Genomic DNA, 144,179 nt, shown 5'->3' with positions numbered 1-144,179 from the left:
TTGTATATCAGATAACGGATTTAATACGCAATCGGGGAAAAAAGTCTGTGTCGCCTGTGCGTGCTCTTGGCCGCTCGTTCTAGATTCCGGGAGATTTTATCTGACTTGCGGGAATCAGGGAGCCGCTATGTATATGCGGGAGATTCCCGGAACTTCCGGGAGACTTGGGATGTCTGTGTATATATGGTTTGCCTTTTCAAACAATCCAATAATAACAAACAGTATTGTATCAGTGGCTCCTTAAAACACATTGGTGATCTTAGACTTCAAGCACAAGATCTTGTTTGTAGCTTAATAGCTTGCTTGCAATGCCACAGACGTATAGTACATTGCAATGAATCCATACAATTAAGCAAACACTAATGCAATTGATCTGAATAGACACAGAGTAGCAGTAGAATGGATCATGCTAAACGGCTTTGTCAGAAATGTTCTTTCCAAGAAGTCAGTTCATCAGATTCCTGCAGTCGTTCCCTGTTTGTACCACTTATGTTCTAGTTTTGTGGAGTGCACATTTGGGAGGTTTATGCTTTCTTTTCATCTTTCTTGCTAGCTTGTTTTGTGTGCGAGTGCTTACAGATGCCACTGATTGACAAACAAATCGAGCTACGTAGATGAGAGGACGGCAGGTCGGAAAGCAGTCAGAGATCAAACCAGGTGGCCCTGCTGCACAGTTAAATCATGACTATTGTCCTCTGTATTGAGCTATTCATGAGCTACTTGCTTTCATATTTTATGTATGATTGAAGGGCGGCACGGTGGGTCGGTGGGTAGCACTGTCGCCTCACAGCAAGGTCATGGGTTCGATCCCCAGGTGGGTCAGTCCGGGTCCTTTCTTTTTGGAGTTTGCATGTTCTCCCTTGTCTGCGTGGGATTCCTACGGGAGCTCCGGTTTTGCTCCCACAGTCCAAAAACATGCAGTCAATGTGAGGAGTCAGGGGAATAGGGTGTGTGTGTATGTGTGTCTGCCCTGCGATGGACTGGAGGCCCCGTCCAGGGTGCTACTGTGTACCTTGCATCCATTGAAAAGCTGGGATAGGCTTCAGCATCCCCCAACCCTGTTTGGATAAACGGTTAAGAAAGTGAGTGAGTGAGTGTATGATTGAGGTACCTAAACCCAATCTTTGTGTAAGTCAGTAGTTTGATAGGTAAGTAGGGGCTTTCTCATATACACCATACATACAAATTAACACACTAGGTAAGAAGCTTTGCCTATGACGAACACTAAATGGCTAAAAGTATGTTTGCACCTGACCATGAGAGTGTCAGACATACTATTTTAAAAGTATAGGCATTAATATTGAGGAATTTTAATGAATTATGAAATACTTACTTCATTATGAGCGATTAGGTATAAATCGATTGGTAAAAATGGCAATTATGTTGATTACAAATCAAATCAACAACACAAACAATGGTAGTGGGGCAGTGGTAGCTCAGCGGTTCAAGTACAGGACTAGTAACTGGATAGTCGCTGGTTTAAGTCCCACATCTCCCAGGTTGCCACTGTTGGGCCCTTGAGCAAGGCCCTTAACCCTCAAAATATATACACCAATCAGGCATAACATTATGACCACCTCCTTGTTTCTACACTCATTGTCCATTTTATCAGCTCCACTTACCATATAGAAGCACTTTGTAGTTCTACAATTACTGACTGTAGTCCATCTGTTTCTCTACATACTTTTTTAGCCTGCTTTCACCCTGTTCTTCAGTGGTCAGGAGCCCCACAGGACCACCACAGAGTAGGTATGTGGGTGGTGGATGATTCTCAGCACTGCAGTAACAATGACATGGTGGTTGTGTGTTAGTGTGTGTTGTGCTGGTATGAGTGGATCAGACACAGCAGCGCTGCTGGAGTTTTTAAATACAGTGTCCACTCACTGTCCACTCTATTAGACACTCCTACCTAGTTGGTCCACCTTGTAGATGTAAAGTCAGAGATGATCGCTCATCTATTGCTGCTGTTTGAGTTGGTCATCTTCTAGACCTTCATCAGTGGTCACAAGACGCTGCCCACGGGGCGCTGTTAGCTGGACATTTTTGGTTGGTGGACTATTCTCAATCCAGCAGTGACAGTGAGGTGTTTAAAAACTCCAGCAGAGCTGCTGTGTCTGATCCACTCATACCAGCACAACACACACTAACACACCACCACCATGTAGTGGTCCTGGGAGAGTTCTGACCATTGAAGAACAGCATGAAAGGAGGCTAACAAAGCACGTATAAAAACAGATGGACTACAGTCAGTAATTGTAGAACTACATAGTGCTTCCATATGGTAAGTGGAGCTGATAAAATGGACAGTGAGTGTAGAAACAAGGAGGTGGTTTTAATGTTATGGCTGATCGGTGTACAGTCTCAATTGTAAGTCACTTTGGATAAAGGTGTCTGCTAAATGCTGAAAATGTACAAACAGCAGTATAGCAAAATCACCACCAGTAAGCTCTTTTAATAAGGTAGTATGTAATCGCTGCACCGTACTGCTAATTCAATTCAAACATTTTTATCCTTCAGTTCTTAGCTAAGATCCACAGGGAAGAGCAAAACACATTTAAGCAATTTAAGTAATTTAGGTAAATAATTTGAATCTGAGCGTCCAGAGAAGCCAAGAGAAAGGCTCAACATTACTACACGAAAACCAAGCAGAAAAATAGAGAATGCAACGTTCCTGTGATTAATGATTTAGCTAGAGGGCCTGGTATATGTACAGTGTATCACAAAAGTGAGTACACCCCTCACATTTTTGCAAATATTTTATTATATCTTTTCATGGGACAACACTATAGAAATAAAACTTGGATATAAGTTAGAGTAGTCAGTGTACAGCTTGTATAGCAGTGTAGATTTACTGTCTTCTGAAAATAACTCAACACACAGCCATTAATGTCTAAATAGCTGGCAACATAAGTGAGTACACCCCACAGTGAACATGTCCAAATTGTGCCCAAAGTGTCAATATTTTGTGTGACCACCATTATTATCCAGCACTGCCTTAACCCTCCTGGGCATGGAGTTCACCAGAGCTGCACAGGTTGCTACTGGAATCCTCTTCCACTCCTCCATGATGACATCACGGAGCTGGTGGATGTTAGACACCTTGAACTCCTCCACCTTCCACTTGAGGATGCGACACAGGTGCTCAATTGGGTTTAGTCCATCACCTTTACCTTCAGCTTCCTCAGCAAGGCAGTTGTCATCTTGGAGGTTGTGTTTGGGGTCGTTATCCTGTTGGAAAACTGCCATGAGGCCCAGTTTTCGAAGGGAGGGGATCATGCTCTGTTTCAGAATGTCACAGTACATGTTGGAATTCATGTTTCCCTCAATGAACTGCAGCTCCCCAGTGCCAGCAACACTCATGCAGCCCAAGACCATGATGCTACCACCACCATGCTTGACTGTAGGCAAGATACAGTTGTCTTGGTACTTCTCACCAGGGCGCCGCCACACATGCTGGACACCATCTGAGCCAAACAAGTTTATCTTGGTCTCGTCAGACCACAGGGCATTCCCGTAATCCATGTTCTTGGACTGCTTGTCTTCAGCAAACTGTTTGCGGGCTTTCTTGTGTGTCAGCTTCCTTCTGGGATGACGACCATGCAGACCGAGTTGATGCAGTGTGCGGCGTATGGTCTGAGCACTGACAAGCTGACCTCCCAAGTCTTCAACCTCTGCAGCAATGCTGGCAGCACTCATGTGTCTATTTTTTAAAGCCAACCTCTGGATATGACGCCGAACACGTGGACTCAACTTCTTTGGTCGACCCTGGCGAAGCCTGTTCCGAGTGGAACCTGTCCTGGAAAACCGCTGTATGACCTTGGCCACCATGCTGTAGCTCAGTTTCAGGGTGTTAGCAATCTTTTTATAGCCCAGGCCATCTTTGTGGACAGCAACAATTCTATTTCTCACATCCTCAGAGAATTATTTGCCATGAGGTGCCATGTTGAATATCCAGTGGCCAGTATGAGAGAATTGTACCCAAAACACCAAATTTAACAGCCCTGCTCCTCATTTACACCTGGGACCTTGACACATGACACCAGTTAGGGACAACGACACATTTGGGCACAATTTGGACATGTTCACTGTGGGGTGTACTCACTTATGTTGCCAGCTATTTAGACATTAATGGCTGTGTGTGTTGAGTTATTTTCAGAAGACAGTAAATCTACACTGCTATACAAGCTGTACACTGACTACTCTAAGTTATATCCAAGTTTCATGTCTATAGTGTTGTCCAATGAAAAGATATAATGAAATATTTGCAGAAATGTGAGGGGTGTACTCACTTTTGTGATACACTGTATTTCACAAGATGTTATTCAACAGAATGTGTAATATACTTGAGATATGGACATGGGGTGTTCTCGTCTGTTTAATAAGCTCTGTATGTACTCTGAAATAACACAGCTGAAAAGCAGTAGGAATTACAGTATCATTTTTTAATCACACAGACTGAATGTAAAGTGGTTTTAAAAAATACACGCATCTACATGAGCAGAGGTGAAAGCAATTAATCCTTCTGGTGCCGATTCCAAAAAGTCACAAGGTACAAAATAAACTGGTAGATGGCTTAACTGTAAATACGTATCCTTTAAGTACAGTATATGTCCCAGCAACCACAAAATCCTATATATTAATATATTTCTGTTTCTGAGAGTGTACTAATGGTCTACTGCAGTACAGGTATAGTGGCCTCTTGGTGTGACCCAGGCTCTGTCATCAGTTCTGCTGTATGAAATGTTTCCTAACCTTGCTGGGGTGCTTTTTATGCTGAAGTTTTACTTTAAAAGTAAGAAATAAGTAATATTAAAAATAATAATAATATTAATAAAACTACTTGAGAAAGAAAAATTGAATTTTGACTGGTCCCATTGGACACAACAACTTCTACAGTGCCAAAAGCTCTTCCACCAGCTGTATGTGAGTAAGCTGGACATCTGAAATGGTATTAAATGGGGACTAAAATACTTTTATGTTATTAAACCCAAGCTTGAATGTAAGCAGTTTTAGTGCATTAGACTAACTTTACCAGCCTAAATGATTTAGTATTTCGATGCTTATGAGCATGATGAGCCTAAAATTTCATACCGCAACAGAACAAAAATTAGCTGTAGGGTTGTAGTACAGGATCACAAATGGAAGAATAAATGTCCATAATTTTAATACAACCCCAAATCAGAAAGAATAAAGACAGTATGGAAAATACAAAAAATGAATACATAAATAAAAAAATAAAGAAAAGAAAAAGACTGATTCTGACATTTACTTTGACTTTTATTTCATTACAGACGGTATAAACCCAAGATATTTCATTGGGGTTGTAGTTCGGTTTTCATTGTAGGTGTCTAGTTCAGGCTTAACATGCCAATATGTTTAATATTTATATTTAAAAAGGCTCTAATAATAATATCCCAGGGCCAGCTGTGATCTCTAAATAGATTTCACTTAATAAATACGAGAGATCTTCAAAAAGTTTCCACACTTTAATACTTTGGTTGGAAACGGTGGGGACGGGAGGAGTAGTAATTGCTTATAGTCCGGATTTAGCTTCATTTTTGGACGCTCAAAGAAGCTTTAAGGGGAAGAAGATTTTTATGTGATAATGATGTGAAAGCAGTGGTGCATCAGTGGCTACACGCTCAACCAAAAACAATTTAGCTGACGGCAAAGTTGGTACGACGCTGGGAAAAATTTATCGGAAGGTGACTATGTAGAAAAGTCATGTCATTTGTTTTTGAACTTCTTAATAAATAGAGTTAAAAAAAAGTGCGGAAACTTCTTAAAGAACCCTTCAAGAAACAAATAATGAAAAAAAGGTTGTTCACCTCTATTTAATTACTATTTAAAGAAGTGCTTTAAAACCAGTCTGAGCAACAAGACTGACTTAAACACACTTGTAAATAACAGAAAGATTTAACATTATAAAATTAGCAAGTTAGTGTCCAGAGCATAATTTAAATCACCTAAAGAGTTTGTTTATAGAAAAAATCCCTGTCTGGAATAAATAAGTCTGAACAGCTAACGTCATTAATCATTGCTGATAAAGCACAAGTCGTTAAATACAAAGGTTTGCATGACCTTGAGGTGCTGTCTGTTCAGAAGAGCATTTGTGAGGTCAAACATTGATGTTGGACGAGGCCGCCTGGGTGGCAATCTCCGTTCTGGTTAATCCAAAAGGTGTTCCATCAATGGATTAATGTCTCGCTGTAAAGTTTAATTATCACCGAGGTTCAATTTCACCACAGGTAACAGTTACAAGTCCTTCTGACGTATTCCAGTCGATCCTTTCTGTGCCTCTTGATTAAAAGTGGTGTGAGTCATGGAGTGATCTTTGTATAGTTGCCATTGACACATTTGTCCCAGCTTTAATCAGGACATTCAGTATTTTGCAGTAAAGGGGGTGTTTTTTTTTATTGTACTGAGCACATCGATCGATGGTGTTTATACAACACTTTACAGCTGAAGCAAAATAAGTCAGTTTTTACGTTACCAACGATTTAATCAACCCAACTTTAGGTCTTACAGGCTAGCTGTACATATAAAGATCAGCTTATGAATACAAATGTTTAATAACCATAAACAGCTATTTATTTATTTGCATGTATTTAGACAATGTATTTTTGTATGTTGTATGATCAGCATTACACAGTTATCAAAAAATAATATTAACAAGGTGTTCCATCAATGGATTAACGTCTCGCTGTAAAGTTTAATTATCACCGAGGTTCAATTTCACCACAGGTAACAGTTACAACAGTCCTTCTGATGTATTCCAGTCGATCTTTTCTGTGCCTCTTGATTAAAAGTGGTGTGAGTCATGGAGTGATCTATGTATAGCTGCCATTGACACATTTGTCCCAGCTTTAATCAGGACATTCAGTATTTTGCAGTAACAGGGGTGTTCTTTATTGTACTGAGCACATCAATGGATGGTGTTTATATAACACTTTACAGCTGAAGCAAAATAAGAGTCAGTTTTTACGTTCTCAATCATGTTTTAACCCAACTTAAGGTCTTACAGGCTTGCAGTACATAGTGTAGCGGCAATATGTGGGTGACATTCAGTTCTGCCAATCAGAATGCAGCACCCGGCTTATACTTGTGCATTCGGACATTCTGCAGTTAGTTACTGTTTGTATACGAGACTCGCCGTATGGCCCCAGCATTCAACCCAGTAGGTAGTTCGGGTGATGGAGCTGTGTTGTAATGCTCATTGAAGTCCTGACTAAACAGTTAAAATTTGTTTGTTGGTTTGTTTATTAGGATTTTAACGTCATGTTTTACACTTTGGTTACATTCATGACAGGAACGGTAGTTACTCATTACACAAGGTTCATCAATTCACAAGGTTATATCAAACACAGTCATGGACAATTTTTTATCTCCAATTCACCTCACTTGCATGTCTTTGGACTGTGGGAGGAAACCAGTGCACCTGGAGGAAACCCACGCAGACACAGAGAGAACATGCAAACCACACAGAAAGGACCCGGACCGCCCCACCTGGGGATCGAACCCAGGACCTTCTTGCTGTGAGGCGACAGAGCTACCCACTTAGCCACCAAACAGTTGAAGTGAACTCTACCTTGTCGTGTGCTTTATTCCCACACCTCCACAACCGCACGCAGCAAAAGACCCGTAGCATCCTCGCCGGACGAGCAGCACACGCAGCGGCTAGGTGAGCCGACTTTCTCTAGTAGCAAGTGGCTAATGCTAGCGGTAAAGTGCAATAATGAAAGTAAAAACACGACAATATAAAGACCAGCTTGCATCCAAGTCTGGATCAAAACTCATGAATAAAAATGTTTAATAACCACAAACAGTTATTTATTTATTTGCATGTATTTTTTTAGACAATGTATTTTTTTTATGTTGTATTAGCAGCATTACACAGATATTAAAAATAATATTAATAAGCAATTAAAAAGCACACAGGCCAAACTAAGGGTTTCGAGAAAAAAGTGCCTAAATTAAACGTTAAGCAGAAAAACAATTAACAAACCACCAGTTATGTGTAAATAAGCACATTAAGACACATTTTTAAAGGATAAGTGAATGGTGGCTGCTGTGACTGTATTTAGCTCCACTCAATCCACTGTGAACAGGTTTCTGGAAGCAGTGACAGAGGGCAGAGACAGATGAGAGAATGAAGGAGAGGCAATTGGAACCATATTTAGGTTAGAGAGTGGTGCTGCACCTGCGCTTGGCTGTGAAAATCAAATCTCTTGGTTCTGGCTGGCTGGCTCACAATGCACACACACACACACACACACACACACACACACACACACACACACACACACACACACACACACACACACACACACACACACACACACACACACACACACACACACACACACACACACACACAAGGTTTGGCTGGTGATTAAACAGAGGTGGTGCCTTGCAGCTTTATCATTGAACAACATGAATGACAGATTTAAAACACATGGTTATGCAAAATAGGTCAAGTTATAATAAGTTTAACCCCAACACTAAAATCTCAACCTGATACTGGTCTGAGTTGAAGCGGGCTCAGTTCCACTGGGAAACACTGGGTGCAAGTAAAGAATACCTTGGACTGGGTGCCATTCCAAAGCAAGGCAAAAACGAAAGGTTTGGCTGGTCCTTTGATGGTTTATCATTGAACAACATGAACAATTTAATCCCCAACACCAAAATCTTAACCACTTAATCCTGCTCCGGGTTGAGGCGGGTCTGGTTCCACCGGAAAACACTGGGCGCAAGGCAGGAATACCTTGGACTGGGTGCCAATCCAATGCAGGGTATAAATCACTCACACACACACACACACACGCAATATTTGGACACCTACACATATATGGAGTATTGGTACACCTGCCTACACATTCAGCTTACAGGAGTTTTTATGAAATCCCATTCTAAATTCATACGCACTAATATGTAGCTGGTTACCCTTTGCAGCTACAACAGCTTCCACTCTTCTGAAAAGGCTTTCTACAAGATTTTGGATGGTTGATTATTAATCCAGAAGAGTATCTGTGAGGTCAGACACTGATGTTGGACAAGAGGGATCACAATCTCCATTCTAGTTTATCCCAAAGGTGTTCAATCAATGGATTAGTGTCTTGCTGGAAAGTCTAGTTATCACTAGGATTCAGTGTCACCACAGAAGATGTAACGTTCTATCTGGTGTATTCGAGTCATCCCCTCATGTGCTTCTTGTCATGGAGTGATCATCTTATGGTTGCCATTGACACATGTGGCCCAGCCTTCATCCAGTCAACCTCTAAGTCTTTTGCAGTAACACAAGGGCGTTTTTTGCTGTCCTGATGAGATTGCTAAGGCTCCTGGATGAACTGTTGGACTTTCTGCCACTGCCAGGAAGGTTTGCTCCTGTGAAGTTTGGAATTTCCAAACAATACTCCCAATAGTGGCTCTAAGAAGGTTCCAGGTCTGTGGCAGATCCTTAGTGTTCTACATGGGTGAAACACACCTTGAACACTTAAACCATTGGGAGGTGTTTATAAAAAGGTTTCTTATTGTGTTCCCAATGGTTTGATCCTGTTGTAACCCAACTTTAGGTCATATGGGCTTAGTGGGTATTAAGATCAGAAATCTATGTAGATTAAACCTTAGCAGAAGGTAGGTAGGTAGGTGCCTAAGGTTGGATGCTGCTTACTTTACACAATATGCTGCTTGAGGGAAACTCACATTGACGGCTGGGAGTTGGAGCCTAAATCGCAATGCACCCAGTGTCACACTTGGTTAGAGCGCCAGGATTCTGCAAGCCAGGCTTCTGCAAGCCAGGTTTCCCCATTTTATTTAAAAGGTCTATCTACATGGCTTTTGGTGAAGAAAAAAGACTGACCCACTTTGGAGGGTTTCTCCCTTCTTACTGCATCTGGAAAGAGATCTGACACAATCGGGACACAATAATAAGTCTGCATTTATTATTTTTTTGCATTTAGGTTATGGGAATTGTGTGAATGCAATGCACACATTAGGGTTACACATAAGGTTTTTCCTAATTAGCACTCTTGGGAAATGCATTTTCCCCAAATGGCTTGTTTCTCTAAACAAGCACCCATATTTAAGAACCCTAACAATTGGGCCCTAAAAGTCTGAATGAGAATGTAGATCAAAAGCATAAAACAAAAGTGTGGACAGTTTTTATATTATAACAGAATATACATATCTATATTCTTATGTTTTATATATAAAACAAGTCACTTTATGCATCCTATATATTACAGATTGATTTACCAGCAAAAAATAATTATATTATACAAAACTGACACATACATCCCTGTTTCTAATTAAATGTCAAACAGCACAGCAGAATTACAGCCCACTGTGTTAGAGTTTAAGACCAAGTTCACACTGCACAAATTTCAAGTCATGAGATCGCTGTACTGTTTACACTCCATAGCTTGATCTCTTGTTGGGAGTCTTGAAGTCAGTGGTTTGCAGGTCTATATATTACCATGCTGGACATTTTTGCCAGCAATCTGCGAGCCTCTCAGATCGTGTTATTGTACAATTCACACATAGCAATCAAGAGCCAATTTTCAAGCCCTGAACGAAGGCCAATTTGCCTCAGAGCTGGCGCAAACCTGATGGCGAATGGGAAATCAGGGCTAAAATCGTGGTGTGAATTAGGTATTAGTAAAATTGTTAATGTTTACACAGCTTAGCTAGTGTAAAACTACTTCAGACCTTTATAGTCATATTTATGTATGTTGAAATAAACATTGAAATAGGATGATTCTTAAAAATATTTATACAATACATCATAGAGAAGACAAGCAAAAGTCTTCAACACAAATATACTTCAAGCCAATCAAAATGACTTTATTAATACAATCATTTTGATTTAAATGTGGGCATAGTTTCTGGAAAACTTAGTTAATGTAACATAAAAGAATAAACAAAGCAAAAATGCAGTGTTTCTGACATTTACTTTATTTAATTGCAGACAGTATAAACCTAAGATATTTCATGTCTGGTCAACTTAACTTCATTTATTAATAAACATCCATTCCTGCAATTCAGGCCTGCAACACATTCCAAAAAGTTGGGACAGTAAAGCATTTACCACTTTGTAATGTTGCCATTCCTTTTCACCACACTTAAGACGTTTTGAGGATACCAAGTGATTAAGTGATTCTGGTGTTATTTTGTCCCATTCTTCCTGCAAACACGTCTTAAGGTGTGCACCAGTACAGTGAGTCCAGTACCCATACCCTCTACTTCTGCAGCCATGCCTTTGTAATGTGTGCAGCATGTGAATGGGCATGATTGTCCCTGGAAAAGTAGTCGTCTTGAAGACAGCATATGTTGCTTTAATTGGGCATTAAAGCTCCATTGTGTCCTTGCCCTTTATGCAATAAAATTCCTCCATATTCCTTGAATCGTTTAATAATATTATGCACTGTAGAGGGAGAAATATGCAAATCATTTTTTTAATCTTTCTTTGAGGTAATTTTCTCATACATTTGTTGACAAACTGAAGATCCTCTACACACCTTTGCTCCTTAAAGACTCAATTTTTATTTTCTAAATTGCCCCTGGCCCAACTTTTCTGGAATGTGTTAAAAGGCAGGATGTAAAAACATGAAATATCTTGGGTTTATATCGTCTGCAGTGAAATTTAAGTCAAAGTAAATGTAAGAAAATCATATAAACAGTTTTTATTTGTGTTTTTCATACTATCCCAACTTTTTCTGATTTAATAAAGAATAATTGCCAGAAAGATGAAAATAAACATACAAGTGTACCAACACTGCCTTTTTTCACACTGACCAAACATTTTCTGATTTGGGGTTGTACTGTCAGCAGTTCGATATTGTAACAAAGAGCAACAGGCACAAAAAGCTTTTAAAGGCATTCTTGTTACTGTGTGAGCAGCGCAAATGGGGACCTTGTGCACTGAGCAACAAAAGGGACGAAAACATTACAAATGAACGCTAAAGAGAGTTTGCGGCTAACAGCTAAAAGTCAGTAATGAGAAATGCATTAGCATCAGTGCAGCAGAGCAAACTGCAAGTCAGTTCACAAACATAATAAAGACTAATAAAGGAACAAAGCTGATCTGAATAACTCAGGCCCTCGAGTTTTGTGTCTCACAGATGGACTGGAAAATAGCTAATATTCACCTTAGCATGCAGCGCCATCAGCTTGTAATATTTTATCACATTTAACCATGCTTAGAATTGACATTAATTACATTGTACGCACATGCTTTCAGGAAAAAAGCATTGACGACATAGTCAAATAAAACTCAGTCTTTCAAATGAGCATAAAAACTGGGAAGAGCAGATGATGGTGACAGTGTATACATTAAACACACCACATGACACATTAGTTAAGAGCATAAGTCGTGACTAATGGAGTGTTACGCTTTAGCACACCAGAAGTCAATATTCATTTATACAGTAAATGTCACCTACTATGTGTATAATTAGTGGCTTTGGGTTTTCAGCCACATTTATTGCTAACAGGTGCACACACAGGTTTTAAAAATGTTACTGTAAGGTGGAAATGTCTAGGTACGGTAGCGGCTCAGCCATAAAAAGCCAGGAGGCACAAATCCTCATAAATGAACCACAGAGTGCTGAAGCATATAAAATCTTCAGGTTTTAGTTGCACTGCTAATTACTAGGGCTGGCTGATACGACAATGTAATTATACAGTTCATGAAGAGAAATGTAGCTGTACCTTTTATACCTTTTAGACTTGGATTAGAGCTGCAAATTAAAACAGAACGTTGCTGCCAATCACAAACAAACTGTGTATAATAGCTACTTCATGTGTTATAAGTGAAATAAACGAAGAAGCCTAAAGGAGTGATTTTAGCACTCTACACCAAACAAGATTACAATTGGGCTACAATGACCACCCCTACTCACTAACAGAGAAGGCAGAAGAAAAAATCCTTATCGTACATAATATTTCTATAATTTAAAAAAAAAATATATATTGTTTATGCATTTTCTCCTCTTTTTTCTCCCCTTTCAGCACGTTCAATTGCCTGATTGTGTCATGCTTCCTCTCCACCAATGCCGATCCCCACTCTGATTGAGGAGAACAAAGCTAACCCACGCCCCCTCCGACACGTGGGCAGCATGCCGTATGCATCTCGTCACCTACACTTTGACGAGTGCAATGCTGGTCAGCCCTGTGTACGGAGAGACACACCCTGACAGCACTCTTTTTCTCGTCTTTGTGCAGGTGCCATCAATCAGCCAGCAGAGGTCATAATTGCATTAGTTATGAGAAAGTCCCTATCCAGCTTTAATATCCCACCCCAATCTGAACAACAGTCCAATCGTTGTTCATGTGGCTGCTCGATACAATGTACTCGAGATCCCAGCTCTGGTTCCAGCGTGTGTTTTTACCACTGCGCCACCTGAGCGGCCATCTAATTTTTATATATTGTATAATATTAATATTTTTATTTTCATTACATTTATTTTTGTATTATAATTGCTTGATCTGTTTTGTCTAAACAGACCTCATATACTTTATATAAAGTCTTTTATAAAACAGAATTTCTTGATTTGTATGGAGTCAAAAAGGAACCAAAACAGGATGATAAATATTTTTATACATTTGTAGTGAGGACAAACTAAATCAGTAACTAAAACTCTTGATTACATTTCTAATAAGTAAAATTAATTAAATTACAATTCATGTTAAAATTAAAATTAAAGTAAAAAAAATTTACATATTGTATTTTACTCAATAGACTCATTTGTTGTAGGAAAGTAGGAATAAAATATTTAATATGTATGAATTATTTTTTTTTTTATTTATTAGTATTGTAATTTTAATTATTTTAATTCTAATTTATTTTCTAATAATTTAAATTCTAATAATTTATTATTAGCATTATTATTAATACTTTTTATTAATATTATACTATTATTAATATAATTTTTTTAATCAACCGCTTTATCCTAGCCAGCAACACAGTGGTTTCAGTTCCACCTGAACACTGGGCACAAGGCAGTAATACCCTCAAGAGGGTGCCAATCCATCCCAAGACTTCGCTCATCTCTCTCCCTTCTCTTAGACACAGCCAATCATGTCTGTCTAGAAACCCAGCCGATCCTGATGGGCTAGCATACAATTATACGTCTAATAAAAAAAGTACCAATTTCTTCCACTTTGCCTTGATCCTGTGTGTCTTATACATGACAGTGTTGTACAGTCAATGTAGTGGGATCAAACCACCACCATGCATGGATTTCTGGCCTTGCTTGGGGGGGACGTATCAATGCCTGGTACAGACAAGTATTTTAATCAAGTGTGAAAACAGCTTTAGATTATCATGCACACTGCAACTGACTGAAGCAGTAAGGCATTCTACAAGATAATGTATCATGAGTTTCCATCTGGTATTCTGACACATTAATCTGGGTTTAACAGATGTTAAGAGAATGCTACAGTTGGCATTGTGCATTTGGACAGGTAATGTTTGGTGAGGGGAGAATGATGTTTAAAGGCTCTTGGTTTGGTTTGGCCTGCACTTAGCCATGACTTCAGACCCATGTAACAACTTTAGAATGATTTGAAACTTTATCTGCAAGCCAGACCTAATCCACTAACACCGGTGCTCAACCTCACTTATGTTTTTTGGGATGTTGTTGCAGCAAATGGGTGGAAAGAAAAGCAGTGTAAAATATTTGAACCAGTAGAGTGTTTAGCCCATTAAACAAGCATTAATAAAACAAATGCTCACATGGCATCATGAGGTAGTTTTTGAGACTGTGGGCTACAATTTCTTACTTCTTTATATCCCAGACTGCCTTGCATTGTTTAGTTTACAGTTCTAAAAATGGTGGTATCTGGTTAGCACTATGCTAGGACTACCAGCACTGTTACAGCTTAGAGTTTAGAGTTGATTGGTAAATCAACAGCATGTCTAAAGAAACACGTTTATACTTTTTTCATCCTTCAAACAATACACTGTGAAATCTTTTGTCTAATGACAAAAGTCATTAGAGGTGAATAACAAAGTAATTTTCTGCATTATCATCAGTCACTATGACAACTAGGATGCTTGGGTAACATGGTGGTAAATTACACTAGCCCTCTACCACTGGGATCTAGGGTTCAAATCCCCTGTGGTGCTATTGGCCACTCAGATATCTACATATACATTGGCTGTGTTTGAGAAAGGTGGGGTGGCTAAGGTGAATCCTGTCCAGAGTGTGTTACTGCATCTTATCCAGTAATGCCGGAAAAGCCAGGACCGCAGCAACCCTGACCAGGATAAAGCAGTGGTAAAACATAAAGATAAAAAGAAATTAAATGACAACTAGCAAAGCAGAGAACATGTTTACTTAGACTCTAAACATCACCAGTACTTCATCTAGTAGCAAATTTTCTGGTAAAAAAATATTATGCTAAGAAGTACACTTATTGTCATGGTAAAATAATAGACGTATTGTTCTCTCTTTCCCAAAAATGTTGAAGCTTTTTAGTTCCTCACCCAATTTCAACAATGCCGATTCCTTAATTCATTAATAAATAATTCTGAACTGAGTGTCTGAGCAGTGCAGGGTAAATCTAGGACAAGGATTTAAAACAAATGAATAAATAAATAAAAGAGACAGTCCAGAACCAGCATCTAAAAGCATAATTCCCTTCTGAGAAAGCAAGTATTATTTTTTCTGCTGGCATGGGATTTAAGATATAGTACTATATACCCACATACCGTCCACAACATTCTATTAAAAATATTAATTCTGTCAGTAAACACTAAACAGTACAACAACTGCTATTATCTATTTTTAATGTATTGAAGTCGTATGCGAAGGTTTAAATGCATTTAGCCAAATTATATATATATATATACAGTGTATCACAAAAGTGAGTACACCCCTCACATTTCTGCAGATATTTAAGTATATCTTTTCATGGGACAACACTGACAAAATGACACTTTGACACAATGAAAAGTAGTCTGTGTGCAGCTTATATAACAGTGTAAATTTATTCTTCCCTCAAAATAACTCAATATACAGCCATTAATGTCTAAACCACCGGCAACAAAAGTGAGTACACCCCTAAGAGACTACACCCCTAAATGTCCAAATTGAGCACTGCTTGTCATTTTCCCTCCAAAATGTCATGTGATTTGTTAGTGTTACTAGGTCTCAGGTGTGCATAGGGAGCAGGTGTGTTCAATTTAGTAGTACAGCTCTCACACTCTCTCATACTGGTCACTGAAAGTTCCAACATGGCACCTCATGGCAAAGAACTCTCTGAGGATCTTAAAAGACGAATTGTTGCGCTACATGAAGATGGCCAAGGCTACAAGAACATTGCCAACACCCTGAAACTGAGCTGCAGCACAGTGGCCAAGATCATCCAGCGTTTTAAAAGAGCAGGGTCCACTCAGAACAGACCTCGCGTTGGTCGTCCAAAGAAGCTGAGTGCACGTGCTCAGCGTCACATCCAACTGCTGTCTTTGAAAGATAGGCGCAGGAGTGCTGTCAGCATTGCTGCAGAGATTGAAAAGGTGGGGGGTCAGCCTGTCAGTGCTCAGACCATACGCCGCACACTACATCAAATTGGTCTGCATGGCTGTCACCCCAGAAGGAAGCCTCTTCTGAAGTCTCTACACAAGAAAGCCCGCAAACAGTTTGCTGAAGACATGTCAACAAAGGACATGGATTACTGGAACCATGTCCTATGGTCTGATGAGACCAAGATTAATTTGTTTGGTTCAGATGGTCTCAAGCATGTGTGGCGGCAATCAGGTGAGGAGTACAAAGATAAGTGTGTCATGCCTACAGTCAAGCATGGTGGTGGGAATGCCATGGTCTGGGGCTGCATGAGTGCAGCAGGTGTTGGGGAGTTACATTTCATTGAGGGACACATGAACTCCAATATGTACTGTCAAATACTGAAGCAGAGCATGATCCCCTCCCTCCGGAAACTGGGTCGCAGGGCAGTGTTCCAGCATGATAATGACCCCAAACACACCTCTAAGACGACCACTGCTTTATTGAAGAGGCTGAGGGTAAAGGTGATGGACTGGCCAAGCATGTCTCCAGACCTAAACCCAAAAGAACATCTTTGGGGCATCCTCAAGCGGAAGGTGGAGGAGCGCAAAGTCTCGAATATCCGCCAGCTCCGTGATGTCGTCATGGAGGAGTGGAAAAGCATTCCAGTGGCAACCTGTGAAGCTCTGGTAAACTCCATGCCCAGGAGAGTTAAGGCAGTTCTGGGAAATAATGGTGGCCACACAAAATATTGACACTTCAGGAACTTTCACTAAGGGGTGTACTCACTTTTGTTGCCGGTGGTTTAGACATTAATGGCTGTATATTGAGTTATTTTGAGGGAAGAATAAATTTACACTGTTATATAAGCTGCACACAAACTACTTTTCATTGTGTCAAAGTGTCATTTTGTCAATGTTGTCCCATGAAAAGATATACTTAAATATCTGCAGAAATGTGAGGGGTGTACTCACTTTTGTGATACACTGTATATATATATATATATATATTGACAGGTAAATAACACTGATTATCTCATCGTCATGGCACCTGTTAGTGGGTAAGATATATTAGAGGGCAAGTGAACCTTTTATCCTCAAAGTTGATGTTAGAAGCAGGAAAAATGGGCAAGTGTTTGGCAAGGATTTGAGTGAGTTTGACAAGGACCAAATTGTGATGGCTAGACGACTTGGTCAGAGCATCTCCAAAACTGCAACTCTTGTGGGGTATTCCCGGTCTGCAGTGGTCAGTATCTATCAAAAGCGGTCCAAAGAAGGAACAGTGGTAAACCGGCGACAGGATCATGGGTGGGCTCAAGGCTCATTGATGCACATGGGGGGCGAAGGCTTGCCCGTGTGGTCCGATCCAACAGACGAACAAAAGAATGTCTAAAATGTTTGGACGTCTTTTCAATGATGACACAATTGCATTGAACTCATTAGACCGAATTTGACTTTGCCATTGACTAAGTACTAATTTAAAAAAAACTTTTAGATTTTTAAAAATGTATTTCTTTTTGTCGCAGTGGCATCCACAAGGGTACATTCTTTTGTAGCGCTGCTTATTTTTTATTGAAATGTACATTAAAAGTAGATAAGTAAGGTCAGCAAGTAACTGTTACAGCACAGTCTGCAGTTTAAATTACACAAAAAAATTTTTATCTTTACTATTTTTACTAATACAATTCAAACTGGGGGTTTTCCCCACCTTCTCCAGACTTTAATCCTATCAGTGTGAAAGTCTAGCTTTGTGAGATTATACCTTAAATGACTTTTAAAAGTCTTTTAAGTCCCTCTTTAAAATGAATACAAAATAAATGTAAAAAGACTTAATCTATAGAGTACCACCTAAACAAAAGAATACATCTATTTCTTTTTGAGAGTGTATGGGTTTTTTTTCAGCTGATACCTGATGTGACTCTTCAAACCTTAACAAACACTTAACAACCATGGGTTTATCTAAGCAGCTATTTCATACCTTCAAAAAGTTCAGGCTATAAGATATATAAATATGTACTTTTTCATTCATGGCAAGACTTGTGGCTGATGCTGCACAGAGTAAAGCGAAACCCTCATTATAGCAAAGAACAACGGAAACGGATACGCTGACATGGGTATGATGATGAATCGTTCAACTGTGCAGCGTTGCATACACAAACATTATCTGCATGGAAGAATCATCTGGAAGCAAATGTGATAGTCAGGGGAAGATGAGAGCTAAATGGAGAATGGCTTCCACTAAAGAATGATGACACAGTCCTTGTCATTCTGATCAGCAAAATATGTGGATGGGATTGTAAACGTGACAACCAAGGAATAAAACTGCATTTATAAGCTGTAATATCTGCCAAAAAAAAGGTTTTACTAAGTACTGACTTATTCCCATTGTTCAAATCATTGCACATGCAACATAACATTAAAACCACCTCCTTGTTTCTACACTCACTGTCCATTTTATCAGCTCCACTTACCATATATAAGCACTTCTACAATTCTACAAATCTACAATTACTGGCTGTAGTCCATCTGTTTCTCTGCATGCTTTGTTGGCCCCCTTTCATGCTGTTCTTCAATGATCAGGACTCTCACAGGACCACCACAGAGCAGGTATTATTTGGGTGGTGGATCATTCTCAGCACTGCAGTGACACTGACATGGTGGTGGTGCTTTAGTGTGTGTTGTGCTGGTATGAGTGGATCAGACACAGCAGCGCTGATAGAGTTTTTAAACACCTCACTGTCACTGGACTGAGAATAATCCACCAACCTAAAAAATATTTAGCCAACAGAGCCCCGTGGGCAGCGTCTTGTGAGCACTGATGAAGGTCTAGAAGATGACCAACTCAAACAGCAGCAATAGATGAGCGATCGTCTCTGACTTTACATCTACAAGGTGGACCAACTAGGTAGGAGTGTCTAATAGAGTGGACAGTGAGTGGACAGCAGTGCTGCTGTGTCTGATCCAGTCATACCAGCACAACACACACTAACACACCACCACCATGTCATTGTAACTGCAGTGCTGAGAATGATCCACCACCTAAATAATACCTGCTCTGTGGTGGTCCTGACCATTGAAGAACGGTAAAAGCAGGCTAAAAAAGTATGTAAAGAAACAGATGGACTACAGTCAGTAATTGTAGAACTACAAGGTGTGTAGAAAATGGACAATAAGTGTAGAAACAAGGAGGTGGTTTTAATGGTATGGCTAATTAGTATATATAGTTAGAAAAAAGTAGTTTGAAGCAGAGGTTGTTTACTGGCCAGATGTACCCAAACTTTTCCATATAACTGCTTGTACAAGATGCTTTTTAGATTAAAACAAACTAATTGTTCATAATTAGATACTCAAACGGGCTGAGGAGTGCCGTGTTGTCCATTTGTCTACACAGGCTGAACAACGTGCTCCGAGTCTCACAATGTTATTGGCAAAATAAAATAAAGAGAAATAATAGAAAAAACTGGAAAACGCAGCTGCTCAGAGTATTTTTGAAAACCTTTCATTTACCCACTGTGTTCCTGAGTTGACAGCTTAGGAACTAAAATGCTTTCAACAATCTTCGCCTCCTAGGTGCACGGAACTAAGGATATATTTATAAAATTTATTTTATTGCTAGCTTGCTTTTTTGGAGTTTTTACCACACTGTTATCTAAAGGAAGTCTTGCTTTCTTGATCTCAATACCATTTCCCCCTGAGAGATTTGCTATTTATTTATTATTTATAAGAATTTTACACACTTTGGTTACATTCATGACAGAAACGGTAGTTACTCATTACATAAGATTTATCAGTTCATGTTTTTAATATCATGGGCAATTTTGTATTTCCAATTCACCTGAACTGTATGTCCTTGGACTGTGGGAGTAAACCGGTGCTCCCCATAGAAACCCATGCAGACATGGGGAGAACATGCAAACTCCACACAAACAGGACCCAGACTGCTCCACCTGGGAATCGAACCCAGGACTTTCTTGCTGTGAGGCAAGAGAGATTTGCTAATGCCTAGTTCACACTACACGATTTTTGCCCTGATTTTCGCTCCCGACTGGTCGCCGCTAGATGTGGCAGCTCGAAAGCAACCTGGTGCTCGCCCGGGGACCTGTGTGTGAACTGTTCAACAATTTGATCCGAGAGGAGCGGTTTGCAGACTTGAGAAAAACATCTAGCATGCTAAATATCTTGATCAGTCGGGCGACCGACAGCGAGTGCTATGTCGAACTACAGCCAATGAGAATGCAAGATACAGGGTGAGGGAAAACGCGGTGGAGGAGTGTAAAAACATGGGACGGGGCATAATATAGTTTATATCAGAATACATCAGCACACAAGTTTTACAGTATTTCTGACCTTATCGTTCTCTACAAACCATAATACCAACACTGCACTGCAAAAAATGTTTATTAACCTCCAACTCACTACAGAACAGACGATCCCTGCTGGTCGTGTAGCCCAATCCACTCAGATTCATTTATTTTTCCTACTTGCTTTTACGCTGCACATCAGCGCACAAACAACTTTGATCGCTCGCTTTTTGTTGATGTGCATTTCTGGACGTCATATCACTAAACGCCTCATCACTTCTCGCGTGTTTTTGTGACAAAACGTAGTTTGGGAGACCAGATAGACTGGTCTGCGATTCCTCATGATGGTAGATCATGTAGTATAAAAAAAACCCTATCGCTGATCAGTCGTGTAGCGTGAAATACACAATGACAGAAAAGACTCCCTAGTGCAAGAGATCCAGTTGTGTAGTGTGAACTGTACAGCAACCTGACGACCTGGAAAGTCATGTAGTGTGAACTTGGCATAAGTGAAATATTAGTAGACATATACATGCTTTATAACTAGAAGCAATATAAAAATAAAACATCTACATCTATAAAACTGACTACAGATAATAAACGACACATTTAGGGGTGCTTGGGTGACTACTGTGGTGTGCTAGTGTGTTAGACCACTGTCAGTTTTCCAACTCGAACCTAAGCAGAGCCACCGATCTGTTCAGGCATCCACACAAACACAACAGGCCGAATTGTAGCCAGAACAGTCCTACTCAGGATAAGAAGGTTTGGCTTGAAATCAATGCTGCAGTTCATCACAAAGATGGTTATTCTGGTAAAGGTCAGAGTCTGTGCGGGCAGATGGAGTTCCTCCACACTAAACTTGTTAAACCATGTCTTTATGAACCTAGATTTCAGTATAGCACCAGCCAAGTAAAAAGTTGGGTTGCAACAGCTGGGTTGTTACCTGTTTTAACATCCTAACTGCCCTCAATGTTACCAGGTAGACTCAGACCAGTTAGTGGAGTAAAGTGCAGGTTTATTAGTTTACAAGAGTAGTCCCAAACAAACAGGGTCGGTACCGGGTAATAAGACCAAAATTCAAAGCAAACCAAACCAAAACAGAAAACCAATCAATAAACCAAGGGTCATTACCAGAAAAGCAAGAGAAACAAGAGAACACTCAGAAATGCACTGCATAGTAAATACAAGACTTCGCAATTAGCCAAACAAAGAACAGGGGTTTTATAGAGTCCAAGATGGCCACTGATTAGGACCAGGTGAGCCACCAGCCAGCTAGTACTCGGGCGAGTGTGCCCTCCGCTGGTGAGGAGGGGAACCAGCAGCCTCAGATGTGTGACAATCTGTAAATTAAAGTTTCATTTAAGCTGACGCTTGAATGTTTATTTGCTATTTTAACCATTGTATAGTGTTGTCTATCTGAAATAATGAAGAACTCCAATTACTTGTTTATTATTTTTGCTAATTAGAACTTTAGTTTAAATTATTTTTGTGTATGTATGAGTTGTGTAAGTCTAATTCATTTAAATAACTCTCAAAGCTACCCAAGAAGGATGGAGGTCCTGCTGAGTCTGGTTCCTCTCAAGGTTCCTTCCTGTAATTTTAAGGGTTTTTTTTCTTGCCACTGTCGCCCTCGGCTTGCTCAACAGTAGTATTTGGCCTGATAGTCAGAGACTCTGTAAAGTTGATTTGAGACAATGTCTATTGTAAAAAGTGCTATACAAATAAACTTGACTTGATTATCTAATGCCAAGTTCACACTACGCGACTTTCCAAGTCGTCAGGTCGCTGTACAGTTCACACTACACAACTGGATCTTTTGTAATCAGGAGTCTTTCAAGTCGGTGTGGCTTTCACACTACACGACTGATTGGCAATAAGGGGTTTTACACTACACTATCTATCACCAACTGGAATCGCAGCACCTAAATAATACCTGCTCTGTGGGGGTCCTGACCATTGAAGAACAGGGTGAAAGCACGCTAAAAAGTATGTAGAGAAACAGATGGACTACAGTCAGTAATTGTAGAACCACAAAGTGCTTCTATATGTTAAGTGGAGCTGATAAAATGGACAGTGAGTGTAAAAACAAGGAGGTGATTTTAATGTTATGGCTGATCAGTGTAATTTTAAGGAAAAGTAGCCAACTGCTAAAATCAAAGTGTATGATTGAAATGAGTGAATTAATGCCTTTATTTGTCATATTTACATATACAATAGTACAGTAGTACAATAAAATTCTTTCTTCACATATCCCAGCTCATTTGGAAGCTGGGGTCAGAGCGCAGGGTCAGCCATTGTATGGCACCCCTGGAGCAGAGAGGGTTAAAGGACTTGCTCAAAAACCCAACAGTGACTAAATGGCAGAGCTGGAATTTGAACTCTCAACCTTTTGGTTGATAGCCCACAGCGCTACCCACTAGGCAACCACTGTCCCACTGTTTAATAATGTTTATTTGTGTAAGTCAAATTCAATTAAATTAATCTCCAGGCCACCCAAGTAGGATAGAGTTCCTTCCTCTCAAGGTTTCTTCCTGTAATTTTAAGGGAGTTTTTCCTTGCCACTGTCGCCCTGGGCTTGCTCAACAGAAGTTTTTGGTCCGTTGTTCCTGAAAGTTGCTTCGAGACAATGTCTATTGTAAAAGTGCTATACAAATAAATTTCACTTGACTATCTAGGAGCAGTTGGTGAAGATCATTATGCCTGAGTGGTGTGGTATATTATTAGTTGGGCTGCATTGCTAAGGTGTTTCACCAAAGTCCTGGCACTATTTTTGCTTGGATTGATGTGTGGTGAATTGCTTCATTGGCATCTTTTTTGTGAGGATTTCCCTAAACTGTGACTTCCTAAGGATGCATATTGATGTGTGGCAGCAACTCTACCAGCTGAGCCAATTTGCTGGCTTCCTTTCAAATAAACAAAAGCAAATTTATACAAAGGTTTGTATAAGGGCTGTGCGTCTACATGAACAACAATTGGCTATTGTTCATACAGGGTTGGAGCCGGATAGGGACTCATTATAACTGACACATTACAACCTCTGTTGGCTGATTGATGGCGCCTGCACAAATAATACAAATAATACGTTGATCAGGGTGTGGCTCTCCGTACACAAAGCTGATCCGCATATGAATTCGCCTCGGGCAGGTAAAAAGATGCAGTCGGTACTGCACATGTTTTGGAAGGGGCGTGTGACAGTCTCATTCTCCTCAATCGGGGCAGGGATCAGCATCAGTGGAGAGAAAGCATAATGCAATTAGACATACGTGTATATATAATCCATTATAGTAAAGTTTACTGGTATTTAACCATTGCAGAAATGACAGCTGTGTAATGGCATGTTTTGGTTTGTTGTTTAGTTGTCTAGACACCAAAAAGATACCACTTAGAATAACAGTAATACATTTTCAGTAATAATAATAATAAGAAAAAGATAATGATGATGATGATGATGAAGAAGATTCTATTACAAGTGTTTAGAATGCAAGATTCTGTAAGCTCTCAGAGAAACCTCAGTGAGAACGAATGCTGATCAGATTTTACTTGTAGCACTACTACAAACACATTACAGTATGGTTAATTTCACACTTGGTACAGCTACTTTGGTCCATACCCAGGATAGCTTCTGGGTTCATTAACATAATTTAGCAGACACTTTTATTTAAAAGCAATTTACATTTGTGATGAGTACAATCCAAGTAATTGAGGGTTACAGGCCTTACTCGAGACCCCACCACTGACAACAACACTGCCAACAGGGCAGTTGTGGGGCTTGAACCAGCAGCCTTTTGATAACTAGTCCAGTAACTTAACCGCTGAGCTACCACTGTTCACACATACACAGTCCATGCACATGTGTACATTAGATGTGCTGGGCTTTAGTTTATTTACTTTTGTTTGCCACAAGTCAACAATTGGGGTAAAACTTTGAGTCGATGCTGCATGCTTACATTAAAAAATTTATATGTATGGGCTAATATGGGCAAACACTGTGTAAGGAGCACAAAACCAGGACATTTATCAGTGAAAAAAATTATATTATCTGAGTAGTCATCAATACAACATTTCCTGCATCCGGATGAAAGGATAATTTCATTCAATAATGTCTGCTGCTAACAATCTAGTAAGGATCCACAATGATTTGGACAGCCAGCCAGTGAAACACATCAAGCAGAGTGATTACTTGTATAACAGCCAACAAAGATCAGGACATTGTACAGAACCAAAAGTACTTTACAGTACAGGACACTCTTTTCTGAGATATTTTCATACTTAAAACGTAATGTCCTCACACAAACTGGTAAACTTGTTTTTCAGTGATTTGAAAAACAGTAGGATTAGGTCAAGCTATCAGCTAATTCAAACAACATTGAATTGCTAATGTAGATCTACATTCTTTTCATCCCACAAAGAACTGGGAAGATGTTCTTCTGTATGAATGCACCAACATTTGATCACAAACCGTTCAGGATGTTTATGCTTGCACACAAGCAGAGACTGGCCCTGAAGGGTATTTTATTTTTCATAGTAATGGCAATGTTTTTTGAGTTCATGGCTCATAGAACTGTCAAAAAACTTCAAAATTAAGTGGTAGGAGTTCACTGCTGTGAACAAAAAACTGTGCACATAGCAACCTAGATAAATGTAAATTGACTGATACATACTAAACTGAAAACTAGTGAACACGTGCCTAGTGCCAAGACAAGGTACTTCTGGGGACATGCTGTGGGACTGCTAAAAACACATAATATAATGTATTATGTATTAGTAATCATAAATGATAAAATAAAGCTTAAAAAGAGAAAACAATTATGAATTTTTAAATATGGTGGAGGTTCAATAATGTTGTGAGGCTGCTTTGTTGCAACTGATACTGAGTCTTAAGCATATTGAAGTAATCATGAGTTCAAAAGATTACCTACAAATTTTAGAGCAAAATACGCTACCTAGTGTAAGAACACTAAATAACAATGATGGGTGTTTCAGCAGGACAATGACCCAAAGCACACACACAAAAACAACAAGAAAAGTAAAAATGAGTTAATAGAATGTTTAAAACTGGCCAGCAAGAAGTCTTAATCTTTATTTAATTTAAAACCTTTGTGAGGAAAACTAGTAAAATAAAGGTAAATACAAATTCTGCAAACCAAAGCACTGGACAAAAAAGTACAACATTGAATTGCTAATGTACAGTAGATCTACATTCCTATCATCCCACAAAGAACTGGAAGATGTTCTTCTGTATAAATGCACCAACATTTGATCACAAACCGGCTCATAGAACAGCCAAAAACCTTCACATATAGCGACCTAGAGAAATGTAACATGACTGATACATACTAAACCAAAAACTAGTGAACACCACAACAGAACACAAGCATAAACCTGCCAAGACAAGGTACTTCTGGGAACATGTTGTGGGACTGATAAAAATACATAATATAAACTCTTGAGCAGTGCAGACCAGCAACTTCCTCATAAATAACAAAATGAAGTTTAAAATACAGTGGAAGTTGAATAATGTTGTGAGGCTGCTTTGTTGCATTTGATACTGAAAGCATATTAAAGAAATCATGAGATCAAAGTATTACATAAAAATTTTAGAGCAAAATATGCTACGCTAGTGTAAGAAAACTAAATAACAATGATAGGTTTTTCAGCAGGACGACCCAAAGTGCACATCCAAAAGCAAGAAAAATAGTGAAAAATGAATGAGTAAAAATTTTTTAAACTGACCATCAACAATCTTAATTTAACTGAAAACTTCTACAAATCCTGCAAACCAAAGCATTGAGAAAAAGTACATATTCAGCTCATTCAGAAAAAAAAGTTCATTCAGGAAAAGTTCTTGACAAAAAACAGAGGAGCATTTCAGGATAACAGTTTTTCCCTAGTGTAAGTCTAATCTGCTTGTTATGCTCCTATTGTATCTCATCAATCACTATGATTTATTGCTATAGATTTTAAATCTAGTGTTGTTTAGAAATCCTCTTACCTCCGATATCAGGCCGGAGTTTTTTATCATACTCCTTTAGCAGGTTGTTCAGAATCTGAGTGGTGTCTGTCTCGTGGGCTCTGGGTGCCAGCATTTGGTTCACAGTCACATCGTCGTATTCCTCATCTTCAGAGACGACTCTTTGAGAACTGCAGACAGATACAGGTATCTCTTATTCCACTGAAGCACTTGGATGTTAAACCTGCAGAAAGCTAATAACAAACTAAATACTTTCTTTTCTAAGATCTGGTAACATATACACAACTGCCAGAATCCTTTTTTTTTAATTCAATTTGATAATGGCATAAAGTTAATTTAAAGATTACTAATTAGCATTTAAGGGCGGCATGGTAGCTTGGTGGGTAGCACCGTCGCCTCACAGCAAGAAGGTCCTGGGTTCGATCCCCAGGCGGGGTGGTCTGGGACCTTTCTGTGTGGAGTTTGCATGTTCTCCCCATGTCTGTGTGGGTTTCCTCCGGGAGCTCCGGTTACCTCCCACAGTCCAAAAACATGCAGTCAATTAATTTGAGACACTGAATTGCCCTATAGGTGAATGAGTGTGTGTGTGTGTATCTGCCCTGCGATGGACTGGCGCCCCGTCCAGGGTGTTACTGTGTGCCTTGCGCCCATTGAAAAGCTGGGATAGGCTCCAAAGCACACGGCTATATGAACAGCGATTGGTTTGTTGTTCATGCAGGGAAGGGAGCCAGATATGGACTTCATAACTGATGCAATTACGACCTCTGCTGGCTGATTGATGGCATCTGATCAGAGTCGAGGAATAATGCGTAGATCAGTGTGTGGCTCTCTGTACGCATATGAACTCGCCTCGTGCAGGTGAAAAGATGCAGTCGGCTACTGCACACTGTGTCAGTTCGCTCTCCTCTGCAGTTTCAGTGTCTGAGGGAGGTAAGGCTGGATGGTTAAATCACGTTGTTAACACTGCAACAGTGACTCCTACTATCTGGTCAAACTGCAGATACAAGCAGTGAAGGGAATGTGAGTAGAACAGTCTGGTCCACTGCACGAATTAAACTCTCCACAGTTGCAGACGTTAAAGGCGTGTGCTAGATTGTGATCATCCTCGGTTGGGGCTGTGGTGCAACCGGTAAATTCCTTATCCTTTAAAGATGTCCAGGGAGTTTAATTTAACCCTAAAAATCTCCCTGCAAATAATAACAAATGGCTTTTACCTCTATTTGAATCTAAACTCTATATGATTAAACCACGTTACTGTTATAAACTGGCTACACAGTCAAAACTTACATTAAATAAACAAGACACTAATCTTAACAGAGCAGTTTTTTTTTTACCCCATTTTTCTCCCACTTTAGCGCATCCAGTTTCTGCCCGTCAATCATCCTCTCACTAATGCTGGTCCCTGCTCTTGATTGGGGAGGACAAGGCTGCTCCACACCCCCTCCGACACGTGCACATCTTATCACCTACACTTGACGAGTGCAGTGCAGTACAGCGCTGTGTACGGAGAGCCACACCCTCTACCGCACTCCTTTCCCATCTCCGTGCAGGTGCCACCAACCAGCCAGCAGAGGTCGTAATCGCACTAGTCTGAGAGAGAGTCCCCATCCGGCTTAGTCCCGCCCCTATCTGAACAACAGGCCAATCGTTGTTCATGTAGCCGCTCAGCCTCAGCCGGAAAGCAGAGTCAAGATTCGATACGATGTATTCGAGATCTCAGTAACAAAGCAGTTTAAATTTTTTTTTTTAATTTCATAAACTAAAGCTTTCTTTATTTTCTTTTTAATTTAATAAACTAAAGCTTTCTTTATTTTCTTTTTTATTTAATAAACTAAAGCTTTCTTTATTTTCTAGCTAGCACACACACACTCATTTAATTTATTTATTTTTAAATCCATGAACAACTGACCCTGTGTAGAAGTAATTGCAAATGTAATTGCCTCTCTAGTTATAAATCATGCAGTAGACCTAATTAATTAACATGATTTAATCAGATTAACCAAGACTAACCAAGGCTTGATTATTGTAAGCCATGTTTATTCCTAACATCACATAAATAAAACCTTCACAAACAGCCTCAGCATGTTGCACTTTATGATACGATAACACATAAAACTCTAGAAAATATGAGAAAAAAGTGCTTATAAATTTAGCAAAACACAGTAAAAGCTTTAATCTCCAAATAAAAAAACACTTGGGCTAGTGTTAAATCTTTGCCATAGTTCACATATGTCAAATGTCATTGTATGTGGCCCGCGAGAGCTTAAAAGATGTACGACTGTCTTACAATACACTGTAAAATCCTACATAAACTGCATCTCCCACAATGCATGCCGATTTTGTGACTCGCAAAGTGACTGAAGGAATAGAATTTAATGAAAGATGGGAAAGTGAATAAAGTCTGTGCTTTATGAAGTGAAACCGGTACGTCTCTTGTGTCATGAGGCCGTGTCTGTGGTACTTTTTGAAGGAATACAATATAAATGTAGATATAAATTATAAATATACAGTATAAATTTGGCATTTTGACACCAAACACAGAAGCCTCCAAGAAAAACAACAAATTGTCCAAGACCTAAAATGCAGACTGCAATCACAGCAGGATACGGTACAATCGGCCCTTTGAGGGCCACCATAATGCAGATGTGGCCATCGGTGAAAATGAGTTTGACATCCCTGCCATACTTGTCTACCTACCAGAATTCCCCCCAGGAGTGCATTTATGACTCATCCAAGAAAACACAAAGGAACCCCATACAAGCATCTAAAAAAAAATAAAGGACTTGCTTACCTCAGATTAGTGACACTGTAAAAAACACAGATGACCAGAAGATACATTAAGATTTGTTTTACATTTACCACAATAATAATCCTGATGACCTTTATGGACTGATAAGTAGAACTTTTTGAAAGTCACAAGTCCATCTGGTATCTGACATTAATCCAATACCTAACATCTAACACAAGAGGAACAAGAAACCTACAGTCAAACATGGTGCACGTGTGTGATGGTAGGAGATGCTTTGATGCTTTACATCCTGGGTGATTTTTTCTACCAGAAAATCCTAAGAGAGGAAGTTCAAGCATCTGTCTGTGATCTAAAGCAGAATAATGATCAGAGGCACAAATCTAAGTTCACCTCCGAGTGGCTTTAATGAAACTAAATGAAGTTTTTAAGTGGCCAAGTCGAAGTTCTAACTTAAATCCTATAAAGATGCAGTGCTGTGACAGAATTTAAAATAGGCAGTTTACACTCAAAAGCACTAAAATGTGGCGGCACTAAGACAATCTGCCAAGAAGAGAGTGCCAACATTCCCCCACAGTGATGTGAAAGACTAATCTCCAGTTATCATGAATGTGTGGCTGCAGTTGTTACTATTAAAGGTGGCATAACCATAACACTTTAATAAATATAAGTATTATTTCAATATACATACAATGATCAGCCATAACATTAAAACCACCTCCTTGTTTCTACACTCACTGTTCATTTTATCAGCTCCACTTACCATATAGAAGCACTTTGTAGTTTTACAATTACTGACTGTAGTCCATCTGTTTCTCTGCATGCTTTGTTAGCCTGCTTTCATGCTGTTCTTCAATGGTCAGGACCCTCACAGGACCACTACAGAGCAGGTATTATTTGGGTGGTGGATCATTCTCAGCACTGCATTGACAATGACATGGTGGGGGTGTGTTAGTGTGTGTTGTGCTGGTATGAGTGGATAAGACACAGCAATGCTGCTGGAGTTTTTAAACACCTCACTGTCCCTCACTAGACTGAGAATAGTCCACCAACCAAAAATATCCAGACAATCCAGGCAGCATCCTGTGACCACTGATGAAGGTCTAGAAGATGACCAACTAAAACAGCAGCAATAGATGAGCGATCGTCTCTGACTTTACATCTACAAGGGGGACCAACTAGGTAGGAGTGTCTAATAGAGTGGACAGTGAGTGGACATGGTATTAAAAAACTCCAGCAGCGCTGCTGTGTCTGATCCACTCATACCAGCACAACACACACTAAGTGCTGAGAATCATCCACCACCCAAATAATACCTACTCTGTGGTGGTCCTGTGGGGGTCCTGACCATTGAAGAACAGGGTGAAAGCAGGCTAAAAAGTATGTAGAGAAACAAATGGACTACAGTCAATAATTGTAGAACTACAAAGTGCTTCTATATGGTAAGTGGAGCTGATAACATGGACAGTGAGTGTAGAAACAAGAAGGTGGTTTTAATGTTATGGCTGATCAGTGTATATTATATCGTATAAGGATTTGCAACAATTTACTGTGACAAACAACAGTGGAAATCACAAGGGGCAAATACATTTTAAATAGCCAGATTGAAAAAAATGAAAGCACAATACAATATATGGGCAAAAATATAAGGACACCTGATCATGAGCTTGTTGGACATCTCATTAAAAACTATGGGCATTTACCTGAGCATTAACATGGAGTTGCCCTCCTTACAACTTACAAGGCTTTTCACAGTGTTTGTAAAATGTGTCCATTCAGTAAAAAGAGCATTTATGAGCACACACACTGAAGTTGGTGGATTGCTGGCTCACAATCAGGGTTCCAATTCATCCCAAAAGTTTTCAGTTAGGTTGAGGTCAGGGCTCAGTCTCCATGTACATTTATCCAAATAGTGTAGATGCACATTAGTTAGGCTGACCCTGGATTATTTGAAATATATACTTTTTTAATATTAGGTTCATTTTTAAGTGATTACAGTGTGTAATCAACTGTAGGGTTTATGAGGACTAACCCAATTCTCAAACAGTATAGACAATAAAAATGCAAATGGTTAGCAAAAGTGGTTTGTTAACCATCTTTTTCAGGTATCTAATTAAAAATTAGAATTTTAATGTTTTACCCTAATATTAACTTTGTTGATTTGTGTAGGCTAAATGTATGCCTAATTAATTGTCTGTAGCCAAAACGTTGAGGCAAGTTATAATAGGAAATGCTGTAAATGTTTTAAATATGATGTTGCTATTTCAGGAGTTTTACCATCTACAGTCCATAACATGATTCAAGGTTTTAGACAAATAGAGAAATCACAGTCTGTAAAGGACAGAGCCAATTAAACAATAATGAATGCATGTGACTTTTGACCTCTTAGAAGAAGAAGAAGAGGATATACTTTGTCATATATACATATACACGTGTACAGTACAATGAAATTCGTTCTTCGCATATCCCAGCTTGTTTGGAAGCTGGGGTCAGAGCGCAGGGTCAGCCATCGTACGGCGCCCCTGGAGCACAGAGGGTTAAGGGCCTTGCTCAAGGACCCAACAGTGGTTGCATAGCAGAGCCTGGATTTGAACCGCCAATCTTCCGGCTGATAGCCCAAAGCTCTACCCACTAGGCTACCACTGTCTGCATGCCACAGCATTAAAAGTGACACTTCTGTAAATTTATCCACATGAGCTCAGAAATATGTTAGTAAACACAGTTTGTCTCTGCATCTAAAAATGCAAGTTAAGACTCCAGTATTCAATGCAAAATCCAAAAATGGTGGTGCAAAAATGTCTGGTTCACTTTTCAGTTATTTTGATATAAATGTTGATGTGTACCAAAAGGACCCTCCTGATTGTTAACAAGCTCAAAAGTCACCATCTGTCTGTAGTATGGAGTGTGTTTGTGTCAATGGCATGAGCAATATTAATGCTGAGGGGTATATAGACTGTTTAGAGCAACATATGCTGCCATTGAGACATTGTCTTTTGCCAAACCACATTCTGCATGTTACATGTTCACATGTGTTATATTCTGTACTAGCATGACTTCATATTATGAAAGTGCAGATGACAGACTGACCTGTCTGCAGTCCACAACTCTTACACTAAAAATGTGCAAAATACATCAGATACCCAAGACTGTTAAGCAGCTAAAGTCAAGCACGAATGAAAAAACAGGTATTCTCAGTTCACTTTGTTAAAAAGTCAAAAAGTTTCAAATAAAAACAGAAGAGGAAGGGAAAAAAAACAGCATTGCTGACTTTTTCTGTTTTAACTTTTCAAAATTGAGGATGCAGCTTTAAAATATACTGTACTAAGAAATACCCAGATTGTCTCTAACCTAACAGTTATTGGGTAAAATTCCTCCCATTTATTTGTTTATTTTAAATGTTAATAAAGCTAAAATTACAGACAATAAGCCCCTAATGATATGTCCTTGCTCTTCTCCCTTTAAGTCACTCATCAATAATGAAGTCAAATAATAAATTCAACAAATAATTTCAGAGATTTTTTGAAAAGTTTTAAAAGGAAATTTCTTCTATTTCTATAAGAAATAAAATTTCAAAAAAAAACTTGAACATAGGAAACTGTGATTGCACAAAAGTTCAGAAATCAGGCACTATGTCACTAGACCACTAGAGTGAAAAACCATGTTATACTTTTCTCCCAAATAAGGACTCATGTAATCTATAGTATGTTTACATTGCAAATGCAAATGTAGAATAAAGAAAATATATGTAAGAAAATTGTGTTTTATACTTGTATGCATGATGTAATTCTGGGGTGGGTCAAAAAATACAAATTAAAAAAGCAGCTGATTTCAAACAAGCATTTCCAGTTGATTATGGTGCATAATGAAAAGCAGAGCTTGTTTACTTACTGAGAACTTATAAAACGTACCTGATGTACAAATGATTAAATGACTAAGCTACAATCAGTGAGTCGGGTACCATGTCAGACAGAATAAAATGAAAATCAAGGGAGATTTTCTCTCAAAATTGAAAATCTATTAAGACTACATTAGGAGGCATATCAAGGGGAATTAAAATATATTTTAAAGACCTTGTGTTTTATAATGTAAGAATTAAGCATTTCATTTGTATTACAAGGTATTACATTTGCAAAGTGTTATTTTATCATTTATGCTACACTTATCTCAGAGATTATATTGAACTATCATTGCTAAATATGAGCTTTAGCACTTGATGAGCAGGGGAATCCTCTGAAAATACAGTATATACACAAATGAATAGGCATAGCTAACCAGAACAGCCTGGAAATGGTCTTTTTAAAGTAAATATACATTACAATATACAACCATTTATGTGATCAAATTGTTGAAGTGGCTGCAAAGCTTGTTTACAGAAAATAATGAAGAAAATACAGTTTTGCAGCTTGTAGGATTGAAATAATACCTGCGATATTTAATAAAATTGGTTTTATACCAGCAGTAATGCATTAATCAATCACTGGAAGGTCTGTAATTTATCACTAGAGGTGAAGGTCTGTTTTGGTGGGTCCACAAATTAACAGAGCAACATGATACAATCTGAATATTAAAGACAGACAGAAGAAAGCTGAATAGTGCCAGAGTTTTGGGGAAAATATTTATAATTATTTAATGAACAGGAAGAGAAATCATCTCACAAGAATCAGTGTGATGGAATAAACTAAAATCTGCATAATTTAAGTGAGTTATTTCATTGTTAATTAAAAAACAACTATTTAATTGGTCCAGTTTCAACTGGTATTTTTTTCCTCACTAATGGTTTGGCTTTTTTTATTAGAAAAATATATCTAAATATGAATGCCCTTATTTTACCACATAACTATAAATAAACAATAGAGCTGGAAACAGGTGAGGAAATGGACGCCAAATTTGTGTTCAGGTAACTTTTGAGTAAACTCGATGGTTTTTACCTGTTCTCTTATTATCTGAACAGACACGAAAGGCTTATCCTCGCAAACATTTAGGACTCCCCCTGCACCCCTTTAAATCCACTAAAAAGGTAAATAAAGCCCACTCACCATGCCCGGAACATTGAAAGTAGTAGCAGGTAGAGCAGCAGTTTTGTTGGCATGTTTAAAGCACACCGGCTCCGTGCTGAAAGCAACAGCGCAGATTCAGATACGCAGAGCGGGGGGTGCAAAGTGGCACCGCTTTTTTCTTCTTCTTCCACCTTCCAAAAAAAAATGAGCCCAGAAAATCAGCAGACTTCTTTATAATCCAGCAGAACCCGGAGAAATCAGTGCAGCAGCTGGTTTAAAAGTTGATTAAAGCATGGCGCTACGAAGCATTGCGGCTCGCTGGGTGAAGTTGCGCTGGCGGAGGAGCGCACATGCTGCCGAGTCAGAGCGCGCGCCCCCGCAACCGACAACCTGAGAACCTGAGCACGCGCACCCTCAACCGCGCCCGCGCCCTCGTTAGACGAGCCCCTCCCGCTCTTTCTAATGACGTCATGGGAACCAAAGAAGGTTTTGGAGTGATGCTGCAAACCAAGAGGAGCAGACCCAGTGATGGGCATCGAATCATCATAAGCATTACAGCATTGACATAAAAGTCTGAGAAGCTCTCAACAGATCTCAGCAATGCACTTATTGCATTGATAATAATGATATTATGCACTGTAGAGGGAGAAATATGCAAATCCCTTCCAATCTTTTTCTGAGGTACATTGTTTTTAAACATTTCAATAATTTTCTCATGCATTTGTTGACAATCTGGAGATCCTCTGATCATCTTTGTTCATCAAAGACTCAGACTTTCCTGGATGCTGCTTTTGTACCAAACCATGATTACAATCACCTGTTTGGAATCACATCATTATTTCGTTCAAAAGATGGTCACATTTCCCCCGCTCCCCCCCTTTATCCTCCTCAGGGTTTTGGTTGGTCCAGCTTTCCTGGAATCACTGGGCACAATGCAGTAAGACGTCCTGAATAAGATGCCAATCCATCACGATTGCAGAATCATATGAACAGCAGTTATCAATGACTACAAAGTGCATGAAACAATGATCTCTTTGCATTTGACAGACACTTTTATAAATACGAAATGACAATAATACAACCCCAAATCAGAAAAAGTTGGGATGGCATGGAAAAAGCCAATAAAAAAAATAAATAAATAATAATTATAATTAATAATAAATTAATAATTAAAAAAAAGAGTTTCTTACATTTACTTTGACTTTTATTTGACGGCAGACAGGATGAACCTGAGATATTTCATGTTTTATCTGCTCAACTTCATTTCATTTATTAGTAAACATCCATTCCTGCATTTCAGGTCTGCAACACATTCCAAAAAAAGTTGGGACAGTAAAGCATTTACCACTTTGTAATGTTGTCATTCCTTTTCACCACACTTAAGAGACATTTTTTAATAATACATGCCTTTGCACGTAACACTCAACTTTGTTCCCAGTCTGCAAAACTATGCAGGAAGATAAAAAGGCTACAGAATGAAGCACTTAGTAAAATATATAGTTGAATAAAATAAGCTAAATAAAGGAAAACTATAGATATCACTATCTACAACCATAGACCCTGATATGGAGTTGCCTCAATGTGTGGCTATAACATCTGTCACTTTTCTTGAAAGGCTTTTTGCAAGTTTTTAAATTGTTTGTGGGAATTTGTGCCCATTCAGTAAAAAGAACATTCGTGAGGTCAGACAGGCACTGATATTATATGAGAAGAGCTGCTTATAATTAGCATTACAGTTACAGTAGACCCTTGACGAATTTAATTGGTTCTGAAGGGCTGTTCTTAAGTCAAAATGTTCGTTAGTTAAACCTATTTTTTCCATAAGAAATAATGTAAATAGAATGAATCCATGCCAGACCTTAAATCTTAAATTATAGAATAGACATTACTGTAATAAACAACAATAAACAGCAATACACAGTAGTACTGTACTGTACATAAAAACACACACCACATTTCAGTACAGTACGTGTGCTGTACCATACACCATAATACATTTCCTTCTTTTTATATAAAATGTATCTACCAGAAACAATAACTCTCATATTTCTTTATTATTTCCTTCTTTATTTCAATAGTGTTGTATTTTCTAGGTGTAATTGCATGAAAGAAAGACTACTTTACTCAGCCGAGTTCCTTCTTCTCTCTCACTTACTGTCCCCTCTGTCTGATACACAGTGACAGCTACTGGCAGGAGTAATTATACAGTACAACACAACAAATGGTAATTTTTTTTCCCTCAACACTACACTTTCTCTGCACCTTCTTTGAGGACATTTTGATATCGAATTTTACAAAATGTAAAGAAAACACTGGAAAAACACTGTCCGCTGTCTGAATGTTTGCTCACTGTATATACTGTATATATATATATATATAAATATATATATATATATATATATATATATAGAGAGAGAGAGAGAGAGAGAGAGAGAGAAGAGAGAGAGAGAGAGAGAGAGAGAGAGAGAGAGAGAGAGAGAGAGAGAGAGAGAGAGACGGTTCAACTTGTTCGTGATGTCACGTGTTTCGCAAATTTCTGTTCGTAATCCGAAATTTGTTTGTACGTTAAGTTGAAAAAGATCGTTCGTAACCCAAAATGTTCGTATGGTAAACCATTCATAACTCAAGGGTCTACTGTACATTTATAGCTAATCCCAAAGGTGTTTAATATGGTTGAGGTCAGGGCTCTGTGTAGGCTCCACAGCAGCCTTGTCAATTTACATTTTGGCATTTAGCAGACACTTTTATCCAAAGCGACTTACAGTACTGTGACAGTGTGTTGTCTGAGGAATTGAGGATTAAGGGTCTTGCTCAAGGGCCCAGCAGTGGCAACCTGGCAGTGGTGGGGCTTGAACCAGCGACCTTTTGATTACTAGTTCAGTACCTTAACCACTAGGCTACAACTGCACTTACAAATATAGAAGGGCATCTGATCTTAACATCTAAGCTCTTATTTGTTGTTAGGAGATTTCAAGAAAGATCAGTCCTGACCATTTACATTTTCTGCATTTTGGAGAAGGGTTAAGGGTTAAGAGCCTTGCTTAGGGGCCCAACAGTGGCAACTTGGTGGTGGTGAGGCTTGATCAAGCAACCTTCTGATTACTAGTCATTGCTGAGCTACCACTGGCCTTTATGGGCCACTCTTTGTACACAGAGGAACAGTCATGCTGGAACAAGAAAGACCTTTTCCAAAACTGTTGCTACAGTTAAAAGCTCATTAATTTTATTTGCTTATACAGTATAACTATATAACTTACTTATATTTATATAATTGATACCTATTAGGAATGTCTGCTGCTAAAAAACCTAAACTCTAATGCTAATTAAAAGGAAGGGGGTCTACATACGTTTGGTATACCACATATTATCCAAAGGACTTTAGAGTAGAAAACACTGTGAAGACATGAATAATAATCAGTTCACGGTGGGCTGCTGTTACTTATTCAGGATGATTGTGCGTCTGATTGCTCTGTATTATTCTACACTGTATACTGAGAGCTGCTGAGTGTTTTCCCACCCTGAAGCTTAGTGTATGTACAGTGGGGTCAAAAAGTATTTAGTCAGCGACTGATTGTGCAAGTTCTCTTCTTAGAAAGATAAGAGAGGTCTGTAATTTTCATCATAGGTACACTTCAACTATGAGAGACAAAATTAAAAAAAAAATCCAGGAAATCACATTGTAGGATTTTTAAAGAATTTATTTGTAAATTATGGTGGAAAATAAGTATTTGGTCACCCACAAACAAGCAAGATTTCTGGCTCTCACAGACCTGTAACTTCTTCTTTAAGAAGCTCTTCTGTCCTCCACTCGTTACCTGTATTAATGGCACCTGTTTGACCTCGTTATCTGTATAAAAGACACCTGTCCACAGCCTCAAACAGTCAGACTCCAAACTCAACCATGGCCAAGACCAAAGAGCTGTCGAAGGACACCAGGAAGAAAATTGTAGACCTGCACCAGGCTGGGAAGGGTGAATCTACAATAGGCAAGCAGGTTGGTGTGGATAAATCAACTGTGGGAACAATTGTAAGAAAATGGAAGACATACAAGACCATTGATAATCTCCCTTGGGGTCAAGATCTCATCCTGTGGGGTCAAAATGATCATGAGAACGGTGAGCAAAAATCCCAGAACTACACGGAGGGACCTGATGAATGACCTGCAGAGAGCTGGGACCAAAGTAACAAAGGCTACCGTCAGTAACACACTACGCCGAGAGGGACTCAAATCCTGCAGTGCCAGGCGTGTCCCCCTGCTTAAACCAGTACATGTCCAGGCCCATCTAAAGTTTGCCAGAGAGCATATGGATGATCCAGAAGAGGACTGGGAGAATATCATGTGGTCAGATGAAACCAAAATGGAACTTTTTGGTAAAAACTCAACTCGTCGTGTTTGGAGGAAGAAGAATGCTGAGTTGAACACCATACCTACTGTGAAGCATGGGGGTGGAAACATCATGCTTTGGGGCTGTTTTTCTGCAAAGGGGACAGGACGACTGATCCGTGTTAAGGGAAGAATGAACGGGGCCATGTATCGTGAGATTTTAAGCCAAAACCTCCTTCCATCAGTGAGAGCATTGAAGATGGAACGTGGCTGGGTCTTCCAGCATGACAGTGATCCCAAACACACCGCTCGGGCAACGAAGGAGTGGCTCCGTAAAAAGCATTTCAAGGTCCTGGAGTGGCCTAGCCAGTCTCCAGACCTCAACCCCATAGAAAATTTGTGGAGTCCGTGTTGCCCAGCGACAGCCCCAAAACATCACTGCTCTAGAGGAGATCTGCATGGAGGAATGGGCCAAAATACCAGCTACAGTGTGTGCAAACCTGGTGAAGACTTACAGGAAACGTTTCACCTCTGTCATTGCCAACAAAGGTTATGTTACAAAGTATTGAGTTGAACTTTTGTTATTGACCAAATACTTATTTTCCACCATAATTTACAAATAAATTCTTTAAAAATCCTACAATGTGATTTCCTGGATTTTTTTCTCTCATTTTGTCTCTCATAGTTGAAGTGTAGCTATGATGAAAATTACAGACCTCTCTTATCTTTCTAAGTAGGAGAACCTGCACAATCAGTGGCTGACTAAATACTTTTTGGCCCCACTGTATATATGTGGTGAAGCATCGCTGGCGTTTCTTCAGACTCCTCAGTCTCAGTGCTGTGCTGAAGGGGTGCAGATGCAGCTCTCGCCCACACACCTGCGATCACAGATAATACTCCAGCTTTTCCTCCAAGCTAAAAGAAGTCCTAGAAAGAAGGGTATCCTGATCTCAGTAAATGCATCATGCTGAACCAAAAAAACTAACATACTGATGTATTTACAATATAAAGTATTACAAATGAATGTTTCTGTTCATGAACCGTTTCATTGTCTGCTTGTCATTTGTGTCTATGGGTCAAATGCCACTTCACGATCAGACTAAATTCATTACATGGCAGACTATCCTCTTGTGGTTAAAAACAGTAGTGCATATGGTAATCCTAAAGTGCCTTCAAATACACCGATCAGCCATAACATTAAAACCACCCCCTTGTTTCTACACTTACTGTCCATTTTATCAGCTCCACTTACCATATAGGAGCACTTTGTAGTTCTACAATTACTGACTGTAGTCCATCTGTTTCTCTGCATGCTTTGTTAGCCCCCTTTCATGCCTTTCTTCAATGATCAGGACTCTCCCAGGACCACTTCAGAGCAGGTATTATTTGGGTAATGGATCATTCTCAGCACTGCAGTGACACTGACATGGTGGTGGTGTGCTTGTATGAGTGGATCAGACACAGCAATGCTGATGGAGTTTTTAAACACCTCAATGTCACTGCTGGACTGAGAATAGTCCACCAACCAAAAATATCCAGCCAACAGAGCCCCGTGGGCAGCGTCCTTTGACCACTGATGAAGGTCTAGAACAGGGGTGTCAAACTCATTTTCACCGAGGGCCACATCAGCATTATTGTGGTCCTCAAAGGGCCGATTGTAACGTATTCTGCTGTGATTGCAGTCTGTTGTTTTTCTTGGAGGCTGAATTCTGCATTTATATTGTCCTCCTTTACCACTGACACAGCCTCATAACACAAGAGATGCACCGTTTTCTCTTCCTGAAGCACAAACTTGTTTTAATTTTCATTAAATTTCCTCCTTCTGCTTAATTTTCTTACTTATCTTCTTGTACATTTTGGGATCATGTGTAAATATTTCTTAACATCATCTACTGGCGGGATGTGTCACTTTGCAGGTCACAAAATTAGCATGCATTCTGAGAGATGCAGTTAATGTAGGATTTTAGTGTATTTTAAGACAATTGTTCTGCCCTCACTAATAGTTTATCCCCCTTGCTCAGCTAGACAGACAGACAGACAGACAGACAGACAGACAGCTCTGTTCAGAATACAGTTGGTTTTATTTGCTTCCCAGCTGTGTGATACACTGTGTGCACTACAATAAAAACAATAAAGAACTTAATACAGTACAAGCACACAGCTGTAGTCAAGTGTTACATCTGGTACAATATTAGATTTAACCAAACGTAAAATAGCGCTAACGAGTTAGCATTTTGTGTAAAGATACTAATTGCTATAGTAACGGTAACAATTGTATTTAATTATGGTAAATTTGTAACTAAAACGCTGTGATATACTCACTAAACATTTACTAACAACTGAGAATATAAACGCCACTACTTACAGACGATGCTTTGGTATTATACTGCAAGATAATTATTTATATTTATTATTATTGTTTACATTACTACCCGCGTTCTTTTGCCGTAAAAGTCACATGGCTTCTCAGCGAAGGTCAAAGTTAGTTGCCATGACTACGATGTCGCCGGTTGCCGTTTAAAGGCGCAGGTGTCCCATTAAATTATAAGTGCGTCTCTGTAACGACTCGAACCATCACAACAATCGTAGATGAGCAATCGTCTCTGACTTTACATCTACAAGGTGGACCAACTAGGTAGGAGTGTCTATTACAGTGGGCAGTGAGTGGACATGGTATTTAAGAACTCCAGCAGCACTGCTGTGTCTGATCCACTCATACCAGCACAATACACACTAACACACCACCACCATGTCAGGCTAACAAAGCATGCAGAGAAACAGATGGACTACAGTCAGTAATTGTAGAACTACAAAGTGCTCCTATATGGTAAGTGGAGCTGATAAAATGAACAGTGAGTGTAGAAACAAGGAGGTGGTTTTATGTTATGGCTGATCAGTGTAAATAAAAATGCCACAGACCTACTGTATATATTTAAAAAAATTACATTATAAAATAAAAAAATACATTAAAAAAACATAATATGTAAATGATATTTAGGTGCAGACACACCAATCGCAACACAGCAACTTAATTGGGGATGAATAAAAAAAAAAACAGATGTGGTCCAGATGTTGCCAGCTCACAGATCCAGAAGACAGATTCAGCATCCATTCTTTTTTGAGAACACAGGTTTGTATGCATGATTGCTTGTTTTTGTTTAATAATATCTGAAATAACTAAAAAAAAAATGCTTCCTTTCCATCAGCTGTAGTCCTCAGAGACTTCTCCAACAGGTAAAAATAATGCAAAGTTTCCTGCATGCAGTCTGTCATGATTCTTCAGGAAACAGTGAACATGTAGAGACATGTCCAAATAGGACACGTCCTCACCTTCAGTACTGTTAATACAGTGTTTCTACTTTGACTTTTATTTCATATGAACACTGTATCTATTTCATAATATACATCCATACCTGCATTTCACTTGAGAAGGGAGCAGTTTAGGGTTAGTAATAATTAATAACAGAATAATTGAATAAATGAATTAATGTTGTAATTTCAAACAGGTGATTGTAATCATGATTTAATTCAAAAACAGTATCCATGAAAGGCTGAGTCTTTGGGAGCAAAGATAAACAGAGGATCTCCAGTTTGTCAACAAATGCATAAGAATATTATTAAAATGTTTCAAAACAATGGAAAAGATTTGTATATTTCTTCCTCTAAAATACATATCATTACATGATTAAACTAATCTGGAGGCATGTCAGGCGTAAAGGCCAAGGGCATCTTCAGACGGCACTGCATCAAGAAATGTCATTAATTAATAGCTGATATAACCACATGGACAAGTGATTACTCTGGCAAACGTTTGTCAAGCACTACAATACAAATTACATTCAAAAATACCCCTAAAAACTTTACTGAGCAAAAAACTAGCTTAATGTTAATCATGTCCCGAAGTGGTGTCTACTTCTCTGGGCTCGGAGACATCTAGGATGGACCATCACACAGTGGTAACATATATTGTGGTCAGACGAATCAGTATTCAAGGTCTTTTTAGAAGAAATGAGTGTCATGTGCTCCAGACCAAAGATGAAAAGGAGTCCAAAAGCCAGGGTCTGTCATGGTATAGGGTTGTGTCAGTGCCCTTGGTAAGGTAATTAATGCCAATCAATTAATTAACATTGAGCTTTTAGAGCAACATATCCTGCTTTTAGGGTGACATCTTTTCCTGGATTGTTCGTACATTTTTCAACAAGACAATGCAACACCACATGCTGCACACATTACAAAGGCTTGGCTGTGTTAGAAGAGGGTACGGGTACTGGACTAGCTTGCCTGCAGTCCTGACCTGTCCCCAATACATTTACATTTACATTTTTGGCATTTAGCAGATGCTCTTATCCAGAGCGACTTACAGAAGTGCTTCCATAGTTACCATAGTTACATTACCTTACTCTAGTTTAAGTAGACAATAGATTATATTGAATTTTTACATTTTTGGCATTTAGTAGACGCTTTTATCCAAAGCGACTTATAGTACTGTGACAGTATACAATCTAAGCAATTGAGGGTTAAGGGCCTTGCTCAAGGGCCCAACAGTGGCATCCTGGCAGTGGTGGGGCTTGCACAGGTAGCCTTTTGATTACTAGTCCAGTACCTTATTCACTAAGCTACCACTGCCCAATAGAGAAAGTGTGGAGAATTTTTAAATTAAAACAATGTGACAATGAGAAGGAATGACAACATTCTAAAGTGGTAAATGATTTACAGTCCCAACTTGTTTTTAGAATGTATCGCTGGCCTGAAATGCAGGAATGGATTTATTTTTAACAAATTAAATGAAGCTGAGCAGACAAAACATGACATATCTCGGGTTTATATAAAATAAAAGTCAAAGTAAATGTAAGAACACTGCGTTTTTTATTTGCATTTGCCATAGTGTACAATTTTTTCTGATGTGGGATTGTAAGTCTGTGTGAGTAAGTAAGTATATATTGCCCTGTGATGGACTTGCATTTGGTCCATTGTGAATTCCTGCCACAACTCAGTGTTGGAGGAACTTTAACACAGACAGTAGTTAGAAACAACCTTATGTTCCCATGATTCTGAGGCTGTGTGAGGAATAAAATAAAAAATGTACGTATGACTTTGTGATTGTTTTTTAAAAATGCATTTTCTCCCCATTTTCCTCCCGATTTAGTGCACTCAATTTCGTCTTCCGCTGCTACCAGAGATAACAGATTGCATCCGAGGAGAGCATGTCACTGTACACGCCTCTTCCGACACGTGCACAGCCCTCCTCTTCTCGCCCCTGCTTACTGAACAGGCGTCTCTTCCGCCAATCAAGGTCCTTACACAGCGTATGAAGACCCGTCCACACGCCCGCCCACCCACCCACCCACCCACCCACCCACCCACCCACACACACACACACACCCACACACCCACACACCCACACACCCACACACCCACACATAGTCTGGCCCCACCCTGCAGATACGGTGGCCAATTAGCATCTGCTGCTGGCACTGCCAACTATGCCCACCAGATGGCGCCCAGCCGACCGGAGGCAACACCGAGTTTCGAACCGAGGAGTTCAGAAACTCGGTGCTGGTGTGCAAGAGGAATATCCTGCTGTGCCACCTGGGCGCCTTATATGACTTTATGATAAATAAAACATGTTTCTTGTCTTTAACAGGAAATAAACCAGTCATGTCAACTCATACCAGGCAGAAATTTATTGCTTCAGACAGATTTATGCTTTACAAGTCAAATGTACATCTAAAAGAATTCAGAGTTTAAAATGAGTTCAACAAACCAGTAAAACAAATTATACTGTGAACGGCACATTCTTATTTTCCCTCACTTATTTCCCATTAACCTCTCAGATGCCTGTGTTCAGAGTCTTTTTAATTGGCGTTTTGCAAAATGCAGAGTTACTGATCATGTACATCAGGTTCTCCTTTGTGCTGTTTTTTTTAACACTTGACATTCATAGCCTAATGACTGAAGTACAACAGCTAGTGACAGTATTACATTTATACTGTATAGTTAATGCTTTACTTTCTATAGTTTGCTAATCAAATTGCATTTATTTCCCTGGTTAACGTGGTTAAGTCTTTTCACCTACCATCGACTCTGTGTCAGTCTGCTAATGAGACATGTCCCATTCCCTCTGCTCATTATTAAAATCTGCAGGTTAGTAAACCTTTCAAATTAAGAATTTTGGAATTCTTGATTTTGCATTTATTACTCATAAAATGCAGCATATACACCGATCAACCATAACATTAAAGCCACCTCCTTGTTTCTACACTCACTGTCCATTTTATCAGCTCCACTTACCATATAGGAGAACTTTGTAGTTCTACAATTACTGACTGTAGTCCATCTGTATCTCTACATTAGCCTGCTTTCACCCTGTTCTTCAATGGTCAGGACCCCCACAGGACCACTACAGAGCAGGTATTATTTGGGTGGTGGATCATTCTCAGCACTGCAGTGACACTGGCATGGTGGTGGTGTGTTAGTGTGTGTTGTGCTGGTATGAGTGGACAAGACACAGCAGCGCTGAGGAAGTTTTTAAACACCTCACTGTCAATGCTGGACTGAGAATAGTCCACCAACCAAAAATATATCCAGCCAACAGCACCCTGTAGGCAGGTCTAGAAGATGACCAACTCAAACAGCAGCAATAGATGAGCGATCGTCTCTGACTTGACATCTACAAGGTAGACCAACTAGGTAGGAGTGTCTAATAGAGTGGACAGTGAGTGGACATGGTATTTAAAAACTCCAGCAGCGCTGCTGTCTTCTCCACTCATACCAGCACAACACACACTAACACGCCACCACCATGTCATTGTCACTGCAGTGCTGAGAATCATCCACCACTCAAATAATACCTACTCTGTAGTGGTCCTGTGGGGGTCCTGACCATTGAACCACATTTTGGTGACATGACATGGATTGGCTTAATGTCAGGAGTGTATTTCTGCCCTGTGCCAGAACCCACCACAACCCTGTCCAGGATAAAGCAGTACATACATATAAACAAGTAAAAGAGTAATACATATTAATAAATAATTATTCACAGTCTAGACTGGAAAAAAGTATGCAAACCTCTAGTCTACTGATCAAAACTCAAGTGTTCTATTTAATAAGATAAGAATGGGGTGAGAGTGTAGACATGACCTGTCCTATTAATATCGCACATTGTCTTTTTGACCCAGAACTTGCTTTCTATTTGATTGTTTTATTATACTAGGGACTAAATGGCCACTAATCGCTAGTGTGATTGGTATTTATGCAGTTTATCACCAAAATAGAGAAACTGCACACAGCATGAGTCTGCTCTTTCTGTGTATGTAATCTATGCCACTATCAAAACACATTTTAGAGGACAATATGGCAAACTGTTAACAAAGACTATATAGTACTGTTGCTTGTGGCCCCAGGATTGGTTGTCACACCAAGTTCCCAATGTAAAATGCTGAAAGAAAAACACATGCAAAAGAGCAACAGAACTCTCTTATTCTGTTCACTTTAACAAAAACACTAAACAAACTGGAGTTACTTGAACTGCTTGTTTCACAGTGCTTCTTGGACACTTCTCTATGAACAGATCACACATTTTTAGCAAAAATACACAACACTACTGAGGAATAAAAGGTCCTTTACATTCAAAATAAAGCCAAGCCTGGTGTAGGGAGCACCACTGTAACTGTAAACGAGGCCACATTTTATGAGTTATCTATCTATCTATCTACCTATCTACCTATCTACCTATCTACCTATCTATCTATCTACCTACCTACCTACCTACCTACCTACCTACCTACCTACCTACCTACCTACCTACCTACCTACCTACCTACCTACCTACCTACCTACCTACCTACCTACCTACCTACCTACCTACCTACCTACCTATCAAATCCATCCATCCATCCATCTATCTCTACCAGACTCATAATTTAACTTTTGTCTACACTATCTGTCTGTCTATCTATCTATTACACATCCATCCATTTTTTTTCACTATATCTATCTATTCATCCACCCATCCACCCATCCATCCATCTGTTTCCCTGCCTGTCTGTTCACCCAACAATTCAACAACAATCATTAATAAATATTTCATTTCTCTCTGTCCGTCCGTCCATCCATCCATCCCTACCAGACTTATAATTTAACTTTTGTCCACACTATGTCTGTCTGTCTGTCTGTCTGTCTGTCTGTCTGTCTGTCTGTCTGTCTATCTATCTATCTATCTATCTATCTATCTATCTATCTATCTATCTATCTATCTATCTATCTATCGATCTATCTATCTATCTATCTAATCCATCCATCCATCCATCTCTACCAGACACATAATTCAACTTTTGTTCTATCTATCTAATAGATCCATCCCATCTGTCTGTCTCCCTGTCTGTTCATCCAACAATTCAACAACAATCATTAATAAATATTTCATTTCTTCTGTCCATCCATCCATCCATCCATCCATCCCTACCAGACTTTTAATTCTGCTTTTGTCCACACTATCTATGTCTGTCTATCTATCTATCTATCTATCTATCTATCTATCTATCTATCTATCTATCTATCTATCTATCTATCTATCTATCTATCTATCTATCTATCTATCTATCTATCTATATATACAGTATATATCTACCTACCTACCTACCTATATCCTTATCTATCTATCAAATCCATCCATCCATCCATCTCTACCAGACTCATAATTTAACTTTTGTCTACACTATCTATCTATTACACATTCATCCATTTTTTTACTATGTTTTATAACACTTACAATTTTGTCTCCTCTCTTTCTCTTCATTACTCTAAATGTCTCCCCAATAAATGTTTTTAATGTCAGCTGTCCTCAATGTCATACTTAAGGGTCATTTCTTAAAAGCCTTTTAGTTCTCACAGGCATCTCCAACTCTTTTTATCCTTCTGATCTGAATTTGTGCCTAAAACTCATGTAGACAAAACAGAGACAAAAACAAGCCTTTGATGAGTGTTAACAATTATGACTTTTTAAACTTTTTTAAAGTCTACTCTATATTAAATGATTTTATAAGAAGTTCATATCAAGTTAGGAAAAAACACCACATAATTAATAATGACAAATCCTACACTACAGGAACTGACAACATGGTGAGAGAAAATAAAAGGCTCGACAATGTTTAAGCTTTAAGCTCACACGATTTGATAATACAATCTGCAGTTCCACAACTGGAGTTTTAGCTCGCTTATAGATTTTTTAGCTGCACATTAGCATGGCACTGCAATGTTTTCCCCACTGGGATCAAAAGCTGGCATTATAGCAAAAAACAACATATACAGCCTATATACAAGTCATTTGAAAGTCATAAATGCAACCCGACCTACTTTACTCCACATACTGGCGTATTAAAGAGCAAAGTTTTAAAAGCTGCCACTATCTGGCGAAATGCAAGATCAGCCCATTGTCTCGAAATCACTTTAAGCTATAACAAACAGGTCATCAGTAAAGTCGATTTAAAATAGTTTTATAAAGCAATTGTTTTCAGTGCGTTCATTGGCACCGTGTCTCTGAAGGCAACAATTTTAGCATGGCTATTTGTCCACTTTGCATCACCACTCGCTGCATTAAATGTTTAACTTAAACACGTTAAGCCTTCAACTTACTGAGAAAATCTTGCAAGGACAGACATGATCTCGTTTTGAAAATACACATCTAGGAAATAGTCTTAGCAAAAGCTGTTGATATGCACAGGCTACGTTCATTTATTTTCACCTGTGTATATCCAGGGACTTTCCAAAGGCTATATAAACTCTGCCCCTGAGTTTAATCAATGTCAACAAAAACATCATAACATTTAATGAAAATGACATTGACAATAGATGTTTTACAAGCAGACTAACTACTTAATTCAATTTTGTCTGATTATCAAGACCTATATTTTAATGCAAATCTTAGATGTAGCTGCTAAGTCTTTTAACATCACATTATCACATTTTACAACATCAGACTGTTCGGACAGGCATCAGAGTTCTAATCAGAATTCTAAAGGCAGAATTTTACATTCTGAAGCCTGTCCAAACAGTCTGACATTGTAAAATGTGATGTTAAAAGACTTAACAGCTACATGTAATGAGTTCTCCATACTCATGCTATCTTAAGTCCAGGATCACAGTTTGGTTTTACTTGGTGTACTTTTTAAATGTATAAACATTTTAAGGTTTACCTTAATAAAGATTTAATGAAGCACAATCATTAAAAATCCTATATATATACACACACACACACCGATTATGCATAACATTATGACCACCTTCCTTTGTGTTGGTCTCCCTTTTGCTGTCCCATACACAACAAACTGTGATGCACTGTGTATTCTGACACCTTTCTATCAGAACCAGCATTAACTTCTTCAGCAATTTAAGCTACAGTAGCTTGTCTGTTGGATCGGACCACACGGGCCAGCCTTCGCTCCCCACGTCCATCAATAAGCCTTGGCATCATGTTCCTTCCTTGGACCACTTTTGATAGATGCTGACCACTGCTGACCGGGAACACCCCACAAGAGCTGCAGTTTTGGAAATGCTCTGACCTAGTCGTCTAGCCATCACAATTTAGCCCCTGTCAAACTCACTCAAATCCTTATGCTTGCTTGTTCACTTGTTGCCTAATATATCCCACCCACTAACAGGTGCCGTGATGAAGAGATAATCAGTGTTATTCACTTCACCTGTCAGTAGTCATAATGTTATGCCTGGTCGGTGTATATATATATATACATCCATATACATTTAGTATTTAATAATTATCAATGTATTTATAAATTATTATTTTAGCCCCTAAACAAATATATTATTTTTCTAATATTTGTTTTAATTAAAAATCACTGACTGCTTCTTTGAACCAGAGGTTAAAAAAAAAAATCCTCCCTTGGTTTAAAAACTTGCTCAACATGGGCTATACTGCTTAAAAATATATATTGGAAACAGTGGTAGCCTAGTGGGTAGAGCTTTGGGCTATCAACTGAAGGGTTGGGCTGTTGGGCCCTTAAGCAAGGCCCTTAACCCTCACTGCTCCAGGGGCCCCGTTCTGAACAAGCTGGGATATGCAAAGAAACAATTTCGTTGTACTGTACACATGTATATGTATATTAGACAAATAGGTATTCATTCATTCATTCATTAAAAATATCAGTAGGGTATTTAGAAACTAAACACTTATAGTCTTTTAAAATCATTAGTAAGGCAGAACATGTTCGTAGCTGGTGGCTAGTGTTAACCAAATAATACTAGTGTAATCTTATATCATACTACTTAGTATGTCACTGTTTCTGTCACTGAAGGCTCCAACTTTATGTGTTACATTTGAAACAGGCTTATAAATACCAAATAAAGTTTCTTTCTACACCCTTTTAAGCTAAATTCTCTCAGTTTTTTTTTTTTTTAGATGTGTATACTCTTTAAGAAATCATGTCTGGCTTTATAAGACTAATTCGTACAAATGCAAAGTTTTCATTATAAGTACTGACAGAGTTAAGAAAAACACATTGCATAGCATTTGGCATTGCTGTAATTGTAACTGTACATTGACTTAACTAATAAATGCAGATGCCAAATGCATAATCATTATTCATATGTTACAAAAGCTGAAAACTGAAGACTGAAATCTCTGCGTGGGATTAATACATTAGATTTGAAGGTAAATGCAACAATCATCTATGAAATCCTAGTAGAAGAGTAATATAAAGTAGAAAGTCAAGGCAGATATGGCAATAGTATTCCCACCAAGCTTCAAATCAATCATGCAATCTTTGAAAACAAAAGGGAGGAAAGTGCAGGGAGCCGTGAAATGTAGCCGTGTAAATTAGCTGTTGGCATCTTTTCTGTTCCTTGCAAGTTTAGTTTTATGGCAAGATGAAGAAAAAAGCAGGAAAAAGGATTGACTCCCGGGTGGTGAATGCAGCGCTGGTCATTCTATGTGGATGAAACAGCTCCTTTAATGACCGGAGGTTCCCTGTTGAGGTACGTGGCCCAGTACACCAGGTTGAAAGTTCCAAAGAGCACAGGGAACACTATTCGCGACATCTTATCGATCTTGCTGACACTGTTGTAGGTCTTTTTGGGGTCCGGGGTCGACTTGCTTTCAGAGCTCTTCATCTGCACTGTGGTGCTGTTGGATATAGTGGAGATGGTCGGGTCCTTAGTGATGTTGGCTGTGAAGTTCATCCCAGTGGAACACGTATTGTTGGGTTTCTTGGACAGTGCCAGTGGATCTTTTTTCTGTGGGTGAAAATATTAAAAAAGGGTTATTTATATTAAAGTGGAATATGACATTACTTTTCCAACAGACAGTTAGGAATGGTGAGGTTACTAATCCAAATAGTTAATAGCTAATCTATCAGAAAAATACTTTCTGTAATCATTTTTACATTTATTTATGTCAGGTAATCCTAAACTGCATGATGTCTCCTGCCCGTAAATCCACATTATGCGTGGAGTGTGCCATGTATTGCCATTGCCAGTTGGTTCTAAGAGTTCCCTATCTTTCCTGTTTTTCAAGCCTTGTATTGTTGCAGACAGTTGGCGCAGCCTGTCATATCTTGACAACCAGTTCTTAGTTCTGCACTAACCCTGTTCTATCCACTTTCTCTGTTGTGGGCTGCGGATGTTTTTGTGTCTTTCATATGTTACTCTATTACTCAACTTATTTGTGACTGTCCCCGTTGTTGATTGTAGCTTTAAGTCACTGTATAGTTCTAGCTTGTCTGCTGGGTGGGAAAAAGGCTGGACTAAGTGGGTGGGGCCTTCAAACCCTGTGCAAGGACCCTGGCTAGCAGACCGAGACGCCTGTGCAGAAAGTGGATGAGCCTCATGTGTGAATCCACCAAAGCATGGGCGTAAATAAGGGGTCTGCTAGGACTGCGCACTCATCGGAGGGAACGTGAGCAGCAATTTACCCTCCTTGAACGCAATCAGGGATCCACAGCAGCGGAAGACAAATTGACTACGCTAAAATCGGGAGAAAAAGGGAGATAATGCATGAATAAAATAGCTGGTCACAGTTTTTAAGTATGGAAAGCATTGGAGGATAGTGATAGCCTAGAGGGCAGAGCTTTGGGCTATCAAAGAATCGGATGATTGTCGGCTTAAATCCAGGCTCTGCTATGCAGCTACTGTTGGGTCCTTGAGCAAGGGCCTTTACCCTGTCTGATCCAGGGCACTGTAAAATTGCTAACCCTGTGCTCTGACCCCAGCTTGTACTATACTAGTGAATATGTATATATAAAATATATAAAAATATATAAAAGCGTCTTTGAGTATCTTGAAAAGCGCTATATAAATAAAATGTATTATTATTATTATTATTATAAAGAGATTCTTCTTCTTTATCTGCATTATTTTAGAACTACTGTATTTTAACTTCAAAGGCTTCAACTCCTTTATTAATTTATCATTCCAAATTTTTAGATGCTTAACAATAGCATGTTGTATCAGTACAACACAACAAAGCAGCACAGAAAGGTTTTTCTGAACTAGATTAGTGCTAGTGACCAGCCCCCTCATGCTTCAGTGTGATGAAATAATCATGTAGGAGATTGATGAAAGAATCAATTGGCCTCTGTTTTTATGCCCTACCATCACATTGTTTTATCCTGTTATCTATCATATGGACTCACATGGAATCACAGAGCACACGGTCTATCCCAAACCGCCACTTGAAAAATCCAACAGTTTAAAAATAATTTTTATAAGATATTGCTAGGATTTTAACCTCTATAGTCTCACTCACTGTCTTAACCGCTTATCCAATTAGGGTCGTGCGCGAAGGGCGTTGGGGTTGCTGGAGCCTATCCCAGCTTTTCATAGTAACACCCTGGACACCCTGGACGGGGCGCCAGTCCATCACAGGGCAGACACACACACACACACACACACACACACCCATAGGGCAATTCAGTGTCTCCAATTAACCTGTCTGCATGTTTTTGGACAGTGGGAGGAAACCGGCGCTCCCGGAGGAAACCCACGCAGACACGGGGAGAACATGCAAACTCCGCACAGAAAGGACCCGGACCGCCCCAACTGGGGATCGAACCCAGGAGCTTCTTGCTGTGAAGAAGCTCTATAGTGTATAATATTATTAAAAATAAATCAGATAAAGGGAACAAGGACAATGCTAAAAACACTACTGAATGCTCATTATCGTTCATTCCTCAGGTGTCACTGTATTGAAAAACAGCATGGTTTTGCAAATAATGGACTTGAAAATCCTGTTTGTATTTAGGAAAATGGCACTGCACACAAAACCAAATGAATACTCAAGCTGTAGAAAAACAGCTCAAAAAATCTGTATTGTTAAAAAAGATTTATCCATTTTTGTTGTTATTTACTACAGTTCAGTCTAAATATATACTTTCAAATGATAGTAAAAATTATTGTAAATAATTAGAAATGCTTTGAAATAGTAATAAGAAGGATCATTATTAATTAATTATTAATCAATTATTTTTTTTATATATATATATATTTTGTTTATGCATTTTCTCCCTTTTAGCGCATCCAATTGCCCGATTGCATCATGCTTTCTCTCCGCCAATGCGATCCCCGCTCTGACTGAGGAGAACGAAGCTAACCCACACCCCCTCTGACACCTGGGCAGCGTATGCATTTTGTTACCTACACTGTCACCGAGTGCAATGCGGATCAGCACTGTGTACAGAGAGACACACCCTGACAGCACTCTTTTCCTGTCTCTGTGCAGGTGCCATCAATCAGGTCGTAATTGCATTAGTTATGAGAGAGTCCCTATCCGGCTTTTAATATCCCACCCCTATCTGACCTATCTGAACAACAGGCCAATTGTTGTTTATGTGGCTGCTCAGCCCAGCCGGCAGGCAGAGCTGAGATTCGATACGATGTATTCGAGATCCCAGCTCTGGTGTTCAGCGTGTGTTTTACTGCTGTGCCACCTGAGCGGCCATTATTAACTGCTAATAGATTAAATATTGTTTTTTTAATAATAATCATTGTGTTCAAATATCCAGGGTTATAAGGGTCCCTCTAATAAAATTGCAAGTACAAAATCTTCCATTATTTTTCCGTAGGATTCATGTGTGGAGATTGGCTAGGCCATGCAAGCACCTTTCTCTTTACGCAGTTGTTAAATCTTGTGTGACACACCTGTCTGGGGATAATTTATGGTTTCATGAAAATTTCACAGGTGGATTATCAAACCACTCGTTTTTAGATCTTTCAGTGGCTCACTTCTACAAAATGGATATTAATAAAACATGCAAGTTAGTCTCTGAATTTGAAGTAATAGACCATAATATCCAAAAGCTATAATGTGTTTAAAGACATATGATACATGAAATGGGTTGTTCTGTTAGGTAAGGATTATACATTTCTATTGCATTGGTACTTGAGCAGTAAAGCACAGTTCCAGTTTAAAAACATATCTGGCAACATGGGCTTTAGAAAAAGCACTTTTAATTTCATAGTTTCTAATTTTCTTACTATCTACATTGTACATTATGTTAAACAAAGCATAGTCCAAGTTTTATGTTTACAAAAGTGTTGGTACATGTGCAGTAATAAAAGCAAAGGCAGTAAAAAATCACTTTTAATATCCTAGTGCTAAATGTCCTAGTGCATTATGTAGTAAAAAAAAAAAACATAGTCCAATTTTTTAGTTTACAAATGTTTCAATACATCTGCAGTAATGAAAGCACAGTTATAAACTGATACATGGGGATCCCGATATGATAAACCAAAATGGCACTCACACACACACACACACACACACACACAGATACACAGATACAGAGATGTTTACTTACCTTGGGCTGTTGAGCCTCCAGAGCTTTCTTGCCATCCCAGGCCCAGCTGCGCTTGGTGAAGTAGTTGACTGTAGCAAATTCAATGAGGGCGGAGAACACAAAAGCATAGCATACTGCAATGAACCAGTCCATGGCTGTGGCATAGGCCACCTTGGGCAAAGAGTTCCGGGCACTGATGCTAAGCGTGGTCATGGTTAACACCGTGGTCACACCTGAGGGCAAAACAAAAATGAGATGATTAAAAAGTTAATCAATAATCATTAACAATCCAGGCTAAAAAGGTATGTAAACCTCTGGGGTAACAAGTAAAAGTCAGGTGTTCTATTTTGATCAGATGAGATTAGAGGTGGGGTTGTGGAGGTGCCCTGCTGAGTTTCCCTATTAAAAATACACATACTGGGTGTGTATCAAAACCTAGCGAGCTGTCTTGCTGTCTTACTGCCTACATAGGCAGCTGCCTAAGTCGAGAGTATTCTAATAAGTCATTGACATATAAGGCAGGTTATTCGAGTGTGCTATTTAGAAAGCGTATCCATCAGTTTTCGCTAATTAAGCTAACACAGTTAGCCTCATGCCATTCAAATCAATGGGATGGGGTGGCACAACGTGCTAGCATGTCAACTAACATCTCCCTCCTTGTAACAAAAACGGTTAAAGTCCGAATTTGCAAATAAATACAGTTGTACAAGTTTGTACAAATTAAAAATCAATGATAATTTATTTACGTTTGAAAATAACTCTTCACGTTCGTTTCTCCGCACTGTCCGCCATGTTTTTTTATTTTTCTGTGAGAAAAGTTGTGAATGCTGGGATTGCCTCCACCGCTAAGGCAGCATCAGATGCTCCCTTGTTCTTGAGTCAAAATAGTGTTGAAATTTTAAGATATCTTACTAGTGAGCATATTAAGGCATCTAGGATTTCAAACAGCCTCCTTCTTGGGAGCGCACAGGATGACATAAAAAGCTGTCTATGTGGATAATTCACTAGGTTTTCAAACACACCCACTGTGTCTGCTCTTCTTAAGATGGCTTGGTACATGTTAACCATGGCCCAGATAGAGAGGAACCTGTGCAGAATGCATAGTGAAAAAGGGTCTGCTAAGGGCTGCACATGGGTCGGAGGAGCGGTGATCAGCTATATAACCACCTCGACTGCAGAATATCGGGGGTCCTTCAGCAGCGGAAGACAAATGGACTATTATTATTATTATTAGACTGTGTCTTTAAGATATTATAATTGTAATAATATTGATTCATTCATTGCCTGTTTCACCATCGCTTCATCCTATTCAGGGTCGCGGCGGGTGAAAGGCAGGAAACACGCCAGTCTATAACAAACACCACACACTCCATTGCAGCACACACACACACACACACTCACAGTTTCTAGTAATCTGTCTCGCGTGTGTCTGTGCTGCTGCTTTAGCTGTTTGTTGAAATCAATGCAAGTCCACAAAACACACAAAGCTTGCAGTGAAGCAAATTTAAAACCCCTGTGTACTAAGATTAGCTGATTATTTTGTCTAAATGTTGATGACAGTTGTCAACTTATGAATCTCTAAATTAATTATCAGACGAGAAACAGACTTGTTATAAACTGTTCAATTAAATACAGCAGAACTCATATTGAAAGCTCTACATGCTTTGATTGTTTTTGTTAAAAGGCCAGACTCATGTATATGTTACAATAGCGGTAGCCTAGTGGGTAGAGCCTGTGGTGTACCAACTAGAAAGTTCTGAGTTCAAATCCTGCCTCTGACCATCCAGCCACTGTTTCATTGTACTCCACATGTGTATATGTATATACCTATATATGTATATATATAATTTAATTGGTTCTGTACAGTATATGTGCTGTACCATACACCATAATACATTTCCTTTTTTTTTTTTTTTTTTTATATAAAAGGGAAGCCCCCTTCCAAAAGAACATCAGGAATCATGTCTGGAGTTGTTTCTCTCCGTGGCTGAGTGTGCAAACCACAGGGACCTGCTTCGGGCTCACCAGGTTTCATTTTTTTACGACAAACTTATCCAAAATTGACTGTATTTTGACAAAATATACAGAAAACACTGGAAAAACACTGTCCGCTGTCCAAATTTTCGCTCACTGTATATATGTATATATGTATATATGTATATATATATATATATATATATATATATATAGAGAGAGAGAGAGAGAGAGAGAGAGCGACGGACGCTCTGAGTCAACTTGTTCGTGACGTCACGTTTCGTTCACGTGTGAATTTTGGTTCGTAATCCGAAATTTGTTTGAACGTTAAGTTGAAAAAAATCACTCGTAACCCAAAATGTTTATATGGTAAACGGTTCGTAAGTCAAGGGTCTACTGTACTTTATTCACTAAACTTTTCAGATTTATTATTTAAATTGAACAAACTTTTTAGTTTTAGTATTAAATAATGTGTATCAAAGCTTGTCTTCAAACAACAAATTAGATTTTCCATCCTCAGCTCCATTCTCATTTGTAGGTAGTAAATTAATTATCTGAGTAGAGGCCTTGAGAACTGTGTCGACTCCAAAGCTTTAGAAGCACATACGTTTATTTGGCCTTGCTGTAGAGTACATTCAAATGTATTAGTCTGAGAAATGTCTGGCTCTGATAACCTTCGTTATTCTTTCACTTTGAGGAAAGAAGAAAATGATGTAAAATTAAGACTTTGTCTTTTAATTTGTCTTAATTCATAAAGTTGTAATAAATAAATTAATTTCATTTTCATTTTATTTTCATCAACTGCTTTGTCCTGGTCAGGGTGGCAACAGCTCCGGTTTTACTGGAAAACACTGGGCGCAGGGCAAGAACACCCTGGACAAGTCGGCAATCCATTACAGGGCTTTGGCCACCTTCCTCTCAGACATAACCGATCATGTCTGTTTAGATGCCTGGATGGTCAACAGCACTGCTGAGATTTGAACCCATATCTTAGCGACGGTGAGCTAGTTCAATAGATAATAAAACAGCACACCACCAGAGCGCCTATAATCTTATGTTTGTGATCTTATCATAGACCTATAAAATTAAAAGAAGAATGATTCACCTTACTTAAAACTAACAAGTAAACATATTTTATTTATTTTTTTAATTTTCTATTTTTCCCCAATTTTTCTCTCCTAATCTAGTCGTGTCCAATTACCCTGAATGCGTCCTCTATACTGATTCGACCCTTCACCGCTGACTGAGGACGCCTCTTAACTGACATACGCCCCCTCCGGCACGTACAGTCAGTACAGACTGCATTTTTCACCTGCACGAGTCAAGTTCATACACTGACGAGCACTGTCATTTCCCATGTCCACACACACCAAATGGTTTCACAGCATGAGAATGATTCAGAGCTCAATCGACTCAGCTGTATGACCCGAATGACTCTTTTTGAATGAATGACTCTCTCTGAATGAATCAGACCTTCTGGCTTTGGTGAGACAGTTTGAGATCTTGAGAGTTTTGGTATGTGCCATTCATGGCAGAAGCTCATCAAGTTAATCATATGTTTACCACAGATCAGAACTTTTATTAGGCTTTTTAATGAATTAGAACTGTGGCTTTCAGCTGGGAAAGACCTGAAATCTCTGGACAAAGGGTGTGTGCACCCAAATAAAAGTATTTCCAAATCAAATAAATGCACTGTGTTTTTATATACATTAAATAAGATTACAATACTTAAGTGTATTAATGTAGGATGTAAAAAAGTAATAATAAAAAATATTAAATACAGTGGTACTTTGAAACTCAATGTCAGTTGGTTCTGGGAGTGGCGTTGAGTTTAAAAGGTGTTGATATTCAAGGTATTTTTTCCCATAAGGATGTTTGGGAAACCTGTTAATGCGTTCCATGGTCCTGTGGACTTGCATATATATTAGGCATATGTAAAATAATGGGGTCGTTTTGACACTTATACACTGAAAATAACACAAATATAATATAAAACACACTGAAATAAAAAGCTGATTCTTACAATTTCTCAGAACCCTGAGATGTAACACAAGTTTAAAAGTGAAACAGTGAGGAAAATCCAGATAAACACAGATACATGTGGAGCTTTACGACTGAATCTGATGGTTATTCCACACAAATGCAGATTCATCTCATATTCACACTTTGATGACGTATTACCACACTGCTCAAGCTGAGCGCTGAACAAAGCGACTGTTCAGTGTTAATTTGAAATTAAATGAATACATTTTTAAAAAACAAACTGAACACATTGAGTTTAAGGAAAACATTGAGTTTAAGAGTACAAATTTCTCAATGAAAAGCGTTGAGATTTTGTGTTTAGGGGTCTTTGACTTACAAGGTACTACTGTAATAAACACAGAACACTGAGCTCCTCCTTCCTAAATATAACTTTTCTGCACATTGGCTACATTGCTCAATGACTTAAAGTTCTACGTTCCAGGGTGGCACAGTGGCTTGAGAAGGTCCTTCGTGGGTTTCCTCCAGGAGCTCTGCTTTTCTTCCCACAGTTTAAAGACATGAAATAACCTCCTTGAATTTACTGAATTCTCATAAATGAGACACTCACCAAAGACAGTTCTCGCAGGGACAGACTCTCGATTCAGCCAGAAGGAGACTTGGGACAGAATGACGGTCATGAAGCATGGCATATAGGTCTGGATCACAAAGTATCCTATCTTCCTCTTCAGGTAAAAGTGTGCCCTCATTACTGTGTATTGGCCTGTAAAAGAAAAAGAAAGCAAATAGATTAATAGAGTACAAAGATAATTAAAGGAGCAGAGAACAGATGAGTAATTGACAGATTGGGAAACACTATGTAATTAAACTTTGAGTAATAAGTGCCAAATAACAGAGAAAAACAGCTGTTTATATACGTCATGTTTTACACTTTGGTTACATTCATGACAGAAACAGTAGTTACTCATTACACAAGGTTCTTCAGTTCACAAGGTTATATCGAACACAGTCATGGACAATTTTGTATCTCCAATTCACTGGAATTTTATGTATATAATATTTTGTGTATGTGTATGAGTGGGGGCATCTAGATACTAGTTGAAAGGCACAAATGGTTTACAACCGGAATTTACAACTGGGCTAACTCTGAAGTCCTACCTCTGTTTCACCCTGGGGGTTTTGTGATTCATGTGAACAATGCATGGTCAACGCATGGACATTTGGGATAAGCCAATGAGACTACACCACAAACTGTATGCATTTCACGTTGAAAGGTGTTCTTGAAGTATAAAAGACACAAGTGTTAACAGTTTCGGGGAAGGTCTGGTCAGATACGGTCTGAAGCCTTCCCGCTGGCGTTACGTTCTTAAGAATAAAGGGTATTCTTAATTCCTAAGGCAAACTGGTCTGGTCTGGTTAATATTGCGAAAACATTCCCATGACACACCTCACTTGCATGTCTTTGGACTGTGAGAGGACACCGGAGCTCCCGGAGGAAACCCACACAGACACGGGGAGGACATGCAAACTCCACACAGAAAGGACCTGGACAGCCCCACCTGGGGATCGAACCCAGGACCTTCTTGCTGTGAGGTGACAGTGCTACCCACCAAGCCACCGTGCCGCCCGCTGTTTATATATATGAGTGTGTAACTTTTAGCTATGGAGACCTCTCTGGTGTAAGTGTTTGACTGAAAGCAATTATATCATGGACCAATTTGATGGTTAATTTGCAAAACGAATTTTCCTTTTTCTGCTGAATGTTGTTACATCTTGTCAGCCTAAACAATTTAAGAGATTAAAGCCAATTAAGCTAAGTGACCATAGACGGGCCAATTTCGGCCAGCCCCGTAGAATATAAACCTTGCTTATTGTAAAGTTTTGAAAGTTTCTGGGACTCAGACCACACTGAGAGTCACTATTTAGTCATTGTTTTTTTCTTTTTCTCAGATTTCCCCCCCAATTTTCTCCTCTAATCTAGTCATATTCAATTACTTTAATTGCATTACGCTTTCCCTCTACCAATGCAACCATCCACCGCTGACTGAGGAGCTTCACAACAGCCAATCGTTGTTCATGTGGCCGCCCAGCCCATCCAGAGAGAGTCGTTATTTTAAAATAAAGGAAACTTAAACCAGCTGTAAATTAGGAGTGGCCAGTCTGCTAAAACGCCACAAGCAAGTTCATGACCCCAAAATACAAATGAAAATGGGTACAAATAAGAGAAGTGAAACTATTAAACTGCTATTAAAAAAAAAAAATCCATAAACCTCAATACTAACCTAACATTTGCATATCTGGATAACCCCCCTAATATTTTGAGATAATTGTCAATGGATACCAATGTAGCATTCTTTTTATGGTCAAGTTTACATAATAAATAATAAAGATTAGTGGTGGGCGGATCGATCCAAATATCGATAGTATCGATACCAACGTTGGTATTGGAATCGGATCGATACTAGCGTGATGGTTAGTTTCAGTTTTTTCTCAGTTTCATTCAGTACGTTCCTCCCGTTTTATCAAAAAGTAGACGTGTGTGTGTCTAACATGCACACTTTGCTCCTCCCTGCTCCGCTGTACCGTCACGTGACTAAGCAACACTGAGAAAATACATGTAGCAGTAAGTGAAAGGCAGGATCGATACCAAATTTTGCAGTATCACACACCACTAATAAAGATTCTTTATTATCCTAATTATTGCGTTGATCATTATAAAATCACTTCATGAAATAAAAATACATAATTATTATTATGTATCATTATTATTTCTGTTTTACCAATATAGGCATTTACAGGCATTTATTTATTGACAAGGGAGGTGTGAATTTGCTGCCACATGATAGAATGGGAAATTAAATATAAATCTTTAATATGATAAAAGTAATTGCTGCTGGTATAAATTCCATTAAGTCTCAATATGAGCAAATGCTACACAGTTACTGTGGTACCTGTTTCTCTGACCTGCCTCATGAATCATGCTTAGTATTTTAATACTGTGTCATGCATAAAGGATTTTTATGCATTTACACCAGACTTGTAGCTTTTTTATAAAGGCTTTATACTCAGTACTGCCCTGTCAAGCAATCAAACAGTAGCAGGAATATAAGAGAAAAAAAACACCCTCTATCCTGTTAAATAAGCAGAGATTGCATCTCCTCGTCTTTGAAAAATCCTTTAAAACCAGAGAGACTGATAACCTAAAGAAAATCCACTGATGACGGCTGCTTTCTCCCGGGCAAAATCGGATTTTTGTGTTGTACTAATCCCTTGTCACAATCTGCATCCTGCTGCTCTCTCACTCACTCGCTCATAGACCTAACCAGTTGACTCAGCCGGGCCACCCTGCAAAGGTAATGCACTGCAGTGACCAGGGCACCAACCAAAGAAGACAAGAAAAAACAAAAAGGGGGATCAATATTTCAGCTAAACCAACAGATGGAAGTTAACTGGTGACTATACAATCCTGAAAAAAACTTCTGGATATTGAATGTCAAAATGTACCAGTGGGAGACCATGTCTTCACTTAAGAAGGCAAAGGATGTTCCTGCTTACTCCATGATCCCATAAATGGGAGGACAGCACACTCAGGACTACATGTCAACAAACATGCCAGTGTGGTGGATCTTACTGTTCAGCTTATGGAATGTTTATGCTGAGCTTCCATTTATAGCAGAGAACAATGCTGCCATGATGGTCAACTGGTAAGTGTTTTTACGTCCTTGGCGTTGGCTGATTCAGAATTTATGTTCTTTTGTGATTGTCTTGTGAACCTTTTTATTTAAGATTTCTGGGAGGTTAACATAACTTGCAAAGTTGCTAGTGTCTGCTGCTAGAAAGCGTCTCAATAATATGATGCTACCACCACTATATTTTACAGTAGTCTGGCTGATTACCTTGTGTTAACTGACCTTGTTAGTTACACACCATGCATACTGTCGCATATGTTCATGTTAGGATTATCTTTTAGAAATATCTTCTTCTATGAGAATCTTCTACCTATCTAATCCATATACACCGATCAGGGATAACATTATGACCACCTTCCTAATACTGTGTTTGTCCCCTTTTGCTGCCAAAACAGCCCTGCAACTGTGATGCACTGTGTATTCTGACACCTTTCTATTAGAACCAGCATTAAATTCTTCAGCAATCTGAGCTACAGTAGCTCGTATGTTGGATCGGACCACATGCATCAATAAGCCTTGGCCGCCCATGACCCTGTCACCGGTTTCCCACTGTTCCCTCCTTGGACCACTTTTGATAGATATTGACCACTGCAGACCGGGAACACCCCACAAGAGCTGCAGTTTTGGAGATGCTCTGACCCGTCACAGTTTGGTCCTTGCTCAAATCCTTACGATCGCCCATTTTTCCTGCTTCTAACACATCAACTTTGAGGATAAAATGTTCACTTGTGTCCTAATATATCCCACCCACTAACAGGTGCCGTGATGAAGAGATAATCAGTGTTATTCACTTCACCTGTCAGTGGTCATAATGTTATTAGTAGTTGATTCATGTACATTGCTCTTAGTTGGCTTGCTTACAATATACAAACAATCTGACTTGTTAATGTGAGCTTTGGGGTATATAATACAGTAGATTATTTTGTGTGCAATTTTGGTGCTTTTGTGCTTCTTTAAATTGAACCATGAGTTATTTTAAATGTTTATTTGACATGATCTGTTCTGTGGACAGTCTGTCAAGGACCATGTACCATCTTTCAAGGAGAATGATCAATAATTTTCTAACACAGTTGAACATGAACCAGTTGAGGAAGACTTGTTTTTTTATCTAGCCTTTTATTTTATTTTATTTGTTGTTTGAAAGGCTTTGTCTCAATGCAATAGCTTTATTTAGATGATTAGATGTGATGTGGTTAGCAAATCTTTTCCAAGGGGACTGCAACTTATTGACTATTGATATTTTCAAACGCAATAATTTCACATTCATCTGGCAGCTTGTGTTGAGGGTCTCCATACTCGTTCTCTATCTGCCTAACTCTGTCTCTATTCCACGCCATTCCCAGTTTAGTCTTGGTGAATCTATTCTTGACCTCTTAAAGAAGGTTTGCACCAGATTATCAGCCCTAACAGCTTCCTTCACAACCTTTAGCCTACGAAGATGGTAGCTGAGTTAGCACTGTAAGGAGGGATGGAAAATTATATAAAAGGTAGACAGTCACCACGGAGGCCAGGTGAGGTCACACTCTCCTGATCTGTCCCTGTTTTGTGTTGTACTAGGACCTGTTCGTGGACAGCTTTCAGTGTTTAGTGCTGGCCAGAAAGCAGGGTCAGATTAAACTATGCTACTGATAAGAGTGAAGCATCAACTCTCAGGTTGTGTTTATTACTTAGTAATTAATGTTAGTTTGTTTATAGGGATTTTAATGTCATATTTTACACTTTGGTTACATTCATGACAGGACAGGTAGTTACAGGTTACACATGATTCATCAAGTTCAACATCAAACAATTTTGTATCTCCACGTCTTTGTACTGGAGGAAACCCATATAGACACAGGGAGAACATGCAAACTCCACACAGAAAAGACATGGACTGCCCCACCTGGGAATTGAACCCAGTACCTTATTGCTTTACACTTTTCAAATACCCAGTAACCAAAAATCATCTATAGTGTTTTATGATTAAACATACATTATATGATAAAAATGGTGTTCTTATGATCAAGTTCAGGTGTTACAGCCACATCCATTGCTAACAGCCATTGTGGCAAGAGTTTGGGGAAGGCCATTTCCTGTGCTACTATGACTGTGCCCCTGTGGACAATGTGAGATCCATAAAGACATAATTTGATGAGTTTAATGCTTCAGAACTTCAGTGGCCTGGACAGAGTGGACAGAGCTCAACCCTTCTCACAGACAGTGGCCTGACCAGAACATATTTACCAGGCCTTCTTGTCCAACATTAGTGCCTGACCTCCAAATACGCTTTTTTCCAACTAAATAAACCAAGACACCCTTCAGACCCTTGTTGAAAGCATTTTTAGAAGAGTGGATACTGTTAAGCTGCTTGGAGGAAAAAAATGGTCAACTCCATATAGATTTGGAATAGGATGTCTGACTAGCTCAGAAAGGATATAGGCATGAATTAGTTTTATATATATTAAAAACCTTTTTGTATTTTTTACTAGCTTTAAAAATATCAAGATTTATGACAATTCTGCTAATAGCAATATGTGGGTATAATTGTGTATACATGGCTCTGCCATGCAGCCACTGTTGGGCCCCTGAGTAAGCTAACCCTCTTGGCTCTTGTGTCGCCATACAATAGTTATATTAGGGATGTAACGATGCACCACAAGACAGTTAAAAATCGGTGCACGTGTCGAATCGGTAATTCATTCAAGATGAACTGATATTCACTTTAAACAGCAGAGAGCACTGGCGCTATTCACCTCGCCTGGTTGACGGCAAGTTGCCGGGTAGGAGATTTTCCAGCCAAATTTATTTATGTGAGGACACTTTCTTTATATGTATTATTCATTTATTTATATAATGTGGGATTTGTTTTAAAATTTCATTTCAGTTTTTTTTTACACAATAAGCATTATTTGGCATAGTTTGTACCTACCTCAGAAATAAAAGGGCATTCATTATTCGGATAAATAAAAGATAAGCACAAATACAGTATTTTATTTTTTAAGAGAAATAAAAAAAAGGAAACTTTGTCATCATTTGTCTTCAATTTCATTTTGTTTTAAAAAAAAAAATCGGGAGAAAAACGTATCGTGAACCCAGTATCGTGAATCGTATCGCATTGTGGGTAGAGTGTATCGTTACATCCCTAATATATATACAATAAATATATATATGGCATCTATCCAAAGCAAGGATCATTAAAGCATGAGTTAAGGAGGTTGATGTGGCCTGCACAGAGCCCTGACCTCGACCACATTTAACAATTAACATCTAACTTCAATACTTCAATACTTCAGCTTCAATTAACTGAATGGGCACAAATTCCAGCAAACACACTTTGAAATCTTGTGGAATACCTTTCTAAAACAGCACTGTCAGGGAGTAGAGCTCGATATTAATGTAATAATATTATTTGAATAGACATCTTAATGGGCAGGTGTCCATATACTTTTAGTCATATTGTGTATGTGTCTTCATAGAGGCAGAGGAGGGGAAAACCACTCTCTATTAAAACCCTGTAATAACCAGGGCGCTTGAGCGAGCTATGATGAGTGTATTACCGCTCTGCTTTACGTAACCGAATTAAGCAGATGCCACTCGCCCCCCTACTCCCACCCTCTCATCCACGTGATTCGAGGCCAGCTTCAGTCAATCACGGCTTACTGACGTCACTTGAAACCAAAGCTGATGGGGGAAGCACATGGATAAACCCTGCGGACTCAGTGCTTTAGGCAGGGATAAGTGTTTTCCCTCCCTCCTGCCGTTCTGTCTTTTTCTCCATCGTTTTTCTTATTTCTCTTAGTCTGGCTGTAGAGACAGCTGGCCATTAATGACTGGGGCTTCAAATCAGCACATTCTTTTGACATTTTTATCCAGCTTGATTTGTACGTGCTCTCTGACAGATATGAGATAATACATTTCATGAGGCATTGCAGCTAATAAAAGGTTCAGAGTAACTGGGTTCGATCCTCATTCTGACAGGGATGAAGCAATTAGTGAATATAAATAAATGAATCAATAAGAAACTGTCACTGTCATTCAAAGGAAAAATACCATTTTTTTGTATGCTTAGCACCCTAAATTTCTTCACATACAGGTATTTATGCAAATTCGAGTAGCCAATTCACCTTCTGCATGATTTTGATAGGTGAGAGAAAGCTAGAGAGCATAGACGAAACCCAAGCAGTCACTGGGAAAACATTCCAAGCTTCTTACATTGATTTAAACCAAGGTCCCGAGGACCCTGGTGCTTCAGAACAGTTATAGTTCTTTGCTGTGCTGTTTTTTATGACACTATAAAAATGGGTAAAATCCACTAGGTAGCAAAAGCTAAAGCTAACCATATACATCGATCAGCCATAACATTAAAACCACCTCCTTGTTTCTACACTCACTGTCCATTTTCAGCACTGCAGTGACAATGACATGGTGGTGGTGTGAGTGGATCAGACACAGCAGCGCTGCTGGAGTTTTTAAATACCATGTCCACTCACTGTCCACTCTATTAGACACTCCTACCTAGTTGGTCCACCTTGTAAATGTAAAGTCAGAGACGATCGCTTATCTATTGCTGCTGTTTGAGTTGGTCATCTTATAGACCTTCATCAGTGGTCACAGGACGCTGCCCACGGGGCGCTGTTGGCTGGATGTTTTTGGTTGGTGGACTATTCTCAGTCCAGCAGTGACAGTGAGGTGTTTAAAAACTCCAGCAGCATTGCTGTGTTTTATCCACTCATTCCAGCACAAGACATATTAACACACCACCACCATGTCAGTGTCACTGCAGTGCTGAGAATGATCCACCACCCAAATAATACCTACTCTGTAGTGGTCCTGGGAGAGTCCTGACCATTAAAGAACAGCATGAAAGGGGGCTAACAAAGCATGCAGAGAAACCGATGGACTACAGTCAGTAATTGTAGAACTACAAAGTGCTTCTACATGGTGAGTGAAGTTGATAAAATGGACAGTGAGTGTAGAAACCAGGAGGTGGTTTTAATGTTATGGCTGATCGGTGTACATAGATACACTAATGTTGAAACTGTGCGTGTAAACAGAGCATTCACTAGGACTGGGTTCCAATCCTATTGCATCATACACTAACCTATTCACTACATCACATCTAGAGACATTTCAAGTGGTCAGTTCACCTGCTGGACTGCTGTTCATAATTCTTTGTGGCAAAAAAACACACAAAAAATGGAAAACATGGTAAACTGACCAGAGATGTGGACTCCAGGACCCTGGAGCTTTGTGGTGCTGTTAATAATTAAATAGTACTGCATAATGTAGTTGCTATTATAAATGCTGTTTAGATATAAAGCAGTGTGTGTGTGTGTGTGTGTGTGTGTGTGTGTGTGTGTGTGTGTGTGTGTGATGTTTCTCTGGCTTTTTTCTTATTTCTTATTTATGGCAAAATAATTGCATTATTTTAATCTCTGACAATACAAAACACTACACAGCCTGTGCTCATATTAAAAATAGGCAAACATGACTGTTTCCCATTAAGGAACCCATAAATATATTTTCAACAGACATATTTTCATATATTTTAAGACATCATTTATTTATACACACTGTAAACTGTAATCTAGCCATCAAAACAGCTTTTCATAGTAAGATTAGACATGCATGCTTTCAGAGATGGGTGCAGGACATTAGTTGCAGCATGTCTTTACTGAATGTGGACATGCAAGCCAGATGTTGCTGCAAATGGCTGCTATGACTGAGGGTAAGGGTGTTTCGTACCTCTGCTGGTACTGATGTCTTCAGTATCAGCTGTCTGGCCAACCAGATGGTACTGGTTGAGACGTGAGCCATCCTCCGCCACCACGACAGATGTTTTAGGGTCCTGGGTCCATTTGTAAACTACCTCTGAGATTGGGTAGGCATCTGGAAAAAAACACAATAAATTTAGTATTGTCACTGATGTCCAGAAACGTTACTCTTTGTAGTGCTGTGCATTCTGTACAAATATGTATTCGATTGTTTCTACACTCAATGTCCATTTTATCAGCTCCACTTACCATTTAGGAGAACTTTGTAGTTCTACAATTACTGACTGTAGTCCATCTGTTTCTCTGTATGTTTTTTTTTAGCCTGCTTTCACCTTGTTCTTCAATGTTCAGGACCCCCACAGGTCCACCACAAAGTAGGTATTATTTAGGTGGTGGATCATTCTCAGCACTGCAGTGACACTGACATGGTGGTGGTATGTTAGTGTGTGTTGTGCTGGTATGAGTGGATCAGACACAGCAGCGCTGCTGGAGTTTTTAAATACCGTGTTCACTCACTGTCCACTCTATAGTCAGAGATGATCACTCATCTATTGCTGCTGTTTGAGTTGGTCTGTGGTGGTCATGTGGGGGTCCTGACCATTAACGAACAGCATGAAAGAGGGGTTAACAAAGCATGCATTGGGTGTAGAAACTGGGTGGTTTTAATGTTATGGCTGATCAGTGTATGCTTTATTTACTAGCGGCAGAAATGCTTGGAAATTGTCAAAAAAGTCAAGCATTAGTCCTAATAAATATAATCAGTGTCCAGTGCATAATGAGATCAGAGTTTGAGGTGAAACTAATGAGCTATTTAAGAGTCTAATTAGCAAAATATACAATTCACTGGTTGTATCTTATTAAACACCGGCAAGAGTAGAATAAACACAGCAGTACTAACAGACAGTCTACTCGATGTGGAATGTGCAACTATCTAATTAGCCTACAATTAGTTTTATTCGACCTGTATTTTAGTTCCAATGAGACATAGTGCTGCAAAAAGTAGTTCGTGAACCCCTGAGTGTGCAGAGTATCTGCGTATCTTACTCACAAACTCTACTCTACTCTACACAAGGTGTAGCCTAGTGGTTAAGGTACTGGACTAGTAACCAGAAGGTCGCTGGTTCAAGCCCCACCACTGCCAGGTTGCTGCTGTTGGGCCCTTGAGCAAGGCCCTTAACCCTCAATTGCTCAGACTGTATATTGTAACTGTACTGTAAGTCGCTTTGGATAAAGGTGTTTGCTAAATGCCGAAAATGTAAATGTACTCTACATTTAACATGTATTACATAAACACATTCTGCCTTCTTACAATTGTTAGACACACATGTTAACTATCAACAGTCAAGGTTAGAAAAAGTATAACAGTGTATAATAATTAGGGCTGTCAAACGATTAAATTTTTTAATCGCGATTAATCTCAGAATTTCATATAGTTAATCGCGATTAATCGCATTAAATAAAATCTGTGTAAATGTTATAGAAAACAAGGTTTTTTAAGTGAAATGTGAAAAGTGGACGTTTCTACACGAAGTGAGTGTGTTTTGACCCTTTTGGGGCTTCCATAGTTCATGGACTAGCGTGCTTGACTCCGGTATTCAGTGCCGTAACAGATTAAGTTAATAAAGTGTTTTGCTCCCGACAACTTGTGAATATACCGTGTATTTATTTCTTTATTATGCAAGTGCATCCCTACGACGCTCAGTTATATTATTTTAACAAACCGCAAATGAACAACGGTGGCAAGTCCGACATTAAAACGTTGGTTCTACCAGTCAAGTCTCAACATGAACTAGAATTTGCGTTAACGGCACTATTTTTTTTAATCGCGTTAAATTGAGATTGCGTTAATGCGTTATTATCGCGTTAACTTCGACAGCCCTAATAATAATGTAATCATGTTTTGGATTATGCTGATGATCTTTACTGGTCATGTTGTAGCATCTCACTTGGATTAAAAATCTAGACTTTGACCTGGCCCAAACACATTCTGTTGTTGCAGTGGCGTAACTACAGGGGGGACAGCGGGGGCAGGTGCACTGGGGCCCATGGCAGGGGGGAGCCCCTCCACGACATGAACTCAACCATCCACCTATATATATACACGACATTTATATATGTATATGACATTTGTTGAAAAATTTTTTTTGCACTGGGGCCCATGAGCTCCTAGTTACGCCACTGTGTTGTTGATTAAATGTGCTGTGGTCAGTGTCTTCTTGCATCATGTATCTTTAATTAACTTGTAGATAATGAATTGCTATTTTAAAGACATTCTTCCTTCAGTGTCTGCAATATGTTCGAACCTTAGAAAGCACAAACCAACAGAGCTGCCTTCTTTAGTCAGACTGAGATTTTGATATATCTATGCCTACCATGAAGACATTATGTGTGTTTTGATGGGTACATAACATTATATTGTGCATAGTGTTATTATTATTATTTTATTTTTATTTTTTATATGGACAGGGTAACCATATAAAATGGTACCCTGTAACTCAACGTCCCCTAAACTCGAAATCTTTGAAACTTGATGCCCTTCGTCTAGAAATTTGTACCCTCAAACTCGACGTTTCCCTTAAACTTGACGTTTGTGCGACTGCCTTTGGGTTCAGCATTCGGCTCGAGCGATGCGGTAAAATGTCATCAAATTGCGAATATGAGACAAATCTGCATTTGTGTGGAATAACCATCAAATCCACTCTGAAAGCGTCCACATTTATCTGTGTTTAGCAGAGGATTTTCCTTACTGTTTCACTTTTAAACTTGTGCTATAGCTCCAGCTTAGTCCCGCCCATATCTGAACAACAGGCCAATCGTTTTTCATGTGGCCGCTCAGCCTTAGCCAGCAGGCAGAGCTGAGATTCGATACGATGTATTAGAAATCCCAGCTCTGGTTCTAGCATGTGTTTTTACCGTTGTGCCACCTGAGCGGCATTTTTAACAGTTTTTAATTGTATTTCAGTGTTTTTATATTATATTTGTGTTATTATCAGTGTATAAGTGTCAAAAACAACCCCATTATTTTACATTAGCCTAAAATATATGCAGTTCCATCAGACATGGAACACATTAATAGGTTTCCCATACATCCTTATGGAAAAAAATACCTCAAAACTCAGCGTCTTTTAAACTTAATGCCACTCCCAGAACCAACTGACGTTGAGTTTCAAGGTATCGCTGTAACGGTACAATTGCTGTAGCTGTTATTTCATCTCTGTAACTATTAAAGAATTTCAGTTAATTCCAAATGTTTATCATTCTACAATACATGTCCATTAATAGCAAACAGTTGCTTAGTTTGTCCCACTTACATTTCCTAAGCAAGTACATACACCCTTCCTTTTTGTGCAGAATATTCATAAAATACAAGCCTGAGACGTACACAAAGGTTGATTTGTCTAGATCACTGCTCTGTACAGTGCTTCATTTTCCTTTATCTCTTTATCTTGCAGCCATGCCAATCTCTCAGAAATCTATTAATCCTGGCAGTCTCATGACGGATGTCTCCAGTGCAATTAAGATCGACTCTAACAATTCAGACCGAGATTACTTGGCCAAACCGCTCACACACTCACTCACGCTCCTAACTAAGATCTGCCAAATTCCAAATGCAATCTGTTCACTGCTTCATCTAGGCAGAAATGAAAAGACAATGCAAATCAGTACCTGTTTCTACACTCACTGTCCATTTTATCAGCTCTACTTACCATATAGAAGCACTTTGTAGTTCTACAATTACTGACTGTAGTCCATCTTTTTCTCTTCATACTTTTTTAGCTTGCTTTCACCCTGTTCTTCAATGGTCAGAACCCCCACAGGACCACCACAGAGCAGGTATTATTGACATGGTGGTGGTGTGTTAGTGTGTGTTGTGCTGGTATGAGTGGATCAGACAGAGCAGCGCTGCTGGAGTTTTTAAATACCGTGTCAACTTACTGTCCACTCTATTAGACACTCCTACCTAGTTGGTCCACCTTGTAGATGTAAAGTCAGAGACGATCGCTCACCTATTGCTGCTGTTTGAGTTGGTCATCTTCTAGACCTTCATCAGTGGTCACAGGACGCTGCCCATGGGGCGCTGTTGGCTTGATATTTTTGGTTGGTGGACTATTCTCAGTCCAGCATTGACAGTGAGGTGTTTAAAAACTCCAGCAGCGCTGTTGTGCCTGATCCACTCATAACAGCACAACACACACTAACACACCACCACCATGTCAGTGTCACTGCAGTGCTGAGAATGACTCACCACCTAAATAATACCTGATCTGTAGTGGTCCTGTGAGAGTCCTGACCATTGAAGAACAGCATTAAAGGGGGCTAACAAAGCATGCAGAGAAACAGATGGACTACAGTCAGTAATTGTAGAACTACAAAGTGCTTCTATATGGTAAGTGGAGCTGATAAAATGAACAGTGAGTGTAGAAACAAGGAGGTGGTTTTAATGTTATGGCTGATCGGTGTATTTCTGCAATGCATCTGACATGATTATTCAGGCTCTTGGTTTATTCCTTGCAGCTGATAACTTTTGCCAGGAATTTTACATGTTCTTGCTGTGTCTTTGTGGACCGGCTATCACTGTTTTGTTTTGCTTCCACCTCTCAAAAACTTGGGTTGGCTACTGTACATCGTGTAAATGAGTAAGTGAATGAATGTGTCAGTGTTTTTTCTGCCTTGCACTCCTGACTTCCTACCCAGTGCAGCCCCGACCACAATAGACTGGATAGAGAAAATAAAGAAATGATTGAATTTAGGCGGCAGACCTAGATTCTGTGGACCTAGATTCTATCCCCACCTTCAGTCAGTGTGTGAAAAACTCACTCAGAATGTTTTCTTCAGGTCAGTGTGAGTTTTATTTCCCTCCAGCCTCGCAGTGGTTTGACTACTATAAATTGCACCAAGGTTTAAGTGAGTGAATAATTGGAATATCGATCTTTTTTGCCTACTGATTCACTCCTCTGGGAAGGCTTTCCAAAAGATTGTATAGCTTAGCTTTGAAAATTAGTGCTCATACAGTCAAAAGAGCATTTGTGAGGTCAGACAGTGATGCTAAACGAGAAGGCTCCGGGTTCGAATCTCAGCAGTGCTACAGACTGGCCTAGGAACTACACTGACATGATTGTTTGTTTGTTCATTAGGATTTTAAAAGGGTTTTACACTTTGGTTACATTCATGACAGGAATGGTAGTTACTCATTACACAAGGTTCATCAGTTTACAAGGTTATATCAAGCACAGTCACGGACAATTTAGTGTCTCCAAATCACCTCACTTGCATGTTTTTGGACTGTGGGAGGAAACCGGAGCACCCGGAGTAAACCCATGCAGACACAGGGAGAACATGCAAACTCGACACAGAAAGGACCTGGACCACCCCACCTGGGGAACGAACCCAGGACCTTCTTGCTGGTCTGTGAGTGCTACCAACTTAGCCACCGTGCCGCCCCTGACATGATTGATATGTCTGTGGGGGCTGACTTAAGATGGCCTAGCACCCTATCCATGGTATTCTTGCCTCGTGTACAGTGTTTCCAGTGAAACCAGACCCGTTGTGACCCTGACCAGGATAAAGTGTTTGATTTAAACAAAATAAAATGAAATGAAATGAAGGCTGCTGTAAATATACACTTACAATGAGGAGCCAAAACATTTAGACCATCCACCTAATTGTCTTCCATTTTTTGATACAATGTAGGCAAGGGCTTCACAAAACATTTGAAGGAGTCTCATAGTATCTGGTACCACAATATTAACAGTAGGTCCCTTGACCCCTGCTCCTTGCGAAGTGAATAGTCCTAATGTGCATACCGATACACTTCTAGCAATCCTAGAGTGTAACCTAATCTCATCTATGGTTAAACAATGCACATGTGCCTGGTCGTCCACATAATCTTAAAGAAAGTATAGATCTGATTTCTGCATGCCCATTGTAGGTGCTACCAACTGTGGACAGGAACTAGTCTGGGCTTTTCAACTGACCTATGACTACGCAACCTCATACACAGATGGGTCAGATGCACTGTATGTTGTGACACATTGACCTCATCACCAGTATTACAATGATCGCAGTTTGAGCCAGTGTAGCTCCTTTTCTGGTCTGTACCAGCTGCCATAGCTTTTATGTTCTCTGGCATTAGTCAGCTTTGGCTGCCCAACATGCTGTTGGCAGTTTGTGGCTTGTCCCTTCTCTGACCCAGCAGATTGTGTCATATTTTCAGAAAAACTTAACATTATGACCACGGACAGGTGAATAACACTGATTATCTCTTCATCACGGCACCTGTTAGTGAGTGCGATATATTATGCAGCAAGTGAACATTTTATCCTCAAACTTGATGTGTTAGAAGCGAGTGTAAGGATTTGAGCGAGTTTGACAAGGACCAAATCGTGATGACTAGACTGGGTCAGAGCATCTCCAAAACTGCAGCTCTTGTGGGGTGTTCCCGGTCTGCAGTGGTCAGTATCTATCAAAAGTGGTCCAAAAAAGAAACGGTGGTAAACCGGCGACAGGGTCATGGCTCATTGATGAACTTGGGGAGCGAAGGCTGGCCCGTGTGGTCCGATCCAACAGACGAGCTACTGTAGCTCAAACTGCTGAAGAAGTTAATGCTGGTTCTGATAGAAAGGTGTCAGAATACACAGTGCATCACAGGTTGTTGCAAATGGGGCTGCAAAGCCGCAGACCACCGAAAATGCCAACAATGGGCACGTGAGCATCAAAAATGGACCACAGAGCAATGGAAGAAGGTAGCCTGGTCTGATCACACATGGCACCAGGATGTACTATGGGAAGAAGGCAAGTCGGTGGAGGCAGTGTAATGATTTGGGCAATGTTCTGCTGGGAAACCTTGGGTCGTGCCATCTATGTGGATGTTACGTCGACACGTACCACCTACCTAAGCATTGTTGCAGACCACGTACACCTTTAATGGAAACAGTATTCCCTGATATCTGTGGCCTCTTTCAGCAGGATAATGCTGAATATACTTTTATAAATACATTTGCCTTTCATTTATTTAGTCAGAAAAAACTGTTTTAAGATTTGAATTATTTTGTGACTGTCATATGTATCTTATACATAAAGTGAACTTTTGACTTTATTTCTTCAGGGTTTTTTTTCTATTCCAGCACCGGCTCTGCTGTGATCCTCTGTGTATTTCTAAGCTATATTGTTTCCTGTATTTGATTTCCCAGTATACTGATTGTTTTTGTCCTGATATTGGATTCCAAATTTAGCTTAGTCCACCCTGTTTTGGCCAGTTGCTCAGATTACAGACTTGTTGTCAATTCACTTTGCACCGTGTTAGTTTAATTAATCCTTTACACCGAGTTTATACCCTGACTGTGGAGTCATTAACAAAACGAGTTATTTAATGTGGAAGAAGCACATGTATTTATAAGGAGTTGGTTTCTCTGAATGCTTTAACATGAATCACTTTACTGAGAGGGTTTGACAATAGATTTTGGAATATGACTTAAGGACAACACCTGCTTACACTTTACGGTTTATCCCAAAGGACCACACCAACCTTGGCAAATCATTTACTTATTGACCTGCTTTTACAACCGGGACTTCATTCATTCATTTGTTCATTTATTAGCTGCCAGGTTGCTGGTCCATCACAGGGCAAATACACACACAGTGACACACACCTAAGGCAATTTAAATAGCTCAAATTAACCTAACCGCATGTCTTTGGATTTGTGGGAGGAAACCAGAGCACCCAATGGAAACCCACACAGTCACAGGGAGAATATGCAAACTCTACACTGAAAGGACCCAGACTGCTCCACCTGGGAATTAACTACAGTCAGTAATTGAAGAACTACAAATTGCTTCTATATAGTAAGTGGAGTTGATAAAATGGACAGTGAGTGTAGAAACAAGGAGGTGATTTTAATGTTATTGCTGATCTGTGTAAATATTTTCTTCGCAAGTCCTACTTTGCTATAACAGATATGAAATTGAAAATATCACACAGTAATATTTATTTTGATCTACTTTGTTGTGTTCAACTCCAATCTTGTAACAGTGCTCTCAACAGATGTACACTGACCAAAGCTTGTACAGGCAAGCCCATACTTTATGATAGTGAGATAAGAGGTAGGTACCTGTATAAGAGGCACACATAAAGAATAACTGTGCCTGAATAGCTTGGTAAATAACGTCATTAATCATAATAATAATCTTTTACAGAAGCAAACCACACACGTTGCATTAGTGTCCTTTTGCATTCGGTCTGATAAGGCTTCACAGTGAGAGATTTCACCCTGTTCTAGGCATTGTTACAGCACAAATGAAAGAGTGACTCAACTAGAAGTATTTTAAAGGGCATTCCTCTCGAGGAAAAAGAGTAATGACCTTTATAAGTCAGGGAATGGTTATTAAAATAGATTCTCAACTGAAAATGACCATATATATATTTGGGACAATAATTAAAGAGTATTTGCCTCCAAGCAGAATGCAGAGAAGCAAAAAGAAGCAAAAAATTCCCAAGGATCACTATTTACAGAGAGTTACAGAAAGAAATGGTATCTTGGGGTCACCAAGTATCCAAACTACCATCAGACCTCACCTTCATGCCAACAGATTCATTGTAAGGTTTGCCAAGCAAAAGAGCTAAATGAGACTGGATCTTTGATTGGAACCATATTCTTTGGTCAGACCAAACAAAAATTTAGCTCTTTGGCAACAAATGCTTGTTTTTGGTGTATAAAGAATCTTGACTATACTCAATAGAACCCAATCCCCAGTGTTCAGTACCATAGAGGGCCTGTGATGTTGTGGGGCTGTTTATCCTCCAAAGACTCTGGAAATCTTGTTAGGGTATGGGGCATCATGAACTCCATGTACAACCAGAACATTTTAAAATAAAATCTCTCTGCTTTTGCCAGACAGCTAGAAATGGGTCGGCCATGGATCTTCCAGCTGGACAGTGACCTGCAATGTATGTCCAGATCAACTAAAAATGGCTTACTAAACACAAAATCAAGCTTCTACCATGAACATTTCAGTCCTCTTGTAACGTGGTGGCAGCTGTCCAACAGCTGCTCTACATTCGGAGTCGTGTCCTGCTGTGAGGTCTAGTTTGATGGGAAGTTGTGGGCACAGAGATGCAAAAGCATATAGAAGATGCTGTTGGGGAGCTCAGTTGTGTTTGATTTATCGCAGCCTTTCTCTGTCATATTTACCGGCTCCTTTTTGCTGAAGCAAAATGTCATCATTCTGTTGCGGCTCGTAGGTCTTTACATGGGAACCATGCTGGGACAGCAAATTGCCCCAGAGGCAGTGTGACCTTCCTGCTTCCTGAGTTGGATTAATTTATAAAACCACTGGTTTGGCCGCTCAGGTGGTGCAGCTGTAAAATACGCTAGCACACCAGAGCTGGGATTTCGAATACATCGTATCAAAGCTCAACTCTGCCATCTGGCTGGGCTGAGCGGCCACATGAACAACGATTGGCCTGTTGTTCATATAGGGGTGGGTATTAGGCCGGATAGGGACTCCTCGTCACTGATGCACTTACGACCTCTGCTGGCTGATTGATGGAATAATGCTGATCATGGTGTGGCTCTCCGTGCACAAGGCTGATCTGCATATGAACTCACCTCGTGCAGGTGAAAAGATGCAGTCGGCTACTGCGCATGTGTCGGAGGAGGCAGGTGTCAGTTTGCTCCCCTCAATTGGGGCAGGGGTCAGCACCAGTAGAGACGAAGCATAATGCAATTGGGTACAAAATTGGGAGAAAAGGGGGAAAATGCATTAAAAAAAAGCACTGGTTTGTGCTGGGTAGTTCGAGTTTGATATGGGATCCACTCACACATTGATGAAACTGGAACAGTTCCCTGCCTTTCCCATTTTCCAAGTGCGGCCAAAGTCTTTGATTTGTTATAACTTTTCTGTTAATTTGGACACTCTTATTTGCCATCGTCCCCCTTTTATGTTAGTGGCTTTTGAGCCACAGTATTATTCTACCTTGATTAAATATCTGCAAATATCTATGTCCTTTCCTGCAGGTGTGTTGGGATCGCACGTCGTTCCCTCTCTAGCAAGGCACATCCAGCTCTGTTACTGTCTCTGATCCATAAAAAGCCACGAGGTGAGCTAGGTGCACCGAGAATCCTGGATGATCTGGAGAGATTCTGTAATAAGGAATGATCTCAAATTCCCTTCGCTGTATTCTTCAGCCTTATAAGATGCTATAGAAGAAGACTAAATATTGTTTATTGGCAAAGGGAGGCTGTGCAAAGTATTAAATGCAGGGGTGTGAATAATTGCGGCATGGGTTTTGCTAAAATAATTATTTCTTGATGAGGGATTTGTTTTTCTCAGAATGGATTTGCTTCAAAGTATCAGCTCACTCAATCTCAAAGAGATGGGAGCACAAAGTGCATACAAATCAGCTGTTCTTGGTTCCAAACTGCCTCTGAAAGCAACATAAGCAAAAGATCCGTTGAACGTTTGTGGCCGAACATCCACATTTAAACCTAAGGTCACTATTAAGGGGACAGTGGTAGCCTAGTGGGTAGAGCTTTGGGCTATCAACCGGAAGGTTGGCGGTTCAAATCCAGGCTCTGCTATGCAGCCACTGTTGGGTGCTTGAGCAAGGCCCTTAACCCTGTCTGCTACAGGGGCGCCATACGATGGCTGACCCTGCGCTCTGACCCCAGCTTCCAAAGTAGCTGGGATACTTATCTTATGCATAATACAAGGCACAAAAAATAAAGTGCAAATATGACTGATTGTAAATGATGGGGTTTTAATACAGACAGACAGACAGATAGATAGATAGATACTTTATTAATCCCAAAGGAAATTAAGGTAGACAGTAGACCCTTGAGTTACGAACGGTTTACCATATGAACATTTTGGGTTATGAATGATCTTTTTCAACTTAAAGTACGAACAAATTTCGGATTACGAACCGAAATTCGTGAAACGTGACGTCACGAACAAGTTGACTCCAGGCGTCTCTCTCTCTCTCTCTCTCTCTCTATATATATATACAGTATATATATATTTAATATTTATATATAAAATTTAAATATGATGGTATGAAGGCTATTGTGAATAAACATAGTATTAATATTAATGCTTATCTTTTATTAAAGAAAAGTATAATCAATATTTTCTGAAAATAATTATTTTATTTATTCATAGTTAACCCTTAATCCAAGATTCTTAAAATAAGTGAACCAAAAAAATGTGGAGGATCTAAGCTTCAGCTTCAGAAATATGTTAATCAGACACTGAAATACCACACTGGAAATATGCAAACAAAAAGCTGTTTCAGCAGTTTCTATTTAAAACATTGTGTTTACATCAGCATACAGTGAAGCTTTTGGGTAAAAAAATAAAAAAATAAAAAAGCAAATGTACTACAGTATATGATGTTAATATTTGGTGCAGATCATTGGAGTACATTATATACTGATCAGCCATAACATTAAAACCACCTCCTTGTTTCTACACTCACTGTCAATTTTATCAGCTCCACTTACCATATAGACGCACTTTGTAGTTCTACAATTACTGACTGTAGTCTATCTGTTTCTTTACATACTTTTTTTAGCCTGCTTTCACCCTGTTCTTCAATGGTCAAGACCACCACAGAGCAGGTATTATTTGGGTGGTGGATCATTCTCAGCACTGCAGTGACACTGACATGGTGGTGGTGTGTTAGTGTGTGTTGTGCTGGTATGAGTGGATCAGACACAGCAGCGCTGCTGGAGTTTTTAAATACTGTGTCCACTCACTGTCCACTCTAGACACTCCTACCTAGTTGTCCACCTTGTAGATGTAAAGTCAGAGACGATCGCTCATCTATTGCTGCTGTTTGAGTTGGTCATCTTCTAGACCTTCATCAGTGGTCACAGGACACTGCCCACTGGGCGCTGTTGGTTGGATGTTTTTGGTTGGTGGACTATTCTCAGTCCAGCAGTGACAGTGAGGTGTTTAAAACCTCTTATTCACTCATACCAGCACAACACACAATAACACACCACCACCATGTCAGTGTCACTGTAGTGCTGAGAACGATCCACCACCTAAATAATACCTGCTCTGTGGTGGTCCTGGGAGAGTCCTGACCATTGAAGAACAGCATGAAAGGGGGCTAACAAAGCATGCACAGAAACAGATGGACAACAGTCAGTAATTGTAGAACTACAAAGTGCTCATAAATGGTAAGTGGAGCTGATAAAATGGACAGTGAGTGTAGAAACAAGGAGGTGGTTTTAATGTTATAGCTGATCGGTGTATTTGTTTACGTTTTAGGGTTAGGGCAGGGTGAGGCATGTGGGACAACTTGAGATGGAAATGAAGAATGATTCATTTTCGAATGAAGTTCAACAAAGCTTCATTTTATTTTCAGTTCAGTTCATTTTTATGATTTACCACTGCTTTATCCTGGTCAGGGTCATGGTGTGTCTAGCTTTTTAGAAATTGCTGGGTGCAATGCAGTAGTGTACCCCAGAAAGGATGCCAGTCATGACATAGCTTCTGCCATCCCCTCCTGAGACATAGCCAATCATGTCTGTAGACGTAGGTTGACCAATATCACTGCTGTGGATTTGAACCCTGGATGATAGCCGTAGTGGGCTAATGCAGTTTACCCCTGCTCCACCTAAGCACCATTAATTTTTCAAATATTGTATATTATTTTTAATTTCTAGTCTGACATAATCGTAATCTGATAATGTACTTAATTTCCCACACATAGAACATCAACATTTCTGTTATGTCTCATATTAGAACGTTAAAATGGTTAATTAATCATTTTTTGCATGTATAATGTTAAATCAACATTAAAACACCACTTCATCTTAAAATCAATGTTACTGTATTTTTGAGGATTGTGTTGTTTGGTTGGCATCTATGGCACCCCGCTGAAGCTTTGCTATGCTGTGAGCTCAGTGGGATATGCTCTCATGTTAAAAAAATATATAACCTGTTATAATGAGGACTTAATCCTAATGTTCTATTTCTATTTACAACAAAGCTTGAGTAGATTTTGTATTTTATTATCTTCCTATTCAGACTGATTAATCCAGCCTGTAGATGGAAGTGACAGGTGGCATTTGTATTTGTGAGAGTAAGAGAAGACTCTGATAAGCTCTAGAAACTTAAATAACCTCTGCCAGTTCTCTTACCTTAAAAAAACTGCTCTGTATTTTCTTTGCATCACTTGATCAGGATTAAATACTGTGCAACCACTGTGAAACCATCATTTCTATTATTTTCATCATTTCCAATCCATAGGGTTATTAATCACTATTACAAGTATACTAGTATATAGTAGTATATTACTATTTTAAATGTATTCAGGTCCTTTGAGGTTTTTCAAAACTTACTTTCATGTTGATTAGATTATTATATTATAAATAGATTTTTTATATATTATTAGATATTATTATAAATAGATAGATATATAAAATTGCCATTTACCCCCTCCCTCAATCTATACCAAATCACCCATAATGACAAAGTCACGTGGTTTTAGAGTTCTGAAAACGAATTGAAAATTAAAAACTGAAGGCCGCTCAGGTGGCGCAGCAGTAAAAACACACACTAGCACACCAGAGCTGGGATCTCGAATACATCGTATCAAATCTCAACTCTGCCATCTGGCTGGGCTGAGCGGCCACATGAACAACGATTGGCCTGTTGTTCATTTAGAAGTGGGGTATTATGCCGGATAGGGACTCCTCGTAACTGATGCACTATGACCTCTGCTGGCTGATTGATGGCGCCTGCACAGAGGCGGGGAAAGAGTGCGGATCAGGTTGTGTCTCTCCGTACACAAGGCTGATTCGCAAATATGCACTCGCCTGGTGTGGGTGACAAAATGCATACGGCTGCTGCCCACATGTCGGAGGGGGCCATATAGTATATGTATATTTATATGTATATTTATATATATTATATATATTAATAATAATAATTAATATGTATATTATTATATATTTATATATATTTAAAAACTGAAATCTCTAATTCACAAAAGTGTTCAGACCCTTTGCTGTAAAACTATACATTTTGGTCAGGTGCATCTGGTTTGCTTGAATTATTTTTTGTCATGTGCCTAGAACTTAATTGAAATCCACCTGTTGCAGTAATATTGACTGGATCTAATTTGGAAAGGCCCAAAACCTGGATCTATAAGACCTCATCATATACAGACCTATAAGACCTCACCATATACAGTACACTACATTATCAGGACAAAAACCAAACCAGAAAGTCCAAGGAACTGACTGTGGGTCCTTGTATTCAAATTTGGCAAAGCAGAGATCGAACTAAGGGTATAGAACAATATCAAAGTCTTTAAGTACCCTAGGTCAGTGGGGGTTCCTTTTTATTGATAAATGGGATTGGGGGTGGCAAAATGTGTAGAGAAGGGCTACAGTTAGTAATTCTATACCCACAGACTTCATCGTATGGCTGATGTATCTCATAAAATAATAAATGAATATACATGCATTTATGTCTTCAGGAGACATAAATAAATATACACCATTGAAAATGAATTTTAAACAATTGTGTTTATAAAAACAAATGTATTTTATAGTAATGTAATGCATGGTATGCTTGTATAAAGAGGGACCGTATTTTATTAAAAAGCAGTGACATGTTTTTTGTATGTGTGTATGTGTTAATGGTGTGATGGTGAGGTAAAATGTGCATTAACGTGCAGGTTTGTCAGTGATAGAGGAGATTTATTTAGTTTATTTCATCTGAAAACGTTTTTACAATAAAATCACATATGTTTGACGGCTCCACTCTCCATCCTATAAAAGAGGCATGAGGGAAGCTCCTTATGCACTGACCTTTAACAATAAGTCCATTAGCTCATTCAGGGCTGGGTAATGCTGGGTAACACCCACACAATGCTGGTTCCACCTGTCCTTAAAGCCTTATAGTTCCTAACACAGGATTACAGAGCTCTAACTGGCCTCAGTCATTTAGGCTCCAGAACTGAATTCATCACTGAGCTTAACACGGACTCCAGCACTGAGCCCAACACGGACTCCAGCACTGAGCCCAACACGGACTCCAGCACTGAGTCCAACACTGACGCTTAGCAGCATGGACACAGGAGCACCCATGCAGATAAACTAGTATTATTTTTGGAAAAAATGATGTTTTGATTGTCAGATTTAACTTAATCCAAGTATGTATAGTTTTGTGTGTGTGTGTGTGTGCGTGCGTGCGTGCGTGCGTGCGTATTAGAGCACTAACTTGCACCAAACTGGATAAAGCACTGACCCAATATCGCCCATAGGTGGCACATATGGATATTCTGTTAGCACATCAGTGCTGATATTCTGAGCTTTCTGAGTTTGAGTCCCAGATCTGCTACTGCTCGGCTGGGCACCCCCTAGCAGGCACAACCGTGACTCCAACACTGACCCAAGCACTGCTTTAACCTGAGATCAAGCATTATTCAACATGTTTAGATGTAGAATTACCGCTATACCAAACAAAATTACAATATGATCGATATTACATTACAAATATCACACATAAATTAATCAATACATTCAAAAATAAATACATAAAAAATAATGAATAAATAAATGGGCTGTTGTAAATACTACCAAAAAAGCTTCTCTACATAGCTTTCATTTCTCTATGCATACAGATATGGCATTTTGCTACTCAACTCAGGCAGAATATAGTAGGTGGATTGGCTACTATTTATTGGGCAGTTGTAGCCTAACGGTTAGGGTGATGGACTAGTAATCGAAAGGTTGCTGGTTTAAGCTGTTCTTATAATATTTCATGCTGTTCTTCAATGGACAGGACTCTCACAGGACCACTACAGAGCAGGTATTATTTGGGCGGTGCATAATTCTCAGCACTGCAGTGACACTGACATGGTGGTGGTGTGTTAGTGTGCGTTTTGCTGGTATGAGTGGATAAGACACAGCAATGCTGGTGGAGTTTTAAACACCTCACTGTCACTGCTGGACTGAGAATAGTCCACCAACCAAAAATATCCAGTCATCAGACCACTGCTGAAGGTCTAGAAGATGACCAACTCAAACAGCAGCAATAGATGAGCGATCGTCTTTGACTTTAGATCTACAGGGTCGACCAACCAGGTAGGAGTGTCTAATAGAGTGGACAGTGAGTGGACACAGTATTTAAAAACTCCAGCAGTGCTGCTGTGTCTGATCCACTCATACCAGCACAACACACACTAACACACCACCACCATGTCAGTGTCACTGCAGTGCTGAGAATCATCCACCACCTATATAATACTTGCTCTGTGGTTGTCCTGTGGGGGTCCTGAACATTGAAGAACAGGGTGAAAGCAGGCTAAAAAGGTATGTAGAGAAACAGATGGACTACAGTCAGTAATTGTAGAACTACAAAGTGCTTCTATATGGTAAGTGGAGCTGATAAAATGGACAGTGAGTGTAGAAACAAGGAGGTGATTTTAATGTTATGCCTGATCAGTGCCATATGATGCCTTCTGATAAGTTAGCAGACTGTCTAGGGTGTACTCCTGCTTTGCGATCAGTGCTTATGATTAGTGACGGACCCAAATGAAAATGAATAATTGAAGACTGAGTGTTGCCAGTTAATCTGTATTTTGGCCAGTACGTTCACTGTGCACCACTCAGACACAAGTCTGGCACTTTGTTCTTTTAAAAATTCTACATGGACTAAATGCAACAGATGAAGTATGGGCGACTGGACAGACAGTCTTTTGTTGGCATAATAAGCGTCCGTGTTTGGGAGTGATACAAACGCATCTAACCAAAATTTATGAAATGCCTGTACCTTGGTCTAAAGGACCATTATGTACAAAGAAAACCATTTGTGACTTGTTTTTCAGATGATGTGTTGGAATAACTACAAACCTCCCCCTCCTTCATTCTATGCTATAAAGCCATCTGCCATAACAAGCTTTGAAAAATACAGGAAAGCTTGCTAAGTGCTAAAGAGGGGTTTTGATAAAGATTTTCCTTTCAGCATCACCACCCGGGAAGCTAGGGAGTGCTACAGGACTGGAAAACCACAGGACAATGAAACTGGAATTCAATAAATTAAAAGAAAAAGACAGACAGCCTTCGAAAGGACAAACCTATGGTGAAGAAAGCAGGAAAAGAATCTGACATATTGGACAATGTTCCCTTTAATGAAATGAAAGTTCAGCTCTCTGAAAAAATTAATAAATAAATAAACCACCACTAGAACCACTGACGCAGTAAACTAACGTCATGTGCTAAGTCTCACAAACCATTTTAGTCCATTTGCAGAAAGACTTCAGCTGATGTACAATGTCTAGTCCTGCAATTACTGCCTTCACACTTCCCCCTTCCATTAAATAAAAATGCTCCTCAAGATTTCTTTGCTGTAACATGTCATCAGAACTAAATTCATATGGTAGCAACTCGGCTACAGTGCTTTTAAAAAAAGTATTCCTTTTTTTTTATTTTTCTATTTTTCCAACCTTTTTCCCCACAATTTTCTCCCCTAATTTAGTCGTGTCCAATTACCCTAATTGCATCCTCCACTGATTCAACCCTCCACCACTGACTGAGGACGCTTTTCAACTGAAACACACACCCTCTGACACATGCTCAGTACAGACTGCATTTTTCACCTGCACGAGTCAAGTTTATACTGTATATACCGAGCCACACACTAATAAGCATTATTCCTCAGCCCTGTGCAGGTGCCATCAATCAGCCAGCAGGGGTTGTAATTGCACTAGTTATGAGGACCCATGATCCGACTTGCCCCTAACCCTATGAACAACAGCCAAATGTTGTTCATGCAGCCGCCCAACCTAGCCGGGTGGCAGAGCTGAGTTTCGATACGATGTATTCGAAAACACAGCTCTGGTGTGCTAGCATGTTTTACCGCTGTGCCACCTGAGCGGCTTAAAAAAGTATTTCTTAAACACTCAAAAGTATAGCCAAAAGTGTGTGTTAACATGATGTTGCTCAAAACAGCCTCCAGTCTTCTAACAAGAATTATTACAAGATTTTGAAGTGTATCTGTGTCAATCATTTAGTCAAAAACATTTATGAGATCAGGGTTGAGCTTAGAGCCCTGTACCTCCAATGTTCCTCCACAGCTTCGCTTTATGCCCGGAGGCCCAATCTTGTCAGAAATGAAAAGGACCTTCCATTAACCATTACCACAAAGTTAGAAGTGTAAAATGTGTTTATATGATTAATGTTATTCACCTTAGTAGTGCATGTGTTAAAACACCAGAACTAACTAATTAGAACGAGTGTCCACATACCTTTGGCCAAATGCAGAACGTAAATTGGCTGCTTACAATTTATTCCTCTATTTTGTTCCATTTAAAAAATATAATATATTGGATGCCCAGGTGGTGTAGCAGGATATTCCTATAGCACATCAGCGATGAGATTCTGAACTCCATGGTTCGAAACTCAGCCACCAGTCAACTGGGCACTATCTAGCGGGCATAATTGGCAGTGCCTGCAGCAGACACGGTTCTGCTAGGGAGGGATGACCGGACTATGTGGGTGGGGTCGTTAAACACTGTACAAAGGACCCTGGCAGATAGGCAGATAGAGAGGCGCCTGTGCAGAGTGCATCTGTGAAAAAGGGTTCCGCTAAGGGCTGCGCCCCTCGACTGCAACCGGGGATCCCCCAGCAGCGGAAGACAAATTGATCACGCTAAGTTGGGAGAAAATGGGAGAGAAAAATAAATAAATAAATAAAATAAATATATATATTATTTTATACATATATATATATATACTATATATATATATATATATATATATATATATATACATACTATATTGATTTTTTTACTTACACCGATCAGCCATAACATTAAAACTACCTCCTTCTACTCCTTTCTACACTCACTGTCCATTTAATCAGCTCCAATTACCATATAGAAGCACTTTGTAGTTCTACAATTACTAATTGTAGTCCATCTCTTTCTCTGCATGCTTTTTAGTCTGCCTTCACCCTGTTCTTCAATGGGCAGGACCCTCACAGGACCTCCACAGGTATTATTTAGGTGGTGGATCATTCTCAGCACTCAGCACAGTTTTTAAACACCTCACTGTCACAGCTAGACTGAGAATAGTCTACCAACCACAAATATCCAGCCAACAGCGTCCTGTGATCGTCTCTGACTTTACATCTACAAGGTGGACCAACTAGGTAGGAGTGTCTAATAGAGTGGACAGTGAGTGGACACAGTATTTAAAAACTCCAGCAGTGCTGCTGTGTCTGATCCACTCATACCAGAGCTGAGAATGATTCACCACCCAAATAATACCTACTCTGTGGTGGTCCTGGGCGAGTCCTGACCATTAAAAAACAGCATGAAATGGGGCTAACAAAGCATGCAGAGAAACAGATGGACTACAGTCAGTAATTGTAGAACTACAAAGTGCTTCTATATGGTAAGTGAAGCTGATAAAATGGACAATGTGTGTGGAAACAAGGAGGTGGTTTTAATGGCTGATCGGTGTAAAACATGAGCTAATTTACGGAAGTTTGTCAATATAAAAAAGCCTGATGTCAGAGTAAACATGGGAGTTAAACTAGCCCTATTTATATGTGCACAGAAACCTCACCAGCTTTAAAATATAAGAAAAGTTAGATGATAACAGTGCTATAAAAATTGTTACAAGGTATTTTATATGTTAAATGCTCAGAAAAGTAAGGTTGTTTGTCCTCTCTGGTCACCGTGTCTATTAATGTGACGTTTAATGCCAGTTTTAATTTTTGATTTTTTTTTCCAGTTATAGATTTGAATGAAAACCAAGTAATAATAACAAAATGGAAAAGCTTTAAAAAATGAGTAACTCCAGCAGACCACTTCAATTATTCACTGCACTGCTGGCCTGCTTCCAAACCTCTTGGGCGAGTGTCTATGGGAGAGCATTATATAACGATTACATATAGACAGTATTGTGTGTGCCAAGTTATTACACAGTGAGAATGAGCTCCGCTTCAAAGCCCTTTTGACCCCGGTTAAAAGGAGAGAGGCAACAATATGCTGTTGGCAGTTCTGAGTTGCTGCAGAGGGGAACCCTCCTCCGCTAAATGTTCTTTTTCTCTGCGTCTACACCGTTTTTCTATGGTGTCTATCTGCAGAGGTTAAGGCTGACAACAATAATGCGGAGACGGTCCCTGACTGTGTAGAACGCGCATAAATACAGTCCATATACATCAATCAAACATTACAAGGACAGATGTTTAGAGACATGTATACTGCATAATACAATTAATAATGTCTGACCAGCTGACCTTAGTTTTGTATCAGGACAGTAAGAGAAAAGATCTTCTGTAGGTGACTGTAAAAGAGGGTTCAGGGTTGGTGGCAGAAGTTTTATTAAAACATTTTTTTAATAAGAAGTTTGTTGGAATTAATTCTTTCAGTTTACGTTGTAATACATAAAACACTTAACATTAATGCACCCAGAAGCCTCAAACGCTTTCTTAAATACCTTTAATACAGCCCATTATAAACAGAGACTATTATACACACCATGTTTGATTAGCATTTTAATTATTGGTAAAAGTAAACCCTTACTGTTTTCTTTGTGAAGTCTTTTTCCAGTTCCATTAAGAAATTAAAGGAATTTCTAAAATTAAATACAACCCTCCACTGCTGACTGAGGAGCTTCGCAACTGACACACGCCCCCTATGACACGTGTGCAGTACCGACTGTATCTTTTCACCGGCACAAGGCGAGATCATATGCGGATCAGCTTTGTGTACGGAGAGACACACCCTGATCAGCATTATTCGCAGACTCTGTGAGGTGTCATCAATCAACCAGCAGAGGTCGTAATTGCATCAGTTATAAGAAATCCCTGTCCGGCTCCCACCCTGTGTGAACAACAGCCAATCATTGTTCGTGTAGCCACCCAGCAGAGCTGAGTTTCAAACCGTTCAAAAGTTCAAAATGTCAGCTCTGATGTATTTTTTACCGCTGTGCCATCTAAACGGCCTAATAAGCCATTTCTCTCCAGACTCATATTGTATAATTTTGCATAGGGATTAGGGTTTCACGTTTTTCTTGTTTCGCATTAAGCAGTTAGCTTAGTTTATCATTGGGGTTAGTTGTTATGATCTGTTGTCCCATGGTCTTAGTTGTGGTATGTTTAACTCTACTTTCTAGTGGTATTTTTGGTGTGGTATATGATCAGATTTTACCAGTTACAATAGATCACAATTTATTTTACAACCATTAAGATTTACATTTACAGCATTTAGCAGATTTTTAGCTTTTATCCAAAGCGACTTACAATTGTGATAAATACTATCTAATCAAGGGTCTTGTTCAAGGGCTCAATAGTTGCAACTGGTTCATAGTCCAGTTCCTTCACCACTGAGCTATCGCTGACCTTAGATGTCTCATGTTTGTTTGGTCTTTGCCTTGGTTACCTTAATATAGGAGTCAGTCGCATCAGAAAATACTGTCTCGGGCGCCCAGGTGGTACAGCAGAATATTCTGTTAGCACACCAGCGCCGAGATTCTGAACTCCTCGGTTCGAAACTCAGCGTTGCTATCGGTCAGCTGAGCACCATCTTGTGGGCATAATTGGCAGTGCCTGCAGCAGATTTTAATTGGCCACTGTATCTGCTATGGCGGGATGACAGGACTATGTGTGGGTAAGTGGGTCTTCATACGCTGTGTAAGGACCCTGATTGGCAGAAGAGACGCATGTGCAGAATGCAGAGAAGAGGAGGGCTGTGCACGTGCCAGAAGAGGCATGAGCAGTGACGTGCTCTACTCAAATGCAATCGGGTATCTCTCAGCAGCAGGAGACAAATTGAATATGCAAAATCAGGAGAAAAATAGAGAGAAAATGCAAAAAAATAATAAAAAAAAGAAAAGTGTCTTAAATATCTGACTGTATAAAAGTAGTCTATATTTCCTGGCATCTTTTTGTACACAGCATGGCCTAACACCCATTAAGGTGAATTCATTTCATCAGGGTAGTCCCACCCCATACACACACACACACACACACACACACACACACAGACCAATCCTACACGCGCCCTGAAGTGACCCACAGAAAGATTGCTGCAGGTGATAATCTTAATCCACATACTCAGCCAGTAGCTCTGTGATAAGATCCAGCCGTACTGACTGAAGGATCAAATGTTCATTCTGCTCACCCTAAGTTACCCGGGGTTGCACAGGTCCACAGCTTTCAGGGCTATTTAGACTGGATATTTATACTCCTCACACTGAGTGCTGCTCAAAGTACATAAATTACATGCAGACAGAAAATAACAAAAACACACAGGCATACAGAATGAGAAAAGAAGTGTGTGTGTCATTTAAGGGCAAATAGAGGTGACTTCCTTTATCATCTCATTACTCTTTTGTCAAAACAATAAGAAGTGATGTTTCAGCATTCTCACTCAGCCCCCCCGAACCCCCCCCCCCCCCACCCCCTCACTGTTTTTTCCCTCTGCTTTTACTGCTGCTCTTTTTGTTTTTATATAGTCTTTTCTTGCCATGCTGCTGTTATTTGGCAGAATATTTACTTTATTTTATTAGGATTTTAACTTCATGTTTTACAAACTTTGGTTCCATTCATGACAGAACAGGTAGTTACACAAAATTCATCAGTTCAAGTCTTTAATGTCAAACACAGTCACAGACAATTTTGTATCTCCAATTCACCTCACTTGCATGTTTTTGGACTGTTGGAGGAAACCAGAGCTCCCGTAGCAAACCCACACAGAAACGGGGAGAACATGCAAACTCCACACAGAAAGGGCCGGGGCCGCTTCACCAGTGAATTGAACCCAGGGCCTTCTTGCTGTGAGGCAACAGTGCTACCCACCGATCGACCGTTCCGCCCACTTTTTTGTAGAATAAAAAAGCATAATTTGAACATCAGCTATTTTAAGGTTTAGTGGGATTTTTTTTGTAGGTGCTTAGAAAGTTCTGGGTTCGATCCCCAGGTGGGGCGGTCTGGGTCCTTTCTGTATGGAGTTTGCATGTTCTCCCCATGTCTGTGTGTCCTCCGGGAGCTCGGGTTTCCTCCAACAGTCCAAAGAAATGCAAGTGAAGTGAACTGGAGATACAAAATTGTCCATGACTGTGTTTGACATTAAACTTGTGAACTGATAAATCTTGTGTATCGAGTAACTACCATTTCTGTCATGAATGTAACCAAAGTGTAAAACATGACGTTAAAATCCTAATAAACAAACAAACAAACAAACAATTTTGTAGGTGCTTTATGTTTCTTATTTAAACAAAGTATTATTATCTGTTGGTACTGTCGACAATGTACATATGCAGATCAATGCATTATATTTACATGGTACAGTGACACTTAGAAATAATTTGCAGTTAGAAAAGTTAAAGAACATAAGTGACGCTACATGTGAGTATTCTAGGTAAACTTTTAATAATAATTATTACTATTTCATTACTAATTTATGGATAGATGTGACTTTTATGCATAATGACAAAATCTAGCCCCAAAACCACTGGATATAATCACAAAATATTAATAGTAACTATACTGTGGATTTCAGACTGTAAGGTATTGAACCAAAATTTTTAACACTGCCAGAACGATGACTATCTTTGGTCGCAGCACCTCGAAACCAGTTACTAAAAGTTAAAGAATGATACCTAAAGTGCAGTTTAGAAAAAATAAATAAATAAAACTTAGTTTTCCACAGATGTAACTGTAAATGTAACAACGTTATTGTATGTTTTCTAAAAGTATGACAAAACTCTCTGGCTTACAAATACCAATCTCTATACAACAACCTTGATTATAGATTTAGTAATTAGTGGAGGTTTTTACATATAATTCCTCTCCAGCCCTACAGAACTGTGTATAATAAGTAAAAAAAAATCACAGCTGAATATGAGGGTTTTACTCAGCATAAAAATCCCTATAGAACTGAAGAACCAGTTTAAGATTAAGTTTTTAAAAACTACTACACCGACGAGGCATAACAAAAAGTTAATGTGTTAGAAGCAGGAAAAATGGGCGAGCGTGAGGATTTCAGCTAGTTTGACAAGGGCCAAATTGTGATGGCTAGATGACTGGGACAGAGCATCTCCAAAACTGCAGCTCTTGTGGGGTGTTCCCGGTCTGCAGTGGTCAGTATCTATCAAAAGTGGTCCAAGAAAGGAACAGTGGTAAACCGGGTCATGGTCATGGGCGGCAAAGGCTTATTAATGCATGTGGGGACCGAAGGCTGCCCCTTGTGGTCCGATCCTACAGACGAGCTACTGTAGCTCAGATTGCGGAAGAAGTTAATGCTGGTTCTGATATAAAGATGTCAGACTCCATGTCTCACGGGTCAGGGCTGTTTTGGCAGCAAAAGTGGAACCAACACAATATTAGGAAGGAGGTCATAATGTTATGCCTGATTGGTGTATATATAGTAGGGATAGACAAATTCTCTCTACATATGCTACATGTGAGTAACCTTTTATAAAATTATTACTGTTTTGTTATTATTTTATGGACAGACTTTTATGTTTAATGACAAATTCTAACCCTATACTATACGGTCAATAAGGAACATTAAGATGTCAATTTGTTTTTCAAAAATACAAGAGTTCACAAATACAAAAGTTCTAATTTCTTTATAGCACTGCGCATTGATACAGTAGGTTTCATTTTATGATCATCTGTAGCAATAACAAAAATGCTGCTGTATGAGTGACTCTGAGCTGATGGTATAGAAATAGAAATCAGAAATGACTTACAGCTCCCAAACTTGAGAGGACAGGCATGAGCATCCATGGGGAAATCCTCCAGCTGCATAGGACACTCAGCAGAAATGGTTAACCTGAGGAGGAAAACTCAGAAGTATTAGTGTTCACACTGACACAGTGTTCCATACATTAGTTTTGTGTCATGCTCAGCTAACTGTGGATTTTGGATTGCCAGAACGGTGACTATCTGTGCTCACACACACACATATAGGTACATGTATACATATACATATATATAGATATGCTTCACAGCAAGTCGGTTTTACAAGTTGGGTTTGGGTACTGGGTAGTGGGTAATGGTCTGCGTGGGTTTCCCCTGGGGCTTCTGGTTTCCTCCCACTGTCCAAAGAATTAATGAGTATATATAAGTATATGTTTCACTATATGAAGTATGAATGAGTACATATTTTACTATATGGTTCATGGTGGGGGTGACTTCTCTGTGAATAAGTAACAGCTAGTATGACTGTGCCTGAACAGTACATGGAACTGTAGTTAGAGAGAAACCCAAACTGTCATCTATTTGGTCCATTGGTCAAATATGATTGAAGAACCACTGAAACAGTTCTGTTTTTGTCCATGTAAACAGCAACAAACTTTAGACATTGTTTAAGGTCTCAAATTCAGGCTCCATGGGTAGATTTTGTGCAGCAGCCTATAAGCCCTAACCTCTAAGATATAAAGCTGATTTGGCTGTGGAAAGGAGCAGAGCAGTTTTTTTTGCAAAACTTATAAACAGGAGGTTTATATTTCTCAAAACTCACACCCGGGAGCAAACAATTGAAAGTGCTTATGAACCCACTCAGGCGCTTGAAAAAAATAAATTAAAAAAGGAAAAAAAGAAAGTAAGTAGGAGCCTTTTACTTGTTTTGTATTTTGCATGCTTAAATTTTTTTATTTGTACAAAATTTTCAAGAGCCCTAAATTAAGATTTAAGTAATAATGAAAGTACATATATATATATACAGTGTATCACAAAAGTGAGTACACCCCTCACATTTCTGCAAATATTTTATTATATCTTTTCATGGGACAACACTGTAGACATGAAACTTGGATATAACTTAGAGTAGTCAGTGTACAGCTTGTATAGCAGTGTAGATTTACTGTCTTCTGAAAATAACTCAACACACAGCCATTAATGTCTAAATGGCTGGCAACATAAGTGAGTACACCCCACAGTGAACATGTCCAAATTGTGCCTAAAAGTGTCAATATTTTGTGTGACCACCATTATTATCACTGCCTTAACCCTCCTGGGCATGGAATTCACCAGAGCTGCACAGGTTGCTACTGGAATCCTCTTCCACTCCTCCATGATGACATCACGGAGCTGGTGGATGTTAGACACCTTGAACTCCTCCACCTTCCACTTGAGGATGCGCCACAGGTGCTCAATTGGGTTTAGTCCATCACCTTTACCTTCAGCTTCCTCAGCAAGGCAGTTGTCATCTTGGAGGTTGTGTTTGGGGTCGTTATCCTGTTGGAAAACTGCCCTGAGGCCCAGTTTTCGAAGGGAGGGGATCATGCTCTGTTTCAGAATGTCACAGTACATGTTGGAATTCATGTTTCCCTCAATGAACTGCAGCTCCCCAGTGCCAGCAACACTCATGCAGCCCAAGACCATGATGCTACCACCACCATACTTGACTGTAGGCAAGATACAGTTGTCTTGGTACTTCTCACCAGGGCGCCGCCACACATGCTGGACACCATCTGAGCCAAACAAGTTTATCTTGGTCTCGTCAGACCACAGGGCATTCCAGTAATCCATGTTCTTGGACTGCTTGTCTTCAGCAAACTGTTTGCGGGCTTTCTTGTGCGTCAGCTTCCTTCTGGGATGACGACCATGCAGACCGAGTTGATGCAGTGTGCGGCGTCTGGTCTGAGCACTGACAGGCTGACCTCCCACGTCTTCAACCTCTGCAGCAATGCTGGCAGCACTCATGTGTCTATTTTTTAAAGCCAACCTCTGGATATGACGCCGAACACGTGGACTCAACTTCTTTGGTCGACCCTGGCGAAGCCTGTTCCGAGTGGAACCTGTCCTGGAAAACCGCTGTATGACCTTGGCCACCATGCTGTAGCTCAGTTTCAGGGTGTTAGCAATCTTCTTATAGCCCAGGCCATCTTTGTGGAGAGCAACAATTCTATTTCTCACATCCTCAGAGAGTTCTTTGCCATGAGGTGCCATGTTGAATATCCAGTGGCCAGTATGAGAGAATTGTACCCAAAACACCAAATTTAACAGCCCTGCTCCCCATTTACACCTGGGACCTTGACACATGACACCAGGGAGGGACAACGACACATTTGGGCACAATTTGGACATGTTCACTGTGGGGTGTACTCACTTATGTTGCCAGCTATTTAGACATTAATGGCTGTGTGTTGAGTTATTTTCAGAAGACAGTAAATCTACACTGCTATACAAGATGTACACTGACTACTCTAAGTTAAATCCAAGTTTCATGTCTATAGTGTTGTTCCATGAAAAGATATAATGAAATATTTGCAGAAATGTGAGGGGTGTACTCACTTTCGTGATACACTGTATACACACACACACACACAGACGGATCAGCCATAACATTAAAACCACCTTCTTGTTCTACACTCGCTGTCCATTTTATCAGCTCCACTTAGCTTACTTACAATTGCTGACTGTAGTCCATCTGTTTCTCTACATACTTTTTTAACCTGCGTTCACCCTGTTCTTCTTATGGTCAGGACTCCCCCAGGACCACCACAGAGCAGGTATTATTTAGATTGTGGATCATTCTCAGCACTGAAGTGACACTGACATGGTGGTGGTGTGTTAGTGTTAGCTACCTAGTTGGTCCACCTTGTAGATGTAAAGTCAGAGTATCATCAAATCATCTATTGCTGCTGTTTGAGTTTGTCATTTTCTAGAGAGGTGTTTAAAAACTTCAGCAGCGCTGCTGTGTCTTATCCACTCATGCCAGCACAACACACACTAACACACAACCACCATGTCATTGTCACTGCAGTGCTGAGAATGATCCACCACCTAATTAATACTTACTCTGTGGTGGTCCTGGGAGAGTCCTGACCATTGAAGAACAGCATGAAAGGGGGCTAACAAAGCATGCAGAGAAACAGATGGACTACAGTCAGTAATTGTAGAACTACAAGTGCTCCTATATGGTAAATGGGGACATACACACACACCTAGAGGGACTTTTATTATCTCCAATTAACCTGACTGCATGTCTTTGGTCACAGCCTCTTTCTGGTTGCTGACTGTCCACTTTCTCTTTTATCTTCAACTCTTCCAAGTATAATGGTGTTTTCCAATAAATTGGTTCTCATAATGTGTTCAAAATAAGAGAGCTATAGCTTGGTTGTCTGGACTTTGAGTGAGAGATCAGGTCTGATGTGGTCAAGGATCCATTTGTTGTTTTTCTTTGCCAGTCAAGGTACTTTTAAGTCTTCTTTAGCACCAAAGTTCAAAGGCAATGATATTCCGTCTGTACCCTTTTTTATCTATGAAGACTCACAGAGAAGAGCACAGTCTGATGTTTGGAGAATGCTGATCTTTGTTTGGAGAGACAAATCTTTATATCTGAAGATCTATTCCTGTTCCTTCATTGTTGATCTAAATTAGGCTTACTGGAACACACACACACACACACACACACACACACACACACACACACACACACTCAAACTCAAACTCAAAAGAAGCTTTATTGGCATGACAAATAAGGACATTCGTATTGCCAAAGCAAGTTACAGGGAAATATAAACAATAAAAATAAGAAAGAACAAAAATATACAGAACAGTTACATGTGCAAAAAATATAGAATAGAATAAAATATTAATAAAAACAGTGCAAAATAATAACAATAAAAAGTATAATATTTACAATAATGAGGTAGTAAAACAATCAGTTTGTGCATGTGTGTGTGTATGTGTGTATGAGACGTGGTCACCCACTGTCCCTCACCTGGTGGCAGGTGTAAGTATAGAGTGCTGCTAGTGTGCAGCTCTCTCTGTGCTCCCCCAGTAGGTGGGGCAGTTTGTCGGGGTCTGGGAGGGAGGTAAAGTTGGGGATGATGTTGTTAAATTTAGGGAAGAATTGGGAGCGGACGTGGTGGTACTTGGTACACCGGGTGAGGAAGTGCAGCTCCGTCTCTACTGTACTGAGAGTGCAGTGCTGACACAACCTCTCCTCCCGGGGCAGCCAGGACCGGGTGTGTCGCCCCGTCTCCACGGCCAGGTCGTGTGCGCTCAGTCTGTACCTCGTCAGAGTGTTTCTTAATTTAGGGTCGGATACTGTGCTGAGATAATCTGCTATATATATATATATATATATACAGTATATATTAAATAACACTGCATTTTACTTTGAGTTTTAGTTTCAGTTTCCCAATCATTCAGATATTTAGTTCTGAGTTTTTGTGTAATTTGGTTTATTCTAATTGGGTTTACAGATTTCTCTTGTTCCTGACTCTTTATTGTGTTAGTGTGTGTTATTAGTGTGCCAGTGTGTGTTAGCAATGTGTTTGTGTGTGTTATTTAAGTGTCTGTGTGTGTTAGTGGTGTATCTGTGTGTGTTGGAGTGTCTGTGTGTGTTATTAGTGTATCGGTGTGTGTTAGTGGTGTATCTGTGTGTGTTAGTGGTGTATCTGTGTGTGTTAGTGGTGTATCGGTGCAGTGACTCAGGACCAGTTGGATTAGGGGACTGGTATGTTTGCTCAGCTCTTGGTGTTTCAGGGCTTTATAATGATAAGTTTGGGGGTCGCTCTCATTTAGATGGTTCCAGAAGTTGATTGCTCTTCTCTGTATGTTTATAATTAGTGGAAATCGGCCTAATTCTGCCCTGCACGCATTGTTCGTGGTGTGTCTGTGCACCTTTAGGATGCTTTTACAGAACTCTGTGTGCAGGGTCTCTAATGGATGTTTGTCCCAATTATGGAATTGATGGTGTGTAAGCGAACCCCAAACTTCACTGCCATATAGAGCAATCGGTTCAATTATTGATTCAAAAATTTTAAGCCAGATTCGAATCGGAATTTCCACGAATGTTTGACGTTTTATGGCGTAGAAGGCCCTGCGAGCTTTTTCTCTCAGTTCATTTACTGCCGGGTTAAAGTTTCCTGTGGAACTGATGTTCAGTCCGAGGTAAGTATAATCTTTAGTGTGCTCAATTTCATGGTGTCCTATTTTATATGTGTGTTTGGTTCCCTGAGATCTGGCTCTTTTCTGGAAGGTCATAATTTTGGTCTTTTTGAGGTTGACTGTCAGGGCCCAGGTCTGACAGTATTGCTGCAGCAGGTCCAGTTTGTGCTGGAGACCCTGAGCACTGGGGGACAGCAGGACCAGATCATCTGCATACAGCAGGAGTTTAATCTCCGAGTCGTGTAGAGTGAGACCGGGCGTGGCTGAGTGCTCTAACATGGAGGCCAATTCATTAATATAGATGTTAAATAGAGTTGGACTTAAACAGCAGCCCTGTCTCACTCCACGCTCCTGAGAGATGAGATGTGTTCTCTTACTGCCGATTCTTATTCCGAATCTCACACACACACACACACACACACACACACACACACACACACACACACACACACACACACACACACACACACCTACCTCAAAGCTTTAAATTCCATTTGCTCTGTTCTAACTTAATTTGTCTTTTCAGCCAGTCAGTCGGTAGTAGAATGATACGTCACTACGCAGTCATTGCTTTGTGATGGTTGGCTGCACAGATGAGATCCTCTAATGACCTGCAGCTTTCTCGTGTCTTGTAGCAGATTTAGCCCCTGATAATGCAACTCACGCCGTGATGTAACTGACAATAAACCCACAGTGCCATCTACTGGACTATTTTATAATTACATGTAAAATAACCAACATAATATACTGCACAGTAAGTTCATTATTTTATTCATTCACTCATTTTTATTGCTTAATTCTGGCCAGGGTCATGGTGGGTTTATAATCATCTATAAATCCTGCGTGCAGGGCACTAATAAACCCTGTATATTATTCACTCACTTTCATTTACACCTAAGGGCAATTCGGGAAACCCTAACGTAAGGCTGTGGGATTTCACAGCTGGTAGACTGGGTGTCATACAGGGTTTTGAGACCTGGGTTTGATATTTGCCTCTGACTTTTTTTCCTGTCTCCTCATTAGCTTCCTTTGGGTGCTCCGACTTCCTCCTATGTCCCAAAACCATGCCAGTTGGTGGATTTGTTAAGTCTAAATAGAACCTGGGTTGTGATATGACACAATTAAATGGTGTGTAATGCTTTGCTGTGACCAGGCACAGTGTCCATCCTGCATTCCTTGCTTATGTCTAGCAATTTTTCGATTTACCACGATAACAGTAAAAAAACAGGCATAAGAATTAAACACAGGGTTCTAGGACCTTTGTTGCTATGTGGCACCCATTCTATTATTTGTGCCACCTTTTTATCAACAGCATAAGCTTTGCTTTAATTAAAGCTTTACTGCAATCACTTTGACAAGTCTACAACAAACCTTTCAATTGTCTAAAATGTCACTCTATTTTGAAGCATTAACAATGGAACAATGAACTAGTTCTGTGGCTTATCAGCACTTACAGAAAACCAGTCAAAAACCAGATCAAGTAACTTGGTGGAAAGTCGACATACTTTTGTAAAAGTGCAGGGTTAAATGTTTTATGCAACTGTTAACAGTAAGTGTGGCTATAAAAAAAATTAGAATTCACCAGTTAAAATGAGTTTCTATATATGTATGGCTTTGTCATGGAATTTTGCAACAATTTTTTTTTCCCAAACTAGGATTTTGGTAAATTAGTTTACTACTTTAATTACTAGTAGGTGCCACATAGAATAGAATAGAATAGAATGCCTTTATTTGTCATATATACATATACACATGTACAGTACAACAAAATTCTTTCTTCACGTATCTCAGCTTGTTTGGAAGCTGAGGTCAGAGCGCAGAGTCAGCCATCGTACAGCGCCCCTGGAGCAGAGAGGGCCTTGCACAAGGGCCCATCAGTGGCTGCATGGCAGAGCTAAACAATGAATACAAGGCAGTAATACACCCTTGACTGAGCACAAAACACAGTCTCCCATTTACTTACACCTAGGGGCAATTTATAGAGGCACCCTATGCACAATTCACTGACCTGGGTTTGCCTTTGGTCACTGTAAACAGTTGTGTGGTGGATCAAATTCACTAGGCAAAACATAGGAAACACCCTGGACAGTCCATGGCTCACTAGTGTTTTGATAAATTATTTTGTTTAAGGTCATTTAGTGTTTGGGGTAGCACAATGGAAGCAATGTGGGTCCTGGAGACATGGGTTCAAAACCTTTCCTCTGGTTACTGTCTGTCATAAGTCAGGCATATTCTCTTTATGTTTGTATGGGGTTTTAACAGGTACTCTGGTTTTCTCCCAGCTACGAAAAACATGCATGGGCTTTCAGTTTCAAACTGCCAACTATGCTGACCTACATGTGCAGGAGTTTTTTTTTTATATAGTTCTGTGATAAATGCAGCCTTATATGCCAGAGAATAATTTTTAAAACACATTTTTTACCCCAAACCATCATGTATCATTATACATGTGAGGAATTGGCCTGTAATACCGTCTGCGACCAACAGAGGGAAACAAAGGACACAATCAGTATTTCTATACAAACTTCATGTTGCTCCAGCGCTTATCAGGGCTAATTCAATGCTACACATACTACACAAGTCCAGAAAGACCATGTGTTATTTTTTATCATCTGATCCCAACCTTTCCTTTTACTCAAATGCATAGACTGCCTCTGTTCTGTACATCACATAATGGATCCACAAATTTTTTTTTTACATTGATAAGGGACATAACTGCATGTTTATCGGTGCTAGACAATTTCCTAATTAGTACTCATGACTTAAAGATTTGCCAGCTTTGGTGAAGAGTATGCAATATTTGAACGCAATCTTAAGAAAACAACTTGTTGTCTTGAGATCATAAGATAAAAAAATAATACAGTTTATGGCCTTTCTGTACCACGCAGCTGAACTCAATGCTATATAAACCGGCTCTAAGTTGGGATCTTTGCATTGTGTGTGACATAGTCGTTCATGGTGTTGTGGTCGCTTTCTCGATTTATAAATGTCTCTGAATGTAAATTTTAAACTACGAAGCCTGTTTTTTCTTTCTCATAAGCCTTTCTGTTTAGTGGTGCAGCAAAAATCATTCACACTACTGTTTGTAGAGCTTTGGGCTATCAACTGAAAGGCTGAGAGTTCGAATCCCAGCTCTGCCATGCAGCCACTGAGCAAGGTCATTAACCCTCTCTGCTCCAGGGGCGCCGTAAAAATGGCTGACACTGCGCTCTGACCCCAGCTTCCAAACAAGCTTGGATATGCAAAGAAAGAATTTCGTTGTACTGTACATCTGTATAAATGACAAATAAAGGCATTCTTACTCTTAAATATCACAAACATTAACTATACTGTAAGGCATCTGTTACAGGGAGGTTATAGACCCGCTCTCTGGGTGGAAACAGTATCTTTTCTTACTTTCCTTATATTGCAGCACTATATAATCTAATGTCAGTAAGCTAATGCGTATGTACAAAAGCAGTTAACTTCATTACTCTCTGTGGAAAGATCTGCCCAATTATATAAAACATGAAGGCTAAAGAACATAGTAAAGTATATATTTTAGAAATGCCAGGTAAAAAGAGGTTTGGAGCTTAGAAGTGTTTCTCATGTCCTAGCTCAGTTAGGTTATACAGTATTAATGATTGAGAGTTGACTGCAGTAGCTCTGCACCAGCATCACCTACAGTCCTGCAGCCTCCTCTAGTGGACTCCAGAGTAAATCCAGCCCAGTATTTAAGTGCAAACCTCGGAAACATTCACACAGTTCACGGGTTTTGCTTTTTCTCAGGTTTTAACTGTACTGTAAGTATACAGTGATCTTTATAATTTAGTTTTAGTGGAGAGAGAACATGGAACATCGGAGGGTCCCCAGGTATCAGAATAGGACATTACTACACTACACCACAGTCATTATTGGTTTGTTACTGTCATCGGAAGTGTCCTTTGCCCTCTGTTTTATTTTCATACAATGCCTTCATTAAACTGAATCATCAAAGCACTTAGTGTAGATTGATTACTCTCTGATATTTTAATTCTTTTACTTAAGATCAGTGCAACTGTACACACACCAACAGTCAAAGGTAGAGGTAGTAGTGTGAATGTCTGGGGCTGCTTTTACTCCACAAGACCTAGACCACTTGTCATTACTGATCGAACGATGTATTCAGATCTCCATCAGAAACCATGAAGGAGAATATCTGCACATCAGTTTATAACCTGAAGCTCAAGCTCAGGTGTTTAAAAACTCCAGCAGCACTGCTGTGTCTGATCCACTCATACCAGCACAACACACACTAACACACCACCACCATGTCAGTGTCACTGCAGTGCTGAGAATCATCCATCACCCAAATAATACCTGCTCTGTGGTGGTCCTGTGGGGGTTCTGAACATTGAAGAACAGGGTGAAAGCAGGTTCAAAAAGTATGTAGAGAAACAGATGGACTACAGTCAGTAATTGTAGAACTACAAAGTGCTTCTATATGGTAAGTGGAGCTGATAAAATAGACAGTGAGTGTAGAAACAAGGAGGTGGTTTAAATGTTATGGCTGATCAGTGTATATTTACATTCATATTGAAGTAAATTGTATAACAGATTAGTATTTGTCCTTCAGTTATAATTATCTACACGTTCAATTCTGAAATAACTTTCAGGCGTCAACAGCACTAAATGAACCAGCTAGCATAATGCTGCCCTGTAATTTATACATTTTAGTGTAAACACTCTAAATTACATATTTATTTAGGGAAACATGTTTAATTATTGTATTCCAATTTTTTTATTTTTTTATTTTCAAAAGACTCAGTTCTGCTAATGTGACCTTTCTGTTGTTATAATACATAAATGTCAACAAATTTAATGCCATTTATTCTATTCTATACTCTCAGTAGGTGTGTTAGGCATAGACAGATATATAAGTCTCATGCTGAAAATCCTAGGAGAGTATATAATTATTTGAGTGGGATAGAGAAAACTGTGTCTTTGGTCTATAATTTACAGCACGGGACCTTCCCTCTGTAGGCCAAATAACAGGTTACAGGATAAGTAAATGAACTGTTCAGAGGTTGAACCCAAAACCACCACAACTGCAAAGTAAGAGGAGAAAAACAAGGTCTTAATCAGAAACAGTGATGAGAGTAATGAAGCAACAGCAGACACCAGGCTTATGTGATAGTCACTGCATAAGCCACCCTTAAAATGACATTTAGGTGGTACTGCAGTCTGAGCTAGCCACAGCTGAGATCTCAAGCTTTCAAGTTTAAATCACAGGCGGTGCTACCAAATAACTAGTGCACAAGGTGTGGATAATCCCTGGATCAGACACTAGTCCTGTTCAGGATATACTCCAACATTAACCCATTTACACAGATGGGAATTTTAATTATCCTATCAGCCTCCCAACATGTATTTAGAATGTGGGAGAAATTTGGAGCACTTGGAAAAAACCCTGGAGAATATGTTGTACTTTATAGAGACAGTAACTGGAGCTTAGTTTCAAACCCTGGAGCTATAAAGCACCAACACAATCTGCTGCATTACAGTGCCGCCCTCAATGCGTTATAGATTTTGCACCTACTCGGCTACATTGTTAAATTAAATGAAAAATGTACAAACCATATTTCCGGACAAGCTGGAACATTTGTAAAATTTAATAAAAACAAGAATCTGGAATTTGGTACCTGTCTTAAAACCTTATTTAACTGATAAAGTACAACGAAAAGGTTTACAATGTTTTCACTAACCAACCACTATTTACAGTAGACTCTTGAGTTACGAATGGTTTACCATACGAACACTTTGGGTTACGAATGATCTTTTTCAACTTAACGTACGAACAAATTTCGGATTACGAACCGAATTTTGCGAAACACGTGACGTCACGAACAAGTTGACTCCGACCGTCTCTCTCTCTATATATATATATACAGTGAGCAAACATTCGGACAGTGGACGATGTTTTCCGGTGTTTTCTTTATATTTTGTAAAATATTAATATTAAAAATATTAATATTAAAATGGCCCCAAAGAAGGTGCAGAGAAAGCATAGTTTTTTTTGTTGTATAATTACTCCTGCCAGTAGATGTCACTGTGTATCAGACAGAGGGGACAGGGAGTAAGAGAGAAGAAGGAAGTTATTCTTTTGTGAAATTACACCTACAAAACGCTATTGAAATAAAGAAGGAAATAATAGAGAAATATGAGTTACTGTTGTTTCTGGTAGATACAATGTATTATGGTGTATGGTACAGCATGTGGTGTGTGTTTATGTACAGTACAGTACTACTGTGTATTGTTGTTTATTATTGTTTATTACAGTAATGTCTATTCTATAATTTAAGATTGAAGGGAAAATATACTTGTATTTATAACAAAAAAGACCATTTAAGACATTAGAAAGGTTAGGTGGGGGGGGGGGGGGGGTTGGGAGGTATGGCACGAATTAATTCTATTTACATGATTTCTTATGGGAAAAATAGTTTTTTAATGAACATTTTGACTTAAGAACAGCCCTTCGGAACCAATTAAAATTCGTAAGTCAAGGGTCCACTGTATAATTATAAACACATTTCAGATTGCCTGCAACATACTTAAGTTGGGACAGTTATAAAATAAACTTTACAGAATATTTAAGCTATACCATGATTGGGTATAAAATGCTTAGTCTTTAAATTGGCAGTCAATTCAATAAGAACCTTTCTCATTACAAGACTGCAAAAATATAGGTCTTTCACCATCTACCTTACATGTTATTGTGAAAAGATTCAGGAAATCCACAGAAATCTCAGTCCATGTAGAGGTTGAATGTGGGTTGAAACCACTGTTGAATGTGAGTGACCTTTGAGACCTTAGATGGCACTGCATCATTTTGCACCATATTTACTTTTTAGGCACCTTATCTGCATTGCCAATTTTACGCTGCTAATGTACAACATGTCACTACCTCATGAACCATTGTACCATCTATTCACCATCATGTACTAACACTTGTCTTTAGTCCTGTCTTCTAATTACTTGTTTAGATTAGGGATAATTAGGAATATCTTTTGTAGTTATTTATTATAGGATTTTTTGTATTATTGTTGTATTTGCACTGTTTTTGTATTGTCTTGCACTTTTTGTACCGTGTTACACCGTGATCCTAGAGGAACGCTGTTTCGTTTCAATACGTACTTGTATGTAGCTGAAATGACAATAAAACCTCTCTGACTGACTCTGACTGACTCTGGCATGAAAAACAGTCATGTTTTTCTCAAATCTGTAAAAATGTAAATGTAAAACAGGCAGACTGCTTCAAGCAGGTCAGTAGCACAGACAGGTTCTGTCAGTGTGAACAGGAGAGGCGATTACATATAAGGGCAATTTAAAACACTTCATCGAGTTTAAACTCACTTCCATATGGTAACGTTTGCTTAACGTGGTGCTTCATTGCTTAATGTTATTTACTTTTAATATTTTAAAATTTATTTTATTAGCAGTAAGCTGCTAAATAGTAGCAGCTAATCTGTCAGACATAACTTTACTTGATACCTTAATGCATGTTTTTTCGTGTGAATTTTGCATTTAATAAACATACATTGTAGGAAAACCTGTAATGCATCGTTTTCTGATTTTAAAAAAATCAACCAAACTTGCCATTATGTTTTACTGCCCAAACGAAAGTTGAGTTCTTTGTGCCAAAGACAAAAAACACCATCCAGACGTTATCAGTGAAAGGTGCAAAAGCCAACACCAATCATGGTATGGGTGCATCAGTACCCACAGCATGTGTGACTTTGACAGGGAGGCGTATTTTAAGATTTAGAGAGATGTTATAGCAATGTCTTTTCTCTGGAAGTCCATGTTTATTTTAGCAAGACAATACAAGGCCTTATTCTGTACTTGCAATAACTGTGTGGCTTCATAGACATAGAGTGTGGTGCTTGAGTGGCCTGCCTGCAGATCTCTGTACTCACACTTTATTCTTTATTATAACATTATCCACCCACTGCACTCACACTTTATTCTTTATTATAACATTATCCACCCACTGCACTCACACTTTATTCTGTATTATAACATCATCCACCCACTGCACTCACACTTTATTCTTTATTATGACATTATCCACCCACTGCACTCACACTTTATTCTGTATTATAACATCATCCACCCACTGCACTCACACTTTATTCTGTATTATAACATCATCCACCCACTGCACTCAAACTTTATTCTTTATTATAACATCATCCACCCACTGCACTCACACTTTACTTTTCATTATAGCATCATCCACCCACTGCAGTATTACTTTCATCACTTGGGCTTCCTTTTGCAAGTACTGCTTGTAAATTTCATTCGTAATCATTTTAGTCAATCAAAAGCCATCTCTAAAATACCCCTTGTATGATCCCAGACTTTTAAAACCACAAACACTATAAAGAGTTATATAATACAATACCTGTAACTCAAATGAATCCAGCCTCTCTGTGCTCCTGGAGTGCTCCTACGTGCCACGCCCTTCTCTCCGGGAGCACTCTCAGTCTCAAGCCAATGCCTCTTTTGTGATTGGTCTCTGGCTAATTATCCACAGCTGCACCTCATCTGAGGAAATAAGCTCAGGGAATATAAGAAGGCAGCTGTGGATTCTACATTGGGGACTGTTTCGGTTTGTCTTGGTCATGTTGGTTTGTTCCTAGCGCCTGTTCTTTTGGTTTGGTTGGGTTTTGTATGCACTACAATGTGATAGTAAATAGTAACTTACAGTTATACTCTGACAAAAATGTATAAATAATTAATGTTTTCCAGCTAAAAGAACACATATATATATCATATTTTTATTTTTAGATTGTTTTTGCAAATACACATGAGAAAGTGAGGTAGGGCGAGTCCCAAAGTACTACTTATTGCCTATAACACAATGGCTTTAGACACCTAAGCTTGTAAACTATGTACCAACTAAGAAGTCATTTTTAATTCACCAAACCAGCAACGTTTTCAGTTATACCAGTAATGTATTAATTCAGAGTTTTGCTACTCTTGCTTTTCCATTTTGTCTATATAGTGTCTACACTAAATGGAAATCAGAATATGATAAGACTGACTTTTGTATTAGCTGAAAATAATACATTCTTTTTTAAAAGCTTGTAACTCTTTCTAGTTCATCTCAGTTTAGAATTACATTCACAACTTTTTATATATTAATCAGTTCCTCCGCTCTACTTAGACTTTCTTTTATGTGATGCAGATAAGAATTCTGTGCAAAAAGTACTCATGTATTTATCCCTCTAGGGGCAGGTAGTATACATTTCAATATTCACTAACAGTACAAAAACATCTTAATTTGATATACACAGTGGTTACAGGCTATTAGACCAAAACAAATCAGCAATGTTTTGACAAGAAGCCTACTGAGATATTGATACATGCATTCATTATATGCCACCCTGGAAGGCTAAAGTTACTGATTCAGAGCTTCCTTATTAAATGAGTGCTTTTTATTTTAATGGTTCGTCTTTGCTGTAGGTAAGTGGCAACATCAAGAAGTTGGCATCATCTGGTGTTTCTTAATGGCTCTCACCTTTCACCTCTAGTAAAAAGCCCAGTATATAAATGATCTGTTTTTTCTGTGTAAGATCTTTCACATCCCTACTGCGTTTCACAAAGATTTCTATTTTGTTGAAAAGAGATGCTTTAATGCCTATTATCAGGATATTTGGACCAGGTTGCCAAGTTCAATAAAAAGTTGGGACATTTTGTAAAATGCAATAAACAACATGCAATAATCTGTAATTTGTTAAATCTCTTAAATCTTTATTTAACTGTCAATAGCACCAAGAAAAGATTTCCGATGTTTTCGCTAATCCACAGTTGATAGAATAATGGAAACAATTATATATATAATTTTTCCCACTTTTTTCCCCAAATTTTCTCCCCTAATGTAGTCGTGTCCAATTACCCTGAATGCGTCCTCTATACTGATTCGATTTGAGTTCATACACTTGACGGGCACTGTGTACAGAGGGCCACACTACCATCAGCATTATTCCTCAGCCCTGTGCAGGCGCCATCAGTCAGCCAGCAGTTGCACCAGTTTTGAGGACCTATGATCCGACTTATTTCAGTCGTTGTTCATGCTGCCGCCCAGCCCAGTCGGAAGGCAGAGCTGAGATTCGATACGATGTATTCGAAACCCCAACTCTGGTGCGCTAGCGTACTTTGCCGCTGCGCCACCTGAGCGGCAGACAGAGCTTTTTAAAATACTGCACAATAAGCAGGTGGTATAAGATGAGGAAATCATGATTGGGTATAAAAGAAGGCTCCTCCAAAGGTTTACATTTGATGGGTCGTGGCTTATAACTTTATGCCAAACTTCATAAGAAAATTGCCAGTCAGTTACAAAAACAATCCTCAGTGCAAGATTGTACAACCCCAAATCAGATTTGGGACAGTATGGAAAATGCAAATAATAAAAAAATCCTAGCGTTTCTTACATTTACTTTGTCTTTTATTTGATTGCAGACAGGATGAACCTGAGATATTTCATGTTTTTTGCTCAACTTTATTTCATTTATTAATAAACATCCATTCCTGCATTTCAGGCCTGCAACACGTTTCAAAAAAAGTTAAAGTAAAGCATTTACCACTTTGTAACGTTGCCATTCCTTTTCACCACACTTAAAAGACGTTTTGGCACCGAGGAGACCAAGTGATTTAGTGTTTCAGCTTTTATTTTGTCTCATTCTTCCTGCAAACACGTTTTAAGATGTGCAACAGTACGCGGTCGTCGTTTCAAAATTCTCCACACATTCTCTATTGGGGACAGGTTAGAACTGCAGGCAGGCCAGTCCAGTACCCGTACCCTCTTTTTCCACAGCCATGCCTTTGTAATGTGTGTAGCATCTGGCCATCTTTGCTCATCAACGATTCAGCCTTTCCTGGATGCTGCTTTTGTACCAAACCATGAAATCACATCATTATTTAGTTTTTTCACCTCATTACTAGGCCTAAATTGCCCCGTCCCAACTTTTTTTGGAATGTGTTGCAGGCCTGAAATGCAGGAATGGAGGTATATTAACAAATTAAATTTAGTTGAGCAGACAAAACATGAAATATTGGGTTCAAACTGTCTGCAATCAAATAAAAGTCAAAGTAAATGTAAGGAACACTGCATTTTTTTTTTTTTTTTGCATTTTCCATACTGTCCCAGCTTTTTCTGATTTGGGGTTGTAAATTATTTCAATCTTTTACCATCTACTGTACATAATATTGCTAAAATAAGGGAAACTGCAGAGATTTTAGTCTATGTAGGGCAAAGCTGAAAAACTGCTATTGAATTTACATGAGCGTCAAGCTCCAAGACGGCACTGCGTGAGAAACTGTCGTGCTACTGTGATAAATAAAGCCACACTGCGTCGGGAGTACTTGCAAATGCAAGCTGAAACTCTATTATGCAAAGAGGAAGCCATACATCAATTCTATGGGGAAATAGCACCAAGCCAATGTTCATCTCAGACCAACCAAAAGACAGTGGAAATGTGAGATGCGATCAGATAAGGCCTTGTTTTAATTTGTTTTCAGGATAATCAAGCATCGAGTTCTCCATGTCAAAGATGAAAAGGTGCAAAAGCTAATATCTGTCATGGTATGGGGTGCATTAGTGCCTGTGCCATGGGTGACTTGCACATGTTTAAAGATTCCATTCACACACATTGGTCTATATTAGGATTTTAGAGAGACACATGCTGCCATCAAGGCGACGTCTTTTCCCGGAAAGTTCATGGTTATTTCAGCGAGACAATGGCTGGCCTGGTTTTGCAGAAATGTGTGATCTGTCTCCTATTAAAATTGTATGACGCATCATGAAGAGGAGAATCAGACAACTACGATCACGGACTGTTGAGCAGCTGAAGTCTCATATCAGGCAAGAATGAAGAAAAACATCTACTTGAGAAATTGCAACAGCTAGTGTTTTTAGTCCTCAAACCATTAAAAAGTCTCATTAAGAAAGGTGATGGAACACCGGCATAAACATGACTCTGTCCTGCCTTTTTTGGAGTGTGTTGTAGCATGAAATTCTAAATGTATTTATATTTATAAAATATATTGAAGTTCATCCGTGGAACTTTCTACATTTATCATTTAAATAAATAATTAAGAGAGTTAACAAATTAAATATTCTTCATTTTACTGTGTACAAATTCTAAATGTATTTATATTTATAAAATATAATGAAGTTTATCAGTGAAACAGATTTTTTTGGAAATGGGGTTGCCAATGTGACTTATATTGACTATTTTAAAATTACAATTGCTACTAGTTTTAAAATGCTATTTCTATAGTATACAAAATCTTTATTTTTAGTGTTTCATGAAATGTTGTAATTCTAATAAATAAAAGTAATAAAGAGGACTTTTTTTTACAATTTCTTTACTTGTTACTCTACAAATTGGTTTAGCTGAATCCCTGAGAGTAGTTGGTTGTTTCTGGTTCATCTTTCCTTTGTTCGTCGTCTAACCTGCTTTTTAAATCTAATAAAAGCCCATAGAGTGCGCTCCACTTTTGGAATGTGGGTGGTAAAAATGCTCTGCCGGTGAAGGAAGCACTGCTCAGCCTTAAGAGCTTAAAGGGTGAGAAACATGAAAAATACAGTGAATTCAGAAAGTATTCAGCACCCCTGACCAATAATAATAATTCAAGATGTTAATTAAAAATCATAAAAGTGTTCAAATTTACAATAATAGAATAGTGATCTAATATAGTGAATTGCTCATTTTACCTTATCCAGCTCACTAGAGTCACTAGGACATATTATGGCATTAAACTTTATTAAATCATTTATTATTCAACATTTTTTACAGCTTTACATTATCTAACAAATTATTGTGGGGTAATTTATGTTAATATTTTGCAACATCATATCACTGTGTAACCAAGTCTCAGCACTGAGGCATTTTCTCTAAAATATCAGACGTGCACTCGCCCAGTGGAACAAAAACTAAACCATATGATAAGTTGTGAAATATTGATTTTTAAATGACCTAAGCCACTTCCTTCCCAGATCCATTAACATTTGATTGAGGAATTGTGCATCAGTTTATGTAATAATGTCTCTGCCAAAAAATAATAAATTCCTCAGTAATGACTGCTGTGTTATGAGATTTTGTTATATTGTAGCTTTAAAGACCTCAGTGAATTAAAAACACTATACAGTCTGTACTGTGTAAAAATGTCACAAGCAGACATTTGATTTCGATTTATGGAAATAAATCAGCTACATTAAAAAGTAAAGAGCATTTTATAAAAAAGATAAAGAGACATTTATTAATTAGCTTTTATTAGCTTTTTTTGTCCCAAAAAGATTAGCGTTGGATTTAACCTGCAACCAAAGTACAGAAGTGTTTATAATTCTAAGTAAACGCAGAGGTAAATGGTTTAGAACGTGTGCAACTAAATTAAAATCGAAAAATGTACACTGATCAGCCATAGCATTAAAACCACCTCCTTGTTTCTACACTCACTGTCCTTTTTTCAGCTCCACTTACCACATAGGAGCCCTTTGTAGTTCTACAATTACTGACTGTAGGCCATCTATTTCTCTGCATACTTTGTTAGCCTGCTTTCACCCTGTTCTTCAATGGTCAGGACCCCCACAGGACCACCACAGAGTAAGTCTTATTTAGGTGGTGGATCATTCTCAGCACTGCAGTGACAATGACATGGTGGTGGTGTGTTAGTGTGTGTTGTGCTGGTATGAGTGGATCAGACACAGCAGTGCTGCTGGAGTTTTTAAATATCGTGTCCACTCACAGTCCACTCTATTAGACACTCCTACCTAAATGGTCCACCTTGTAGATGTAAAGTCAGAGACGATCGCTCATCTATTGCTGCTGTTTGAGTTGGTCATCTTCTAGAGCTTCATCAGTGGTCACAGGTCGCTGCCCACAGGATGCTGTTGGCTGGATATTTTTGGTTGGTGAACTATTCTCAGTCCAGCAGTAATGTGTTTAGCAGTGAGGTGTTTAAAAACTCTGATCCACTCATACCAGCACAACACACACTAACACACCACCACCATGCAGTGTCACTTCAGTGCTGAGAATGATCCACCACCCACATATTACCTACTCTGTAGTGGTCCTGTGGGGGTCCTGACCATTAAAGAACAAGGTGAAAGCAGGCCAAAAAAGCATGCAGAGAAACAGATGGACTACAGTCAGTAATTGTAGAACTACAAAGTGCTCCTATATGGAAAGTGGAGCTGATAAAATGGACAGTGTGTGTAGAAACAAGGAGGTGGTTTTAATATTATGGCTGTATATTGTCTTCAAAACGGCAAAACGTTTAAGAATGCAGTTATTTTTATCATTGTATCTTTTTTGCTTAATACAAATAAATTGTGGGTTTATTTAATGTGGGTTTATTTATAGGTTTATTGCATTGTTGTTCATTCTGAAGAAAAACACATTTTGTGTTTTGTAGTTTATAGATGTTCTGAGCTGGCTTTAATACTAAGCAGCTGTTGGTTTATGTTCTGTCATGTGTCCATTAAGTATTGCTCAAAAAAAGAAAAACATAATGGTTAAATTAAAATTCAATTTGATGCATCTAGAGCAGGAAAAAAAAAAAGACGAAGCTTTACAAGCATTCATAACATCTAATTAACAACAATACTTATGACATTAGCCAGCTGTTTTTTTATAATTACATTTTTCTGGTAAAGTTTGTCGCTGCTATTGTTGCCTTTCTGTGCTAATGATTTGAAATAAGATAACATTAATTAAGTACTGTAGAACATAAATTTTTTTTAATTGCCTTTTGGATTTATTATTCTACTACCTTTGGGTTATGCTGCAATATTTTACTTTTGGCTCTATAGTTTTGTTTATGAAATATTATTTAATACTTTAATTCCTGACATCTTTGGAAAGCTTTTTTACAGTTAACTAATTACCATTTTAAAAACTATGTGATACTATGGCTATGGCCATGTCTTGGAAAAAAGGTGATGGACGCTCTGCAATGTATTGCCACCTTGTCCTGTGTCCTGCCTTGTGGCCAGTGTATCCTAGTGAAAACGAATCCACTGCAACCCTGGCCAGGATAAAGTGGTTGATGAAAATGAAATGAACAAAATTATTGAGACCCTTTCCTGTTGCACTCCAAATTGTGGTCAAGGTGCATCCTGTGTGCTATAATGATCTTTGAGACATATATAGATAGAGATAGTTTGTGTGAAGACCAGTGACAGAGACAAATCTGAGTAAAATTATGAACAATTTTAAAATAAAACCATGAAAACAAAACAAATAAACAAAAATGTCTTCATTATTTTCATACCAAAAGTATTTCTGTGAGAGACCAGTTTGGATGATATAAAGTGTGTAGGTCTGGGAAAGTGCTGAGGCAATATTAACCATTGTGGTAATTTAGTGAGGTACACACACATTTATCTGTGTGTTTATGACTGTATTTTGGCTGTGAATCATTGTGCCCTCACAATGTAGTTAGTTAGTGGGTCAGACACTCCATGGAGAAAAGCCTGCGAAAACATGCTCACTTTCAGACGCCCTATTTTTGTCTTACAGATCCTCCCTTCCTTTGTTTCTTCCTTTGTTTCTTCCTTTTTTTTCTTTTCTTTTTCTTTCTTTTCTTTTTCTTTTTTTGTCTATCTATCTATCTATCTATCTATCTATCTATCTATCTATCTATCTATCTATCTATCTATCTATCTATCTATCTATCTATCTATCTACCTACCTACCTACCTACCTACCTATCTATCTTTTTTCTCTTTCCTTTTCTCCTTCTCATTTTCTTTATTACTTCCTTTCTTTTTTATTTGTTATTAGTACGCTATGCTATGATATGTTTCTCTTATGAAGGCAACATTTATATTAATAATACAAGATACAAAAAGACACAAATAATAAAATAATGTTAATGATTTATATGCACTGGAATCTTTCAAAGGCTGATTTGCCTTGAGCACAGTTGCCTAGTTTACACCCCCCCCCCCCCCCCATTCTCCCACCCCAGGCTATTAAGTCTCTCCATCTTTAATAATGTGCGCCCACACACATACACACACACACACACACACACACACACACTTACACACAAACACAAACATGCATCATTACCATTTGCAGTATTAGCTTACATTTTTTTACTGTAATCATTATTCTAATGCACTGCATTAGTTCCACCAACAACAGCAAACAAATTAAGAACAGCATACTTAGTCGAGTCAGGATTATTCAAGTTAACTAAATCTGAAATTACATAAGTGCACTTTAATAAACTGAAAAAATAATATACTATACTTAAAAATAAATTCAATTATACACAAACACAATCTCCAAAACTAAATTAAATAAAATTATTTTTGTTTGATGAATTATAATTTAAGAAGCAAAGAACTGGTCTACCAGAAATAAGAAGGTGATGAAACCTGAGTTACACTATCCACAGTCAGCAGAGCTTTGCATCACCTTAAAGGTTTCTGTGCCGGATAAAAAACCTGCTCTTGCTTTTTCTTTGGCCATGTGACCAGCATTAAATCAATAAATCAGCCTTACAGGTGCTGATTTTGGCATTGGGGCGTCTTTCTTGTGCAGCCTTTGCTTCACTTAAAGTCTGAGCTTATTATTAGCCAACGGCACACATGCTAAACACATCTATTACATGATGGATTAGACGAAAGTCTAAAGAGATTAAAGTTCAGGAGGAAAAACGTGGTTATCCATTGACATTTCAATAAAACCGGTTTTGCGTCCTAGATTTATTGGTTAATGATATTTAAAATCTCAATATTGGTTTTTGTAAAAATGTATTATAGCTGGGCGGCACGATGGCTCAGTGGGTAGCATCGTTGCTTCACAGCAAGAAGGTCCTAGGTTCGGTCGCCAGGCATGGTGGTCCGAGTCCTTTCAGTTAGGTTAATTGGAGACACTGAATTGCCCTGTAGGTGAATTGGTGTGTGTGTGTGTCTGCCCTGCGATGGACCCCCCCCCCCCCCCCGCACGCGACCCTGATTGGATAAGTGGTTAAGAAAGTGAGTGAGTGTATTATAGCTTAAAAAATGGCGTTGTCTGATAGAGACACACAGTATTTTCAAAAGGATGTATATTGCAGTTCTGTTTAGTGGGTTTTTTGCTTTTACAACTTTTATAGCTGACCTTCAATGTGGAAATGTCATAAAATAACACTTTTACAACAAATACAAACCCCATTTTTCAGAAAATATGAGACATTTTGTAAAATGCAATAAAAACAAGCATCTTTGATTTGTTAATTATCTTGAACCTTTATCTAACTCAACTTAATTGTAAATATAAACTTAAATATAGAATTTAATGATGCAATACAACCAAAATGTTAAGATAATGCAAAATATAAATAGTCAAGCTACAACTTTATTAATAAAATAAGCAGACAAATTGGTAACAGGTATTACAGGTATTAGAATTTGGTATAAAAAGGATCAACCAGAGGCTAGCAGGCAAAGATGTGTAGTGATTCATTACTTTGTGCTAAATTTAGTTAGAGAAATGTCAATCAGGTTAAAAAAAAAACATTTCTCAATGCGAGTTTGCAAAAAATGTATGGCTTTTACCATCTACCATACATAATAATGTGAAAAGATTTAGGGTATCTAGAGAAGTCTCAGTTTGTAGGCCAGACTGTTGAGCGGTTGAAGTCTTGTATCAAGCAATGACCTAAAAATTCACTTCGGTCTGTGGCAGCTCAGCAGTTAAGGTACTGGACTAGTAATAATAAGGTTGCTGGTTCAAGCCCCACCACCACCACCATGCTGCCACTGTTGAGCCCCTGAGTATTCAGTTGTAATTTTAAGTCACTTTGGATAAAAGAGTCTACTAAAATGGCGTAAATGTAAATGCAACAATTAGTATCCTCAGTTCCGGAATGATTAAGAGGTGTAATTAATAGAAAAGTGATGTAACACGGTGATAGACATGCCTTTGTCCCAACTTTTTTTGTGTTGCAGAGAATAACATTTTGACTTAAGAACAGCCCTTCGGAACCAATTAAATTTGTAAGTCAAGGGTCTACTGTACTTGTGTCAGTTGATTAAACATTCAAGAGAATAAACAAATCACACACTCTTGCTTTTATTGCATTTTACATAACATTCTTTTTTTCTGAAGGTATAAGTTTGTCTGATTTAGTAAATGACATAGGTTGTACTCAGCCTAATCCAACACCTTTAAAATGGACTGAAATGCCAACTGCAGCTCAGGTCTTATTGTCCAACATCAGATCCCAACCTTACTAATTCTAATTCTATATACATTTCTTATTAAGAAGTTCTACATACTTGGCTCTTATTCTTGTATCAACTTGCTCACTGTTTGGTGCAGCTATTAAAGTCTTACCAGACCAAAACACTAAATAAATAAAAAATGCTCACCTCATGGTGTAGAGAAGTGTTCCGTCATCTTTTAGCCTCAGCAGTTTGTTTGGTGTAGTCATGTTGTGAGCAATGGATTTCTTGCCATTTAAGAAGAAAGTGTCAGGGGTCCAGATGTTGCTGGCCAGCAGGTTATTCAGAGGCAGCATCACCATGGGTCCTTTAAAACGCAAGCGCTCGTCCTTCCAGCTTTGCCGGAAAAACACATCGATTGTGTACTCCTGTAGAGAAAAGCCGACAGGCGTTTAGAGCATTCTCAAGAGGGGGGTCCAAAAAGCGTACAAGAAAAGTGCAATAAGAAATATGAAATTAAGCATTAATAACATCATCCATCTGCTAATGCCACAGCCGAGTGAACAGGACACAGCGAGAAACTGAAACAAATAACATTAACGGAGAAATGAAAGTGTATGACAAACAGTGCCTTAATGGGTGTCTGATAAAAGGGCCTGCAGGATAAAATGGCTTCCAGATATGGAAGCATATTCATCTTTGTTTTTGTATGAGTAAGGTTTAGTTTTTTAGCATCTTACCATTTCAGTATCTGACACGGGACCAAAACTGGTGACAAAAATGTTGGTCCTAATCTCAGTCACCTTTTCTGTTGAGGTAAAAGGACAAACAGGTTAGCTTTTTTAATAAAACATATAAATTACCACATAGTAAAAAATAACTTACACCGATCAGCCAAAACATTAAAACCACCTCCTTGTTTCTACACACACTGTTCATATAGAAGCACAGTTCTGCAATTACTGACTGTAGTCCATCTGTTTCTCCACATACTTTTTTAACCTGCTTTCATGCTGTTCTTCAATGGTCAGGACTCTCCCAGGACCACTACAGAGCAGGTATTATTTAGGTGGTGGATCATTCTCAGCACTGCAGTGACAATGACATGGTGGTGGTGTGTTAGTGTGTGTTGTGCTGGTATGAGTGGATAAGACACAGCAGTGCTGATGGAGTTTTTAAACACCTCACTGTCACTGCTGGATTGAGAATAGTCTACCAACCAAAAATATCCAGCCAACAGCGCCCCGTAGGCAGTGTCCTGTGACCACTGATGAAGGTCTAGAAGATGACCAACTCAAACAGCAGCAATAGATGAGCGATCGTCTCTGACTTTACATCTACAAGGTGGACCAACTAGGTAGAAGTGTCTAATAAAGTGGACAGTGAGTGGACACAGTATTTAAAAACTCCAGCAGCACTGCTGTGTCTGATCCACTCATACCAGCACAACACACACTAACACACCACCACCATCAGTGTCACTGCAGTGCTGAGAATGATCCACCACCTAAATAACTTTTACTCTGTAGTGGTCCTGTGGGCATGGCTGGATTACTGACTGGGCCAGTGGGGCCAGCACCCAGGGGCCCTTGAGGTCAGGGGGCCCCGGGGGGGCCCTGGCCCAAAACATTTTGCGATGCCTATCAACATTTATGATACAATATATTTTTATTTCCGAGGGCCCTCCATTTTAAGGATCCTCTGACTATTAGGAACTTTGACCCCAGGGCCTCTTGGGGGCCCTAGCCATGCTTTTGGGGCCCCTAGCCATGCTTTTGGGGCCCCTAGCCATGCTTTTGGGCCCTAGCCATGCTTTTGGGGGCCCTAGCCATGCTTTTGGGCCCCTTATGAAAATGGATGAGGCATTGTGGCACTGCTCTGACTTCGACTTCTGGCTATTAGGGGTCCTAGGAAAGAGGGGGGCATATTTTTAGAGGGCCCTGGTTATGAGAGCCCCTACCAGGGGGCCCTAGAGAAGAGCAGGGCATACCATTAGAGGGCCCTTGATCACAAGGGCCCCTGCTATGGGGCCCTTGACTTCCATAGAAGTCGTTTACCATGGCTCCTTGACTTTCTAGGGACCTACAAATTGCCAGGCAAGCTACCATATTTCATAACAGACGTTTAGTTGCAAATATGCGAATCAGGCCCTTACTTAATGTTTCTGAATTTGTATTGTTTCAAAATTATTATGTTCAATTTCTCTTAAGCGCAGAGACACAAATTAATTTAGCAATTTTGCAATTATTTAAATTTAAGACAAGCAATTTCAAGCAGTTTGAATGCATACACACACTTAACTGAGCTATTTGATGTTCTTTTCATGCCTGACAATATGTCCAACAGTGAGCTCACTTTAAAGGCTAACTCACTCGCTGCAGCATATCCTTCAGATCTGAACATGAGCCTGGCAGATGAATTGATACAATACAAATCATTCATAACAGAAAAAGAAAAATGTCTTTAGGGTTAGGGTTAGGGCCCAGGGGCCCAGACTATCCTTAATCCGTCCTTGCCTGTGGGGGTCCTGACCATTGCAGAACAGAGTAAAAGCAGGGTAAAATGATATGCAGAGAAATAGATGGACTACAGTCAGTAATTGTAGAACTACAAAGTGCTTCTATATGGTAAGTGGAGCTGATAACAAGCAGTGTCACAGCAAGAAGGGCCTGTTATTGATTTCCCCAGTCGGGCAGCCTTTCTGTGTGGAGTTTGCATGTTCTCTTTGTGTCCGTGTGGGTTTTTATCCGGGTGCTCTCATGGTCCAAAGCAAGCCTGGAGTGGCTAATCGGGAGATTCGGGAGGATTCCTGATGGGCCAGCTCATGTCAATCTCGAGTTTGGGCCGGTTGGATGAGAAAAAGAATTTTGACACTTATCTGTCACTTATTTAATCTTCTTCTTGCATTCATTCTCCATTCATCTGACAGCGCAGCCCCTACATCACAGTAGATTAGATGGGTTCTACCATCTGAGGGAATCCCCCCCTCCCAAATGTTTAAGTTGGTTTGGCCCACGAGGCGTCTTTTCTGGAGCACCAGTAAAAGTAAATATAGCAACAGAATAGCGCAAACCATCAGTCGGTGGTGATGGAGGGCAGGAAGAGGCCAGGTGGAGCCGAAAAGACCAGGATAAAAAAAAAGAAAGGCAATGGAAGAAGATGCTGCCAAATGTGCCAAATTAACAGACCTGTTTTCCAGAGGACAGACCCCAGTTGTAGCTGGTATTGCGCAACATTTGCAACGTCAACTTAGCGTAGTTTATTTTGTAGAACCCAATACACACCATTAATCACAAATATCCAGTTTCAAGCTGAAATTAATAAACATAATTTGAAGTGTAATATATTAAATAGCTTAACTCATTAATGGAATGTTCCGACGCTACTGTACTGATGATCCCGAGGAGGCCATGACTACTGAAGGGACAGGTAGAGGATAGTCTAACAGAGTTATTTAAACTAACATAGTTATCTGTAATGTAAAATATAACGTAACATGATATATGTTAAATTGTTCAGACATTCAGAAAGATGTCAGCACGATAGCCTAATTTATTTTAACAAATGGAGACAAATAGCCTAAATCATTATCAATTTTACACCATCATAATATAGGCTAAATTGTAAAAAAAGAAAAAACCTTCCAGCATGTTATGTTATTCAGCAAAATAGGCTAACCCTTAATGAAATGTTTTTTTTAGCCTCAGAGCAGCAGATAAGCCATGTCTCATGTCTATAGACAATGACACCGTTATTAATAAAGTTGCAGAAACCAGTGCACTGCTTAGGAGGCTTTTGATGCTGTAGGTAGCCTACTAAATATACGTGTAGTGAAGCTACTTAAGAGTTTAGTGTAAACCTAACAATAGAGCACCTCTCTGTGGGGATGACAAAAGCAATTTTAATTTTAAATATTTTTATTTCAACTTATTGCTCCTGTACAAATGTAAATACGTTTTTATCTTTCGCACTACACTTTCATCACATTTTTTTTACCTTTGAAATCTTTATCTGATTTAAATTTGAATTAAACATGTTTAAGTGAAGTGTTTTCTGTTAACTTACCAACATATACCTGAACTTATACCCAATAAAAAGGCATTGTAAGAGCTAACTGCTGTTTCATTTATTTAAATTCCTCCTCCATGGAAAAAGTGGGCCGGGTTTGGGCATGAAACTCCCGGGCTGAAAAAGGGGCCCACTCCGGCCCTGGTCCAAAGTAATGCAGTCAGGCCGACTGGAGCTACTAAAAATTGACATCATTTTGACCCACATCAGGCTATTTTATAACCAGACCTGATTTAGAAATACAATCAGCAGACTAATGTTTTACTTGTCATCTGGACAGACAGAGTTATAAAACTGGTAGCATAAATGCAGAGTTTTATGAATGTGGTTTTGAATTAATGTTATAGGAATTTAATATCTCACAGTGGCACAGTGAGTAGCACTGACCTGTCACAGCAAGAAGGGCCTGTTATTGATTTCCCTGGTCGGGCAGCCAGGGTCCTTTTTGTGTGGAGTTTGTATGTTCTCTCTGTGTCTGTGTGGGTTTTTATCCGGGTGCTCTTATAGTTCAAACTCCAAAGTAATGCACTCAGGCCGACTGGAGCTACTAAAAATTGACATCATTTTGACCCACATCAGGCTATTTTATAACCAGAACTGATTTAGGGTAAAGCACCTAAAAATACAATTAGCAGACTAATGTTTTACTTGTCATCTGAACAGACGGAGTTACAAAACTGGTAGCCTAAACGCAGAGTTTTATGAATGTGGTTTTTAATTAATGTTATAGGAATTTAATATCTCACGGTGGCGCAGTGAGTAGCACTGTCACGTCACAGCAAGAAGGGCCTGTTATTGATTTCCCTGGTCGGGCAGCCAGGGTCCTTTCTGTGTGGAGTTTGCATGTTCTCTCTGTGTCTGTGTGGGCTCCAGTTTCCTTCCACAGTCCAAAGTAATGCAGTCATGCCTACTGGAGCTACAAAAAAAATGTGTCTGTGTGTGTGCGAGTATGTGTGCCCTGTGATGGACTGGCGACCTATCTGGGGTGGTTTTTTTTCTACCTTTTGCCCAATGAGCCAGACCCACCGCAACCCTGACCATGATGGTAAAACCGATCAAACTTCTAACATAAATGAGGCAGTTGTAGCCTAGTGGTTAAGGTACTGGGCTAGTAATCAGAAGGTCACGGTTCAAGATCCACCACTGCCAGGTTGTCACTTTTGGGCCTTTGAGCAAGGTCCTTAACCATCACTTGCTTAGACTGTATACTAACACAGTACTGTAAGTCACTTTGGATAAAAGTGTCTGCTAAATGCTGAAAATGTAAAATGTATATAAGTTTAAAGTCAGTTGTGTAGTACTGGCAGGCTTTGTCCTAATTATTGTCCTAATTACTAAGAATTATATATTTAATAGATTAGGTAATTATATATTTAATAGATTCGGTGGTTTGTTTTGTAAAAGAATGAAAAAACAAACTTTGAAATGTTTTATAAAATGCCATTAAAAATCTCATTAACTTGAATTTGCACAGAAAACTGAAATAAAAAATAAATTGGCATCAGAGAGTAAACACTCAGTTAGACCCCATTAAAATCCTATTCAATGCCGTTTTTTGTGTACAAGCATCACGAAGCAGCCACTAGACATGTGTTCCATATTCTACAATGTTCTTGTATGAATACAGCAAACCCGACTCGCTCTCATGCTTTAGTCCCCAGTGAACAATGAATCTTCCCGCTATGAAGAGACTGCTAGGTTTTTCAAGGTCAGAACTACACTTAAGCTTTTTTTTTCTCTCTCTCTGTCACAAAACATTTTTCTCTTGCTGAGAAATTATTTAGATTGCACATCGCACCTCGGTATATTGCTGTGATGACTTTTGCTATGTAAAAACATTTTATTGACTTGTTTGAACAGCAAGATGTGCTTCTTTGCTGGCTTATTTTTCTTTACCCTCTCTAAGTAAATGGAACAGAATGTTTCATGGTCATGTGCATTCAGTATATAACCTTCATTCATTTTTATTAATGTAACTTTGGGCACGTATTGGATTGGACAGATAGTGCTCAACTCAACAGAAAGCAACAGAAAAACCAACAAGACGTATCATTTTGCTTCTGCACATGTAAGTTATATAAAAATAAAAAGTTTATTTTATTTTGGTAACCTTTGTTCCTTACTATCAAATGTTTTTAATATTTTTGTTGTTATAATTGGATCTTAACTGTTGTATATCACTGTATTAATTCCAAAACGTTTGACTTTCATACACGGTCATTTATAAAAATTATTCTTTGTTTAATTAAAATTGTTAGTTTAACTGCAACAATAACATGACCTTGTAACATAAAGGCTTCATACACCAATCAGCCATAACATTAAAACCACCTCCTTGTTTCTACACTCACTGTCCATTTTATCAGCTCCACTTACCATATAGAAGCTCTATCCATATAGAGGACTCTCCCAGGACCACCACAGAGCAGGTATTATTTAGGTGGTGGATCATTCTCAGCACTGCAGTGACACTTACATGGTGGTGGTGTGTTAGTGTGTGTTGTGCTGGTATGAGTGGATCAGACACAGCAACGCTGCTGGAGTTTTTAAATACCGTGTCCACTCACTGTCCACTCTATTAGACACTCCTACCTAGTTGGTCCACCTTGTAGATGTAAAGTCAGAGCCGATCGCTCATCTATTGCTGCTGTTTGAGTTGGTCATCTTCTAGACCTTCATCAGTGGTCACAGGACGCTGCCCACGGGGCACTGTTGGCTGGATATATTTGGTTGGTGGACTATGCTCAGTCCAGCAGTGACAGTGAGGTGTTTAAAAACTCAATCAGTGCTGCTGTCTTATCTACTGATACCAGCACAACACACCAACACCATGTCAGTGTCACTGCAATGCTGAGAATTGCCCACCACACAAATAATACCTGCTCTGTAGTGGCCCTGACCATTATAGAAAAACATGAAAGGGAGCTAACAAAGCATGCAGAGAAACAGATGGACTACAGTCAGTAATTGTAGAACTACAAAGTGCTTTTATATGGAAAGTTGAGCTGGACAGTGAGTGTGGAAACAAGGAGGTGGTTTTAATGTTATGGCTGATCGGTGTATAATAAATGACAAAACTGTGTAATTATGGTCACATTAAGGACAGTTTGGTGTTTGTTTCTAATAAAGCTGTTTGGATTTTTTAGTTTAGTCATTTCTTCATAGTCATTTTGAACCACATCAGGCTATGTTATGGCCAGGTTTGATTTACGGTAAAGTACCTAGACATACAATTAGCAGACTACTTGTCATCTGGATAGGCAGAGTTACAAAACAGGTAGCCTAAACACAGAATCTGGTAACACTGCTCCATTGTGATTACATTATTAATCTGATAAATGATAGATTTACACTGATATGTGGAATAAATACACACACCCCAGCTAATCAGACCATTTTTATGTCTGTATTCTAATGTATAATAAGTTATACAGTTAAATTGTGTGTAGTATGGCAGAGAAGGGTTGCCGTTTAATGAGTTATTTAAAATACCTCCTAGTCCAGGACGCAGCCTGTTGTCATATCCATCCAGCAGTCCGTCTAGAATCCGCGTAAAAACTGTAATGTTGTCATTCCGCTCAGCCTCTTGAGGAGTCCCAGTAGTAGCCTGAGAGAGACTGATACCAAAACCCACAATGTAATGGAAAATGTTCAGATCTTACGGCCATTTTGTGGTTCCATACTTTTATATGATTTAACATTGGAGCACAATAAGCACTTCTCTGTTACACAGTGGTATATCAAGTGTGTAACTCGAAAACATCAAAGGGAGATGAAATTCACTAAACTGATTAGGAAACTGTATGAAACCCACTTTTTAAAAACAGATCCAGTAATTAGAGATGTACAGATCCAGTACTGAGTATAGGTATTAGATTACCACTGGCCCAAAAACCCTGATCGAATTTAACTTAATAATTCCTGCTTTTAATGCTGTAAACAGAGTGATATGACTGAGATCTTAAAGCACCAAGTTTTTGATCTTTTGCATAGCTCGCTTGTACAGCATAGTGGCACAGGAAGTTGTGTTCCTGCTGCACAGCTTTAGGGTCCTGGGGACTTGTCAGGGTTTTCTATGTACTCCAGTGTCCTCCCACCTATCAAAACATGTTAGTATGTAAATTGGCCATTTTAAATTTACCCTAGGTGTGAGGTTTAGGGGATCTAAGCTTGTCCAGTTAATGTATGTGTAAAGTTTGTATCGTCCTTCTGTATCTGTTTAAATTGATTCTAAGCACTTTGGTTTCCTTCCACCTCCCAAATATCAAGTCAGTAGGTGGATTGGTTCTTATAAATCGCCCCTGTGTGTGAGTGTGTTATGATGTAAGAGTTGTCTGCCTGTCTGGGTTGACTAACTGAACAAAACCTTGTTTAACACAAAGGGGGTTAATGATAAATAAGTGTTTGCAGAGAGCTACACTGGATATGACAAATCAGACTCAGTACCTGCCAAGGTGCAAAGCTCTAATATAACAAATTAAAATAGGAGAAAATACAATCTATCCATAGAAACCATACCTAGAAATAATAAAAATTTTCATACAACCCTAAACATTGACAGACAGAAGTTAGCAACCTACCTTAGATGGCACATGAAGCTGAGGAGGACAGTGGTGAACCACATAGTTCTTACAGTATCGCTGCAGTGTGTCTCAAAGCCCGTACCTGCAAATATCCAGACACGGACAGCTCAGTGGCTCACCACATACCGCAACTCTATACTGCAACTCCACAGCTGAATAAATACCTATCATGTGTTAGAGCACCACATAATCTTTTACAGGGTTCATTTGTGTCTTGATGGGCTAAAAATGAACACTGGATGTATTAATTAGATGCAATATCGAGCAGGCAATGTCGATGGAAATCAGATCAGTCCAGCACTTCTGCGCACTCCCAAAACAGACTAGTGATGATGTGGACTATTTAAAGGTTGAGTTTGGGAAGCTAATAGTATAAAATATATGTGGTTATTTGAACATGTAATGCATATCAATTATTAAAGGCATAGCATTTTTTTGTAATAGTATTAAAGTTATACTTGTTCAGGAATGCATTCATTCTTGTAAAACTGCTAATTAATACATAACTTCCACCATACAGTTCTAACATGTTCATGTAAGGCTAGAGTATTGTATATACTGTATACACTGTGTGCAAAAAAGAAAAAAGTAGCCTGTAAAGTAGCAATATAATATGTAAATGCACTATTAAATGCCATACAGACTATGAATGAACAAGAACACACTATTCATCATAACTCCCTTTATTTAAATGCAGGGGGACAGACTTTTTTTTTAATAATTTTAATGTTGTTGGACATGGTCCTTAGCTCTTTCATTATTCCTATGGACCTGTATTTTAAAACATGGATTTAAATATTTTATGTTTAAGTAAAAACAGCTCTTTAATAGTTTTCTCATTAAAAGTTTTATTAAAATCTACATAGGGTTTGGTTTATGAAATAATAGGCATATCTATTAGAAAATTATCTTCAAAGGTGATTATTACATGTAACATTGAGCATGACATGTCAACAGAAATCAGATCAGACCAGCACATTTGCACACTATCAAATCAAATTAGTTATAATATGGCTTATCATTTTTTTTCCCTTTTATTATTACCATTTAAAATAATAAATAATATTAATAACTGTTAATTGTGATTCTTATTAGTAATAGTACAGTAGTAGTTCATGTTTTACCTTCCACAGTAGAACTTGTATTATATTTTTGATTACCCTTCTAGGTTATCTAATCTGTTTTGTGGGGGAAACACACAAGATTCATTTACAATTCTATTAACTTCATTAATTAATTCTAGTAAACAGGTGACAAGTGTTCAATTTGACCTATAAGGTGTATAAATAAATGGCTGTTCCTACAAGTCTTCAGAAGAATGTATTTAATGTGAACAGAATATACATTTTTAATAAACTTAAATGTAATCCAGTAAATTTAATCTTGTGTAACCCAGCAACTATTTCCATAACTGCATTTCCAACATCTACTTATTTTAGTACAGGCTGTTCACATGTTCCTCTCAAAGCATTCAATCAAACCGAGTTTGCTGCTGCCATAGGTGAGTTTGAACTCTTGTTTAGTGAATGAATTAAATGCATTGAGCAGTATAAAGAACCATCTGGCCAGAATAAGGTGCAGGAGTGCTGGTTACCTGAATGGTGCAGCTGCTGCAGCTGAGAATTCTTTTAGACGAGCTGTAGAAATCCTGCAGTATCTTCTGCTCCTCACTAAGTCTCTAATCAAACATCAATCTTCATCACTAGACTTTGATCGCGATTACAAGAGTCTCTGGGTTCAGTATAAGAGTGCAGTTCTTTTTCCACTGTGTTCAATGCGTGTTCAATGCGTGCTAAGTGCGGGTCCTCTCGCGCGCCTCTGCAGCCACTGCTGCTTCCCACCTAGACCACATCCAGTCGTTCTGTGTAATCAGGCTTTGTTCACATGAGCACGCATCCGCACCGCTCAGCCCCTCTCCCGTACCCACTGGGTGCTAGATCGCGTGCAGTATGGGTCACGGAGGGTTTGCCCACCGCGCGCTTCCCTCTGTAGGTCGCTCGTGCCCGCGCGCCTTTGTTCAGGACTCTTCTCCACGATTACGAGTCAAAAAACAAGAACGGACGTCACCATAATTACCCCCTTAGGGGGCATGGGTAGGTGGAAAGACGCATCAAGACTAGGATTTAGTTCTTTCAGGCAGGAGGGCTTAAGAGAGAGGAATAAAACATGCAAATTTAGCGGATTTCCCAACAATTGTGCTTACTCTGCTTCTCTGCCTCATTGCGCCTCAGAGCTGATATGAAACGGGGAATCCCATCGGATCTACTGTAAACTCACTGGATGCTTTATCACGTTTATTGCACGTTTATTATAACACTCCTTATTTCCCCCCAAAAAGCCTATTTGCATTGAAATAGAAAGCAGTGCCAAAGTGCACCCTGCTCATTAAGCCAGACGATTGAGAGATTATTTGAAATAAGAGTATGGAAAAGTCATTTATTTAGTCATTTGTTCGTTCAGACAGCTTAGGTTGATTAGATTTTGGCAGGGTGTAGAATTGCACCCATGCCCATAAACTTATTTTAATCAAAATATAGAATAAACGACTTGTTTTTTGGAAAAAGAAATAGACTAATAACTGAAATGCAGCAATGTTCATAAGACATTGATTGAGTAAGGCTTGATAATCAAAGCAAAAGGACAAAACTCCTTTATCATCCTGGTTAGAGTCGTAGTGGTGCTACTATACATAGTGGTCTGTTGAGACCATCATCCACTCACCCATTCACTTATTAAATACACATAAAGGTAGTATGGACTTCTCACCAGCTGGCATGTTTTGAGAGATAAGAGGAAGCATGGTGTAAAATTGGTGTTGGGAACATAAATAATTCACACAAAGAGTTTGGAAACCAGCAGTCATTGGTAAAACATCCAAAGCACCACACACTACATAATGGGGACCAGACATGGATCTATGAAGCTGTGCACAACAACGTTCATTCATCGTATCATTCATTCAAGGGATCAGTGCCTGTCCCCGAAACTGTGAGTGTAGATGTGGGAGGTGGGTTTAAGGGAATACACCAGTCATCTACAGTGTAATCTATTACAGGGTTCTTTCATTAATACATTCATTTATTCTTCTACAGCTATTTTATTCTGGTCAGAATCCTGGTTGGACCAGACAGTATATCAGACAGAATTCACCCTGAACAGAGCACCTTACAATTACATACTCATTTACACTCAGTTACTTTTACATTCACTCACAGCCAGCTAAATTTTGAAAAGCTTTGTTAAAGTAAAAAAGGAAAAAAAAAAAAGGAAGAAAAAAGGAAGAAAACTGGAATAGGTTTGTGAGCGAATGTGTTTGCGCATGTGGAGGAGAGTAGTAATAAGCATAACCATCAGAGGGAACTCTCATCCCATGTTTTCTTACCATTCTGCAGTAAGACTGCATTAATCAGTTGGATCAATGCACCCAATTTCCAAAAAAGTTTCTTTCTAAAAGAGGTTCATTGCTAAATGTGCATCTAAGTAATTTAGATAATCAGTGAAATCAGACAGAACCAGAAGAGTAAATCACTAATACAAAGCTGTTAAAGCGAAAGAAAGCAGAACACAAAGCAACCTTCATTCTGATGCTTAAATTCAGCCTCAGTCTCATCAAGTAACCCAGACCAGGTCATTATAATAAAAGGTAGAACCATAAATTTAGTTCCCAAAAGGTTTCTTTTTTCTTCTCCTGTTATGTCTTTAATTACACACTCAGCCATAACATTAAAACCACCTCCTTGTTTCTACACTCACTGTCCATTTTATCAGCTCCATTTACCATATAGAAGCACTTTGTAGTTCTACAATTACTTATTGTAGTCCATCTGTTTCTCTACATACTTTTTTAGTCTGCTTTTACCCTGTTTTTCAATGGTCAGGACCCCCACAGGGCCACCACAGAGCAGGTATTATTTTGGTGGTGGATCATTCTCAGCACTGCAGTGACAATGACATGGTGGTGGTGTGTTAGTGTGTATTGTGCTGGTATGAGTGGATCAGACACAGCAGCACTGCTGGAGTTTTTAAATACCATGTCCACTCCTACCTAGTTGGTCCACCTTGTAGACGTAAAGTCAGAGACGGTCACTCATCTATTGCTGCTGTTTGAGTTGATCATCTTCTAATCCTATAATAGACACAATGGCATGTTAACACCAACATTGCCCACACTGACCTGGTAAAAATGATAAACATCTTTATGTTTATTCCATCACTTTGAGTATTTGGAGTTAAGACTAAGCATTTTCTTTTCGCATCTGTGGCACTGTATAGTACAGATCCAATTGGAAATATTCAACCATATAAGGTAATATGATGATGTTTATTAAACTGAATGAACGTATACAACACGTCTATTTATGTTTGGCCAGTGGTAGCCAAGTGGGTAGAACTTTGCGCTATCAATGGAAAGGCTTAGAGTTTGAATCCTGGCTGTGCCATGCAGCCACTGTTGGGTCCCTGCGCAAGGCCCTTAAACCTCTTGTCTCCAGGGGCGATGTATAATGGCTGAGCATGCGCATTGACCCCAGCTTCCAAAGAAGCTGAGATATGTGAATTAAGAATTTCAATGTACTGCACACAAGTACACCGAACTAGGCATAACATTATGACCACTAACAGGTGAAGTAAATAACACTGATTATCTCTTCATCACGGCACCTGTTAGTGGGTGGGATATATTAGGATTTGAGCGAGTTTGACAAGGGCCAAATTGTGATGGCTAGATGACTGGGTCAGAGCATCTCCAAAACTGCAGCTCTTGTGGGGTGTTTCCGGTCTGCAGTGGTCAATATCTATCAAAAGTGGTCCAAGGAAGGAACAGTGGTAAACCAACGATAGGGTCATGGGCAACCAAGGCTCATTGATGTACGTGGGGAGCGAAGGCTTGCCCGTGTGGTCCGATACAACAGACGAGCTACTGTAGCTCAAATTGCTGAAGAAGTTAATGCTGGTTCTGATAGAAAGATGTCAGACTTCATGCCTCGGCAGGTCAGGACTGTTTTGGCAGCAAAACGGGGACCAACACAGTATTAGGAAGGTGGTCATAAAGTCATGCCTGATCGGTGTATATATAACAGAAGGCATTCCATCTGCCCTACATTATCTTTATTCTATTCCTATACAACCATAAAGAACCATGTTTTCTTTAAAGTAGTGATGTACTTCAATTTCATTGTTTATGTGAAGTTTGGCCACCTGCTTAGCTACAATACAAAACATAGACAGGTTTATTATACTATTAAAATATATACAGGTTTATTTTAGTTCAAAATGTTGCATAAAAACTCTTTTTAAACAGGGCGGTTTGGTGATGCATTGGGTAGTGTGGGTGCCACAAAGCTGCAGTGAGTGAGCGAGTGAATGTGTGAGTGTGGGAAGTTATGCAGTGATTAATGGATTGGTGCTTCCTTCTGGGTGTTTTCCTGCCTTGTTTTTAGTGTTTTATTTTCAGTAATCTTTATATCTTGTCAGTGTCGAGGTGTTTCATGGTCGCACTGGGTCTGGAGCTTAGATATTGTAGCACCCTGGGCAGAGCACTTGTCAAATGCAGCTCCAGTCAAATTTATACCTAAGATCTTTATACCTATGATTAGTTTAAAGCAGTGTTTCTGTGTGTTTTGAGTACCTGAGGAAATCTCAAACAAACAAAGTAAGAATAGTCATAACCTCTGTAGATGTAAGCCACTAAATAAGTAGTAATTCATTTTCATGTTTTACCACTGCTTTGTTCTTGTCAGGGTAGAGGTGGGTCTGGTGTCCCAAAATCACTGTGTGCAGTGTCTTAAAACACCCCAGACAGGACACCAATCCACTGAGCAATTTTCCCTCAGACAGCCAATCAGTGTCTGTATGTTGATGCTCAACCGGCCAATAGCATAAATCCGAACAGGATTCGAACCCTGAATCCCAGCAGTGGTGGGCTAGCATAATTTAAATCTGCACCATCTGAGAACCCCATGATTAAGTTTGTGATGGTTATTTTGTCACAAATCTTTGTAACAGCAAAAAGTTTTAATAGATAAAGTACACCGATCAGCCATAACATTAAAACCACCTCCTTGGTTCAACACTCACTGTCCATTTTATCAGCTCCACTTACCATATAGAAGCCCTTTGTAGTTCTACAATTACTGACTGTAGTCCATCTATTTCTCTACATACTTTTTTTTATCTATCACCCTGTTCTTCAATGGTAAGGACCCCCACAGGACCACCACAGAGTAGGTATTATTTAGGTGGTGGATCATTCTCAGCACTGCAGTGACACTCACATGTTGGTGGTGTGTTAGTGTGTGTTGTGCTGGTATGAGTGGATGAGACACAGCAACGCTGCTGGAGTTTTTAAATACCGTGTCCACTCACTGTCCACTCTATTAGACACTCCTACCTAGTTGGTCCACCTTGTAGATTTAAAGTCAGAGACGATCGCTCATCTATTGCTGCTGTTTGAGTTGGTCATCTTCTAGACTTTCATCAGTGGTCACAGGACGCTGCCCATGGGGCGCTGTTGGCTAGATATTTTCAGACTATTCTCAGTCCAGCAGTGACAGTGAGGTGTTTAAAAACTCCATCAGTGCTGCTGTGTCTGATACCAGCACAACACACACTAACACACCACCACCATGTCAGTGTCACTACAGTGCTGAGAATGACCCACCACCCAAATAATACCTGCTCTGTGGTGGTTCTGGGAGAGTTCTGACCATTGAAGAACAGCATGAAAGGGGGCTAACCGATGGACTATAGTCAGTAATTGTAGAACTACAAAGTGCTTCTATATGGTAAGTGGAGCTGATAAAATGGACAGTGAGTGTAGAAACAAGGAGGTGGTTTTAATGTTATGGCTGATCAGTGTAGTTTCTAATAACAGCTCTCGATCTGCTCAGCTGAAAATATAACAATGCATTGTGGGGATTTGCTTCAGTTTCAGAATGTTTGTGCATGAATGCTGTTTTACTTTGTCAATCCAAAATTCCTGAAGTGTTATTTCTGTTCAGTGGTAACCTGATCTTACATCTCTGGTCCATATAATTAGCATTCAAGAGAAATAGGTTTGAAAGAACTCAGTACCCCCAAACATAAATTCCAGAGTTGCAGTATTTTATAATATACAACCTGTCAAATGCAATCTTCTTTGGGACTTTTGTTAATGCCACCCTAAATCCAATTCAAACTTTTCAAACATAAAAAAGTATAGGTTTTTGGGGAAATGTATATTTACTGAATGATTTATTCTGCTTCAAAGCAAGAAATGCGTAGGCGGTGGTAGCTCAGTAGTGAAGGTACTGGATTAGTAATCATAAGTGGAAGGAAAGAAAGAAAGAAAGAAAGAAAGAAAGAAAGAAAGAAAGAAAGAAAGAAAGAAAGAAAGAAAGAAAGAAAGAAAGAAAGAAAGAAAGAAAGAAAGAAAGAAAGAAAGAAAGAAAGAAAGAAAGAAAGAAAGAAAGAAAGAAAGAAAGAAAGAAAACAAAATAAAGTAAAGTAAAGTAAAGTAATAAAATAAAAGTCTTAAACCTTGCCTTTATTTAGTATCTTTTCCCTAGGTTTGAGTGGGATGGTAATTGATGAGTGTTTATTGTCCTGTGTTGGACTGGTACTCTGTCCACTATGTATATTTCTGAATGTGCTTCAGAAAAGGAATAAATACACAATATAAAAAAACATTAAAATAAAGTTTGAGGGCACTCAGGTGGCACAGCGGGAAAACACACTAGCACACCAGAGCTGACATTTCAAACTCGTCGGTGGGAAACTCAGCTCTGCCATCAGGCTGGGCTGGGCGGCTACATGAACAACAATTGGCTTGTTGTTTATAGGGTAGGAAAAGCCGGATAGGGACTCCTCATAACTAAGCAAATTACAACCTCTGCTGGCTGATTGATGGCGTCTGCACAGAGTCGAGGAATAATGCTGATCAGGGTGTGGCTCTCCGTACACAAAGCTGATCCGCATATGAACTCGCGTCATGCAGGTGGAAAGATGCAGCTGGCTACTGCACACGTCGGAGGGGATGTGTGTCAGTCTCGCTCTCCTCAATCAGGACGGGGGTCAGCTCCAGTGGAGAGGAAGCATAATGCAATTGGGTAAAAATTGGATGCGCAAAAAATCGGGAGGAAAAAGGGAGAAAATGAATAAATAAATAAAAATAACGTTTGAAATGGAAAAGTGAATAATGTTGAATTGTAAAAATGTTCTTTTCAGAATAGCGGGAGACGAAAAGACAGCCAATATCAGCTAAAGAAATGTAGCTGTTTCACTCACTTGCTCTGCACATTAGGATTGACCGCTTCGATTCTAAGGCAAATCATGCATGTAAAAGAAATTTAGCCACTGAAAAATCTGCTATTCCACAGCCGGTAATTAAATTAATTAAATGTACTTTTCCTTATTTTGTTTTATCCATCTGCACTCAAAAAAATAATTCGTTGGATTTACTTAATCCAGTTATGTCAACAATTTCCACCTAACTGAGTTGTGTTAGATATAATTAAATCATATTAATAAGCTTCAAATACCTAACTTTTGTAAAACCAACATTACTTTATTAAGTAAAACCAACATAACTATATTAAGTAAAACCGATGTGACTGTATTAAGTAAAACCAACATAACTCTAATATGGTTAGCTCAGTTTTAATGAATAGGTCTGTGTCTAGCTAACTAAACTGACAAACATAAACTCAACAAAATTATTTTTCTTTTGCTTTACTTGATTGTGTTGATTAATGACAACAGAAATATATTTCATTGTACTAACTTAACTCACTTATGTAAACGTAACATAACTGTTGGACCTCTGATACTCAACTGAATTTAGTAAAACTAACTGTACTTTGTATTTCCAACTGGTTAATTAACTGGTTTAAACAAGTGGGGAAACTACTAAACTTTGTTTTACTTAAATGGTTTTCATTCCAACAATGGTAGTAATTTTAAGTGGACTTACTAATTCTGGGGGATTTGGCAACAATGAAAGAAATATACAAAATGGTCAGCCTTTCAGTCTAACAACCATTAGCAGAACTGTCACAAATGTTTTAAACAAACCTTAAACTTGTTTGACTTTTAATGGCACACACATATCACTTGCACAAACCAAAAACTTAAGCTTTCCAACTTTTGAAAAACTTTTAATTTCAGGAAACTGTAAAATCAAACAGTTTTAGTTTGTAAAAAAAAACAAAAAACAAAAAAAACACTTTATTGGAACAATTTTAAATTAGAGTAAACAAAAAACAATATTCATATGAATGATAAACCAATGTAATTTGCCACATAGAAAATACACTATATTGCCAAAAGTATTCACTTGCCTGCCTTCACACCCATTTGAACTTGAGTTAATCCTGAAAAACTTACCATATAGAAGCATTTTGTACTTTACAATTACTGAATGTAGCCCATATGTTTCTTCAATGGTCAGGATGTGGGGGGACAGGACCACCACAGAGCAGGTATTATTTAGGTGGTGGATGATTCTCAGCACTGCAGTGACACTGACATGGTGGTGGTGTGTTATGCTGGTATGAGTGGATAAGACACAGCAGCACTGCTGGAGTATTTAAATACCGTGTCCACTCACTGTCCACTCTATTAGACACTCCTACCTAGTCGGTCCACCTTGTAGATGTAAAGTCAGAGACGATCGCTCATCTATTGCTGCTGTTTGAGTCACTCATCTTCTAGACCTTCATCAGTGGTCACAGGACGCTGCCCACAGGGCGCTGTTGGCTGGATATTTTTGGTTGGTGGATGATTCTCAGTCCAGCAGTGACAGTGAGGTGTTTAAAAAACTCCAGCAGCACTGCTGTGTCTGATCCACTAATACCAGCACAACACACACTAACACACCAGCACCATGTCAGTGTCACTGCAGTGCTGAGAATCATCCACCACCTAAATAATACCTGCTCTGTGGTGGTCCTGTGGGGGTCCTGACCAATAAAGAACAGCATGAAAGGGGGCTAACAAAGTATGTAGAGAAACAGATGGACTACAGTCAGTAATTGCAAAACTACAAAGTGCTTCTATATGGTAAGTTTTTCAGGATGAACTCAAGTTCATATGCGTGTGAAGGCAGGCAAGCGAATACTTTTGGCAATATAGTGTACTTCAAAATAAAATAAATAATAATAATAAAGTAAACAAATTCCTCTTTTTTTCTTTCCTCACCTTCAGTGGTGTAAAAAGAAAGAAACCCTGAAAAATTTCAAAAGATTGACATCTGAATGTTTTAACGGACTTTAGAATGTTCACGAGAGAGAGAGAGAGAGAGAGAGAGAGAGGGAGAGAGGATAAGAGTAACAATTAAAAACTACTTGAGAGGTTGCATTTTTATGTCTGTTGGAAAGGGGAAAAAAACTGAAGTGGAGATTACCAGAGAATGGCATGAATAAGAGGGCAATAAGGTATTTCTTGAAAATGTAGCAGGAATACAAGGGTAAGAGAAACCTTATGGTTGACATACGGCGATATAGAGTGAGCCTGGAGTGAAAGTCATGAGCACCAAATTAAATTTTACATTACTGATGATTGATGAACAGCCAGAACTTCATCAAAACAGCACATGTTTAAACCAACATGTCATGCTAAACAGATCACAAACAGCAATGTAAAATTTGAATGTTAATTTGGTGCTCGTGACTTTCACTCCAGGCTCACTCTATATCGCCGTATGTCAACCATAAGGTTTTTCTTACCCTTGTATTCCTGCTACATTTTCAAGAAATACCTTATTGCCCTCTCAGGCCAAATAAAATGGCGACTGCATTTGCACTTGAGATGTCTGCCATTCAGTTCCATCACAACATTCGGAGATCATCAAGTGTACTTGAGGTTTGTTGGGTAGCTCAAGTCCAGGGAGTACATGAGGCCAAATAAAATGGTGACTGCATTTGCAATGTTACCAAGGTCACCTCCACACCTTTAATGATAATTCTAACATCTTTCAGCTCATCTGTGGGTTCTGCACCTTCCTGCTTTATGGCAAATATTCCTAGGATTGTCTGCTCCATCTCCTGGTTTTCCTCAACATCCTCAAAAAAATTTTCATGCCATTCTCTGGTAATCTCTACTTTAAAGTTTTTTTTCCCTTTCTCCAACAGACATAAAAATGCAAACTCTCAAGTAGTTTTTAATTGCTACGCTTATCCTCGCTCTCTTTTATGAACATTCTAAAGTCTGTTAAAACATTCAGACATCAATCATTAGAAACTAAGACCATGCCACTCCCTACAACACATAACAGTTCAACTTATGGATCCAACATTTTTTTTTTTTTTTTAGCTCCAAGCCTTCATTGCAACTTGCAATGTGATGTTTACACTGTCCCTTCAAACAGTTTGTTTTTGAGCCTTTCTTGAGAGATGTCTGCCATCCAGTTCCATCACAACTTTTTGTAGAACCTCAAATGTGTACTTTTTGTTGGGTAGCTCAAGTCCAGGGAGTACATGAGGCCAAATAAAATGGCGACTGCATTTGCAATGTTACCAAGGTCACGAAGCACCTCCACACCTTCAATGATAATTCTAACATCCTCCACCTCATCTGTGGGTTCTGCACCTTCCTGCTTTATGGCAAATATTCCTAGGATTGTCTGCTCCATCTCCTGGTTTTCCTCAACATCCTCAAAAACAGAACAAATATACCTTTAGCTAAAAGATGCACACCACAAAACAAAAAAATCTGTTGTCAACCATGGATATGAAACTATTACAAAAAGTTACATTTGAGAAACTTAACTGTAAAATTTATAAATTATATCTTCAAAAAATACAAAAAAATTTTAGTAAGTAAGATGGGATTTTACTATGAAAGCACGGGTTTGGAACATTTTTGTCCTAAACAGGGAGGGATAGAGGTGATTTACTAAAACCCCATTTAAAAATCCTCATAGAGAAAATAGTCATAAATTACAGAATGACAACTTCAATGGTCTATAAGTTATGCTAAATACTTCTAATCAATAATTTGCAAGATGGCATTATACTTACCATAACTAAAGAGCCACAAAACACCTTCACAAAACTTGTGGTTAGAAAAGAGCTGAAACTAGAAAACATACAAAACAAGCACAATTTTACACTCTGTATTACATTAATACCTGACAAGGTAACAATTTATAAGGATTAAGGCCAGGATGAGAGTTATAATAGAGAAGTATAATGTGAATATACTTTTGTCCATATAATGTATATTTGGAAGCTGTAATTGAAAAGCTCAATAGTGTTTTCACAAGCTAGTTAACATTGGCTAGCTAATGTGTGCCGAGTCTAAAATTATGCGGGTAATGTACTCTAAAACTATCAATATCAAAGTCTAACCACATATTCACTTAACAAACTGTTAGAAAGACATACTTACTAAGATAAGTATTCGGATGTAGCTCGATTCTCAATCTCACTGCTTTTTACCAAGCTCTCATCCCTCGCCATCCCACATTCATTAGAAGAGCTTCTGAGCATGCGTAGTGTCTGTCCTGCGGGAAATCGTCCAATTCACTCAGAACTGTTGCGTTGCCTCAAAATAAGCGACTTTTGTATAACTTCAGATTACAATAAAACTGCCAAAGTGGACTCGGCTTAAACGGCTAACACAGTTCATTAAGCTACATAAACCATTTGCATCTTGGATGCTTTTGAAGACACTTAATTCAACTGCATTATCAATAAAATGCACAACGTTGCCGTTAACAACATTAACGTTTCTCAAAATTGAGAAAAGACTGACCTGTTTAATGCTGCTAGCTAGTAGCGCTAGCTTTGTTGGCGATTCACACAATGCACGAAAAATATAAGTAACTGGATATAAAAATTAAATATACATTACATGAGGTTACAACATGCACTGGGATGTGACCGAAATGGTTTAAAATACTTTAAATGCGAATTCCAAGTGCAAACTGAGCGTTTGAAAACCGCTAATGCTAACTTTGCTAATAGGCTAACTAGTCTGGTATCTGTTTACACAGGGAGGTTTCGCTTATCAAAATGACCCATATCATACAAAACGCTGTTAATAAAACAGCTACTACAGCTCAGAATTATACATAAATATGACAAATACTCACCGCACTTGCACAGCTTCCCTCCAAAAGAAAATTGCCTCGCTGAAGAGAGCTCACAGACAGCCACGAATGCCCCGGATGTAGAGAGTAACGAAGCCTGTTGAGTTTACTTCACAGTGTTGCATTGACCAAACATGCACATATTAAGTCAATCTGACAACCCAACTGTATTTAATAGAAACAACACAACTGACTCAAGTTTCACTCACCAACACAAATTTGTTAAGTTACTTCAATGAAAGAAACCCGAGTAAAAGCAACAACAGCATGAGTTTAGTTTTTTGAGTGTGTAGGGAAATCATGCATCTTAATCTACTCCTGTTTAAAATGAAGAAAATCCATTGTTTATGTCACTGAGGGAGAACTTTGTATAGTTTAGCTGCATTGGATGGCTCTATAGCATGAACTGCCTGTTAAAGGTCCTGTCACAATATCTTTACTGAGGAGTCAAGAACCCTAACAATGCCACTCCTATAAATAATTTTGTCTAAAGTGGATTTGCTGTCATGCTACAGCTTGTTGATTTGTTGCCTAACCCAACTGCTTTTAAGATCACACACAGATTCATAAGTGTTCTCATTTTGATAAAAGGCAGAAATTATGGTTCACTCCATTATGGCAGGTCAAACAGGCCCTTAACGGAGCAACACATTTCCAAACTATTACACTACCCCCCACCATGCCTAATGCCCGATTTTTAGTTTTTTAGGTTGATTGATCTCCACTGGTTCTAATGCTTCCAAAACGAGTTTTTATTCTTTTAGAAAAATAGCTCGTCTGACCATAGGCTCTTAAAAAGAAACAAATTGTGTGCTGTTTCATAACATTAATGTTGATATAACTGTTGAAAAAACATGACTGGGTGGGAATAGTGTGTATGCCCTGTGATGGACTGGCGACCTGTCTGGGGTGTTTCCTACCTTTTGCCTACTGAAATAAAACCCCTAGCGACCCTGAATAGGAAAAAGCGGTGATAAAACAGACTATGAATGAATGAATGAATAAGTTAAGGGCGGCACAGTGGCTCGGTGGGTAGCACTGTCACCTCACAGCAAGAAGGTCCTGGGTTCGATCCCCAGACGGGGCCGTCCGGGTCCTTTCTGTGTGGAGTTTGCATGTTCTCCCTGTGTCTGCGTGGGTTTCCTCCGGGAGCTCCGGTTTCCTCCCACAGTCCAAAAACATGCAGTCAGGTTAATTGGAGACACTGAATTGCCCTATAGGTGAATGGGTGTGTGTATGTTTGTGTCTGCCCTGCGATGGACTGGCACCCCATCCAGGGTGTTACTGTGTGCCTTGCGCCCATTGAAAAGCTGGGGCGCCTCTCTATCTGCTAATCAGGGTCCTTACACAGCGTTTGAAGACCGCACCCTCATAGTCCAGTCATCCCGCCCTAGCAAAAAACGTGCCTGCTGCAGGCACTGCCAATTATGCCCGCTAGATGTCACCCAGCTGACCGGTGGCAATGCCAGTTTCGAACCGAGGAGTTCCGAATCTTGGTGCTGGTGTGCTAGTGAAATATCCCGCTGCGCCACCTGGGCGCAGATGAATAGGTTAATTGATATGTTTGAAACATGTCCAATCTTTGTAATGGAATGTCCAACAAAATTGTGACCACAAACACTGGAGGGCAGCATGGTGGCGAAGTGGGTAGCACTGTCGCCTCACAGCAAGAAGGTCCTGGGTTCGATCCCCAGGTGGGGCGGTCCGGGTCCTTTCTGTGTGGAGTTTGCATGTTCTCCCCATGTCCGAGCGGGTTTCCTCCGGGTGCTCCGGTTTCCTCCCACAGTCCAATGACATGCAAGTGAGGTGAATTGGCAATACAAAATTGTCCAAGTCTGTGTTCGATATAACCTTGTGTACTGATGAATCTTAGTTAGAGTTAAAATCCTAATAAACAAACAAGCAAACAAACACTGGACATCCCTTCACATTTAAATTTCCCTTTTGTCTGACACAAATGTTATATTTTTAGTTCAAGGTTGTCATTCTATTTGCAAAAATTTTCATTATTGCAAATGCTTTTAAATGCATTTATTTTATGCATTCAGTAAATGCTGTAGTAAAGAGTAAGTAATAAATAACCTGACATTCTTTATTTTTCAGGAATGCAGTGAATGGAAATAAAAAGCTTTTTGCAATCTATGACACAAGGTAAGTGATTCATCTTGATAATAATCATACATAAATACTCAGACCATGAATAAATAGGTCAAGCCTGAGGGTTAGTGTATTCTGTGCCTCAGCCTGGCATTTCACAGCTACCTAAACCTCCTGAAAATTTCAAGCAACCGCAAAAGACTTGGAGCAGCTTTCAACTGTCTCAATCTAAAACAAATCAGGCCTCCTGTATTAGCTGTGTGTATGCATTATTCATCAAGTACCATGCAATATTCACCTCATCCATGAGATCTATTTATCTGTGCCCATTCAATGTGCGATGGTATCTGATGCAGCTTCAAGTCGACATAAATGGAAAGCAAAACCTTTTCAGGAGAAGCTGGTTTCCACCATGTTTTCATTCCCTCCTGGGATGTTTTCCCTTCGAGTGCATTAGAAATAGCACAGGCAGCAATTGCATGTATATGAAGCCCTTCTGAGAGGAATAAAATGCAGTCATGCAAAACACCTTTTAAGCATGTACGGTGTTATGTGTTATATCAAGTGCAGGATCATGAAGGTTGCTCAAATCAAAGATTATGTTGGACATAGAGACAGACACGACACTTAATGTCTGACAGTTTGTTAACTACCATCACTTTAAATGCTTAAGCAGTATTTGACTTAGTGTTCATCTGTGACTTGGTTCCATTTGCTCAGCCCACACGAAGAGGAATCATTTTGAGATGGATCACAGGGTGTGAGTGGGATGCTTTGTTTGGATGATAAAGCGTGGGAGTGTGTGGGTATGTGCTATAGAGAAAACCTAACACCTGCTTCTGCTTTTTTGAGTAGACTGATTTTATAATATATTTATGATGCAAAGAGCAAAAGAACTGCCTCCGTATCAAAAAGCATGACTAATAAAAGAAAAAAGGTGTCTGAGTAAGGTGTTGGACCACCACAAGCACAAACAGAACAGCTTTACTGCATCTTGGCATTGATTCTATATGTCTCTGAAAGTGTAATGTAGGAATGAACTCTATTCTGTTTAGAGATACACTGATCAGCCATAACATTAAAACCACCTCCTTGTTTCTACACTCACTGTCCATTTTATCAGCTCCACTTACTATATAGAAGCACTTTGTAGTTCTACAATTACTGACTGTAGTCCATCTGTTTCTCTACATACATTTTAACCTGCTTTCACCCTGTTCTTCAATAGTCAGGACCCCCACAGGACCACCACAGAGCAGGTATTATTTGGGTGGTGGATGATTCTCAGCACTGCAGTGACAATGACATGGTGGTGGTGTGTTAGTGTGTGTTGTGCTGGTATGAGTGGATCAGACACAGCAGTGCTGCTGGAGTTTTAAAATACCGTGTCCACTCACTGTCCACTCTATCAGACACTCATACCTTGTTGGTCCACTTTGTAGATGTAAAGTCAGAGACAATCGCTCATCTTTATCAGTGTTCACAGGATACTGCCCAGGGGGAGCTGTTGGCTGGATATATATTTGTTTGGTGGACTATTCTCAGTCCAGCAGTGACAGTGAGGTGTTTAAAAACTCCAGCAGTGCTGCTGTGTCTTATCCACTCATACCAGCACAACACACACTAACACACCACCACCATGTTAGTGTCACTGCAGTGCTAAGAATGATCCACCACCCAAATAATACCTACTCTGTGGTGGTCCTGTGGGGGTCCTCACCATTAAAGAACAGGGTGAAAGCAGGCTAAAAAAGTATGTAGAGTAACAGATGGATTACAGTCAGTAATTGTAGAACTAAAAAGTGCTTCTATATGGTAAGTGGAGCTGATAAAATGGACAGTGAGTGTAGAAACAAGGAGGTGGTTTTAATGTTATGGTTGATTGGTGTATGTCCTCACAGAGTATTTTTATAATGTTGGTAGCGAGTTCTGTGGGACCCAAAGGTCTCAGGGCTGAAATTGGGTGGTTGCAATGAAAAACAGCATAGCCTCCCAACTCCCAAAAAGACCATACCAGCAAAAGAACCTCACCTCCACACCATGTTAGGGACACCTGACCTTATGTACATTTTATCAGAGCTGTCATGATAAATAACATGATACTGACATGATACCTGACCTCTACTGTTATGACCACTCATAACTGCATATTAGTCTTGAGTAAACTGGTAATGAATTATCCTTATTACTACGTTAGCCTTAAGCTGGTAAATGCCCATGTGGTGTACATCAAGTATATCAAAAGAAAAGTGCAGGCATGAACGATAACTTCAATGAGGGTGTCAGGTGACTTTGTTTTGATATGGGGGCATTTATTATTAGTGGTATTATTAACATAACATTGTCAAATGCTGTCATAAGTGGTTATAACTAGGGCTGGCACCGATCCGATACTCTGTATTGAAAAAGGTCCGATATTGGCCCCAATCGGATCGGGTATGGGAAGGAAAAAAACATGTAATCCGATCTGATACTGTTGCTTCATGTAAATAATGCCATTGGTTGTGTGTAAAGCAAATAACACATAAAGATACGTTCCAACAGAGTGCCGTTTACTGCCAGCTCACTCGGCAACTGCCATAACAAGGTGCATCTTGATCTATCCGCAACAGCCATTCAGAAATTAAAACACACTGATCTACTTAAACCTTTAGCATTTTAAAAAATTATCTACTACTGCCACATCTAAAAACACTGTTTAAACACAATAATAATCATCTACTACTGCCACATCTAAAAAACACTGTTTAAACACAATAAAAATTATCTACTACTGCTACATCTAAAAAACACTGTTTAAACACAATAAAAATTATCTACTACTGCCACATCTAAAAAACACTGTTTAAACACAATAAAATTATCTACTACTGCCACATCTAAAAAACACTGTTTAAACACAATAAAAATTATCTACTACTGCCTCATCTAAAAAACACTTTTTAAACACAATAAAATTATCTACTACTGCCACATCTAAAAAACACTGTTTAAACACAATAAAAATTATCTACTACTGCCACATCTAAAAACACTGTTTAAACACAATAATAATCATCTACTACTGCCACATCTAATAACACTGTTTAAACACAATAAAAATTATCTACTACTGCCACATCTAAAAAACACTGTTTAAACACAATAAAAAATATCTACTACTGCCACATCTAAAAACACTGTTTAAACACAATAATAATCATCTACTACTGCCACATCTAAAAAACACTGTTTAAACACAATACACATTATTTACTACTGCCACATCTAAAAACACAGTTTAAACACAATAAAAATTATCTACTACTGCCACATCTAAAAAACACTGTTTAAACACAAAAAAAACATGTAATCCGATCTGATACTGTTGCTTCATGTAAATAATGCCATTGGTTGTGTGTAAAGCAAATAACACATAAAGATACGTTCCAACAGAGTGCCGTTTACTGCCAGCTCACTCGGCAACTGCCATAACAAGGTGCATCTTGATCTATCCGCAACAGCCATTCAGAAATTAAAACACACTGATCTACTTAAACCTTTAGCATTTTAAAAAATTATCTACTACTGCCACATCTAAAAACACTGTTTAAACACAATAATAATCATCTACTACTGCCACATCTAAAAAACACTGTTTAAACACAATAAAAATTATCTACTACTGCTACATCTAAAAAACACTGTTTAAACACAATAAAAATTATCTACTACTGCCACATCTAAAAAACACTGTTTAAACACAATAAAATTATCTACTACTGCCACATCTAAAAAACACTGTTTAAACACAATAAAAATTATCTACTACTGCCTCATCTAAAAAACACTTTTTAAACACAATAAAATTATCTACTACTGCCACATCTAAAAAACACTGTTTAAACACAATAAAAATTATCTACTACTGCCACATCTAAAAACACTGTTTAAACACAATAATAATCATCTACTACTGCCACATCTAAAAAACACTGTTTAAACACAATACACATTATTTACTACTGCCACATCTAAAAACACAGTTTAAACACAATAAAAATTATCTACTACTATGGAAGTAAATCTGTCTCATCAGATTTTGAAATTTAAAAGCCTTTGAATTTTGATTACTGAACTTTAAGCCTTTGCATTTTGATTACTGAACTTTTTTGCCTCAGAATTCAACCCACACATTTTACAATAACTCATTTTCACTTTCATTTTTTGATGTTAACAAATTCAAAATCAAAAATTCAAGTTTATAAAATTCAAATAATATATATTCAGGT

General features: G+C 39.0%; 2 protein-coding genes across 2 annotated transcripts in view; both read right to left on the bottom strand.

Moving 5' to 3' along the window:
• LOC134316633 (gamma-aminobutyric acid receptor subunit gamma-3) overlaps window positions 1-34,614 on the bottom strand; it is a 179,628-nt gene extending 145,014 nt beyond the window's left edge. Inside the window, exons 1-2 of the mRNA XM_062997044.1 lie at window positions 34,562-34,614; window positions 26,801-26,949 (exon numbers count right to left, since the gene is read on the bottom strand). Coding sequence (XP_062853114.1) covers window positions 26,801-26,949; window positions 34,562-34,614 — 202 coding nt within the window. The remainder of the gene's footprint in view (window positions 1-26,800; window positions 26,950-34,561) is intronic.
• A 16,071-nt stretch (window positions 34,615-50,685) lies between these two features.
• On the bottom strand, window positions 50,686-126,410 carry gabra5 (gamma-aminobutyric acid type A receptor subunit alpha5). The gene is made up of 10 exons (XM_062997968.1): window positions 126,340-126,410; window positions 124,743-124,827; window positions 123,655-123,779; window positions 116,835-116,902; window positions 116,302-116,522; window positions 92,753-92,835; window positions 67,999-68,142; window positions 59,196-59,348; window positions 54,653-54,864; window positions 50,686-51,092 (listed from the first exon to the last, which is right to left on the bottom strand). Exons 2-10 carry the CDS (start codon window positions 124,784-124,786, stop codon window positions 50,787-50,789), a joined length of 1,356 nt encoding a protein of 451 aa, XP_062854038.1. The 5' UTR covers window positions 124,787-124,827; window positions 126,340-126,410; the 3' UTR covers window positions 50,686-50,786.
• Window positions 126,411-144,179: the final 17,769 nt, after the last annotated feature.

The sequence above is a fragment of the Trichomycterus rosablanca genome, chromosome 6 (assembly GCF_030014385.1).
Source record: "Trichomycterus rosablanca isolate fTriRos1 chromosome 6, fTriRos1.hap1, whole genome shotgun sequence".
Classification (NCBI taxonomy): domain Eukaryota; kingdom Metazoa; phylum Chordata; class Actinopteri; order Siluriformes; family Trichomycteridae; genus Trichomycterus; species Trichomycterus rosablanca.
Note: the sequence above shows the minus strand (reverse complement) of the source record. Positions and strands in the feature narration are given on the sequence as shown.

Excerpts from the sequence above, each read along its gene's own strand:
- gabra5 (XM_062997968.1), bottom strand. The coding sequence starts at position 124,786 with ATGTGGTTCACCACTGTCCTCCTCAGCTTCATGTGCCATCTAAG. Across the intron at positions 116,523-116,834 it reads CCGTGTCAGATACTGAAATG|GAGTACACAATCGATGTGTT; the intron begins GTAAGATGCTAA and ends TTTTCTCTACAG. Across the intron at positions 54,865-59,195 it reads CCCTGCGAGAACTGTCTTTG|GTGTGACCACGGTGTTAACC; the intron begins GTGAGTGTCTCA and ends TTTTGCCCTCAG.